This window comes from Hyaena hyaena, unplaced genomic scaffold, assembly GCF_003009895.1.
Source record: "Hyaena hyaena isolate Hyena2069 unplaced genomic scaffold, ASM300989v1 scaffold_95, whole genome shotgun sequence".
Taxonomy (NCBI): Eukaryota; Metazoa; Chordata; class Mammalia; order Carnivora; family Hyaenidae; genus Hyaena; species Hyaena hyaena.
In genome coordinates, this window is record NW_024080727.1 from 412600 (window position 1) to 556778 (window position 144179).

The window sequence follows — 144179 nt, forward strand, 5'->3', positions numbered from 1 at the left end:
AATGGTGATTTGGCCAAAAACCTTGGATCACACCCTCCTCCAAGATTTCCAAGATCTGACCAATCCTGGGCACACGCCACCCCTCCACTTCTTCACCGCTGCACCCTCCCTACCCCCACACCCCCACCAGTACTGTCCATGATGTCTGGATGGCTGCAGGAGTTTCAAACTGGCCCCTGCTTTGTCTTCAACCTACAGTCTATGTTGCTACAGCAGAGAGACATATTTTGAACATGTGAATCAACCACTTCACAGCCTGGCCTAAAGCCTTCTGGAGACCTCCATCAGACCATGATAAAGTCCATACTCCTTCAAATGGCCTGGTGGACCCTGGCATTGGATCCCAGATGCTCCCTCCACTTCCTTCCTACACCGCTATGCATATATCAGCTTTTTGCTGGTTCTTATTGCTAGTTTGAGACTTCACACTTGTGTCTTTCCTGGGGCAGCTCCCCACTCTCTCCCCACCGCCAGCACATCCTCAGCCACCTCCTGATGGTCCCATACCTCTCAAGGAGGCCTTTCTTACCACCCTTTCTGAAACTCTGCCATCCTAACTATTAATTATTAATGTGTTATTATCCTAACTATTAATTCCTGATGTATTTATTGTGTTTTCTATTTGCACATTATCCGTTTTCTTCCAGTAGAATGCAACCCTCCCTGAGAATAGTGATTCTGTTCAGTTAACTGTGTATCCCTAGTTCTGAGAGCAGTGTCTAGAACATAGTAGGTGCTCAACAAATATTTGTTAAATGAATAAAATATTGGACAGAGGTTTAATAAAATGTATCAAAATACCAATCTCCCCATTCACAATAGAGATCAGGGTTGTTTGCAAAGTACGACAGAGGACCAAATCCAACCTACAACCTGTTTTTGTGAATAAAATTTTATTACAACACAGCTACATCCATTCATTTACATAGAGTTTGTCATTTCTTTCATGCTAGCTGCCAAAGTTGAGAAGTTGTGACAGACACTGTATGGTCCCCAGAAGACTAAAATATTTACTAACTGGCCCTGCACAGAAAATAATTTGCCAGCCTCTGAGAAAGATAATACTTCCTACTTAGTCTTTTGGTTTAAAAGTAATACTAATAAATAAAATAATGACTATCTTAAAAATATTATATAGTTGGGGTGCCTGGGTGGCTCAGTTGGCGAAGCATCTGCCTCTTTGTCTTGGCTCAGGTCATGATCTCAACGTTTGTGGGATGGAGCTACACATCAGGCTCTGTGCTGGCAGTGCGGAGCCTGCTTGGGATTTTCTCTCACTCCCTCTCTCTTTCTTCCTCTCTCTGGCCCTTCCCTACTCGAGCTTGCTCGCTCTCTCTCTCTCTCAAAATAAATAAAATATTTAAAAAATATGTTATATAGTTAATCCATCAATGAGTATTTATTGAAAAAATCAAACTGCAGAACTGTGTAGGGTAGGAAGTAGAAGCCCCCTTCATCCAGCCCTGGTCCCAGCCCTTCCCAAGTGGAAACCCTAGTAGGATCCTGATTCTCTCTAAATCACTGGAATGCATGCACCTCTCAAATGAAAATGAGTTTTAATATTAGGACTTTGCTGACTTTTAGAATGTTCTACCTGTCCTTGTGCTCTGAGTTAGTTTGAATAATAAGAACCATGTGTTCCTTGAGAGGTCACAAGAATTCCTCCCAAACACTGTCTGAATCTGGGGGCTGTTTTAGGATGAGACCTTTAACTACCTTTTCAATTTTTGCAATGGAACCATCAAGGATTTAGGTCTTCTGACTCTGTAGTTAATTTTAATAATTAAATTTTGAAAGTCTCTTCTCCATTGGTAGTGATTTTTCTCATTCGTTTTTTCAGATCAAGGCTGCTAATGGTTTGCCATTGTATTTCTTATTAGTTTTAGTTATTTTCAAAGAACTTGATTTTGGTCTTATCAAAGTTTGTTGTTTGCCCTGTTTGCTCTGTTTTATGAATTTCTGCTTTTATCTGTTAAATTTTCTTTTCTTTTTCTTTCTTCTTTTTTTAAATTTTGAGTCATCTGCTAGCTTTCAGAGTTCATTTCCTTTCCCCTTGTTTTCTCAGTGCCTTTACTACACAGAGTCCTCATTGTCTAAGTAGACAATGTCTAAGGCAGGTGGGCAGGGGGATGGGCTAAATGGGTGGTGGGCATTAAGGAGGGCACTTGTTGGGATGAGCACTGGGTGTTACATGTAAGTGATGAATCACTAAATTCTACTCCTGAAACCATTATTACACTATATGTTAACTAACTTGGATTTAAATAAATAAGGGAAAAAAAAGATGACTATGTCTCAGTGGGCTAAGTCAGGTTGGCAGAAACTCAGCCCTTTCCAATGCACAGCAAAGGCTTGGTGGGAAAGGGCAGGCAGAAGACCTACATTTCTTTCCATCCAACGGTGTTAAAAACCAGGCTGGCCACCTCCTCAGGTCTGCATCTAGCAAACTCCCTGTGAATGAGGAACACCAGATCCTTGGAGGCAGCAGGGCTCTGGAAAGGGCAGAGAACCCAAGACCTGGAGCAAGTCACTTCATGACTGTGCCTCAGTTTCTATATCTGTGATTTAGGGGGATCATCACACTTTGTGGTGCCTCAGAGTTGATTTAATATGTGGAGACTGCTTGTGAACCCTGAGGATTTTAGGTGTGATGAGAAAGTCCTCCATACCCATGGAAGCATCCAGACCATTTAAAATTATGAACAGACAACTGAGGGAGGGTCATTCTTCATGAGTAAAAAATTTTAGGTATTAAAAAATAACCAGCATTCTCTATGTTTGTCCAACATCGTTACTTTGCCAATGCATTGAATGTGTGTAAATTGAAACACAGTATTGGCTTCTCCCTTCATCCTATAGCCTTGTCTTCATGCAGCCTGATGCCTATATTCCCAGCTGCCACCTGCCTGTCCTCAGGAGTACTGCTGCTGGCTTCTCATTGGTGGATCCATAGGTCCTGGATACGGTTACCTTGGTGAATTCACAACACTGTGTGTGGGTAGGGGCAGAAGCTTCTCTGATTTATCCTCTGCTCTTAAAAGTTGAGGTTATCCCCAGATGAAGCTTAAAATAAATTATGACTTTCCTGCTCCATTGTTTTATTTTTCTTCTATTTATGCTTCTGTGAGCAAGTAATGTTCTTTTATTGACAGCTGAATTAATAGAAAAATGAGGAAAAGCAAATGTCTCCTTCATCACAGTTCTTTCCCCTTTCCAGCCCTTCCTGGAATGGAGAGATAAAAATTACAAAGCATGCACCATAATTTTTCTGAAATCAGGTCTCAGGGCTAAGTGGGAATGATCCACTTTGAGAGCCTTCATTTCAGCCTGTATGTGGGAGAGGTCGTATTCCACTCCACCTTATCTTCCATTGATAAGGAGAAAGCATGTGATCCTATGAGGCACAGACCAGGTCTTCCACAATGACAACCACACAGCAAACATTGTGCAGTTGAAATATCTTCTAACAGTTGGTGGAATCAAAGAGGGTTTTGATGTGAATGTGGCAGAACCCATTCAGGAAAAAAACTTCTCTCATCTCCTGGTCCCCATGGTGCACCCCTAACTCATTCATGAACTCAGGGATCCTAAATGTAAATTACTTTTGGCATTATCTATGTTACTATTCTCCTCAAGTGGCAGGTTTAAGAGCTGACCATATAAGTACTTAATAATACCATACTGTTGTTCCTGATGTGATAAAATAACTTACTGAGATGCATTTTCTATAGGCCTGCATTTCAACATGAGTATGAGATGGTTAATTATAATTTTAAGCTAATGTTTCACTGATGCAGAACAATCTACATGTTACAGATTGTTTTTGTGAACAAAATAGGGTTTATATCATGTAGCACATAGGTTAACCTAACAGACTTAGCTATTGTCCTAGAATTTATCCAATACATAAGGCAGTTTTAACTCTATTTATTTTTGTAACATTTTCAAAAAAGTTTATTTATTTATTTTGAGAGAGATAGAGAGAACATGAGCAGGGGAAGATGTAGTTGTGAGTGTAAAGGAAAATATACAGAAACCGTCAGCAATAAACTGTGAGTTAAGAGGGAGTGGTAACATAAGGATAAACCAACATGGATAGAAGGTCCCAGCATGGAAGGTTCTCCACATATTCTCCAGCAGAGTTTAGGTAGTCTTTTTAGGATTTTAGTCTATAAAAGGACAGTGAAGTCAGAGAGAAGCATGAGTTATGAAGGAAGCATGGGCAGGGAAGATGGTGAGAGTGTGGGTCATTGCCCTGGAGAGAACGACCAACCTAGGGACATGTGTGGGGTTGGCTACAAGTTTTCCTTGGGAAATGGAAGTGAAGGTATATCATTAGCTCAGTCTTAAATTCAGAAAAGCCTGAGGCTGGGGGCCAGGAGGCAAATGGAGATGGGTCTCTACTTTTAGGCCATTTCAGTGTGTGTCTTACCACATGTGCAAAATCTGAGGGAAAGGTTGGTGGCAGACGTGGACCTTGGGAATGGAGGGAAAAGAGAAAATATTGACTCTCCCCAAGAATCAGGAAACCGAATGCCTTAGAAGCTCAAATAAAGAAAGCTACAGCAGGTGGCTACTTTGGAGCCCAGACCTTCCACTCTCCTGGGACCTAACAGAGTTATGATGAGGTCTCTTCTTTTCATCCTTACATTATCCCTGGATGGGAGCTATAAAAGGAAAGAGAGACAGGAAAGAAGGATAGGATGTGGGGAAATGTAAGAGGGGTCAAGAAATATTAATCTAGGGGTGCCTGGGTGGCTTAGTCGGTTAAGCGTCCGACTTTCGCTTAGGTCATGATCTCGCGGTTCGTGGGTTCGAGCCCCGCGTCGGGCTCTGTGCTGACTGACAGCTCAGAGCCTGGAGCCTGTTTCAGTCTGTGACTCCCTCTCTCTGACCCTCCCCTGCTCACACTGTCTCTCTCTCTCTCCTAGAAATAAATAAAAATATTTTAAAAAAAAAGAAATATTAATCTAGATACTATGTTTGAACACAAGACAGAAATTCAAAACTTAGGATGATCTGCTGTACTTATTAATGTAGCACATGTACCATAGGTGCCCCTGGAACTGGTGTGTGGCCAGACCCAGGGAAACAGAGGGAGCAAAGTGGTGGGATGCACTTAGTCAGCAGGTCCAATATGCATGTAGTAGTTGCACAGAGAAATGCTAATAGCCTGAGACCAGATGGTTGTCTTAATTGTAAAGAGGAGCCAAGTGTACAGACTGCTGTCACCACCTACTAGGCAGGCATTGAGTACCAACTCTAGGCCAGGCACAGAATACTCTGGGTCATGGACAAGGAGGGATAGGTGAAGAGAGGCTGTTTTATACATTTTTGTGCATTTAATCCCCACAACGACTATTCAATATCCTCATTTACCACAAGAGAAATGCAGGGATAAAGGTTAGCAGCTTGCCGAAGGTTACACAACACTTGTGATGCTTGCATGTATGTGTGAACTTGGCCTGGCCATGGTACCCAGCTCTCTGGTCAAACACCAGTCTAGATGTTTCTGTGAAGATATTTTTGGATGAGATTAACATCTAAATCAGTGGACTCTGGGTAAAGCAGATTACACTCCAAAATGGAGTGGGCTGCACTCAATCACTTGAAGTCCTCAAGAGTAAAGACTGAAGTTTCCCCAAACAGAAAGAATTCTCCTCAAGACTGCAACGTAGAAACCTGCCAGTTTCCAGTCTGCTGCTCCGTGGAATTTAGATTCAAGACTGCAACATCAGTTCATATTTGAATTTCCACCCTAGCAGGGCTTGCCCTATGAATTTTTGACTTGCCAGCTCAAACTATTGCATGAGTTAATTCTTTAAAATAACTTTCTCTTTTTCCATATATATGTGCACAGATCTATCTTTCTCCTTACTAAAAACAAAAACTAGAAGGGGAAGAACATCTGTTCAACAAACCCCAGAGGCATCTGTTAATGCAGAATACTGCACTAGGGAGGGCTGTGATTGATGGGGGTCAGGCCTCAGTCTCCTGGACAGGGCTGGCAGGAGGTCATGCTCTCCACATGGGGTATGGGGCTCACCCCTGAAGCACCAACCCAGACCCAGGCAGAGAGAGCCAGGAGGAGCCTCCAAGAGGAGTCATTATTGCAGGGAACCCAAAGCCACCCAGGTCAGTCTAAGGGCCCTCTGAGCTTTGCCCTGAGACTACATGGTTCCCCATATACTAAGAACAGGGACAGAAAGCAAGATGCGTACCTTCTAAATGAATAGACTGTGATAATGGGGCCCCAAGTACATATTTGTGTTAATAAGCTTGATGAATGGAAAATCAATTATATATGCTAATTAAACACAGTAAATGTTGGGTTGTGCACTGTTCTACAATACTTACTAATTACCAACACGTAGATATTTATAAGCAAGCCATTAAAAGATCAAAGAAAACTGATGGTTTACATTTTTCATGCCTTTGGAGGGGGGAAGGACATTGAATGGAGTAGGAGCCATTTCCATGGTTGATTTGGGTTCTAGGTTTATTCAAGTCCTTCCTGTCAGAGAGTCTGTACCCACAAGAAATAGCCATAAAGGCTTACCACAGTTCAAATTTTATTCTAGCCCATAAAATACAGAATTTGTGAGCCAGAAAAGGAGATGAAGACAACTCATATTTGAGCAACTCCAGAGCATTCCATGATGAGTTGAGCATTCAGGTGTCTTGGGGGAGAGAAGCATTAACATGAATATTAGGGGACAACTGCACAATCCTTAGATTTTAGAATTTTACTAATGAATTGCATAATTATCTGGGACACTGAGAAATGAACAGTATCAGCTTGTTTGGGGCTCTGACAAAGAACAAAAAGTAAGAACAGTCAGGTGCACACTTGACAGCATTAACTGTGTGTAATAAAATGGTGCTTCTCAAGTACCATTCTTTTTATGCTGCAGCACAAACCAAGAAATGACACGATGGTCTGGGCCCATCCCAGAAAAGATAGGCATCAGTCAAACAATTTGTAAGTGGCCAGAGGACACAGTGGAAAGAGAAAGGGAGGAAGAAAATGAAAAGCAAACAGATAGGACTTCTTAAAGGTTGCAAATGCACTGAGAATGTTAACATACTTGTTAAATAATTGAAGACTTTGTTCTTGATCTTCTGTCTCAAGGGCATCACTAGGTTCAGGCTGAGTTCCAACTCTTGCTTTTTCTTCTGCAGTGGATGCATCTTGTAAGATCCTATGGGTTTGTTCTGCATTATAACATAAAGAGGTATCAGTTCTGGCAAGAAGCTCACCCACTTGTTGCTGCCTTTCTTTTCTTCCCTAAAGTTATATGTTGCTGAGGATTTAGCTATTCCAAATTGTATACAAAAGGATGATTATTAAGTTGATATTTGACATTTTTCTAAACAAACACACAATTAGTTCACTGAAAAGATGGTTTGTTACAAGTTGTTAAAAATAAATAGTAGCTTGTTTTGGCTAGGAACAGTGACCAGTTTTGAAAAGTGCATGTTAGTATTTTTCCAGTTATGGGGGTGGCAGTAAGCACTCACCTTTTTTGCAATATATAAAAATGGGTTTCATGGAAAAAAGGATAGAAGGAAAAGGAGGAAGCAGAATCTTTTTCAAATGTAGCTTCTTCCGAAACTACTGGCCAGTGACATTCACAGACTTCCCTACTTTGGTTTTGGGTTTGGGTTTGGATTTGGTTTCTTTGGGCTTGGTTACCAGAGTCATGGGGAGTTTCTACTGACTTTTAACACTCATGTGTAAAGCTCATTTTCTTCCTCTCCAGGACTTGACCATGATCTCTGCCTTAGTTTGGGACAACACCTTCTCCTTACACCTGATTCTAAACTTCTGAGACCTTGTTCCCTGTGAGCCTCTTCACCCCACCTCCCAACAGTTACAAAGGGCAATGTCCCCTAGCAAAGGACTGATGGGATCCCCAATTAAAACCTTCCGGGGATCCCTTTGGCATTCAAGCCCATCCCATTAACCTCTTGGCCCACCCCTGCGGTGCCCCTCATCCTCATGTACACCCCCTTTGTCATGTTCCTCTCCCCCCTGAGCTTCTGGAAGGTGTCCTCCATCCTCCCATCCATGTGTGCCCAGTGCCAGGCCCTGAACCTGCAAGGTGCAGAAACGTCATGATCTGTGCTGTCACACTGAATCACATTGTGGTGGGAAAGCTAGTCCCAAAAGACAGGCTATGGGAAAGGATGGCTCTCCCTGAGGTCCATTTGTACGCTCCACACTTAAATTGTCCTTTCAGCTCTAGGTCTTGCCTCCTCCTGATGGGACAGGGGTGGGAACAAGAGAAATGCAGTGGCCACCTTAAGGGATGGGAACTGCCAGAGGAATGAGCCTCCTGCCTTGCTGTGGTGGCTTCTCCCTTGTAATCAGGGATATTGGGCATTCCTCTCATCCCTGATGGCACAAGTAACCTGTTGTAACAACCTATGTTGTCCACGGACAACATTAAATTGTGGACATAAAGCTTGAAATGCTATGGTGCTCCTGGGCCCCATGAACTGGTAATATTGAGTGAAATGCAGTAACTTCTTGCCTCTACCTCTATTCTAATTAGATCATTTTGCCTTCCACAGAGTGCTACAAGGCATAACTGCTAATTTGGAGCCTTTCCAGCTTGGTCAATCTGGGATACATTTGTTTAATAGTATATATTTCTAGTGATGGCTACTGGCCCTTTTTGTATCGTAAGAGCTATAGCGCCTCCCTGGTATTTATACAAGCTGAATCTACCTCCACACAGTCAGAGGAAATGGATTTTTTTTTCTGAAGATAGGTGTCATTATAGGTCATAATAAAGCAGCCCCTTTATGGAGCACCTACAAAGGATGAGCCCCATGGAGCACAAATGGATCACCCCACACTGGAGGGAAGTGAGCCTTCACATAATAGTCTGGAAGTATTACCTAGGGAATCATTCCATAAAGGTCAATCAAAAACACTAAATGCTGCCCATGGATCTGACATTCAGGTCACAAAAGGCCTGAAATAGTTTAGAATTAAGAAAAAAAATAATCTCTCAAGCTATATTTTGATAATGTTATTGCTATATATACACATATTTTTACATTTTTAAAATTTTATTAAGTGTATTTATTTTGAGAGAGAGAGAAAGAGAGCACATGAGCAGGGCAGAGGCAGAGAGAGAGAAGAGGGTGAGGGATTCCTAAGCAGGGCTCAAACTCACAAACCACAAGATCATGACCTGAGCTGAAACCAAGAGTCGGATGCTTAACTGACTGAGCCACCCAGGTGCCCCTATAATTTTTTATTTTTTTAATTAAGATTTTATTTTCAAGTAATCTCTATTCCCAACGTGGGGCTCAAACTCACAACTCCAAGATCAAGAGTCACATGTTCCACTGACAGAGCTAGCCAGTTACCCCGACAACTCTTAATTTTTAGGTAGTTTTAGGCTAAACTTTATGGCTCAACTAAGTTTATGAGCCTAAAAATTAATTTAGGCTCATACAGAAGTTGCAAAAGTGGTACAGGAAATTCCCATGTACCTTCACTCAGTTTACCCCCAAAGATAGCATATAACATAACTCTAGTACAAGAATCAAAACCAGGAAATTGATATTGGCACAATACTAAACTACAGAGGAGATTCAGACTATACTAGTTTTTACATACATTAATCTTTGTGTGTGTGCCTGTGTGTGTGTGTGGTTGTTGTATATTCTATAACATTTTATCATTGGTATAGATTTGTGCAACCACCACCACAATCAGATGGTCTCTTTTTCAAATTAAACATTTCTATTTTATTTTTACTTAGAACATTTTCTAATATGCAGAGAAGTATAAAAATAATATAATAGATACTCATGTTTCTAACTCTGGATTTAACAGGTATTAACATTTTGACACATCCACTTTGTCAAATTTGTTAGAGAATTAAAATATTAAAGAGGCATGTGAATACCACCTGATCTCCTTCCCTCTCCCTCTTACTTCTCAGCCAAGGTTGTTTCCTTTTTTCTTTGATTTTTTTTGAGACAGAGAGAGAGAGAGAGCAAGGGAGGGGCAGAGAGAGGGGGCAGAGGATCCAAAGCGGGTTCTACACTGACAGCAGCAAGCTCAATGCAGGGCTTGAACTGACGAACCATGAGATCATGACCTGAGCCGAAGTTGGGTGCTTAATCAACTGAGCCACTCAGGTGTGCCCAAGGTTATTTATTCACAAGCAAAATTAAGTAGCAAACCAATGAATAAACCTCACTCTGTAGTTGCCCCTTACCTAAAAAGTGAAATGATTACTACTATAGATATTCAGGCTATTTTTGATTTACTAGAATTTTGTTACATAGTAAAAAATATTTATCGAAGTGTTTTTTAAATGTGTTATACATATGCAATAGAAATAAAGAATTTGAATAAAAGGGCTGCAGTGGTCTTATTTATCATGGTACTCTACATAAAGTTGTATTGAATTAATAAATGCATGGAGTGAACAAATGCTTCTCTGATAAACATTACATTACAGGCTATAAGAATATATTACATGACAGCCTAAAATAGTGTATAAATAAGAAGCTATGAGGCATCTGGGTGGCTCAGTCTGTTAACTGTCCAACTCTTAAATTTGGTTCAGATCATGATCTCACAGTTCATGAGATGGAGCCCCACATCAGGTTCTGTGCTGTCGACATGGAGCCTGCTTATGATTCGCTCTCTCCCTCTTTCTCTGACCCTCCCCAACTCATGCTCTCTCTCCCTCTCTCAAAAGTAAATAAATAAGATACTAAAAAAAAGAGGCCATGTATAAATATTCATTTTCACCAACTTGACTTTGTCAGTGGATGGGCCATTTTACTGAACATTATGGGGGCTCTGGTATGGGAGAGGTTATAATAAGACTCTAAGTGGGGTACCTGGTGGCTCAGTTGGTTAAGTGTCTGTCTGACTCACGATTTCAGCTCAGGTTATGATCTCACGGTTTGTGGGTTCAGGCCCTGAGAGCACAGAGCCTGCTTGGGATTCTCTGTCTCCCTCTCTTTCTGCCCTTCCGCTGCTTTCTTTCTATCTCTCTATCTCAAAAATAAATAAATATTTTTTTAAAAAAGACTATAATTCATAGCAGCTATCCTAATAACCAAGGATAATTTTTCTATTAAGACAAATCTTAAAATTCATGTAACACCTGTCAAGTTGGGACCATGATGGTTCAGTCTCAAGGAAGTGTTACAGGCAAACAGAGACCAATAACCAAACAGCTCAAAGCAGCTCAAATCATCCCCTGCAATGCTCAAAGACTTGGGTGAGCACCCACGCACACAGGACACAGCCTCACAAACAGGGATCTCTTTCTTTTGCCTCTGCCCCCACGGCCCCTATCACTGCCCCCAGAACATCTGCCCCCTCATGTCCACCAAACCCTCCTCCTTTGTCCAGCTCATACTGCTCACCTTCCCCTCCTTTTCATTCTTTTTCCTATGGCCCAACCCAAACTCTCTCTTGGCAGTAACCCTCGGCAACCACTCATTGCTTCCTATCTCTATGGATTTATCTATTCCAGGCATTTCAATGGAAGGAATCATGCAGTGGGTGGCCTTTTGTGACTGATTTCTTCATCTTAAGGTTTTCAGGTTTCATCCATGTTGCAGTATGGGTCAGGTCTTTCTTCCTTTTTAGGACAGAGTAATATTCTATTTAGGGATATACCACATTCTGTTTATTCATTCATTGGTTGATGGATATTTGGGTTGCTTCCACTTTTGAGCTACTTTAAATAATGCTGTTATAAACATTCTAACACAGCTTTTTGTTTGGATATATTTTTTCATTTCTCTCGAGTTTATACCTAGGATTAGAATTGCTGGGTCATAAGACAATATTTGGAGGAACCATGATCATTCCTGTGCTTTACCTGTGAAATGAAAGTTCAGTTCACCTTCCTTAACTTATTAGTATTTTATGCCTTGCACTTCAAAGCCCACACTAAAATAAGAAAGGTGCAAATCTTTCTATTAGTCAACTGAGATCATCAGGTTTTATTTGGCATCACAGACATTTGTTTTTGTATCACGAGACTTTAGAAGCACTGGATCTAAAAAAAATTTTTTTTAATGTGTATTCATTTTCTGAGAGAAAGAGAGACAGAGCATAAGTGGGGGAAGGACAGAGAGAGAGGGAAACAAAATCCAAAGCAGGCTCCAGGCTCTGAGCTGTCTGCACAGAGCCCGACGCAGGGCTCGAACCCACGAACTGCTAGAACATGACCTGAGCCCCAGTCAGATGCTTGACCGACTGAGCCACCCAGGTGCCCCAGCATTGGATTTTTAAAATCCAATGCTGTGTCTAAGCTCACTATTACACAGTGGGGGTGGGGTGCCAGAGATTTTGCTGAGACTCTTATTAACTCACTACTCTCCCGAGCAACTCGTGTTCTTACCTTGGTAATAAAGGAAAAAGCAGGTGAGCAGGTAAGGACAGAATTCCTCCAGATGAGAGCAGAAAGCACAGAAAGCCTTTGGACCTTTGGAGCAAAGCTTCAGAAAAAAAGACTCCACTTTCTGCCCGTTGCAAGCCCAGGAGAGGACCTCTCTGTACTCCTCCAGGGAGAACACGCCGTCATACACCAAACGTGGGAGCACCTGGCTCACATTGAACTCCTTCAATATCTTCTCCTTGTAACTCAGCCACATTTCCGAGAGTTGCTTGGTCCTCTCCTCCTTTTCTCTCCGTGCTGTTGACTCGCAGCAATAGAACCACGGCCTCGCCTCTCTGTCACCCATCTCGGCACCTGTAAGGCTGGTGAATTGTCAGCCTCCTGGGCCTCGCTGCTCTGCGTCCTGTGCTAGCCACTTCCGCGCCACACGGACATCTGGAGGCAGATTCTTCCTGCTGTCCGGAGTTATTATAGATGGGCGGGGAGAGGGGAGGCCTCAGATTAAACCCGCATGCTGACCGGCATGGCCCTAAGAGGATTGTACTGCGCTGATTAGCCCCGTGCAGCAGTTAACTTTAAAAGATGAAGAAGAAAAACCGTCTGGCTGATACCTGTCCTGTTGAAATTCTTATTCTCAGCCCCAGGTGAGCATTTCCTCCTTGGATTCCCCCAAATGGTCGCTTTCAACGTTATGAACGTAACACGCTCACCGTCTCTACTGCATGGTTTCATTCTAATGTCTGAAGCCGTATCAGGAACTATGCGGCGCATGTCTTCCCGCCACCCCAGTTTGGGGTTAGACTTGGCAGAAAACTGTAGGTGGGAGAGGAAAGTAGCAGAAGCCAGTTGTTTAATGGTGTTTCAGCTTTATTCATCTACCTGAGTGCTATTTCTTAGCGGCATAGTCCCCTTCCTTTGAAGAAAATCAAATGCTTCTATTGTAATCACCTGGTTAAATGATTCTATCCCATAAATGACCTCTCTCCTGTGATCTGACCCTGGTGTCCACTTAATGAAGCCAGATTAGAAGAGGGGATTATTGCTGGCTCAGGGGATGCCTCCGCCACAGTGATGCCTCACTGCAGATTGCACAGATATAATTCAATTCTTCCAAGCCAGACCTCATGTTGCCACCTGCCCAGAATTGCCCAGTCTCCGGAGTAACCCTGGGGTGCCCTTGGGGTTCTAGTCTGGGTCTGTGGGTGACCAATTCTTCCCTCGCCCGTGCTCTCTCTCCGTCTGCACATGTGAGTGAATAATGGCTGTGGGGCCCTTCTCCTACCTGGATCATCCGAGTCTTCTCTTTAAAAGTCCCTCTAAGATCAGATGCAAGTAAAGAGGAATGATTTAAAGAAGACCAAAGGTCTCTTACTTTTTTCCAGTTCAGAAAATTGATGAAACAACCGGTGGTTATTGTAATGTTCTGGCCAGTTTGGTTTATAGAAGCAATTATGTATTCTTCTACGGAATCTGGGTGGGAGATTTATTTTTCAGAAATCAAAACTCCCTTGGAATGATCCGGTTGTTGTAACCACAAGAAAAGACCTTTCCTGGCTTTGCTTCTGACCTCTTTGTGACTTTGAGAACATAACTTCCTGTCACCATACTCCACTGTATCAATCATGTGTTTCTGATGTTTTGACATCTTTGAGCTTTGCTGAGCCCCGGTAGGACTAGCCAGTTCCTAGAGAGAACATAGAACCAGGCTGCAAGTGTGACTTTCATATGCAAGCTAACCAATCCAGAGCCCCTCCCCAACCACTTCCTTTATCAGAGGCTCACATTCTAGGTCACCATCCATCCATCTGCTCTAATCACCCCTGGCCAAGTGCCAGACAAATAGGGACAGCCCCTATGCCCCAGAGCCCCCCAAAAGTATCCTAAGCCTGCTTCCCCTGATTCACCCATGACTTCCTGCAGAAACCGCAATTAAGTCTCTTCCACATTTTCCTCTCTCTCCCTCCACCTCCTGACCTACACCCCCTTCCCTTCTTCCCCCCCCCCCCCCCCCCATGGCTCTGCCTGGTGTGGCATGCCTCTTCCCTTGGGAACTATGAATATCAAATTATCCTTTCAATGGTAGTGGTCTTTTGATCTGTTGGCCTCAATATACCTGAATAACAATAAACTCTACATTTGATAACATCCCTTGAAAGTACAAAACTGGGTCTGGGCTGGGACAATCTTGCGAGGCACTGTAGACTGAAGAACTGGGGCAGACAATTACAGAACCCCAGCAAATTTCCTCAGCACCAGCAGTTAAGGTAAATGTGCCCCACATTGAAACTTGGAAGGGAAATAGTGGCATCTAGTGGTAAGCTGTAGTCTCTCAGGGCATTCCTTTTTCTTCATTTTTAAGCTCATTTTTTAAGAGCAGTTTTTTAAAGCACAGCAAAGTTGAACAGAAAGTACAGAGAATTCTCGTACACCCCCTGACCCCACACGCACAGCCTCCCCACTATCAGTGTCTCCCACAAAAGCGGTACATTTGTTGCAATTATGAACCTGCACTAATACATCATCATCACCCAAAGTCCATAGTTTACAATAGGGTTCACTCTTGGTAGTGTATATTCCAAGGGTTTGGGCAAATATATGACAAATATCCTTTATTTATCATCATACAGAATAGTTCCACTGCCCTAAAAATCCACCCATTCACCGCTGCTCCCGCCTCCCACATCTGATACCCACACAAGCATTTTTGCTGTCTCCAAATTTTGTTGCAGGTGATTTTTACTCTAAGATTTTCTTTAGCCAGATTTTCTTATAACCAGATTTTCTCTTTTAACCAGATTTTCTTTCTGGTTGCCCACTTTGTGCTGGTGCATGATATAGAATAATGGTGTGTAAGACAGACAACATCCCTACCCTGGAGAGGAAGTGCAGCTAGAGATTTAAAAAAAAAAAAAAAAAGAGTCAAGTAGACAAATAAAATAATTACAATATAGCTGAAAAAAGCTGAGAGAAAAAGAGGGTGGGGCTACCTTAAATAGAGATCGAGGAGGCACATAAGCTGAAACTGACAGAACGAAGAGAAGTTGGATATGAGAGGGAAAAGGAGATACTATCAGGCAATGTGTAAATACTACCAAGGATGTGTAAAGTCCCAGCGGCAGGAAAAAGCGGAATGTATTTGAGAATGTGAGGGCTCCATGAACCAGCACATGGGCTGTAGGATGCTGGTCATGGGATAACGTCGCAGAGGCCATCAGGAGCTCAGTCTTGCCGGCTTGGTAGGTCCTGATAAGAAATTTGGATTTTCCTATGTTTGCAGTAGAAAGCTCCTGAAGACTTTACCCAGGGAGGGATATGATCTGATGGATGGTTTCAGAAGCTGCTAACATTTTATCCCTTTGCTTTATCATTTGCTCTCTGTAGTTCTATAAATTTTTCCCCCTGAACTATTTGGTCATTACATGAATTGTGACATGTGACCTCTAAATAACATCAGCTTGTTTTTACTAAGAATGGACATGTTCTCTTACATCGCTTTGGAATAATTATCAACTACAGAAATTCACATTAACATCTTATATCACATTAGATACTTTACCTAATATACCATTCCTTTTCCAGTTTTGTCTGGTTGATCTAACAATGCCCTTGATAGCTTTTTTTTTTTTTTTAAACTAATCCTGCCCAGGATCCAATTTGAGGTTTTAAAATTTATTTTTCAGGGGTGCCTGGGTGGCTCAGTTGGTTAAGCATCCGACTTTACCTCAGGTCATAATCTCACGGTTCGTGGGTTCAAATCCCACATTGGGCTCTGTGCTGAGAGCTTGGAGCCTGGAGCCTGCTTCAGATTCTATGTCTCCCTCTCTTTCTGCCCCTCCACAACTTGTGCTCTGTCTCTCAAAAATAAATAAAAACATTAAAAATTTTTTTAATAAAAAATAAATGTATCCCCTAGATTTTTATGTGTGAGTACTTTCATTATCATAATTTTAAAGAAATTCTGTGATTTCTTTTGTTGTTTTCTTTTACTTAAGAATTGTTTACTAGAGATCCTTTTTTACAGGCACCTGGGTGGCACAGCTGGGTTAGCATCTGACTCTTCATCTTGGCTCAAGTCATGATCTCACAGTTTGTGAGTTCAAGCCCCACATTGGGCTCTGTGCTGGTGGTGTGGAGCCTGCTTGGGATTCTGTCTCTCCTTCTCTTTGCTCTTCCTCCAATAGTGTGTGAGTGTGGGGGGGGGGGTGGTGAGAGAGAGAGAGAGACAGAGAGAGAGAGAAAGTACACTCTCAAAAAATAAATAATAAATAAACTTAAAAATTTAAAAAAAAAAACAGGGGCACCTGGGTGGCTCAGTCGGTCGAGCGTCTGACTCTTGACTTTGGCTCAGACGATGATCTCCAAGTTTGTGAGTTCAAGCCTTGCATCAGGCTCTGTGCTGACAGTGCAGAGCCTGCTTGGGATTCTCAGTCTTTCTCTCTGCCCCTCCCCCATTCACTCTATCACTCTCTCTCAAAATAAATAAACATTAAAAATAATTTTAAAATAGAGATCGCTTCATTTCCATGTGGAAAGCCTTTTTTAAAAAGTTGTTTCATTTTTAATTTCTGATTTTATTGCATTGGGATCTAATAGTGTTGCATGTGTATTTCTAGTTTATTGAAGCTACTGAGATAGCTTCTTTATCTCCTGGTATACAATTAATTTTTGTGACGAATATGTATATGCTTAAGTAGTATATGTGTGTGTGTGTGTGTGTATACATACGCGTATGTATACACACACACACACATATATATACATATATACATATACAAACACGTGTGTGTGTACACACACATACCTTTTTATTATATTTTGGGGAGCCTTTTACATGCTTACGTGTGTGTATACTCAAGCTGTCTTGAATAGAGTGGTGTGTTAAATTTTCCTATTATTAGTGTGTTTGATCTCTTTGTGCATTTCCTGAAGTTTGTATTTTATATAGGAGAGTGCTGTGTAGTTTGGCTCATAGATATTTATAATTGCTATATTGTCATTGTAGAATGCGACCTGTCTTACATTATAAAGTGTCCTTTGTCTCAACTTTAATGTTTTTTGGCTTGAAAAAAATTTTAGTAGATCTATGTTCCAAATATTGTATGGGGCATCCTTATACCCACAATTATTTATCTGAAATTCAAATTTAACTGTGCAACATGTATCTTACTGGCAACCCTAAATACAGAAGAATCTTAGGTCTTAGACGTAGATCTTAGACATATCTATTTGATGATAGAGTGCTTTTATACATGCCTAACCTTAGGGCTCGCTGAGTCAGACAACTCCCAGTTCATGATGGACAACTTAGGTAGCTTCATGGCTCAGGATCAAGAGATCAGTCTCTACTATGGTCCAGAAGCAAACCAGAAGCTACTTCTCAAAAACAAAGAATGACATGGGTTTCTTTTTCTCCCCTTAAAGAACTATGCTGTGATTCCCTTATAAGTTCTGTCAAAGGTTACATATGCTATTCTTACCTACAACAAACACTTCAAGCACCATCAAATCTGTTGAATCATTGTGGCCCATGGGTAAAAGTAGCTTGCATAGCTGCTGACCTGATTTAGAATCTTCTGCTCTCACTCCTACTCAAAACTGCAGTCTTTTTGAGTTCTATAGTAATTGGGTCAGAGTAACATACGTGCTCAAATGATGTGTATGTTGTCTTCAAAATCCAAAGAGGCCCACTAGGCATTGTGTCTCTTAACAAGAAAATATCAAGATTCATCAACTTTTTCTTCACCCTAGAGCTGACATCTCTAGATTCCCTCACCTACTGGACAACTAAAAACTTCACTGAATGGCAGTCTCCTGCAATTTTTAATTTTGGGATTTATTTTCCTCTCTGTAGCTTTCAACTGTCTTCCCAAAGTGACTGTAGCATTGTTGATCCTTGAACAACACAGGTTCAAAATGCATGGGTTCACCTATATGCAGATTTTTGATATGTAGTACTGTAAGTATATTTTCTCTTTCTTACGATTATCTTAATAACATTTTTCCTTTTTTAGCTTACTTTATTGTAAGAATAGCACGTAATACATATAACATACAGAATATGTGTTAATTGATTGTATGTTATTGGTAAGGCTTCCGGTCACCTTCAAGTCTTCTGTTATTCATAGTTAAGTTTCTGGGGAATCAAAAGTCGTATGCAGGTTTTTCACTGCACGGGGTATAGGTGCCTCAAACCCCCAAGTTGCTCAAGAGTCAACTGTGTTTGGAATTTCCCGCTTACGAGGTAGAATCAGCAGGAAATTATGAAAGCTACAATATCAGCATGACGACTTTGAAATGGAGGAGCAATCAAAATCCTTGTGGACTAGATTTTGATGTGAAGCTAGAAAGTCCTGGGGCGAAACTATGAATGTATTGCTAGTCTTGCCAACTGAATAAAAACTGCTTTTGATGGCCTTTAATAGGTATAAAGTAAAAGCATTAGCCAGATCAATAGCTGCATATACGGTGCCAGAGATTATGCTTATTTACTCCACCAATGATAGCATCGCTGGAAGAGCAGCTGCAACTAGAGCCTCTGTCTAATTAGATTTATGACAAATCTGCTGTAATTCTTCAACTTCCATTTGTCCTCTACACAGGCCAAACAAGGTGAGGTAAATGGACATCTGGTGAGAAGCACCACGCTGCATCTTTCAAGACACTGAGAGTGGCAGTGGTCCCTGCGATTCCCCCAGGACTGTGGCATTGCATTTGGTTTACTATTTTCTAAGGTTGAGAAAGTTCTAGAGGTTTCCACTTGGTCTTTCATACTAGAATAGCTTTAAACCATGGGTCAGGGAACCACTGTGGAAATTCTGCCAGTTGCTGAGTATGTCTGTTCAAACTCTGCCTCTGAAACTGGGGAAACAGCCACAGTAACCTAATGAGCTCACCATCAGGTAGATCTTAGCCCAACCCTCGAAACAACCCAAATGTCCAACAACAGATAAATGGAAAAACAAATTGTGTACAGGCATACAATGAACTACTACTGGGAGTGGTGGTGGGATGAACGACAGATACACCCACAGAACATGGATAAATCTTAAAATTATGCTGAATGAAAGAAAGAAACAAACAAAAGTACATAGTGTATTCTTTCATTTATAGAAAACTCTAGAAAATGCAAACTAATCTGTAGTGACAGAGAGCAGATCAGTGGTTGCCTAAGAATTGGGGATGGAGGCCCAAGAGAGAAAAATTACAAAGGAGCCTGAGAAAACTTTTTTGGGGGGAAGGGGTCTATGCCAGGCGGTTCCCCACCATGCCAGGCCCCCATGCATTTGACAGTACATAAGTCATGTCAGGATGGGAGGTGATCCAGATGACAGCTGGTTCAGAAGTGACTGGGAAGAATGTGGAGGCAGTGAGTCTCTGTAATTCTGTCCAGAAGCCTACCAGGAAAGAGAATACAAAGATACAGTGGTTTTAGTGCCATACTTTATGGAACTTCCTCCTAGGAGCAGTTTGTGATTCCAGTTAGATTACTCCGGTTAGCTGCCCCCTCCCAGCTTCTGGAATGCTGAATCTGCTCCTAGAGTGGCATTCATTAGCCTCTCCACCTTTATAATAACTGCCAACCTTTATTTTCCAGAGCAATTACTCTCTGCCTGAACTTCACCAGCCCAACTAAGCTCTCCCATTTTGGAATTCCAATGGCATTTATTATCTGTATCTCATCATATGACATGATCAATTAAATTTTACGAACATCGAAAGACACCAGTGTTATGCACATAGACATTGGCATCAAATTGTCTGAGTTTGCATTTCAGCTCTGTCATGCAGTGGCTATGTGACCTTGATCAAGTCACTTAGCCTCTCTGTGGCTTCAGTTTATCTATCAATTTATCAGACATAATAATATTTTTTGTTATGAGTACTAGAGGAATTAATATTTGTAAAGAGCATAGAGTAGTGTATGACACAGTCTAAGCCCCAAGAATGTTAATAAAAATCAATTTGTATCATGGGGCACCTGGGTGGCTCAGTTAAGCTCCAACTCTTGATCTCAGCACAGGCCTTGATCTCAGCGTCGTGAGTTCAAGCCCTGAGTTGGGCTCCGTGCTGGGGGTGAAGCCTATTTTTTTTAAAAAATCAGTTTGTGTCCCAATTATAGTAAGGTTCATACTCACAGTTGCGGGGTACACAGAGATGTCTGTGGCATTTGCCCTAGCCTCCAGCGAGAAGCTAGCAGTTGCCAGTCACCTTTACTTAGAGATCTTCTGTGCCCAGCAGCCTCTGCACTTGGTCAGCCTTGGCATGAAAGCCAATGGCCAATATTCAGAACGTGGCTGCAAGTTGAAACAATGGTGTTGGTCAGAATTCGAGATTAAAGACAGAGCCATGCTGAGAAGGGAGATGTTAACCTTCCCAAGATTTTGGATAACTTGCGATTCAACCAATGCATGATGATATGAGGCTAGCTATGAAGACACTGTGAGCCTATTTAGGCCCCACGCCACTTTCCAGCCCCTAATTACCGCGTGTGCCCCTACCCAAAGGCCCCCATCCCAGCAGTGTGCCCAGCCTCAGCTCCACCCTTGCAGGTGCCCCGACTCCCCTCAGCTCCTACAGTCCCAGCGCTGCAGAGAGCCCCGCCCAGCCCCGCCCCCCATGTCGCTCCTCCCCTCCCTGTCGCCCCGCCTCCTCGCAGCTCCTGTAGTCCCAGCCTGCGGAGAGCCCCGCCCTGCCCCCAGTCGCCCCTCCCCTCCCTGTCGCCCCGCCTCCTCGAAGCTCCTATAGTCCCAGTCTGCGGAGAGCCCCGCCCCGCCCCTCTCCGTCGCCCCGCCCCTGACCGTCACCCCGCCCTTCAGATAGCCGTACCCTTCCCTGTCGCCTCTATATATACTCACACGCTCGTTGCGTCTGAGCCGCCGCTGTCTCCCGGCTTCGAGCACCGCTGCCGTCTCGCCCGCAGAGGCCACCCCCGGGAGCTGCGTCTGTGCGGTGCGCAGCCGGCCGCCATGGCGGCCGAGGCCCTGGTGGCCGAGGCCGTGGCTTCGCGCCTGGAACGGCAGGAGGAGGACATCCGCTGGCTGTGGGCGGAGGTCCGGCGCCTGAGGGACGAGCAGCTGAACGCGCCGGACCGCTGCCCAGCCGAGGGGCCGTGCCTGACGCGGGAGGTGGCGCAGCTCCGGGCCGAAAACCGCGACCTGCGCCACCGGCTGTCCCGCCTGCGGCTGTGCCTCGCGGACGAGCGGAGCCAGCAGGCGAAGCAGGAGAGCGCGGCGCGGGCGGCGGCGGCGCAAGAGGAGGCCGGGCGCGCGACTGCCGGCGCGCAGGTAACGGGACGGCGGGGCCCGCTGCGGGGGAGGCCGCCGGGGGCCGCCGGGAGCCCCGGACCCGCGGCGCCGCGGGCTGCGATCGTGCACGGGTGGAGGTGGTCCCGCCGGAGGGAGGAGAGCGGCCGCGGCGCGCTGCAGGGCCCGCCCCTCGCCGAGCCCGGCTCTGTGCACCTGCTAAGGCCTGGGAACCACTGAGTAGCCCGGACTTTCTTTGGAGTCCTGTATTTCCAGCAGTCGCCAGACTGACTTAATGGCGTGATTTTGCCGTTCTTCCAGTAAATTGCCAACCACTCATTTTCTTCAGTAGCAGAAATAGCATTTTCCTTTGTTTGAAAAAAAAATGCTGGAGTGATTAAAACTCGCTGTTCTTACTTGAGCAGGAAGACCAACAGCTGCGTATACAAACTCTACCGTTCCCTCTAATGAATGGCTGGTTCAGAGCTATTTACGACAGATGGTTTTGTTGTCATTCTCTTTCTGCGATCTCTATATATAACGTTATTATTTAACAATACTTTAATATTTTGGTTCATTGAAGGACAAATTATCGTGGTGCAACCTAATACTTTTTCTGAAGTTTTGAAAGGTTTCTCAGACTGTGGAGTGTTCTTGAGTTCTTTACCAAGGGTAACTGTGGTGCACTCTTAACATCTTCCTAAAATAGTGCATTTAAAGTCCGGCGGCAGCTACACAACCATTTTACAGAGACATTATCCGTTAAAGGTTTAGGGGGAAAACTTTAAAGAGAAAAACATGTTAAATGTACTGAGCAAGAGTGTGAGAAAATACATAGTCAGGAAGGATGGAAATCCAGAAAATGACTCGCCCATTGAGAGTTGTAGGTGGTGGTCAGGGCAGCCCAGCCTCCAACATGGGAAACTTGCTGACTGCTGGCATGTGCCTCTCTTCTGCACGTTTCAGTTGTGTTGCTCTCTCCTGTCATTGCTGTGAGTTATTTATAATTTACCTTTATTTCTCAGCCTCCTTCTAGTCAAAGCCAGGAAAAGAACACTAAAACGAAGGAGGAGGCAGGCAGGCCTGAGAGTGAGGTAAGCTGTTGCCATGGAGATAATGTACAATACGACTTGTCATTTATATATATATATATATTTAATGTTTGTATTTATTTCTGAGAGAGAGAGACAGACAGACAGAGACAGCATGAGCAGGGGAAGATCAGAGAGAGAGGGAGACACAGAATCCAAAACAGGCTCCAGGCTCTGAGCTAGCTGTCAGCACAGAGCCCTATGCGGGGCTCGAACCCACAAACTGTGAGATCATGACCTGAGACAAAGTCAGACGCTTAACTGACTGAGCCACCCAGTCACCCCACGACTTGTCATTTAAATGTGCTTATACAATTAATTGCCTGGGATCGTTAATTAAAACATACTTGCTAGTTTGGGGCACAGTAGTATGTTTAAAACCTTGTAAGCCTTAGATTCAAGTTGTCTTAACTTCAAGATGAGCTAGACAGTCAGCTGTATTTAAATGCTCTTATGTCTAAGTGGAGATAGCCCAGTGTTTCTTTTGTGTTGAAGAAATTAGCTACTATAAATCATTAAAACAACCAGAGTATGTTTCCAGCATAAATACTTGGCAGGAGCTAAGAAGGAATACCTGGCCTCAGAGGGATCAGTCTGGTTGAGATCAGACCAACAGGAAAGACAGCTAGAGAATAAAGTAGTGTGGTGTATAAATAGGTGCTAATTGGACTGTGGCACATGGGTGTTAAACATGTAGCTTAGGGAGATGTGCTAGTTAGAAGAGGTGGGCTCTGAGCTGGACCCTGAGAGCTAAGAAGTGACCAGAAGGAGACTTGGAAATGACCTGTGGTGTGCAGAGTATGGGATGAGACTTACTAGAGGTTGAACAGTTAGAAAAAAGTGGGCCGTGAATGTTAACTCTCTTGTATTCTGATGACTTTCAGGTGAAAAATCAACCCAATTTCGTTAAGGAAAGGTTGAAGCTTTTTGAAATATTGAAGAAAGACCATCAGCTCTTATTTGCCATTAATGACCAAAAGGAGAATACAAGCAATGTGATCACAGTGAGAATGGCTGATGGGAAAACAGTGGAAGGGGAAGTTTGGAAAACAACACCTTATCAAGTGGCCGCTGAAATTAGGTAAACTATAATTTGGAGAAGATATTCTTTATTCAGTATTGTGCCAGTGCTTGGTGGCAGTGTGTTCTCAAGGACTGTGAAGAGTATTTTTTTCTTGCTCAGTTGAATTAAACGAATATTTACTTATTTTTGAGAGAGAGAGAGAGATAGCATGCACAAGCAAGTGTGGGCAAGGGGCAGAGAGGGAGGGAGACACAGAATCCTAAACAGGCTCCAGGCTCTGAGCTGTCAGCACAGAGCCAGATGTGGGGCCTGAATTGGTGAACCACGAGATCATGACCTGAGCTGAAGTCGGTCGCTCAACCAAATGAGCCATCCAGGTGATCACTCAGCTGAATAAATTAAATGTCATTAGTTATTTCCCTCTAGCTTCTAAAGATGGCATTTAAATAAGTAATTGAATATCAGAATAAAATCTCTTCCTCTTTAAAATGCACATTTTAAAGTTCTAATAAAGTTCTAATAAAAATATATAGAAGAGAAAAACAAATAATCCTTGTCAGGTCCCATTACATGGACGTTCATCATCAAGATATTTCCATGAGGTTTTACGGATCTTTTGCTGGACTTGACTCCAAGTCAAGTCATTGTCTCACCAGTAGATAACCATGGGTGTTTCTTCAAACCAAGTTGGCCAGATGGCCTGAAGTTCCAAGCCTGTTTCCTTGTATTTTCCGTGGAAATAATACATTTCCCGTTTACCTAATGAGGTTGTAAAAATTAAGTGAAATACTGCATATGAAAAATACTCTGAAAATTAAAGTGTCTCCAGAAATGTACAAAATGTCTTATCATAGATTGAAGATGTACATATTAACCTTGGAATAAGTTCTTTGACTTTCCTAGAAATTAGATACATTAGTGAAGTTCTGTTATTTTGACCACTGTTAATTCCTAGCATTAAATATAATTTCTGGAAGCTATAGCTCAAAACTGCCATGTAAATAAACTTTGGCTATATAAAAAGCAAACTTTTTCAACAATTGAAGTCCTCAGGTTTCCTTTGAAAACTATGGTTAAGATTGTATTTTTTTCCCCATACTATCATATCCTGTACTCTGAAGTCCCCTCCCAACCCGTTCCCATGTTTTCCAGGAGAGATAAATAGATGTCCTGGGGGAAAATGGCCTTTGAGGCAAATTAAGTTTATGCTTCTTCATGGAAAGTCAGTTTGCTTGTTAGCATATTGGAGACTGAGAAGTCCTACCCTGAAGAAACCAGTTCAAACTTGGGAAACAAAGTTTTTTGATTATGGAAGATGTTCTTCGTTGTACCCCTAATAATATGCATTTCCACAGAGTACCAGTTTATAACCCCTACAATGAAGTTTCAGGATAGATGGGTTATAGGAGTGCCCAAAAGTAAAGTTATCCCAGACTAAAAGATTGAGCAAAGCTTGCATCAGGTAAACCTGGTAAGAAGAAAGTGGTGATCATAATATTACTATCAGACCTCAGAATTTGAGGACTAAAATCATCAAATGGGATAGTGAGACTTACTTCGAAAACACACAAACAGTATAATCCGTAATAACTATTTGTCACAAACCTTTATGAGTTAAATAATGTAGCATCACATGAGAAATAGAAAATTACAGACGCTCAGGAATGGTAGGCTTTTAGACTGCTTTTATCAGTTTGGGACAGATCATATGTGTCTGAATAATAACATTGTGAGGTAAACTTAGTGGTTGCTCACCAGTCTCTGTGGCCTAAGACCTCTTAGCACCAGTGGTCATGTTTTTGACTCCTCAGAACCTTAATAAAATGCAGAAACATACAGCTCACATTCTGTGAGTAAAATGAAGTCAGTTATGAACTCTTACTAAGCATTAAATGACAAGACAAAACAAAGTAAAACTTGAAAATTTAAAAAAAACTCTTCAAAATGACTACTGTAAAGCGAAATAAAAACAAGCCCAGAATTTTAGAAAATACTTCTGAGGAAAATATATATCAGAAATCTGTGGAATATATCCAAAGTAGTGATCAGAAATAGATTTGTAGTGTTGAAGGTTTTTCTGATAAGAATAAAAAGAAACAGACTATGAGTTCAACTCAGGCAGTTAGAAAAAGAACAGATTAACAAGGAGGGATCTCTAAAAAAGTGAATTAAAGATTAGTATTAACTAAAAAATTATCTGGATAAGTAAGGGTTCAGTGAGGTGGCTGGATGTAAAATAAATGATAAATTAATAGCTTTATTAAATTATTCTGCCTGTTGTCTTACTTAACTGAGGGTTGATTGCACAGATGATTGTTTCTGCCCTGGGCAAATGTATGCCTTTCTAAGCATAACATGTAAAGTGAAAATCATTAAGGAAAAGATGGACGGATTCAAACTACACAAAAAATAAAACAAGAAAAATGGCTATGTATAAAAATGACACATAAAACAGGAAATGACAGGCGTGAAAAAAATGTACCACATAAAACAAATGATTGCTCTCAAAGTGTTTTTTTACATTAATAGGAAAAAGATGAAAGCTTCAACAGAAGAATAGATTATCTGAGAAATGTAAACAAAAATTATCTTGTGTTACTGATTGGTCAGAGATTTACGAATAGCAGTTAATACTGATAGAGTCTTGGGGAAGTGGCTCTGGTGCAGGGTGGATAAATAGGTCCAGTCTCTCAGACGTTTAAAGCTTTTAAAAACATGCAAACCCTAACCCTTGGACCCAGTGATTCTATACATAGCCATTTATCCTAAGAAAATACCCCATAGGAAAAAAATGGGCAAAGGACAGTTCATAGTAGTTGATGAAGAATTATTTTCAGAATGTGGTCCCCAAATGAACAGCACTATCACCATCTGAGAACTTAGCAGAGGAAATTCTTGGGGCCCTACTCCACGCCTCTTGAATTACCTAGCACTCTGTGTGTTTATGAGCCCCTCCAGGAGTTTCTGATCCAAATCCAAGTTCGAGAACCCCTGAGGCAGGCTAAACTGCTGTAGCAAGAGACCCCCCAAAGACCGTGGCTTAAATGAGGTAGATATCACGTTCTCTCATGTGACAATCCAGAGATGACCAGCCTAGGCTGGTGGAGGATGTCTCTGGGCCATGCAGTCAGTCATTGGTGGACCTGGGTTCCTTCTGTCTTGCCTCTTGCCATCGCCTAGGTAGGGTTTGTCCATGGGTAGGGGTGGAAGCTGAGTTCATGGATCCACGGACTCGCCTGCAGGCCGGGGGGCGGGGAGGGGGGGAGAGCAGCTGAAGAACAATGATGCTTTGAGGCCTAGACCCCTCAAATGGCACACTGTCATCTCCACTTACATCCCATTACCTCACATTTAGTCACATGGCCACCCCTGCCTGTAAGAAAGAATGGAAACGTAGCTCCTGCCAGCCAGCCACATGTCCAGCTAAAGCCACCTCACCATGGAAGAGAGGAAGCATGGTTTGGGGGACCATGTCTGCCACAGTGTACCCCTCTGACATCCAGAGATCTGTGGGACCCTCTTTTCATCCTCCCACACACTCAGTCCCTCCCCGGGTGAGACAACTCTGGGTCCTATCTGCTGAAAGCACGGGATATTCCAGTGATATGCAGACACCCTGTCGGCTGGCCCCTTACGCTCTGGCAACAGATAAAGAGCTGCCAGACAAGGCTGCCCACCCGGCATGTATACACAGCGGTGGAGTACACACAAGGCTATCACGAGGGAAGCATGTCTGGAAAAAAGAAGGAAGAACAAAGTACTGCAGAGAAGGCATCAGGTCCTGCTGGCAGTGATTGTGAGGCCCACAGCCTAGCAGCGGGCCGTGCTTGGATCAGGCCACCCGGCCACCCCTTGTTTTCTGCGAGTAGCTTGCTTGTCCACTGTCCTCCAAGGGCTCTGATTTTGCTCTGTGGGAGGGTCCTAATCATCCTTCATTCTCATTAGCCACACTTGGGGGTTCAGAGCTCCTCTAAGGCTCCAACGGTCACAGGTGTTTATAAGATGGCCTCATAACTGGGCAGCACAGTTGTCTGCAGCCTGGTGGGCTTCTGGTTGGTTTGCTTCTAGTCAGTTCCACGAGAAGTAATCTCGTTGAAGGAATTCTAGATGGAGACTTCTCACACTTTTGTTCCTTGGCTTTTGTGCTTGGCTCTTTTCCTCACTCCCTCAATTTAATGGACTGAGGTTCTATGAAACAACCGGCTTTGGGAGGGCAGCACCCTTTAATCCGTGTGGTTGGCCTGGCCCCTCTTGTCTGTCTTCATGTATGGCTTTAGAGAGGGGTTTTAAACGCTGGTCCCTCCTGCTGTTTGGGACAAAAGACTGTCTTTCCAGTCTTGCACAGCCTCACATTTCTGGACTCTGAGTCAGTTTGGATTATAGGCCACAGGTAGAGCTATTCTTGGTGAAGGCCTGTCCCTTCCATCTCTGCCTGGGAACCAGAGGATCCTCACCTGACCTGATCTCCCTCTGGTGGTGGGTTTGTTTTTTTTTAATGTTTATTTTCGAGCAAGTGCAAGTGTGGAAGGGGCAGAGAGGAGGGGGGAACAGAGGATCCAAAGCAGGCTCCGCACTGTCAGCACAGAGCCCTATGTGGAGCTTGAACTCGCAAACTGAGATCATGACCTGAGCCCAAGTCAGTTGCTCAACCGACTGAGCTACCCAGGCGCCCCCCTCTGCTGGTGTTTATAAAAGTTGCAATAGCTACCCAGTGTTTACCAACCTTCTGCCTTTTTGTAACTGCTTTTTTTTTTAATATTTTTTTTTTTTTAATTTCTAGGAGAGAGAGAGAGAGAGAGAGAGAGACAGCGTGAGCAGGGGAGGGTCAGAGAGAGAGGGAGACACAGAATCTGAAGCAGGCTCCAGGCTCTGAGCTGGCAGTCAGCACAGAGCCCGACGCCGGGCTCGAACCCACGAACCGCAAGATCATGACCTAAGCGAAAGTCAGACGCTCAACCAACTAAGCCACCCAGACGCCCCTTTTTGTAACTGCTTCTTGATGTGCTCCAGGCATCGTAAGCACATGAGTGTGCCTGCAAATTTTATCAAATATTTTATCAAATATCTGTCAATATTTGATATTTTTCAAATATCAGATTATACCATGACAAGGGCTATTGGCTTTACGTATCTCACTGCCCATCTGCTAAGCCAGTGCTGCGTGTTTTGTTGTTAACTTCCAAGTCCTTACTTTTTTTTTAAACTAAACCAAAAATTTTTTAAAGCTTATTTATTTATTTTGAGGGAGACCGGAGCAAGCGCAAGTTGGGTAGGGGCGGGGAGTGGGAGGACAGTTTCTGAAGCGGGCTCTGCGCTGACAGTAGAGAACCCAGCGAGGGGCTTGAACTCATGAACCCCGAGATCATGTCCTGAGCCAAAGTCCGACGCTTAACTGACCAAGCCACCCCTTTACTTTTTTGTATTAGTTAAAATAGAGGCTAACTGCTGCAACAGCTTCGGTGGCTTAAATATGATCCAAGTCTCTCTCGGGTAGGTAGGTAGCAGTCTGCAGGTGTGGGGTCAGGATACGCTTCTCCAGAAATCATTTGGGGACCAGCATTCTCTCCGTTTGGTTCCTGGACCGTCTGTATGTACAGTGTTGGCTCTTGCGTGCACGGTCGAGGGGAACCCCATAGGTGTGCTGGAGTCCGCAGAAGGCGGGGAGGGGATGGAGGAGGGCTTCGTCTTAAGGCTGAGATTCGGAAGTGCTACCGACCACTTCCGCTTGTACCCGTGGCTTCCAAACTTTGTCACAAGACACATCTGGCTGCAGGGAAGCCTGAAAAACTACTGTACCAGAAGGAGAGAATGGATTTGAAGAATCCCCAGCAGCCCCTCACAGCCAGTAAAAGTGAAATAAAATTCTACTTCCTTAGTAACAACATCTGACATTTATTAAGTTTGTATTATGAATATGCCTTATTTAATCCTTAGAATAAATGTATGAGGAAGATTGTACGAATCCCTATTTTACAGATGAGAAACTAAGGCTTATAGTAAATTGTCCAGTGTTCAAGTCCAGGTTGGTCTGACATCAGAGCAGTTGCTCTTAACCATAGCGCTGTACCGCTGCTCAAGTTGCTCACAGAAAAGCAAGTTAAAACATTATGCTGTAAAGATGAAACAGTTTAATAGTACCTGACATTGTGAGGACACAGAGAACAGGTATTCTTGTTCCATTTCCTGGGAGGAAAATTTGGCAGTATATTCCAGCAAGGTCATTAAAGCTCATTTCCCTTGACTCAGCAGTTTTACCTGATGAATTTTCCCTGGGAAAAAGTAATTGGGAACTAAGATATGTGTTCAAGAATGTTCACTCCTGTGTTATTTGCCATTGCCAAAGCAAAACAAAACATTTTCGCAAAGAAATAACCAAAATGCCCAGCCATAGAGGGTCCATTAATCAACTCTTGATTCTGCTGCAGCTATCAACCAGCATGGTTTTCTAGTCTGTCTACTGTCTGGGGAAGCGTGTGACTTACTAAGTTTAAAAATTACATTACTGAGTAACATATATAGTATGGTACTATTGTGATTTTTATATTTGGTGTATATATTTATCCAAAAATGTGGAAGGACATACAGAAAAATGTTAACAGTAACTTCTGCGTGGTGGGATTGAGAGTGCTATTTTTTTCTTTGCTTCTCTGTGCTTTTCAGCTTTCTTAATGTGTTATTTATGTCAATAATTTTCAAAAAACAATAAGTGTGCGTGTGTGTGTGTGAGAGAGAGGGAGAGAGAGAGAGAAAGAAGGAGGAGGAGGAGGAAAAGGAGAGGTGGCTGCAGAAAAGACTAGAAAGACATGTACAAAAATGTTAGGATTATTTATTTATTCAGAGTGGTGAGATTTAGATGTGATTTTTATTTTATTCTTTGTTTTTTCTCTGTTTTCCAAGTTTTCTTTTTTATAGTGAATGTTTACTACTTTGGTATTTAAAATAAACGTTACAAAAATTTGAAAAACCTCTTCTTTTAGTTTACATTTGTACTTTCTATTCACTTCCAAAAAAAAAAAAAAAAGACAGTCCTGAAAATTATTTTAATCTTTTGTTTTAATGAATCACTGCAGCATGTGATAAGGTTAACTCCCAAGTGACTCTTCTTCTACCAGTCAGGAATTGGCTGAAAGCACAGTGGTCGCCAAAGTCAATGGTGAATTATGGGACTTAGATCGTCCTTTGGAAGGGGACTCCACTCTACAGCTGCTTATGTTTGATAACGAGGAAGCCCAAGCTGTAAGTATTTAAAAATCAATCAACTAAATTTTGGGTATTGTGAACTATATTATGTATGAAGACACATATCGAAGTCAAGAATTATGAGTTTTGGAACCTTCTAGAACTTAAAATTTGTGTATTGATGTTTAGTAAGTTTTTAGTGAGTTTTTGTGGAATGAATACATAACTAATATATAACAGCTTTTAAAGTAGCCCTTATTTATAATTTCTGAAAATAGTTGTGCCCTTATGCTGTAATGCTTTAATTATGAAATCAATGTACATTTGACATGCATTTTTAATAGATTCTTAGAAATGGGTGTACTTTATAATATAATATGTGTGTATAATATAATATGTGTAGCTTTGGTAATTGGGAAAATTACCAAAGCTTAGATATCTTTTATTATTTATTTTTTTTAAGTTTATTTATTTTGAAAGAGAGAGAATCAGTGGGGAAGAGAGAGAGGAGGACAAAGCGGGCTCTGTGCTGACAGTAGAAAGCTCTATGTGGGGCTCGAACTCATGAACCATGAAATCATGACCTGAGCCAAAGTCGGATGGACACTTAACCAACTGAGCCACCCAGGTACCCCTTAGGTATCCTTTAAGTACTTATTAATGTAATATTCTATAAAATAGATACCACATTTTCATGTAGGTCTCTGATATACATTGTTACCTTAGCTTTGCAATTTCTCTTCAGGTGGTGTCCATCATTTGCCTAAAACCTAACCTAAGGTTAGCTTAGGTTCTATTAATTGTGACACTTGGTTTCTTGATTTATTAATCCAAACTTATAAGAACCATATCATAATTGCTTTTCTGTTTAAAATATGCAAAGCATAACAGTTAAATAGCTAAACAACACAATATTAATAAAATCACATTGAAAGTGATTTAGAAAAAGCAATTTTTAGGAGAAACACAGAGCATATATGTATTATTTAGTTTTTCTCACCAGTTGTTAACAGCTGTTATGTAACTTCATCCCAGATGTGATCCCTAGACTTTACAATTGTATATATTCCCTCAGTCACCTGACCAGCATCTATGGTGCTGGATACATATGCCAGACCCTGTAGGGCTACAGTGGACAGAGCACGGAGACTCCTGCTTCCAAGAATTTACCTCTAGGGAGAGGAGGTAATAAACAAGAAAACAACCAAAGAATGGTTTTCAGATAATGTCAATTTCTGGAGAAAGTCAAATAGGGGCTGGAATCCAAGAGCAGCCTTGCTAACTGGTAGGGCAGTTAGTATTTTTTCTTTATTTAATGTTTTTTGTTTAATTTATTTTTGAGAGAGAGACAGAGTATGAGTGGGGGAGGGGCAGAGAGAGAAGGAGACACAGAATCCCAAGCAGGCTCCAGGCTCTGAGCTGTCAGTGCAGAGCCCGACTTGGGCCCAAACTCATGAACCTGAGCCAAGGTCGGCCGCTTAACCAACTGAGCCACGCAGGCGCCCCACAGTTAGTTTTGATCCTGAACTAAAGGCCCAAACCCTGCCTGAAAGCCTTGTGCTTGCCCACACTTGGCGTGGCTCCTATGACTCTTTTTTAATAGTTGGATATTGAACTTTTTCAATCTGTCAGGTATTGGGGTATTCAGGGGATGGGGGAACTACCAAATTTAATGTTCCATGGGAGTGTCAATGTCTTGGGTCCTTTCCTCCTTGCATTCAATGACATCATGAAAAAGAAAATATTCTTTACCATGGGAAATCTTTCTAGAGTGTCTAACCAGTGTTCTCTGCTTGCCATGCTCATAACATGGTATCTGACATCAGATTATAGGGCTCCCATAAATATGTGTGGTTGTTGATGAAAATAATAATAGTAATAAACATTTACCAGGGCCGGGCACTGGTTATGGCCCTTATGCATATGCGCATTATCTCCTTGAGGCCCGAGTTACTCTAGCACACAGGTCCTGTTTTAATCCCCATTTTACAGATGAAGCAACCAGAATCAAAATGGTTAAGTAACTTTTCCAAGCTCTTGATGCTTCTTTTAATGTAATTTAGTAACAGAGATTTTTGTTGTTGTTGTTCCTGGAATTTATTTTTTTATTACTATGAACATACTGAGGTGTTGAATAGAAACTAATTTGAGGACATTTAATACATATCCATGAAAAAGAAATCCTATAGAAAAACAAATTTTGAAAACTCGGATCTAAAACAACGGTAAATTGGGGTGCCTGGGTGGCTTAGTCAGTAAAGCCTCCAACTCTTGATTTCGGCTCAGGTTATGATCTCAGGCTGCATGAGATTGAGCCCCACATCACGCTCCATGCTGAGAGCACAGATCCTGCTTGGGATTCTTACTCCCTCCCTTTATGCCCTTCTCCCGCTCACACGCACACCCACATACACACACACAATCTCTCTCTTAAAATAAGTAAATAAACTTAAAAAATGATAATGATTTTTAAAGCATCTTTTTTTGCTTTATGGAAAATTTCAAGACTCCTTTCTATTTTAAAAGGTGATTTTGTTTATAAGAACATTTAGTGCATCATGTAACATACGGAAGAAGTACTCTCCACCTTTTAGATAAATTCATGTAGAAAATGACAGGAAGAATATTCATGTAAAGCTGACAAACACACAACAGAAACAAGGGGAATTTTATAAAATGATGCAGCTTGCAAGTTTAAAATACATCTCATGATGCTTCCTTTTATAAGCATAATGTTCGGTAGAAGAACATACGTAGGTATATATTCCACTTAAAGCTTTGGTGACATCCTGGGGGAAATTAGTGATGTGCCGTGGTGATCTCATGCTGAATAAAACGTAAGGCACTTTATTTAGAGGTGTGAACAAAACAAGCTGATTTATGTAAGAACCAAAGTCAATAGCTCTTTGCTTGTAGTCCCATTTGGTGGTCTCTTCAGTACATCATGGCGCAAGTCAGGCTTCACCCTCGATTTCAATGGCTGCTTCCTCCACCCATCCTGTGTATTATCTCAGCAGTAATGACCATTAACCACACTTGTCTTTTAAGGTTCTTTATGGCACCAGTGTTTTTCTGGCTTTATTCTCACCATTGAATCTTTCTCAGTCTTCTTTGCTGGCGTTTTCTTCTTCATTATTCTCCAGAGTGAAGAATTCCTCAGTGCTCAGTCATAGTACTCTCTGTCTTTATGCTCCTGTTCTAAGCTGTCCTGTCTGCTAACTGTCCGATGTGAGTTCTTCTGTCTGTAGCTAGACATGCCTCAGTCTTGTGCACCCTACTGGCCATGTGATATCTCCATCCAGGTAGTGTCCAAAAATCTGCAGTACATCCACGGTGAAATTCTTGATTCTATCCCCAGAACTTACTCCTTCCCTGTCTGCCATCTCAGGGCACAACTCCACAACATACCGTTACTCAACCTAGAATCTTAGAGGCTGTATGTGATTCCTACCCGTTTCCTCAATTCCAAGTCTCTAATTAATTGGTAAGCCATTACTTCCCTAATGTATCTAGAATCTGCCCACTTCTCTTCATCTCTGCTGCCGTAACCCACGATTCGACAATGGTGTTATTATAGCACTCCCCAACAGAGTCCCCACCTGCTGTTCTATTCCCCTGAAACCCATTCCCATCCTGCTACCAAATGCTGTTTTAAAATGTAAATTGAGTAATTTCTTTTCTGCCTAAAACCCTTCAGTGCATCTCATTGCATTTGGAATAAAACCCAGGTTCCCCCAGCAGGCGCATAGGGTTACTGGCCCTTTTCTTACCTCTGAAACTTTTCTCAAGCTACTTTATCCCTTATGTGTTAGCCACACAGGCCTTCCTGACTCTCTGTGAATGCAGAGCCTTTGCTGTTATTCATCATTACAGCACTCTACTCATCTCCTTTTACATCCTCTTCTCCTCTTGTGATTATGCACTTACTGGTTTGTTTCTGCCTGTCGCACCCACACTGCTCTGTAAACTGTATGGGGCCGGGGGCCAGTGACCCCTTCCTTTCACTGTTGTATCCTCTACACCCAACACAGTGTTTGGCACAACAAACATCTAGGTGTGGACAGTGCACCAAAGAAGACACTTGGGTTCGTGTTGGCAGTTAGCCTGCCCTCCTGGCGTCGTCCAAAGTGAAGGGCTGTGCCAAGGACTGAGCCTCAGGGGCCATTTGTGGATCATCTCCCTGCCTGATGCTGTGGGTGGGGATTGCACATGCCTGTTCAGTCAGAGGACCCCCTCTGCTTTGACTTAGTTCATTTGTCAAACAGCTTTCTAATTGTAATGTTTCCTATTTAATAAGGGAAAGAAAGGGCTGCCAGGGTACTCCACTGTCTTGCTTCTTTGGCACCTATATGTATCTGGTGACTTTGATTAGTTTTAGTTTATCCATTAACCTTTGATTCCTTGGGAATTAAAAGCCAAATTCAAAACCAGACTTTCTGAACTTGTAGACCTGATGACCAGCCCTTGGACTGTAGTAAATTAACTCATGTGTGGACCACTGCCGAGGGGTCTCAGGCAGCCATCAGGCATTCCCAGGCTATACTCTCCCTGCCCCCTCCACCAGCCCCACCCCAAAAACCATTCTGTCAAAAGCACATGGAGACTGCTGTGGAGATGCAAATGACTTCGGCCCTCTGTGTTCAGCTTAGAGGCCATCCCTGAGAAAAAGGAAGGAAGCCGGTGTCTGTAACTCCAGGCTTCCCTCCACTCTGGGCTGATTGGGCTTACATGCCACTGCTTCCCCTCAGCAGTCCAAGCCATGGTTGAGGCTGTCACATCTTCTCCTCAAGTTAAGATGCACAGAAAGAAATGATTTAGGAGCAGCTCAGAACAGCAGTTTCACACTAGAACCAAGCATATGGCTCTGATGTATTTGCAAAGCACTCAGAAAATGTTCTCTTCTGTGGCGCCTGGGTGGCTCCGTCGGTTGAGTGTCCGACTTCAGCTCAGGTCATGATCTCACGGTTCGTGGGTTCAAGCCCCACATCAAGCTCTGTGCTGACAGCTCAGAGCCTGGAGCCTGCTTCTGATTCTGTGTCTCCCTCTCTCTCTGACCCTCTCCTGCTCACGCTGTCTCTCTCTCTCTCTCAAAAAAAAAAAGAAAAAAGAAAAAAAAGAAAATGTTCTCTTCTAAGTGGACATTGAAGATTTTCTTTTCTGAGAAAATCTCTGACTGAGGTCACTCTGTGTTTTTTCTTTTAATGTTTATTTATTTTTGAGAGAGAGACAGAGACAGAGCATGAGCAGGGGAGGGGCAGAGAGAGAGGGAGACACAGAATCTGAAGCAGGGTCCAGGCTCTGAGCTGTCAGCACAGAACTCGACGCGGAGCTTGAACCCATGAACCATGAGATCATGACACTAGCTGAGGGCAGACACTTAACTGACTTAACTGACCAAGCCACCCAGGTGCCCCAGTGTTGCTCTATGTCTTGATGTTTATCTCCTTATGTTACTTGACTAATAGTTTTCCATGACATGAGTTTGATAGCCTCTGGCCTGTGCTTCGTGCCTTGCAGGTGTACTGGCACTCCAGTGCTCATATTCTTGGGGAGGCCATGGAGCTCTACTATGGAGGCCACTTGTGCTATGGTCCACCCATTGAAAATGGATTTTATTATGACATGTTCATTGAAGACAGGTAATACCACTGAATATTCACTTCCGGAGGCATGTGTTTATGGTCCATTGTTTTATGATGGTTCCGTATTATTATACTGAATGTGTATGGTATATAGTGTGACTATAAGTTGGCTCTATTTGAAATTTCTTTTTTTATGAGTTAAGATTCCAGTTAAGATTTTCCAACTTTCTTTTCCCCAGAAGGAAGTGATACACTCCCTAATCCAGGACGTGCTACATCATAGTAGTAAATTAAGACCAGAATCACAGATTTAATCCTTAGGGAGCAGTTGGTTCAGTTCTGCTCCATGATAACCAAGGGCGCTATCTGCCCCAGCCAGACGTCTCACACAGACAAACACGAGGCAGACAGGTGCACAAGGCATCACATTGTGGGCCCAGCCCCAGGCTCCCTCCTTCCCTGTATTCCCCATAGTCCTTTTTTTTTTTTTTTTAATATTTATTTCTAGAAGAGAGAGACAGCGTGAGCAGGGGAGGGTCAGAGAGAGAGGGAGTCACAGATTCTGAAACAGGCTCCAGGCTCTGAACTGGCAGTCAGCACAGAGCCCGACGTGGGGCTCGAACCCACGAACCACGAGATCATGACCTAAGCGAAAGTCAGACGCTTAACCGACTAAGTCACCCAGGCGCCCCACCCCCATAGTCCTTAAGGGCCAGGTGCTAAAACTGAAACCTGAGGGTCCTTCCGACTCCTGTTCCTCACAGTCACCCCACACTATCCAGTCACTCCATCCAGGTCTTCCTGTTCTATCTCCTCAGTAGTTCTCTGGTCCTCCCTTCCTCCCTTCCTTCTCTATACTTCCACCTCAGTTTCCACCCATAGCATCTGTTGCTAGATGACTATGGTACCTTCTGTCCTTCCTTACCACGCCCCCCACTGCTTAAACGGTCTCCCCCCCTGAGCATCCAGAACTCTGTAGGTCCCACATACAGGTTTGTCCAGCTTCATTTCCTGTTGCTACCACCCGGAGAGTCATTCAAGATTTTTTGACTGCCTCTTATGTGCCCTGTGCTTGGTGCTGGTGATTCATCAGTGAGCAGCTCAGCCTGTCCCCATGGAGCTAACAGTCTGGCTAGCTTAGACATAAAACAAACAGCCCCTTGCCATCAGGTGGTGATGAGTGGTGTGAAGGAAAAGAAACCAGGGGTGGAGAGGTGTGTGCCATGACGGTGGTCGGGAAAGGGTGAAGTGATGTTGAAGCAGGGTCCAAGATGGAAGAAGGGAGCATGTTCTGAGGCTGTTGTGTGGGGAGGTGTATTCTGGGACATTTGGGGGGAAACATTCTAGGCCTCTGGGACCTCCCTGGTGTGGGCCTATGCCTGGCTTGTCTGAGGAAAGGCAAGGAAGCCCTTACGGGTGGAGGCGGATGAGGATTAAACCAGGGAGTGGCTGAAAGAAGTCAGCTGATGGCTCACAGAGGCCCATTCCCTATGAGGGCCTGACTGGCCTCCACAGTTCACACTCACGGATCTTTCAGATTCAACAGTCAGCGAGGGCCAGGATGTGTGAGCACTTACCACAGCCTTTCTGTTTTTTAAGTTTGTTTATTTATTTTGAGAGAGAGAGAGAGAGAGCAAGCAGAGGAGGGACAGAGAGGAAGAGAGAACCCCAAGCAGGCGCCACACTGTCAGTGCAGAGCCCCACGTGAGGCTTGAACCCACAAACTGTGAGATCATGACTTGAGCCGAAACCAGGAGTTGGACGCTTAACCTACTGAGCCACCCAGGTGCCCCTACTACAGCTCTTTTGAACAGAAAATGAAGATGTGTGATATGTAAGGTAGACTGCACAGAAGAAGTGGCCTCAAAAGAGCTTACTCTAACCAGGGAGTATTTTAACTGGGTCTTTCAAAACGCACACCTCATAGCAAAGAAGAATTATAGGCAAATAACCTCATCTGTTGGTGCCTCAGTTTTCCTCCTTGAGAAATAAGATTATCAGCCTTGCATATGAATGTATGACCTTACAAAGGCTGGGAACAATAAAGCATGGAACTCCTCAGTTAGTGATGAGTGTCCACAAAAAGGAACAGACATGCATGATGAAACCTGTGTTCACTCTTACTCGCTCTTCTTTTTAGAGCAGTGTCCAGCACAGAACTGTCGGCCCTGGAGAACATATGTAAGACTATCATAAAAGAAAAGCAGCCCTTTGAAAGGCTGGAGGTCAGCAAGGAAGTGCTCCTTGAAATGTTTAAGGTAATTTCAGGAAACTCTTTGGGATCAGAAAAGAAAACCTTTTACCAAGAATGTGAAAAATAATTAATTAACATAGACAGCCTTTTTTAAAAAAAAACAAAAAACAAATAATTGGGTGTCACTTGCCACATTGTTCCAAACAGTTTGGCAACCTGTTGTGAGGTTGTGATATTTCAACCTGTCGCTCAGTGTGATATTTCCCTACTATTTCCTGAACATTTAAAAAAAAATTTTTAATGTTTATTTACCTTCGAGAGAGAGAGAGCAGAGACAGAGTGCGAATGTGGGAGGGGCAGAGAGAAAGAGAGAGAATCCGAAACAGGGTCCAGGCTCTGAGCTGTCAGCACAGATCCCAACACTCATGAACTGTGACATCATGACCTAGTTGAAGTCCAGTGCTTAACCGACTGAGCCACCCAGGTTCCTCATTTCCTGAACATTTTAATGCCAGTATATGTAGGTAAAGGACCAGGGGAATAGTTTTCATTTGTGTGTTTATAAATCTGATTCAGTCTGAGTATTGTTAATATCCTGACTACTAAATTCAACAATACTTCTGTTTTCTCTTTATACTGTTTTCACCAATGTACATAAGTATATTCTTAAATTTATGTTTTAAATCATATCAGAGAAAGCACATAATCTGAACACAAAATATTGTTAATTTTGAGCTTGAAATTAAAAAAAATAGATTTGGGCTTGGTAAAGTTGCAGCTACTCTTTTTTTTTTTTCCTGGTAAAATACCTAAAATAGAAAATTTTATTTTATGTTGACCATTTTTTTAAGTTTATTTATTTATTTTGAGAGAGAGATGGAATCCCAAGCAGACTCTGTATATAGACTGCATTTTATTTATTCATTCATCTGTGGATAGACCCTTGAGTTGTTTCCACCTTTTGAGTATTGTGAAAAGTGTTGCTGTGCATGTGGGTGTACAAATATCTGTTCAAGTCCCTGCTTCTAAGTCTTTTGGGTATATACCCAGAAGTGGAATTGCTGGGTCATATGGAAATTCTCAGTTTTGTCACCAGCCACACTGTTTGCCACAACAGCTATTAGCATCTTACATTTCCATCAGCAGTGCACGAGCATTTCAATCTCTCCACATTCTTGCCAACACTTGCAGTTTTCTGTTTCCTTGGTAATAGCCATCCTAACGTGTGTGAGGTGGTGTCTCATTGTGCTTTGGGTTTGCATTTCTCTAATGACTAGTGATGTTAAGCATCTTTCCGTGTACTTATTGGCCATTTGTATATCTGATTGGGAGAAATATCTACCCCAGTTCTTTGCCCATTTTTTAATTGGGTTGTTTGTTTTTTGTTGTTAACTTGTAGAAATTCTTTACATATTCTGGATATTAATCCTGTATTGGATACATGATTTCCAATTATTTTCTCCTCTTCTGTGGGTTGCCTTTTCCCCAGCTCCTCTTAAGAACTAAACTCAATGAAAAGAAAAGAAGGAATGCCTCAAAGTTTGTGAAGAAAAATGATTTTATTTGAATATAGAGGTATGGGACAGTTCAATCATACAAATCTACTTTTTTTCTCCCAACAACTACCCTCCTCAAGTAGTTATTTAATACAAAGTACCTGCCTCTGAGGCAATAGTGATGAAAGCAGGAAAGAAACGAAGTCTTCTGAGTTTTTAATGTAAAGATATGATCATTTATTATAAACTTTGTTTTTGTTTTATGCAAATTAAAAGTGCAGCTGTGGCTTCAGAATTTTATTTATTTCATGTAGTTCAAATTGTAATCTTCTAATCTAAATGTGAGACCTGAAACCATAAAAATCCTAGAAGAGAACACAGGCAGTATCTTCTTTGACATCTGCTGTAGCAACTTCTTTTCTAGATATGTCTCCTGAGGCAAGGGAAAGAAGGGCAAAAATAAATTATAGGGATTCTATCAAAATAAAAAGCCTTTGCACAGCAAAGAAAACAATCAAGAAAACTGAAAAGCAATCTATGGAATGGGAGAAGATATTTGCAAATGACATACAATAAAGGGTCAGTATCAAAACATATAAAGAATATATAAAATTCAAAATCCCAAAAATGAATAATCCAATTAAAAAATGGGCAGGAGACATGACACTTTCCCAAAGAAGACATACAGATGGCTAACAGACACATGAAAAGATGCTCAACATCAGTTATCATCAGGGAAATGAAAGTCAAAACTACAATGAGCTACCACCTCACACCTGTCAGAATGGACAAAATCAACAGCTCAAGAAACAACAGGTGTTGGTGAAGATGTGGAGAAAGGGGAGCTCTCCTGCCCTGCTGGTGGGAATGCAAACTGGTGCAGCCACTTTGAAAAAGAGTACGGAGGTTCCTCAAAAAATTAAAAATAGAATTACTCTGTGATCCAGCCATCATCCTACTAGGTATTTACCCAAAGAATACAAAAATAATAATTCAAAGGGTACCTGCACTCCAGTGTTTAGTAAGCAACATTATCTACCATAGCCAAATTCTGGAAACAGCCCAAGTGTCCATTGAATGATGAATGAATAAAGAATAATATTCCATTGAATTAAATTCATTCATTATGATGAATTAAAAGGATGAAATCTTTTTCATTAAAAAGCCATTAAAAAGGATGAAATCTTGCCATTGAAGACTTGGATGGAGCTAGAGAGTGTTAAGCTAGGAGAAATCAGACAGAGACAAATACCTTACGATTTCACTCATATGTAGAATTTAAGAATTTAAGAATGAGTAAAGGGGGGAAAAAAGAAGAAGTGAGACAAACCAAGAAACAAACCCTTAACTGTAGAGGACAAATTAAAAATTACCAAAGGGGAGGTGGGGGGATGGATTAAAGAAGTGATGGGGATTAAGGCGGGCACTTGTGATGAGTACCTGGTGTTGTATGGAAGTCATGAATCACTATATTGTACACCTGAAATTAATATTACACTGTATGTTAACTAACTGGAATTTAAATAAAAACTTAAATACATTCTGAAAATGACATGAAAAAAATTGGAATCTTGTAGAACAGAGCTGTTCAATAAAAATATAATGTGATTCACAAATCTGGGCCACAGATGTAATTTTTTTCTGGTGGCCATATTTTAAAAGTAAAAGAATGGTGAAATTAATTTTTGTAATATCTTATTTAATCCATTATATAAAAAACATCACTCTAACATGTAACCAACATAAAAATAATTACTGAGCGATTGTACATTCTTTCACGCACGTCTCTGAAATCGAGTGTGTTTTGCATTTACACACATCTCATTTCAGACTAGTTCAATTGCAAGGGCTCAGTGGCCCCACGGGTTTGTGGCTCCCGTTTTGGACAGTACAGCTCTAAGCTGTGAGCTCTTGGTATTCCTGGGTTCTCCGCACCTACGACATAATAGACACCCGTTCAGTGTTTGTGGCAAAAAATTTTTGTTTTTTTTTAGGAAAAAAAACTTTAATTTTTTGCCTACCTAAACATTTACATAATAATATACAAATATATTTTTCTTTATAGTACAATAAATTTAAATGTCGCATCCTGAATGAGAAGGTTAACACTCCAGCTACCACAGTTTACAGGTAAAGTCTGTGTTAATTTTATTTATTTATTTATTTAAAAATTTTTAAATGTTTATTTATTTTTGAGAGAGAGAGAGGGACAAAGTGTGAGCATAGGAGGGTCAGAGAGAGAGGGAGACACAGGATCCCAAGCAGGCTCCAGGCTCCAAGCTGTCAGCGCAGAGCCCATGACGCAGGGCTTGAACTCATACACTGTGAGATCATGACCTGAGCTTAACCGACTGAACAATCTAGGTGCCCCAAAGTGCGTTTAAATTTTAAATGACACTCAGTGGTAAACTTTAAGGCATCAGCAGTAGAAGCAGTTAGTCTTTGGGTGGGTGGTCTATTTGTAAATTTTCATAGTTGATATACTACTTTAGCTAGAAACTCTGAAATGTTATCAGCAAAGGGGAATTATTACATCTTCATTTGTATTTATCAGTCTGGTGTAAAACCCAAATTTTATTTCCCAGATGTTAACTGTAACAACATCTTTCCCGTGTGGATGAGACTGTGTTTGCCCAGCTCCCCTTACATTTCAAGGGGAGTTGTTTAGGAAAGGAATTTTGTTTGATCCTCACACATTCTGATTAATGTGGCAGTGGGAGCTGTCATCGACAATCTCCTCATGCAGTGATTTCCTGCCTCCCACTATACTCCCCATTTCCTGGAGTCCAAAGGTGTTAGTTTTCATATGTTAGCAGGATATTCATGGTAAAAAACAAGACAGTGTTAAGAACGAAAGTCAAATCAAGTAATAGGAAAAGGCAAGCGAAATCAATACCACCACGACTTCGTTCTGTTTGTTTAACATATCTGAAGCCCCTGTTTTATTTATTTGTTTGGTGTGTTTGTTTGTTTTTAATTTTTTAAAAAGGTTTTATTTATTTTTGAGACAGAGAGAGACAGAGCAAGAGTGGGGCAGGGTCAGAGAGAGAAGGAGACACAGGATCCCAAGCAGGCTCCAGGCTCCTGAGCTGTCAGCACAAAGCCTGACGCAGGGCTTGAACCCACGAACCATGAGAGTATGACCTGAGCTGAAGTCAGATGCTTAACCGACTGAGCCACCCAGGCACCCCTATTTGTGTGTTTTTTAAGCTGCCTTGTGGGTAATTGCTGTTCCTCATTTCTGTGTGTTCTGGCTATCTGGCTGATGCTATGACCTTCATGGTCCCATCTTAGGAGATCTCATATCTATGTAATTGCAATTGGAAAAACCCTCTGCAAGGGCATTTACTCTCCATAATCACATACTCACAGGTCTGTGGTTTAATTGCACTATAAGAAAAGTCATCTCCCCTTTAAGCAAAGTTATGCACTGTGCATTTCTTACATTATAATGTAACATAATTATATGCACTCATTGCCATTCGACATTGATGTGAGACATCATGCTTACCTCATTTTTGCTATTCTCCAGTGACCTGATAAGGTTTTATTATTTATTATAATTCAAATAAATGTTAGTATATACATTTTAAAGTTTAATACATGCAGAGATAGAAGAGATATGCGAAGTTTTAAAGTTCAGGCTTCTGATACTTGAGTTTTTGTGGCTATTTTTTGAACCTTCCTTCGGTAATGTTGACACTTATTACTCTGTCAATTTAATTTTTAGAAAATGAATTGTTATTTTTTTCTATAGGTTTATTTGAAGATGAGCATATTGAAGTCTTTCTTGTTAATTAGGCATTCCTTCCATGCTTCTGAGCTTTGATTTACCACTTCCCATCTTGGACAGAGAACAATAAAACATGGCTATTTAAAGAAATGACATTTTCATATTTAAAGCTTTATTTCACTTTGGTGAATAAACCAGTCATTTTATATATGCATCATAAATTTTAACTTTTTAACCAGTGAACTTTAAAAGTATCTAAAATTGGTTGGAATAGTTAAGGAAGAACTTATTTTCTTTACTAAATTTTCCTTAAATTAGTTGATGTAAAGTACCTTCCCTCTGACCAGTGTCATTAGTATTTTAATTTTTTAAGAATCTCTGTGCTTGAAAAAAGTCTGTGCTTATTAAGGTTTGGGGGCCCTTGTTGGTTAGAGGTGCAAGTGAATCCCCAGTGACTGCACCATGTGTGGGTTTTTTTTTTTTAATGTTTACTTATTTAGAGGGGTGGGCAGGGCAGAGAGAGCGAGAGAATCCCAAGCAAAGCAAGCTCTGCTCTGTCAGCACAGAACCCGACACCGGGACTGGATTTCAGGAACTGTGAGATCATGACCTGAGCCAAAACCAAAAGTTGGATTTCAGAAGCTTAACTGACTGAGCCACCCAGGTGTCTCAACTATGTGTTTTAATAGTGGTGTCCCCTCTGACCTAAACTTGTGCCTGAGAGTTGCACTGAAGTCAGTGCTCTGTTTTAGTAAATTAAAAGACAGTTAAGGCTTTTGTCATAGGCCAGATGGCCTAAAAACAAATATACAAAAGACCCTTGAATTTTATTTATTTTCTTATTTGTTTATTAAACAGACCTTATTTCTCAGGGCAGGTTTCAGTCCACAACCAAATTGAGAAGGTAAAGAGATTTCATACCTACCCCCTACCCCACACATGCACAGCCTCTGCCACTATCAATGCCCCCTGCGGAACGGTGCTTTAGTTACAGTCGATGGACCTGCACTGACCATCATAATCACATAGCGTCCAGAGCTTACATAACAGTTCACTCTTGTGGGTGTACATTCTGGGGATTTGGTGAAGTTTATTTTTAAAGTATCAAGTTAGCACATTTTTTTATAAGTTGCAGATAATTTTGGTTTTGAAAGTTAGTGTAGAACAGGGAAATGGCTCTTTGATTTTATGACAGTGGAAGGTTTTTAAGAATCTTGGGCTATAACATTGAAAAGTAGTGGGTGACTCTGCATGACTTCTTTCAGAAGATTTTGTAACTTTTTGAATTTGAGCAAAGGAGGGAAGACTGGGATCTGAGGCCAGATAAGTTGCCTCCTTCTTCATCCTAAATTAAAAGTGAAATTATTTTAAAGTGCCCCCAAGTTAAAAATTGCCTCAAGATGTACAAATAAGTAGTTTGTAGATCCTTCATGTAAAACATATGAAAACATGATTTGTAATGAACAGTCCAAAAAACTATAACTGTCTGGGCATGTCTGAAATATTTCATTATAGGTGCGGTCCACTAATTGACCTTTGCAAAGGGCCCCATGTAAGACACACTGGAAAAATTAAAGCCATAAAAATTTTCAAGGTAAGGATTTTTTAAATACAGCAAACTTAAGATAAACCAGATAATAGGAATTTCGATCATATCTTTTGTAATCTGAGCATCACAGTATTTTAAAATACCTCATTATTTCAGTTTTACAGAAGCTTCTTTTTTAATGTTTATTAATTTTTGAAAGAGAGGGAAAGAGAGAGAGAGACAGAGAGAGCTAGCACAGTTGGGGAGGGGCAGAGAGAAAGGGAGACAGATTCCGAAGCAGACTCCAGGCTCCGTGCTGTCAGCACAGAGTCCAACGCGGGGCTCAAGCCTACAACTGTAATCTGACCTGAGCCAAAGTCAGATGCTGAACCAACTGAGCCACCCAAGCGCCCCAATTTTTACAGAAGCTTCTCAAAATACTGCAATTTTTGAAAATCAAGACCTTACATGTGGCTTTTAATTGTTTATTATTTAATGTCACTATACAGGTTATAACACCTTTCTTTCTCATATGATATTTTAAGATATTGTTCTTCATATGATGATTTTCTTGAATCATCCTGGCGTGAGCAAAAATATTTGGTTGGGATCTTCATGTCCCTGTACTGTCTCTTTCTGCTGTTCCTCTCCTCAGTGGCATAATTACTATTGACCCTGTCCACTTTCCCTTTCCTTCTCACTGTTCATTCCCAGAATCCACTGCAGACTCTACATAATTTCTGATGAACTTGGGGTGGGGAGGTTTAATTAGAATCAATTTAAGAGTCTTCCCAGTGCTACAAAAAGGCATTGTAAGTTATGTTGATGGCATAGTGGAAAATCATGCACAGGTTTAAGAAAGGTTTTATTTATAATGAAATGTTTGGTATGTTTACCCAAATCTTGTTTGATGCTTAGAATTCCTCAACATATTGGGAGGGCAACCCTGAAATGGAAACACTGCAGAGGATCTATGGGATATCCTTTCCTGATAACAAGATGATGAAAACCTGGGAAAAGTTCCAAGAGGAAGCCAGGAACCGTGATCACAGGAAAATTGGAAAGGTACACCGCGTGTCCTAATAACCAGCCAGATGGAGACATTCTTTGTTGGCCTATGATTCAATTGTTTGGAAAAAGAGATCTCTTCTTCCCTTGTCCTGTATTCTGTTTTTTTGGCACTCAGTGTTTGCTGTTGTGTTCTCTCCTGCTAATACCCCAAATATCCTCACCCCTTTCCTTCCTGTGTCTTTTATTCGATTTTAAAATTGCAGCTTTCTGTCACTCACATCCTGATATAAAAACAACATTGTAGAAAATTGTATGTACTTAATAACATACTTTGTATTTGGGGAACAGAGAAGAGAGAAAGAATGAGATTTGAGAGCTGGTAGACTTGGGTTTCAGTGTTACTCTGGCCACTTACTGTATTACATGGCAGGCCACATGCTCACTTATGGAACTGCACATGCTCATCTCTTGCTCGGTGGCCTTGCAGTGCTTATGGGAAGGGCAGACGCTGGATGGTGGCGGCAGCAAGGGGCAGACGTTCAGAAGTGATAGCCATGATAATGACCACGATTATGTGGAGCCCTCCTCTTGCAGTGAACTTTTCTGAACTTTGGCCATGCTCTCTCTCCATGAGACCCACAGTCAGAAATTAGCAGTGAATAAAAGGCAAAGAGCTAAGTAACCATAAATATGAATTGTAATTTTACATGTGATAGTGTATCTAGTTTAGAGGTATTGAGGGGCTTCAGTTATTACGAGTATGGAAATCATAGAATATAAGTCTTATTCCTAGCATATTATGTGCATACAGTAAATATTGATCAATGGCAGTGAGATTTGAGATGCAATTATTGTTTTAATCTAGGAACAAGAACTATTCTTTTTCCACGATCTGAGTCCTGGGAGCTGCTTTTTTCTTCCAAGAGGAGCCTTCATTTATAACACACTTATGGATTTCATACGAGTAAGTTAATTTTTAAAATATTTTTCTTATTCAGCTCCACTTAACATTTTATTATTTTCCTACCTTCATAATAAAATGGCCAAGCATTTTCATTAACTCTATTTTAGTAATGTTAATAATAATTTTGAACCAAAGAGAAATACTGGGTTGTGCCTCCAAAAAAATTGAGATAATTACTATATTTCCTAAATAAAATTCATTCTTAGATTTCAGTAAGTGCACCTTTTGTCCATATAAGTTTCTAGAGCATGAACAATACAAAGATAAGCATTAGACTAAGTGTGGAACTCCCTGGGAAGGAGAAGAAAGGAGGAAGTGTCCTATCTGGCATAGAATGCTAAATGATGAAGCACTGCTTCTCTAAATGTGGTCCATCGTCCCCCTCCACTGTCCATGGTATAACTCCCAGGTGACTTGGCACCTCCCTCCAGTGCAAAGAGTAAAGACAATTGTGTAAAATACCTTCCTGTAATAAAGTCTGGAGATGAGAAAGTCTTAAGTGTTTACCTCGTTTGAACTCTAGATACTGTTCAGAGGTGATCTTTATAACTACTAGGGTTACTTTACCTTTCTTACTTTTTTTTTTCTTTCCTGTAACTAACAATTACTTAAACTTTTCATTTACTCAGTTTTATATCACTAACTTACTTAGTTCCTATCACTAATTCATCCTCAAACTTTTCCTCAAAACTGCAAAACTCCTTAGAGCATATTCTGATGATTCAGGTAATCTCTCAGTAATTTTTAAAAATTTGGCCCCCTTGTTCCAGAATTAACTTGCTGCAAGGATTCTTGCCAGCTGATGTCTCAGTACTTGTTTTCTTCATCATTCTGGCTACTCCCCTCATGTCTGTGCTATGTTGGTTCTCCTCTTCCCTGATCCCATGCCTTCCTCTTCATTCCTTATCCCTCTCATTTGGGGAAGCACTTTCTTCAGCAACTTCCTGAGAAAAGGTTAATGGCATGAGCTGGTTATTCTTTGTCTTCCTCACCTGTCTCATCTCCCTTCCTTCTTTTCTTGTTCTGTGTCCCTGGAGGCTAAGCTCCATGGACTTTGTCACCTGGGCTACATACCTTCCAGTAGGGATTGGCCAGTGTGAAGCCATGGTAGGCCAGAGGGCCTTGAAAAATCACTGAAGATTATCTGAGACTGTAGCAGGTGGTGATGACCATCACAGCTACTGTTTTGGATAGGCTGTCTGCCAGAAAATCAATACAGCCCCTGGCACCTTGAACTCTCGAGGTTGGGGGTTGAGTCTGTGGAGAATAAACAGAAAGCCTCTGTGGTGGCCTGAAAGGAATCTCTTATCTTTATAGATGCAAGACTGCACATGGCTGATGATTAGGCCCAAGGCCTGATTGTACGGTCTGCAGAATTGTAAACCATTTAAATTCACAACCCCAGTGGTCTCTTATGCTAAGGTAAGGGCACTTGTGGAAAAGAGTGGGTTCTTGAGTTCTAGAATAAGAATATTTGGCAGACACAGATGAGGCAGAGGACTTTGAACTCCCAGATACCTTTGTCTGAAGAAACTGGCCTTTCCATGTAAACAAAACAAAAACAAAAAACAGTCAGGAACTTTACCTGTTTTTTTCTCCTGGTTTTCAGTTATATGGTCTTGCCTTTTCCCATAGTTATTAATTTATTATTTTATGCTAAATACTGTATATAAAAAGAACTTCAGAGGCTCTACATGATGTCATCTCCTACTAGAACATTTACCTTCTATCAAGAGTGAAGACTAATTAATCTGATCAAAGCTGGAGCTGAATTAGGGCTGGGCTTCCATTTTGATAAGACAGGGTCTGCCTCTTAGTCATCCTTGTTTCTAAGGCATGGGGTTTCTACTTGGCAGTCTGTGGTCTCTTCAGCTCCAAAAAACTGGCGGAGGGCCAATTCTGCTCTTCAAATGTGTTCTACTACTGGCTAAGCAAGCGATTGCACATCTCATCTAATCTCTGCATTGGCTCAAAATCTAATAATATGTCATCTGACTCAGGTCTAGATGTAGATGAGGTTCTTCAGGTGCAAAGTACAGACTACCAAATGTAGTTCTGCTCATCTTAAGATCTGTAAATTAAAGGGGCAAGTTATCTCTGGGGCAACCCCACCCCAACATTCTAAAATGATGATAGAGTTAGTTTTGTCTCTGCATGGGTTATGGTTCTGCCCTTTGAATCATCTTTCCTTTACCATGGGAAGATACCATAAGGATCTCTGAGTAGTTTTCTCAGTGTTCTTAACCTGTTTCTTCCAGTAGGAGTTTGGGCATCCCAAGGCTTCATTGCATTTTGTGCCATCTCTGTCCCTTTGAGTCTAAGTCAGGACAATTCCTTTAAAAACTTTGTGGGGTCTTTTATATACATTTGTAATCAACACTTCTATGAAAACCACACCTGTGCCTCTTTATGAACCAGATCCTTCTCTCCCTAAGCCTGCCTGTGAGGCTGGTGCGAGACAATACGCTTAAGATTCTTAAAAGCCTTAATGCTTAGCTGAAAGAGTCTACAAAGCACCATCTTAAGACTCTCAAAAGCCATACTAGCTACTCAGTCAGATTATTCTCAGGTCTCCATAAATGGCCCACCACTATACCATCAAAAGCTTTACTGTAAGGCTGTAACCTATATTTTTATCTTTTTGCTAAAGCCATTCTTAACTTATGAGTCTTTTGCTGAGAGAGCCTAAGGATGCAATAGTTTTATTTTTGAACCTAGCATGTCTTGGCATTTTGATATTTCCTCTCAAAAACTTAATAATACCCTGTTTAGTTTTTGTCGCTCTTGTATTTTATCATAGACGGCTCTAAGTAGTCAGTTGTCCCTTTCTACTTCCTGCCTAGACACATCCCTAGCTGCAGTCTGTGAATTCTTTGGGTACTCTTTGTGTTTTTCATCTGTCTCAAGTGATGGTTTCTGGCACGACCTAACAAGAGTCACCTTTTCTTCACCCTCCATTATATTTTCCTCACTGTCTTTCAAGTCCCTACAGTCCCTAGCCATCCAGCTTCTGCCCACCACCTGGCCCCAAAGCCAAGGCTACCTATTTTAGGTATAAAACAGGTACTACTATATAACAGCATGCACAACTAGTGCAAATTGTGTTCCGGCTGTCTATCACAGCATAACAAAGTGTCCCAAATCTTAGTAACTTAAAATGGCCAGTTTTTCATTGCTATTGGTTCCAAGTGTTTGACTTAAATAAATGTGATTCTTATGTTGAGTTCCTTATATGACTACATTCAGGGGGAAGCTGATGCCAAGAGTTGCTGATTGAAGTTTCAGTTGCATTTGTTAAAATGCATAAATCTGAAGCATACAAGTCAATAAGTGTTCACACATGTGTCAACCTACACAGCCACCACCCAGATCAAGACATAGAACAGCTCCATCCCATCATAAGGTCCTCTTGGATCTTCCCAGTCAATACCTGCCTCCCCTCTTCTCACCTGAGATAATCTTGCTGATTTCTATTCACCATAGGTCAATTGTGCCTGGTCTTCAAAAAATCACATAAATGGACTCCTACAGTATTAGCTATTGTGTTTCTGGCTTCTTTTGTTCAACTTAATGTCTGAGAGTCATCTACATTTTGTATATAATTATTTTCCTGTTGTTTGTGGTATTTCATTTTGTGAATATAGTACAGCATATATATTCATTCTCCTGTAGGTGTACATTTAAGTCATTTCCACTTTGGAGCTATTTTACATGAAACTGCTATGAACATTTTTGTAGTTTCTTTTGGTGGGCACACTAATACTCACTTCTCCTGGGTATATATGTAGGAGCGGAGTTGCTAGGTCATAGGGTGTTATTGACTAACTTAACAAAATGCTGAAAATTGTTCATGTGGTTGAATCCTTTAATGTTCCTTCTAAAATATATGAGCATTCCATTTACTTTATATCCTCTTCAACACTTGGTATTCAGTTTGTCATTCTGGTAGATGCCATGGTATTATTCTGCATTTCCCTGATGAATAATGATGTGACAACCTTGTCATATGCTTATCAATCATTTGGAATCCTCTTGTGAAGTATTTTGTCAATTAAAAAAACTGGATTATTAGTCTCTTTATTGATTTTTAGGAGTTATTCTGTGTTCTGATATGAGTCATTTGCTAAATGTCTATATTATGAGTGTATTTTTTCAGGCTGCAGTTTATTGATTCACTTTCTTAATGATGTGTTTTAACCAACAGTTCTTGTGTTTAAAAAAAGTCCATTTTATAAATTTTTTCTTTACTGGTTAGTGCTTTTCATGCTCTGTTTAAGAAATCTTTGCCTTTTAACCATGAGAGACTCTTGAATGCTGACAAAAACTGAGAACTGATGGATGTAGGGGGGAGGGGGTATGGGCATGGAGGAGGGCACTCATAGGGATGAGCACTGTGTGTTATGTGGAAACTAATTTGACAATAAACTATTTGTAAAATAAATAAATAAATAAATAAATAGTAAAAAAAAAAAAAAAAAAAAGAAATCTTTGCCTTTTGAGGTACCTGAGTGGCTCAGTTGGTTAAGTATCTGACTCTTGGTTTCAGCTCAGGTCATGATCTTATGGTTTCATGCATTTGAGCCCTGCATCAGGCTCTGCATTGACAGTGTGGAGCTTGCTTGGGATTTTCTGTCTCCTTCTCTCTCTGCCCCTCCCCAACTCACACTATCTCTGTCTCTCTCAAAATAAATAAATAAACTTTAAAAAATAAAAAAAGGAAAAGAAATCTTTACCTATTTTGGAGTCATGAAAATATTCTTCTTTGTTCTAGTCTAGAAACCTGATTGTAGACTTAAGGACATGATTTACCTTGAATTCATTTTACATTCTATGGAATAGAAGAATCAAGGTTCATTTCTATCCACAGGGTTATCCAGTAGCTTCAGTACCATTTATTACTGCAGTAGAATCCTTGTCCTAAACTAATCATATGTATCTAATAGTCATTATGTATTTCTAGATATTTATTCTGTTTTCTGGGTCCCTTTGTTGTCTGTCCCTCCATTAACACCACACTGCTTTGATTACTGTAAACTTAATGTAACTATATTTTAAGTCTTAAGATCAGTTTCATATTTTCAGGATTATTTTTTATGTTCTTTGTGTTACCATATACATTTTATATGATGCTTATCAATTTCCTAAAAAATAACTGCTAGAATTTTGATTGGAATTCCATTCACTCTATAGGTTAATTTGCAGATAACTGACACCTTAACCATATTGAGCTTTCCAATCTATGAATGTGGAAATTTTGTCAGTTCATTTAGTTCTTTATTTCCCTTAAGCAGTATTTCATAATTTCTATTTTAGAGCTCTTGCTCTAAATTAGAGCTCTGATATTTTTCATCAGGTTTGTGCCTGGATATTTGATTTTTTTAATGAAAATGGCAGAGAAATAAATTTTAAAAGGTGCTCAACTTAATGGTTATCAAAGAAATGAAAATTATAACCACAGTGAAGTATAATTACATGTCCACTAGAATGTACCCCCACATTCATCTCCACTAGAATGCCCACATCCCATGGCAAAAAAAAGAAAAACTATGAAAATACCAGAGGATGACAAAAATGTGGAAAAATTCTAACTCCCATCGCTGGTATGCAAAATGATATAGCTACTTTGTAAAACCATTTCTTACACAGTTAAACATATGCTTAACCATGTGACCCATCAATTCCATTCCTAGATATTTACCCAAGAAAAATAAAAATACATATCCATAGAGAGACTTGTATTTGCATGTCCACAGAAGCTTTATTTATAGTAGTGAAAAATTGGAAACAATGGAGATTCTCATCAGCTAGTGAACGGATAAACGTAATGTGGTATGTCCATTCAATGGAATACTCCTCAGCAGTAAAAAGGAATGGAGTACTGATACATGCAGCAAGAAGGATGGATCTCAAAGCTTTATGTTAAGCAAAGAAGTCAGTCAGAGCCTACATGTGGTATGATTCCATTATATGAAGTTTTAACATTGTAAAACTATAGTGATAGGAAAGATTATTGAAGTCCTGGGGACAGGGGCAGGGGCAGGTGGTGACTACAGAGGATCAGGAGGGAACTTTTTGGTGTGATAGAAATATCCCATGTCATATTTGTGGTGGAGATTACATGACTGTATACATCTGTCAAAAGTCATTTAGGAATCATGTACTCAAAATTGGTGAATTTTATTGCATATAAATTAGACCTCAATAAGGCTTTTTTGTAATAAAACATATAGAATTTACTATTTTAACCACTTTTAACCATATGGTTCAGTTGTGTTAAATACATTTGTATTGTTTTGCAATTATTACCACCATTCATCTCCAGAACTCTTCTCATCTTGCAGAACTGAAACTCTCCAGAAGCTTTTCATCATTGCATAATGAATCTCTGAACCTCTTAAGCAGTGACTCTCCCTTCCCATATCCCCCAGCCTCTGATAACCACCATTTTACTTTCTGTCTCTATGAATTTGACCATTTTCGCTAACTCATGTAAGTGGAACCATACAGTATTTGATCTTCATCAAGCTAATTTTTTAAAAGTCTACTTTGATATTAACATTGGCAAAACTGCTTTCTTATGTTAGAATTTGTGTGATATATCTTTTTCTGTCCTTTTATTTTCTGACTATTTCTGTTTCTATATTGAATGTACATTTCTTGAAAATTAGAATATTGTTGGGTCTTATTTTTTTGTTCAGTCTGATCATTTGAGTCTTTTGTTTTTCTGTGCCCCTCTCTGTATCTCACAGTCCTTCAATAGAGAGAGATCCAGTTCTGTTGATCACCAGGCAGTAGAGGGTGTACATCTGGGGCAGATTCTCATTCACATCACGCCACCTCAAGGGCCACTGGCCCATCCAATATCAAGAGCCTGTGGCTTGGTGCCAGGTCCTGTCAACTGTAGCCAGATTGGTAGGGTGGGTGGTACTCAGCATAGTGGCCTCTGCAGAAAGAGTCCATTGTGTGGGGCCATTTTTGTCAGAAATAGAACTCCTGCCTTTCTTTGGAAGGTCATGCAGGAGGGCATATTATTCCCACTGAGAAGGAAAGTCCAAAGTTTCTGAGTTTTTGATTCTGAGGTGAGATGACCTCCACTTATAATTAAGCTAATGTGAGTGAACTTTTGGATGTATATTGGTTAATGATTGTATGGAAAATTTATAGTAAGTAAATAGAGATATCTTGTTGTTCTCCTACTTGAAACTCTTTCCCCCTGCATTTGGGAATATGTCTATCAACTGGTTCTTTATCTTTCTTTCCTTAAAAATTTTTCATTCTAGAATTTCATACAGTAAAACTCAACAGATATGCAGAACCATGTTATCATCACAATAATCAAAATATAGAGCAATTTCATTACCCAAAAAATTTCTGTTATGCTACCTCTTTAGAGTCAAACCCTTTCTCCCTTGGTTGTAGGTAACCATTGATTTTTCTCCATCCCTAAAATTTTGCCATATAAACAGAATCATCATAACCTTTTGAGACTCATTTCTTTCCCTCAGCATAATACCTTTGAAATCCATCTAAGTGGGGTATATCAGTGGTTTTCTCCGTTATTACTGAGTAGTAGTCCATTATACGGACATAACACAGATTGGTTTTTTCCAGGCTGGTATGTATGTATGTGTGTATGTATGTATGTATTTTTAATATAATTTATTGTCAAATTGGCTAACATGCAATGTGCAAAGTAGGCTCTTCGTTCTTTGAATAGATTCCCATGGTTCATCGCTTATATACAACACCCAGTGCTCAGCCCAGCAAGTGCCGTCCTCAATGCCCATCACCATTTTTTCCCTCCCCCAAACTCCCCTCATCAACCTTCATTATGTTCTCTGTAGTTAACAGTCTCTTATGGTTTGCCTTCCTCCCTTTCTGTTTGTAATTGTTTTTCCCCTTTCTTTCCCCTATGGTCTTCTGTTAAGTTTCTCAAGATCCACATATGAGTGAAAATATATGATATCTGTCTTTCTCTGACTGACTTATTTCACTTAGCATAATACTTTCCAGTTCCATCCACGTTGCTGCAAATGGCATGATTTCATTCATATTCATTGCCAAGTAGTATTCCATTGTGTATATAAACCACATCTTCTTTATCCATTCATCAGTCGATAGACATTTAGGCTCTTTCCATAATTTGGCTATTGTTGAAAGCACTGCTACAAATATTGGAGTCCATGATAACACAGACTGCTTATCCATTCCCTAGCTGAGATATATTTGGATTGCTTCTAGTTTTAGGAAATAATGAATAAAGCTGCTATAAATATTTATTTACAGGTTTTTGTATGAAAATACGTTTTCATTTTACTTGGGTGAATACATAGGAGTGTGATTTCAGGGTCACATGGTAAATTTATGTTTATCTTTAGAAAAAATCATGGAGTAGAATGGAGTGGCTCCTCTTGTTTTTATTCCAATTATCCACTTGAATAACACATGCTTCCTGTTTCTACAACCTTGGATTCAGTGGATTTCCAAACCAAACTTGTCTTTGCAGACATATAAGATATCAAAAACATTTAGCCCTGTGCAGAAAGAGTCCTGACAGCGCACTCAAAATGTTTAACTCTAGGGAGTCTAGAGAAAAAAATACTTATAGAGGTGTGGGTCCAGTTGAGGTAACTAAGAAGGGATTGTAAATTACCCAAAGATTTCCAACATCAGGCTCCCTTACCTACCACCCCTAGACCCAAACAGGTGAGGAGAAAGAATAGTGTTCCAGAACCTAGAGGGAGCTTGAAGTGTGGAAGAGAGGCTGTAACTGGAGATCACAGCCAGAGATAGAATAAACCTAAGGCAAGGAAGAAGTGGGAAAGGAGAGAGTAAAGACCCTTACTGCTCTCTTCTCCTACCTTTGGAATCCTTTTGCAACCTTCCCTTGGTCAAACCCAACCAGAAATCAGAGGCAAATAATCCTGGTGATAGAGTTCGTAGAATTCAGTTTTGGGGAACACAAAGCAGGGCAGAGAAGGGAGGCAGATAGCCCAGGATGGGGTGGCTCAGGGGGTGACAAATGGAGAAAAACCACCACAACCCAATCCCTTTGGTACTCAGTGTCCACTTTTGTCCTTTGCTTGGATGAAGGGATTTATTTCCTCATACAAAGTCTCCCATCAGCCAATGTATCATCACTTATATCAGTTCAGTCTTCAGCAAAAATTTAAATTGTGACATTAGCCACCATCAATGTTCTTCATGAGAGTACTCAGAGAAAAGAAATAATTCAATATAATGGTTCCAGCCCCAGGCTCTGTAAATGGACACAAGGTCTAAGTTCATAAATCAGAACTTCCTTCTTCTACCACCCATTCCATGTTCCCCTTGTCCTGCCAACTTTTCAGATGGATAGAGCATTTCACTTGGTGAGTGCATTAGTTTCACGGAATGGTAAGCAAAGCACCATAAACAAGTGGCTTAAAACAGACATGTATTGTCTTGCTGTTCTGGAGTCCAGACGTGTAAATAAGGCATTGGTGAGCTATGCTCCCTCTGGAACCTGTGGGCAAGTCCTTCTTCCACTCTTCCCAGTTAGCAATGGTTTGTCAGCCATTGTTGGTGTTGCTCAGCTTGTTGGTGCATTCACTTCAACCCTCACATGGCCTTCTCTGTGTGTGGCTTTGCATCATCTTTCTTCTATATGTGTGTTTCTGTCTGAACACCCCGTTTCTATAAGGACACCAGTCATATTGGATTAGAGCCCACTTTAATGACCAGATCTTAATTTGATGACCCCTATAAAAGCCCTGTTTCCCAAAAAGGCCATATTCTGGGGTCCTAGAGTTGGGACTTCAATATGTCTTTTTTGGAGGACACCATTCAACCCATAAGAGTGGATGACCCAAATTGTCTCCCCACAGGAACCAGGCTCTTAGTGATCACTGTTGCATGAGGAAATACTTCAGTTTCTTCACTGATTCCAGACACAGTGTTACTCCATTGTATAACAGCAGCACAATCCTCCCCAGTAATTGGGGTCAGTCATCCTGGCCAGGAGAGCAAGTCATTCTCTGCCTGTAGGTTCAGTAGTATAGGGGATCCCAAGTGGGCCAGGGCCAATCTCAGTTCCCAATAGAAGTATGTCTGGGATATTTGGCGAAAGCATTATTTCCTTGAGTACCAAGGCACATTACTGATATATTCCAAAACTTTAGAGATAAAAAAAGATCCTAGAAGTCTTAAGAGAGAGAAAACCATAGACATAGGACTGGGCATTGAAATGGCAATAATATTTTCAATGGAACACTAAAAAGCAGAAGACAGAACAATGCCTTAAAAATGTGAAACCTAGATGGGGCACCTGGGTGGCTCAGTCAGGTAAGCATCCAACTCTTGATTTCAGTTCAGGTCATGATCTACAGTTTGTGGGATTGAGCCCCACATTGGAACCCGCACTGACGACACAAACCCTGTTTGGGATTCTGTCTATCCCTCTCTCTCTCTCTCTCTCTCTCTCTCTCTGCCTCTCCCCTGCTCTCTCTTGCTCTATCTCTCAAGATAAATAAAGTTAAAAAAAATGTGAAGCCTAGAAATCCATACCAACTAAAGCAGACTTGCTTCTGGGATTCTCCCATTAAGTTTTCAGCTTCCCCAGGTCTGTCGAGGCAATTCTTCATCTACTTTACAGATTCTAAACTATATAGCTTTCATCTCCTCTCCTTTCCCTTTGGCCTTGTAGATGTATGCTTTTATAAAAATTATGTTATTTTAGTGTGGCTTGGGGAAGGAGCTGTTTAAGTGGAATTGCTGTAGTTTTTATAATGAAACTTACCGAGAAGCATTGCTCTGTGGCCCTGATATTTAGGTGTTTTCAGGTAGCCAGATCACCAGGTGCAGGTAGAGATTCAGTACCTTCCATAGCCTGAAACTAGTATTTCAGGATGAAATATGATTTTTTATCTCTGAGTAAGTGATCAGGGTTTCTTCAGGAGACCGGCCTGAGCTGTAGACTTCTCAACCATCATGGCTTTATTCTTTGCTAGCATTTGATATTCTTCACTCTTTAGAGAAACAAATTGATGAAATGACGTGAGATATATTTTCCCCCAACTTTTTCTTTTGAAAAATTCAAATCTACAGAAAGTTAAAGCGCAGTACAGCAAATATCCATGTATCTTTCATCTAGATTCATCAGTTTTTAACATCTTGCCAGTTCGCTTTATCTTTCTCTTACATGTATGCATGTGTGTATAAGAAAGATAAAACAATACACATATTACATGTGTATGTTTTAATATATAGAGATGAGGCATGTAGTTGGTAGGAATAGCTGGGTTTTGGTAAATAAGTAAGCAGTAGACATAATGACATTTCCCCTCATAGGACATACTTTAAAATCATGAATTGCTAACATGATTAGCAATTGTACCTAGAGTGGTTTAAAAAATTAATTGATCATTATCTCTGAGCCAAGCTTTAAAATAGTCTGTAGTAAAAACAAACAAGCAAGCACACAAACAGTTCTTCAATTTTTGGGACCTTATTTAATCTGAATATATAGAGGTATCTGACACAGCCATAAAATAATTACTGCCATTTGTAATGACCTATTCTTTTGTTAAAACTTTCTCCTTTAGTAAAAATGAAGGCTAGGTAAAGCAGCTTACTGAATGGCTGACACCCAGCTATCCACAAGTGGCTGAAAAGACACTCTGCCAAAGAGTAACAAATGACATCCTTTTAAGTGTTAGTAATTTAAAAATATCTTGTTTTAGACTTTTAAAATTGTGAGCAATATTTTTTTACTTCATTAAAGTATGGTGGACTAGATTTGTACCAGATATTCCTTAAGTGATTAACAAATGGTGAGAATCAAAGAAACCAGTAACAAAGATCATCTAATTGGTATCTGGAAGGAAAAAAAAGTTTAAATAAAATAAGTACTTTGGTTGACTCTCTTTTCCTGTCCTGAGTGATTGAATTTAGGGAAGCCATTAACAGGCAGGGAGGGAGAGAAGCCAGCTCATGACTTTATAGATTTCAATCAATATGTTATAAATTAAAATTCTCAGCTTCATTTCTATTTAAAACTAAATAGATCAGAGGCGCCTGGGTGGCTCAGTTGGTTAAGCATCTGATCTGCATATCCACTCAGGTCGTGATCTCATGGCTTGTGGGATTGAGCCCCGTGATGGGCTCTGTGCTGACAGCCTGGAGCCTGTTTAGGATCCTTTCTCTCTTGGCTCCTCCCCTACTCATTCTCTCTCTCTCAAAATAAATAAATAAACTTAAAAAAATAATAAAATAAAGCTAAATAGATCAAAAGTAAATTTGCATGCAGCATAACATTCAGGCTTATTGAGTTATGAAATTATTGTACCTCTTAAGTAATAGAAAAAATTTGCTTTTTATCTAGAATGTAGAGGATTTTGGAGTTTGTAGTTACAGAAAGCTTATATGTACATAATAATACAATAGATAAGAATATATTAATATTACATATAATAGATATTATATATAATTTCAATTACTAATTTCAAAGAATTAAGACATGGAGTATATTCTATTGTAAAATACAAAATAAAGATACTTAATATGAAAATTATACTGAGAGTACATTAATCTTCCTTTCATGACCCAGAGAGTACCACACCTAAAACTGAGGGCACATTAACTAGGAATTAATATAAGATATAATTCCAAATTAAAAAATATTCACACCTACTGTTACTTTGTGTGGAATTGTGATCTGTCATGCCACATTTTAACATTAAACGCGTTTATCTTAAAGGAGGAATATCACCGACGTAACTTCACAGAGGTACTCTCTCCGAACATGTACAACAGTAAGCTCTGGGAGACCTCAGGCCACTGGCAGCATTACAGTGAGAACATGTTTACCTTTGATATTGAAAAGGACACTTTCGCTCTTAAGCCCATGAACTGTCCAGGGCATTGGTGAGTATTAAACGTGAAGCAGATCTGGGGCGCCTGGGTGGCTCAGTTGATTAAGCATTTGACTTCAGCTCAGGTCATGATCTCAGAGTTCATGGGTGTGAGCCCTGCATCAGGCTCTGGGCTGACAGCTCAGAACCTGGAGCCTGCTTTGGATTCTTTGTCTCCCTCTCTCTCTGCCTCTACTCTCTCTCTCAAAAATAAATAAACATTAAAATATTTTTTTTAATGAAGCAGATCTTTGCATCAGAGATTACAGAACACTTCATCACTGTTAGCTTTTAATATTACTTTTTGCTTTTTGGAGTTAAGGGATTCTTTTAATCTGAGGAGTGGTAACTACCAGACATCTTTACCAAGTTATTTCATTCTAGAGAATGCATTTACTCTTTATGATACATTTGATCTTTGACAGGTGTGGAATGTTAGCTGGAAATTATTTAGTTTTTGTGCCTCTTAGAGGTAGAATTATATATCAATTTTATAAATTATTATAGCATTTGTCCTTGTAATGATAATATACTTCAAATATACATATTGGCAGAACATTTAGTTCTTTTTTTTAAAAGATTTTATTTTTAACTAATCTCTACACCCAGTGCAGGGCTCAACTTATAACCCCGAGATCAAGAGTCACATGCCCCACTGACTGAGCCAGACTGGTGCCCCACATTTAGTTCTCATATACTGTTTCTGTGTTGATGAAAACAAGAGCAGTGAGGTCACATCAGTAGGTTACTGGATCATCGATTTTAAGATACCTTCCCACCCCTCCTCACATTTCAACATTCCTAAAATTGGGACATATCATATAATTTGGGGCATCTTAGCATTATGTCATAATATAATTAGTGAGTTATTTTCTTTCCTAGTGGTACATAAAATAGTGATACATTTTATAATGCTATCTTAGATTTTGTAAACAAATGTAGTTATTACAAAGCTGGTTTGCAAATTCAATTTTTTAAGACAAGCATATTTCACAATAGAATGTGAACAGACAGGATTCTCCACAAAAAAAATCCCAGCTGTTGTAGTTTTGCATCATCAGCATGCATAGTTTCAAGTAAATTGGCCTTAGAAGGTAACTGTTGAACCTCAAAACCAACTGCAGAAAACTCTTTGCTCTTTTCAGTAAAGACTAAAAGAAGTTCAACTTTATGATGACAACATGTGAAAAATATATATTTACCTTTAATTTTATGAAAACTGGTATGTAAACATTTGGTTTGCTCTCTTTTTAAACAGAAGGTGGAAACTAACCTAATGCTTCACATTCTCTAAAACATGGTGTTAAATTTTTTAACTCAATTTCATATTAGGTACCATTGGAAATTATAGCCTATGATTTAAACTATAAGTGTAAGTCTGAATGAAAGTAGGGAATGAAGTTTTGATTTTCATTCCTTGAAATAAAGTAGTAGGACCACAGTGGCTTAGTGATGATGAGATGAGAGCCCAGAGTTTGTTTGTTTGTTTTTGCAGAAGAGGGGTCTTTTATTGAACAGAGAACACTTGTTGAGTGGTTATGGTGCTTGGAGCTAGAAATGCAGATGTGATTAAGACACAGTCCCATTTTCTCTGCTCATGACTGGAGTGGGGCAGGGGCAGATATGTAGGCAATCAGTTATAAAAACATAAGTTCAGGGATGCCTGGGTGGCTTAGTCGGTTAAGTATCTGACTTTGGCTCAGGTCACAATCTCATGGTTCCTGGCTTTGAGCCCCACGTTGGGCTCTGTGCTCACAGCTCAGAGCCTGGAGCCTGCTTCTGATTCTGTGTCTCCCTCTCTCTCTGTCCCTCCCCACCTTGCACTTATCTCTCTCTGTTTCTCAAAAATAAATAAAAAACATTTAAAAAAAAGTTCAGTACCAAAATAATGGCATGTTCCAGATATTCTCAGAGCCTAAGGGGAAACTGCCAAGCCCTGTCCAGGAAAGTGTCCAAGAGGGCTTCACTTAAGTAGACTTTGAGGGGCACCCAGATGGCTCAGTTGGTTAAGTGTCTGACTTCAGCTCAGGTCATTCTCTCATGTTTTGTGAGAATGCCTTGTATGGGGCTCCACACTGACAGTGCAGAGCTTGCTTGGGATTCTTTCTCTCCCTCTCTCTCTGCCCCTCCCCCATTCACTCTCTCTGTTTCTCTCTAAATGAATAAACTTTAAAAAAAAGTAGCCTTTGAAGTGAATTGTACATAGTAAGTGGAAATTCATTGGGTGAATAAGAATATGGAACAGAACTTCTGGAAGAGAACAGACAGGGTTCTTTCTCAGAGTGCTGCAGTGTTATAAATTCAAGATTCAATAATTCCTAGAAATTTTTTTTAACTGGCAATCTAAGAACCAGAATAAAGTGTTTACACACCTTGAAGCTTGATTGTAACTTATTATTTAGATAATTATTAATCTTTGCTGTGCTAAGTATCTGTTGTTGCATCTTTTCTAGCCTAATGTTTGCCCATCGTCCACGATCATGGAGGGAAATGCCTATTAGATTTGCTGATTTTGGAGTTCTTCATAGGAATGAATTGTCGGGAACTTTAAGTGGCTTGACTCGAGTTAGGCGCTTCCAGCAGGATGATGCACACATCTTCTGCACAGTAGAGCAGGTAAACTGTAATACAGGGTGAAGCATGGTTGGCATAAATTCAGAGTGTTGCCTTGGACACATCTCTTAGTTTCAGAGTTGCTATAAAATAAGATCTTTGGTCTTGTCTCTGAAGACTCCTTCAGATCTAATATTTTGTGATCTTCTAATTTGAGTAAGAGATCAATAATCTCTCATCATGAGATGTATTATTTTTTTCCTTTTAAGTTTCCTCCAGTTTTATTAACTTAAGAACACTAAGTGGAGTATTTTAAGGGATTTGGTAGAATTTTGTTTTTTGCTTTGTTTTTCAATATTGCAAAGAAGTGAGAGTTTACTTTTTCAGGTTTTCAGGTCACTTCAAATAAAAATTATCATGAAAAAGGCCACTATCAAATGATTTGACCTAATTGACATTCATAGAACACTTCAACCAATAACAACAGAGTATACATTCTTTGAAAGTGCACAAAAATTACCAAGATAGACCATATTCTGGGACTAAAGGAATTCTCAACAAGTTTAAAGGGATTCAGTTCATTCAAAATATGTTTTTTGGCCACAGGAGAATTAAAGTAGAAATCAGTAACAGAAAGTGATCTGGAAAACCTTCAAATATTTGGAAAGTAAATAACACACTTCTAAATAATCCATGGATCAAAGAAGAAATCAAAGAGGAAATTAGAAAATATTATATATCAAATGAAATTAAATACAATACATCAAAATTTATGGGATGCCATTAAAATGGTACTTAGAAGGACATTTGCAGCACTAACTGTCTATATCAGAAAAGAAGAATGGGGGCACCTGGGTGGCTCAGTCAGTTAAGCATCTGGCTTTGGCTCAGGTCATGATATCATGGTTCATGGATTCAAGGCCCGCAACGGGCTCTGTGCTGACAGCTTGGAGCCTGGAGCCTGCTTCAGATTGTCTCCCTCTCTCTCTGCCCCTCTGCTACTCTCACTCTGTCAGTCTGTCTCTCTGAAAAATAAAAATAAACATTAAAAAAGTTAAAATAAAATAAGAAAAGAAGAATGGTTTCAAATCAATAACCTCGGCTTCCACTTAACAACAACAACAACAAAAAACACCTAAAAAACTCAAATTACATCAGTAATTATACAGTAAGTATAAGAAAGAAAATAACAGAAATCAGTGAAATATAAAAAAAGAAAAATAATTAAAAATATCAGTAAAAACCAAAGTCTGTTTCTCTGAGAAGATCAATAAAATTTATAAACTTTTAGTTAGACTGATCAGAAAAAAAAGAGAGAGAAGGTACAAATTAAAAATACTAGAAATGAGAGACGTGGCATTATTTCAGTTTCTGTAGATAGTAAAGGAATGGCAAGGCAATATTATGAACAATTTTATACCAGGAAGTTTTACAACTTAGATAAAATGGACAAATTCCTTGAAAGACAAACTACCAAACTTCACTCAAGAAGAAGTAGATAATCTGACTAGCCCTGTGTCTATTAAAGAAATTGAATTGGTAGTGAACAGCCTTTGCGCAAAGAAAACTCCAAGCCATGATGGAATCACTGGTGAATTCTACCAAGCACTGGAAGAAAAAATAATACCAATTCTTCATATCCTTGCTGGACATTAACAAAGACTTCATAGTATTAATGGAGACCATGTGGGCCAGACTTCCACCCTCATCTAGCAGTAACAAGGTGCCACCCTGCTTGAGTGGTGTCAGAGAAGGTCTAGTGGAGAGATAGGATTTTTACTACCCCCCACAGTAATGAGGTCATGAACTCAGTGTGGTCAGTAATGGCCACAATAACAAGATACTCTTCCCTGCCAAGGTGTTATCAGAGGAAACTGTGGGGAACCAGAAATCCCACTGTCACCAGCACTAATGAGGAGTCCCTACTTCTTTAGTGGGTCCCTACTGGGAAATCTAGACCATCTAGTCCCACTCTGCAGTAACCAGGAAGTATTTCACCCTCTAGTTGGAGCAAAGTCTGTGGAGGCCAAGTAAAACAGAAGGTTTAAATAAAATTAAAGGTCTAATACTGGCCAAATTTTAAATTTTATAAATCAAAAGTCAAACATCATGCCAAGAACTAGGAAAATCTCAACTTAATGAAAAAGGACAATCTATGAACACTAATGTGGAGATGACAAGGGTATTAGCATTATCTGACTAAAATTGTAAAGGAGTCATCATAAGAATGCCTTAGCAAGCAATTGCAGACATACTTGAAACGAAAAAAAAAAAAACTTCAACAAAGAAATAGAAAATCTCAGGAAAGAAATAAAAGATCTAAAGAAGAACCAAAGAACCAAATGGAAATCTTGGAAATGAAAAATATAATAACTGAAAGAAAATAGTGGCTGGATTCATAAACAGAATGGAGGGGACAGAGAAAAGAATCCGTCAACTTGAAGACAACCATAGAAATGACCTAGTTTGAACAACGAAGAGAAGAGACTGAAAGAAAAATGAGCAAAATTTCAGAAACTGGTGGGACTAAAACAAAACGCCTAATAGTTATGTCATCAGAGTTCTGAAAGAAGAGTGGAATAAGGATGGAGGTCAAAAGTACTCAAGACATAATGACTGAAACTTCCAAATTTGGCAAAGACATAAGCATACAGATTCAAGAAGCTGAGAAAAATCCCAAAAGGATAAACGAAAAGAAATCCACTCTAAGTCATATCATAGCCAAACTTCTGAAAACTAATGACAAAGAAAACTTTTGAAAGCAATGAGAGAAAAATCAACATTATCCTTAAGAATTTTTTTTTTGCATAAGAGCAGATTTCTCATAAAAAATAATGGATGTTAGAAGGAAGTGAACAACACTTTTTAAATGCTGAAAGAACTGTCAACCCAGAATTCTATATTCATAAAAATATCCTTCAGGAATGAAGGGGAAATCAAAACCTACCTTAAAATAATGGCTATAGGAAGTATTCTAAGAAAGGTAAATACATTTTCTTTTTCCTTTTGAGTTTTCTAAATTATGCTTGATGGTTGAAGCAAAAATTATAACACTGTCTGATATGGTTCTCAGCATATGTATAAAGAAATATCTAAGAAAATTATACTATAAATGGAGTAAAGGGATGTAAGCTTTCTGTACTTGAAGATAAAATGATGACATCAGTAAACTATTAGGTAATACCTAGAGAAACCACTGGGGAAAAAAAGATACACAGATAGATATGTGTTAAAAATAGAAAAATTAAAATGGAATTCTAAAAAATACTAAATTAAACCATAGAAAGGCAGGAAAAAGAAAACAGAAATGAATGATAAAACAGTACAAGAAGGAAACAATATAAACAACAAAAAAGACAAACTTAAGTCCTAACATATTATATTAAATGTAGATGGTTAAAATAATCTATTAAAATGGAAATATATCAAAATTTATGGGGCACAGCAAAAGCAGTGCTAAAAAGTAAACAGCACTAAATGCATATATTATAAAAGAAGAAAAGTTCTCAAATCAACATCTAGAGTCCCACTGCAAGACCCAGAAAAAAGAATAAGAACAAAGCAATAAAGACAAGAGCAGAAATCAATGAAATTGAAAACAGAAAAACGGTGGAAAAATTAATGACACAAAAAACTGGTTTTTTGAAAAGATTAACAAAATTGGCAAACTTACTTCAAGACAAAGAAAGAAAAAACTGAAAAGACAGAAATTACCAATATCCAGAGTCAAAAGGGGTATCACTAAAGACCTTGAAGACATCAAAAGCATAATAAACGAATATAATAAGCTACTCTACATAAATTAGCTCAACAACTTAGTTGAAATTGGCTAATTCCTTAAAAAGCACAAACGACCATAAAATCACCTGATAAGAATAGATCATTTGAAAAGCCTTGTCATGATTAAGGAAATTGAATTTATAATTTTAAAACTTCCCAAAAAGAAATCTCTAGGCTCAGATTTTTTCACTGAAGAATTCTATTGAACATTTAAAGAAGAATTAGTACCAATTCTGTATACTCTGTTCGGAAATAGAAGAGGAGAAAATACTTTCTAGTTAATTTGATGCCTCTAGTACTAACCAATACCAAAACCAGGCAAAATTACAGACCAGTATCCCACATGGATACAGATGTAAAAGTCCTTAACATAATATTAGCAAATAGAATTCAACAATATGTAAAAATAATTCCACATCTTGAGCAACTGAGGTTTAGCCTCCAGGGATGTGAGACTGATTCATTGTCAGAAAACCTGTAGTGTAATCCACCATATGACAGGCCCATTTGTGGGAATGCAAAATGGTACAATCACTTTCAAAAACAGTTCACTAGTTTCTTAAATAGTAAAAACACGTCTACTCTATGACCCAACCATCTTACTCCTTTTTTTCTCCCCAAGAGAAAAAGAAAGCACACGTCCATACAAAGATTTGAGCACATGGGGCGCCTGGGTTAAGTCAGATAAGCATCAGACTTTGGCTCAGGTCATGATCTCATGGTCTGTGAGTTCCAGCCCCACATTGGGCTCTCTGCTGACAGCTCAGAGCCTGGAGGCTGCTTCAAATTCTGTGTGTGTGTCTCTCTCTGCTCCTCTCCCACTCTCTCTGCTCCTCCCCCACTCTCTCTCTTGCTCTCAAAAATAAATAAAACATAAAAAATATTTTAAAAAAGACTTGAACACAAACATTTATTGCAGTTTTATTTGAAATAGCCACAATATAGAAACAACCCTAATGCCCAATAATAAGTGGAAATAAAAAGAAACTGTGGTACATTCATACAATGGAAAACTACTAAACAATAAGAAGGAATGATGTAGGGGTGCCTGGGTGGCTCAGCAAGTTATTCTGGCTCTTGATTTTGGCTCTGGTCATTATCTCATTGTTCCTCAGATTGAGCCCTGCACTGGGCTTTGTGCTGACAATGCAGAGCCTGCTTGGAATATTTCCTCTCTCTTTGTGTCTCTCAAAATAAATAAATTTAAAAAAATAAGGAATGATCTATTGATACTTCTAACATGAGTGTATCTTGAAATAATTATGATGAGTGAAAAAAGCCAGACAAAAATAGAGCATGTACTGCATAATTCATAGATTAAAAATCTGAAAAATTCAAACTGATCCATAGTGACAGGACGCAGATCCTTGCCTGTCTCCTCTCTCTCCTAAATGTGTCTGGCTGGGGGGTGGGGGGCAGCTATCCCGTTTGCATTTAAATGTGCCCTCCTTTCCCTATACCCTCACAGCCCCTAGCTCTGATCTCACCACACCCTCTGGGGCCTCAGTTATGTCTTAGACTCAGCTAGCTTCCAGTCTCCCCCGCATCTCAGCTCTCCCTCTGGAGTTCCAGATATCAATTTGACAGGGCCTGGTAGACATGTCTCCCTGGCTGTCACAAGCATCCTCCCATTTTCCATGTCTAAAATCAACCCCCTCTTCTGTCTCCCACACCACTGCCTCTGCCTTCCCTGTTCACTCTTTCAGAGGATGCACCAACATCCAGTCCACCGTCTGGGCCAGGAATCCAGATGCCCTTTACTTTTTACTCCCCATGTCCAGTTAACCACAAGCCCTATTGATATCTCACCCTAAATGTATTATTAATTCCTGAATAATTTTGTTCATCCATTCCTGAATTTCCAGCATCTGTCACAAAACCTTTGCATTCCAGCTGCTTCTCTCTGATTCAAACTACCATCATTTCACTCCTAAATGACCCTACCAACTTCCCAATGGGCCTGGCTTCTAGTCTTGAGATCCATTCCCTAATTTGAAGATATTTTTTTTTTAAATATTTTTTATTTATATCTAGGAGAGAGAGAGAGACAGCGTGAGCAGGGGAGGATCAGAGAGAGAGGGAGAAACAAAAACTGAAAAAGGCTCCAGGCTCTGAGCTGGCAGTCAGCACAGAGCCCGACGCGGGGCTCAAACCCACGAACCGCGAGATCATGACCCAAGTGAAAGTCGGACGCTTAACCGACTACGCCACCCAGGCGCCCCTCCATTCCCTAATTTGAATGGAACAGATTGGATTGTGTTAGTCTCTTGTTGAAGAACACTTCACTGGTTTCCCATTGCTCTCAGGGTACAAAATGCAGACATCACCCTGACTTTGAAGACTTTTAATTTTCTCTGGTCCCTGTCTGCCTCTAGACTGATCACCTACTGTGTCCCTCTTCCTTGTCATACACAATGTGGTCCCACAACAGCTTCCTGGAGCTGCCCTGCCCTAGCCTGCTCCTCTGTCCTCCAGGCCCTCACTCTCAGTATTTCCTCTGCCCCAGAAGCCCCTCCCCCTGCTTTCCATGGAGAACTCTTACTTATTCTTTGGTTGCAGCTTGGCTATCACTCCCCGTGGAGAGCCACTCTTCCCTCTTTTGTGTGGCACTGCTCATGGTGAGGTAGCCTTGCCTGCTCTTTTGTCTATCTCCTGCACTGGATGGAGAGCTGCTGGTCACCTGCTCATGCCTGGAGTATGCTGGGCATTTCCTGAGTATTTGTCATCAACTATATAGTAAAAACATATGTGTCATCAACTATATAGTAAAAACATGATTTATTTCTATCTGACATGGCGAATTCTTTTAAATGCTAGGAATTGATTTGATTTGGTGTTAACTATTTAGAACATGTCATTTGCTATCATTTCAGATTGAAGAAGAAATAAAGGGGTGTTTGCAGTTTTTACAATCTGTTTACTCGACATTTGGCTTCTCCTTTCAATTAAACTTGTCAACAAGGCCTGAAAACTTCCTAGGAGAGATTGAGATATGGGATGAAGCTGAAAAGGTAGGGAGAGACAAAGTGTGCCCCTTCATATGTGTGAGTATGGAAACTTCCTGAGTAACTGCAGGTACCCTGCATAAGGAGGATGCAATGCTTTGCAATAGCAATGTTTAAATTGGAAGTTACAGGGTAAATATGCAGATTGTAGAAGGTGGTTGTCCAGTTTTCTTTGTAACAGTGATAATAACAATATTTTACATTTGTTTCAAACACTTTTTTATTTCTGCTCTTTCAGTGTCAGTCACTAATACTAGTTTCCTGCATTTTTAAAGGAATCCTCTGATTTGCAGGCATTCGGTGTATGTGCACTTATTTTAAGCTATTGCTTGTTGAGACATCTTAGTGTGATTCATAGACCCAATGCTTGAATCCCCTGCAAAGTCACAGCCTCTAGTGCCATCCTGTATCTAGAGGCACCCAGAGACTCACATGTCACATCTCAGCTTTGGAAAACAAAGATTAAGGAGCTCACCATGCTCTTTTTTTTTTTTTAAACAAATAGCTTATTGTCAAATTGGTTTCCATATAACACCCAGTGCTCATCCCCACAGAGCTCACCATGCTCTTTATTTTTTCTCACTACACATGAAAAGGCTATAGTGCATCTCCTATGTCAGGTTTTACTAGAAATGAGTATGCTATTATGGCCAGACACCCCAGGAATACCTGACCCCTGCCCTGCCTTTTGGTCCACCTCTTCATGGGATACTCATAGATGCATATCACACAAATCCTTAAGGAATAAGAATCAGAGGACCAATGTATTTTAGTGTAACAATTCTATTAGGTACTGAGGCAGGTAGAGACTGGGTAGAAGCAGTTTAGGTTTGAGATCTGATTAGGCCCTTTGCCTTCCCACTGTCCCATGCCCTTCCTAAATAAACCTTCTTCCATGCCCGTTGCATGGAGAAAGAAAGTCAAATTAGACACCATGGCCCAGGATGCTGACTCAGTTTACCTGCCTAGCCACATGGAAGTAGGAAGAGGAAATGAGAGCACAAAGCTTGATTGTGGAGCCTTTTTTCCCTAGTTTCAGAGGTTAGCTCTATGAGTGAATTATAGAAGATCTTGAAGGATTAAGGTCTGTGAAATGTAATGATGATGACGATAATGGTGATAACACCTACTTCATAAGGTTATATGGGCTTAAATGGAATAATTTATATGAAGAATTTATCATAGTGCCAGGCACATGTAAGTGTTCAATAAATGGTAGATGTAAGTTTTATTAATAGTAGTGGTAGTATCATCATTGTCATCACTCTATTCATGGAGTGCAGGGGGCTAAAAAGTGGGTCAACCAGGTGTGGGCCTGGCACGGGGAGAATGGGTGGGCAGTTCCACCAATTTTTTTTTTTTTCTCTTTTAGTTGACTGACTGTTCCCTTAGGAGATGAGAATCCTTCTGCTCTGGGGGAATTTCTCCCATGATGTCTACCCCTCATCTGGGAATCAGTGAAATGAATTTTTTTTTTTGTCTTCAGAAGTCTCTGAAATGCTTTAAAAGAGACATTAGTTAAATCAGCCCCAAGGCAACATTGTTCCTGAGTCAGCAATTCACTGTTACCTTCTTTCCTGTCTCAGATTGTGTGTAGTAATGGAACCCAGCAAAGATCACTAAGGAGCTATACAGCATGACCATCAGATGTAAGCTTGTCCAAATAACCAAAATGTCAGGAACAAAAAAAAAATCCTAGATTTGAATGATGTGAGTCCTGCTTCCTGTTAAGTTTCATCAAGAAATCTACGACCTAAAGAAAATCAACTTTTTCTTATGAAAATTAAAATCCAAAAGAAATGGGAGTTGAATGTTCTATCTCCAAATTTTTAATTTAACCTAAATTCAGCTATAGGGTTCCTACTCAGATAAGTCTGAAGGGAGTCTGGGCTGATGCTTCAGCAGACCCGGTCTGGCTTCTACTACTGGAACTTAAGTAAATCTACTGGCTCCACAGAGCCAGAAGAACTCCACTCCAGATCTCTCCTGCGTTGTACTTTTCCAGAGTTCCAGTGAGTCATTAAGATCCCTAAGAACATTATAAGCCCACATCACAGTTCCAAGCAAATCAGTATGTGCTAGGCTCTGCCACAGTGTAGACTGACAGTGCTATTGGGAGCCAGAGACTTGGTTTACCTGGAGAAGGAAAATAGAGAGCCAGCAAGAGAGAGAAGGAGATCTTGATTTTTCCTCTGCCAGGGTGCATTTAGTGTCCACATATATGAATTGCAATAGTTCAGTCTCCCCTCAGACAGACACTTTCTCCCATACCTTGCATAAACCGAAAGCTTTTCTTAGCCTTGGCTGTTCCTGTCAGGCCTTCTGATTACTGTGTCTTCAGAGGCTCACTGAGAATTAGTGCCCTCTGCTTTATGCTCTTCCCCCAAACCCGGCCTTTCTTTGGCTGGCCTGGGTTTTAATTCCCCGGGAGCTCCCTAACTTCTCCCCGTCACTTAGTTGCCTGCTGTAGCAGGGCCTCGTTTTCTCTGGGAATATATTCCAGTGTCTGATCTCCTTTCAGAAAGAGAGTAAGGCTGAGGCTGGCCTGCGTCTGTGAAGTGCATCTGTGGTGGTGGCCCTCTCCAGTCCTAATTACAATGCAAGCTGCGAAGTAGGATCAGGCCCTTGAGGGAGCCTCCTGGGATCTCAGCTAAGACCAGCTCCTGCTGCACTCTGACTGAGGTCCTGGAAAAGCCTTCTAGGACCCCAGGAGTCAGCTTTCTTGATTACTCTGGCTTTGGCCCCCAGGCACCACCACTCCTTTGGCTTCTCTGACAGCATTTTACTCCCAAGTGTCATCACATTCATGGGCACCAGTATCTCAAGGTTATGACAGGACTTTGGATAGTGGTTTGGCAGTATGCTGGGCAGGGACTTATGAATGCACATGTGCTTCCCAAGGAAGCTATATCCATAGGGAATAGCCATAAGACCCCAAGACACTTTTATTAATACTTCCATGTATACCCATTCACCATCAGTGCTGAGCGTCTTCACTACAAGCTAAAGTGAAAGAATGTATGTATCTCAGGCTGAAGATCCAAGTGGGCCTCCTGCTCCCACCCATCTATATAAATCATAACGGATACCTCTCCCCAGCCATACATACAGATGTGGAAGAAAAGCAAGAGATCGTTGGCAAGGCCCTTTCCTTTGGCCTTTTTACCCACCTAAACACAGTGAATGAAAGAGAAAGATTAAAGCTTTCATGCCTTTTAATGCGTGGAGGCCTCACCTAAAAAGAGCTGGGAAGTGTGTGGGCACATGGGGCCTGAAGTGGCAGAATGGTGAAGCAATCCCTCTCTAAAACCTTGCCTGGAATTCACTGAAACAAGTTAGTACATTATCTTTTAATTTACAGTGTGTATAAGAGCAAATACCAACTGAATCATCTTTACATAGTCCCTGCTCAGTAGTTTTTTGGATATAAAACATGCCCAATAAATATATGTTGAACTGAAATAGAATATAATTAAGATTTGTAATGACTTACTTTTTTGAGCTATGTGGCCAAAAAAATGTACAATGAAGTAGACGTTTTAAATATCTCTTCTTTAAAAAATATAGCAACTACAGAATAGCTTGGTGGAATTTGGAAAACCATGGAAGATGAACCCAGGAGATGGAGCATTTTATGGCCCTAAAGTAAGTAGACCCTATGCCTTAAAAAGAGTAAAATTTAAAGGAAAAGTAAAAGCTGTCTTTAAGTAAATACCATTTAATTTACAGATTGATATAAAAATCAAGGATGCTATTGGCAGATACCATCAATGTGCTACAATTCAGCTGGACTTCCAACTACCAATGAGATTTAACCTTACATATGTTAGGTGAGTAATTGAATAGGATAAATAATGTAGTACTAATTAGCTAATTATTTGTCATTTGAACATTAGCAATACAAAAATAAATATTAATACAGACTAGTAAATGGCTAGTAGTATATCTGCAATATACTCATTACAAAATTATTTTGTTTTAATTTAAATTCCAGTTAATTCACATAAATGTAATATTGATTTCATCTGTACAGTATAGTGATTCAACACGTCCATACAACACCTGGTGCTCATCATAAGTGCCCTCCTTAATCCCCATCCCATCCCCTATTTAACCCATCCACCCACCCACTTCCTTCTGGTAACCAGCAGTTTGTTCTCTATAGTTAAGAGTATGTTTCTTGGTTTGCCTTTCTCTCTCTCTTTCCTCCACCTTTGCCCATTTGTTTTGTGTCTTAAATTCCACATATGAGTGAAATCATATGGTATTTGTTTTTCTCTGACTGACTTATTTTGCTTAGCATAAAACATTCTAGTTCCATCCATGTCATTGCAAATGGCAAGATTTCATACTTTTCTATGGCTGAATAATATTCTAGTGTGTGTGTACACCAGTTTTTCTTTATCCATTCATTGATTGATGGACACTTGGCCTGTTTCCATAATTTGGCTTTTGTAGGTAATGCTGCTATAAATATCAGGGTGCGTGTATCCTTTGAGTTAGTATTTTTATCTTCTTTGGGTAAATACCTAGTAGTGTGATTGCTGGGTCATAGAGTAGTTCTATTTTCACCTTTTTGAGGAACCCCCATACTGTTTTCTAGAATGGCTACACTAGTTTGCATCCCCACCAACAGTCTAAGAGGGTTCCCCTCTCTCCACATCACCAGCACCTGTTGTTTCCTGTGTTGTTGATTTTAGCATTTTTGAAAGGTGTGAGGTGATATCTCATTGTAGTTTTGTTTTACATTTCCCTGATGGTAAGTGATGTTGAATATCTTTTTATGTATCTTTTGCCATCTGGATGTCTTCTTTTGGAAAAATGTCTATTCATGTCTTTTGCCCATTGGATTATTTGGGTAGTTTTTGTGTTGAGTTTTAGAAGTTCTTTATATATTTTGGATACTAACCCTTTATTGAATATGTCATTTACAAATATCTTCTTGCAATCTGTAGGTTGCCTTTTAGTTTTGTTGATTGTTTCCTTCACTGTGCAGAAGCTTTTTATTTTGATGTTGTCCCAATACTTTATTGTTGCTTGTTTCCCTTGCCACAGGAGACCTATCTAGTAAAAAGTTGTTATCACAGATGTTACAGAAATTACTGCCTGTGTTCTCTTCTAGGATTTTTATGGTTTCAGGTCTTATATTTAGGTTTTTAATCTGTTTCGAATTTATTTTTGTGTATAGTGTAAGAAAGCGGCCCAGTGTCACTCTTTCACTTATAGCTCTCCAGTTTTTGTTAAATCTCTCCAGGCTCTGTTAAAAATTAATTAACTATATAATTGTGGGTTCATTTCTGGGTTTTCCATTCTGTTATATTGATCTGTGTGTCTATTTTTGTGCCAGTATCATACTATTTTGATTATTACAGCTTTGTGATGTAACTTAAAGTCTGGAACTGTGATGCCTCCAGCTTTTCTTTTCTTTTTCAAGATTGCATTGCCTATCAGGGTCTATTATGGTTCCATACAGTTTTAGGATTGTTTGTTCTAGCTCTGTGAAAAATGCTGTTGTTATTGTGATAGAGATTGCATTAAATATGCAGACTGCTTTGGGTAGTAAAGCCATTTTAACAGTATCCTTCCAATCCATGAACATGGAATGTCTTTGCATTTCTTTATGTCTTCTTTAGTTTCTTTCATTGTTTTTTTTTTTTAATATTTTTATTTATTTCTAGGAGAGAGAGAGAGAGACAGCGTGAACAGGGGAGGGTCAGAGAGAGAGGGAGACACAGACTCCGAAACAGGCTCCACGCTCTGAGCTGGCAGTCAGCACAGAGCCCGATGCGGGGCTCGAACCCACGAACCGCGAGATCATGACCTAAGCGAAAGTCGGACGCTTAACCGACTAAGCTACCCAGGCGCCCCACTTTCATTGTGTTTTATAGTTTTAGGAATACAGGTCTTTCATCTCTTTGGTTAGGTTTATTCTTAGGTATCTTATTGTTTTTGATGCAATTGTAAATGGGGCTGATTCCTTAATTTCTCTTTTTGGTGCATCAGATTTCTGTACATTAATTTTGTATCCTGTGACTTTACTGAGTTTATCAGCTCTAGCAGTTTTTTGGTAGAGTCTTTCAGGTCTATATATAATATCATGTCATCTGCAGATTTTCCTTATTTCCTCCATATCTTTGGCAATTTTTCAATATAGTACTGGTGGAATAAGCCCTGGTTTAAAATCAAGTTAATTTTTAAAAATATGATTTATAAGATTGCCTGTAAACTGAGCTCAGCTGGTAGTTTAGAATAATCAGTAGACTTACGATGGAAATAGCGATCTATTATAATCTTGCTTTATCCTACATAATGTACTTCATTTCCCTTTGGTTTATGTTATTATTTGTAATAAGTGGAACATTATAGGCTTAAAGATGATTTATGAGGAAACTGTTGTTTTACCCAGTTCAGGAAAATTACTTTAAAATATAAGGTAAGAAGATAAAGTTACTATTAAATCTTAAGAAAATATGTAAATGTATATTTTTCATTTTTAGCAAGGATGGGGATGATAAGAAGAACCCTGTGATCATTCATCGAGCCATTTTGGGATCAGTGGAAAGAATGATAGCCATTCTCTCAGAAAACTATGGGGGGAAATGGTAAGTGATATAGAAAAAAAAAGCTATCTATTATTCTTTTTTTAAGTTTATTTATTTATTTTGCAAGAGACAGAGACAGTGTGAGGGGGGAGGAGCAGAGAGAGAGGGAGAGGGAATCCCAAGCAGGCTCTGCACTGCCCGCACAGAGCCTGATGCAGGGCTTGAACTTAAAAAAACCGTGAGATCATGACCTGAGCCGAAACCAAGAGTCAGACACTTAACCAACTGAACCACCAAGGCACCTTTCTGTTATTCTCAAATATCATGTCTAACAAGAAAGGATTACTATGAAAAAATTGGTGCTCTGCCTTATAATTAGCAAGTATACAAAGCAAGTAATCAATTCTTATTGAATCTGCCAGATCAGGAAACCAAAACAAAGAAAACAAAGGCACAGTGACTTAAAACTGCATCATTTACCTTTTTGGGGAGTCAGTAGAATTAAAGAGCTATCTTTTCACTTATTCCAAGCCCTCCAAAGATCTAGTTTCATCTGGGACCCTGCAAGTACCACCTCTTGCTGTATGGCTGTCCCTCCTTCAGCCCATTATGTTTACCTCATGGGGGTGCCCAGTCAACACTGGAAGAAAAACATTTAAACCTGGTTTACAAATGACTCTGAACAATACTTTGGCACAAACCTAATGAGGACAGACAGCTACAGTAGCACGGTGCCACTTAGGGATGAAGTGTGCAAGGGCAATGTCCTTGAGTGCAGGGATTTGAGTGGTACATCCTGTAGTCCTCTTTCTTTGGAAGGAAAAATGGCCAGATCTATGGAGTTCCACTGATGCATGGGCTCTGGTTACTGCTCTGGCCACAAGGTCAGAGACTTAGAAGTAACTAGATTGGAAAGTAGATGACAAGTAGATTTGGAGGAGAGGAACATGAATATTTGCTCAGAATGGGCCATGAAGGTGGCAGCGCCCACTCCAAATCCTCATGTGAGGAATTTTTAATATTCAAATACAGGAAGACCCACTCTGTGGTTACCATCAGCTTCCTTCTTCCCCTAGTGACCAGTCAGTGGTTCATGAATGAAGCAGCCACTAGGGGATATGGATTCAACAACATGAGCCTCACCAAGTTCTGTCTGGCCATGCCTCTTTGAAGGACTCAATCAGTAGTGATCAATCCTGACTGCCCATATGGAACCATAACTCGGGGCAAAAGTCAGCTCTCTGGATCCTTTTTATCATGCGAGGACCAGTGACTTATCTTCACTAGAAGATACCAACTCTGGATTTTGCTTAGCTCTTCTTTCCTGCCATGCCTCTGCCAACACCATATATATATACTTACTGAGCCTTGACTTGTCAGAAACAGAATAATGCTTTTGACCATGGAAGTAATTTTTTTAGCAAAAGAAGTAGGTTCCTGAGCTGAGACTGTGGAATTCGCTAGAAGGGGATTGCCTTATTAGCAGTCAAGGCACCAGCTGACATGTGACATGTCTTGTGACGGCGCATGCTATGCCATGTGGAAATGCTGCAGACCAGAAACCACGTAGGACATCTTTGCCTCCCATCTTATGTTTAAGATATTAGGAGCACCTGGGTGGCTCAGTCACTTAAGCATCCGACTTCAGCGCAGGTCATGACCTCAAAATTTGTAAGTTCAAGCCCCACATCGGGCTCTCTGCTGTCAGTGTAGAGCCCACTTCGGATCCTCGGTCCCCTTCTATCTGCACCTTCTCCACTCTCTCTCAAAAATCAATAAAAGAAAAAAAAACTGAGCTCTGCTCTTACAGCTTAGTTCTATTTTAGTCCTGTGCTGCTGTTGACACACATTGGATGCTACTGCTGGCATCACTGAATCAAGTCCCTCCCAAAGCTCCATGTCTCTGCATCACCCTTGCCAGAACTGATTCCATATAGTACCTCCTTCTGGGTACCAATCTGTCCCAAATAAACATGCCATACTTGCACATGCTAGATTACATGCCTGGATTTTTTTTTTTTTTTTTTTTTTTACAAATAGTTTATTGTCAAGTTGGTTTCCATATAACACCCAGTGCTCATCCCCACAAGTGCCCCCCTCCATGTCTATCGCCCCCCTCCCCCACACCCATCAGTCCTCAGTTTGTTCTCAGCATTCAAGAGTCTCTCATGGTTTGCCTCTCTCCCTTTCCCCCACCATTTCACCCCTTCTCCCCTATGGTCCTCCATTAAGTTCCTCCTAATCCTTCTATACGTGCAAACACATGGTATTTGTCCTTCTCTGCCTGACTTATTTCGCTCAGCATAACACCCTCAAGGTCCATCCACGTTGCTACACATGGCCAGATTTCATTGTTTCTCATTGCCATGTAGTAGTCCATGGTATAGATAAACCACATCTTGATCCATTCGTCGTTGATGGACACTTAGGCTCTTTCCACGTTTTAGCTATTGTGGAGAGTGCTGCTATGAACATTGGGGTACATGTGCTCCTATGCATCAGCATTTCTGTATCCCTTGGGTAAATTCCTAGCAGTGCTATTGCTGGGTCATAGGGGAGTTCTATTGTTAATTTTTTGAGGAACCTCCACACTGTTTTCCAGAGGGGCTGTACCAGCTTACATTCCCACCAACAGTGTAGGAGGGTGCCCGTTTCTCCACATCCTCGCCAGCATCTAGCGTCCTCTGATTTGCTCATTTTAGCCACTCTGACTGGCATGAGGTGGTATCTCAGTGTGGTTTTGATTTGTATTTCCCTGATGAGGAGGGATGCTGAGCATCGTTTCTCACATGCCTGGATTCTAACGTGTATAGGGAAGCTGGGAAAGCAAATTTCTGAGCAGGCAGTACTCAGAGGTGGGAGTGTTCTCCAAGCAGAGGGTCTTCAAAAGGTCATGGGTAGCTAGAGTCTGTGTATATCCCTGAGGTTTTATTTGTGATATTAGAGAAGTGTGCTTAGGTATTATGGGGCGTCCAAGCTGTTGAAGTTACAGATAAGCCAAAAACATAGATGTGCGTATGCATGCTACCTAAGTATGAATTAACATATTGATATTTCTTCTCAGGTGATTCTGTTTTAAATAGTTTTAATGTAGGTGGGAGATGGTGGTGTCTTGCCCTAGAGTGGTGGTGGTGAAAAGGACTAGTGGAATCAGGAGATGGTGCCATGCACTCAGTGTGCTGTCCTGCATTGCCCAGACTTGGGGCACAGGCTCTGCAGCTGATTGGTCAAGAGTTCAGGACACTTGCCAGAATTGCATTGGAAGCCTCCCCAAGAACTCACAGTAGCCATAGTTAAAATGTGGCTCCACTGGGGACGGGGTGGGGACAGAGCTGTCTTTCTGTGTTTTATCATAGGTTTTATTGCTTTTATCATACACGTTATTTTGCTTTGGTAATTTAAGAATAAACATATAAATGTATATGTTCATAAAATGCCACCAACTTTCAAACTTCTTTTCACCTTCAAACAAAATACTGATGAAGAAATATTTACCACAATAAACATTACTTATACCCAGCCAAACCCAAATATATATATATATTTGTTTTATTTTGAGATCATTATAGATTTACAGGTAGTGATAAGAAGCAATCAAGAAAGGTCCAGCATACCCTTTCCCCAGTTTCACAATGGTAACATCTTACAAAACTGTACAGTATCATGACCAGGAAATTGACTTTGATACAGTCCACCAGCCTTATTTAGTTATTTAGGTCTTCTCAGGTTATGTGGATTTGTGGGTATGTGTGCATTTAGTTCTATAAAATTTCATCATCAGGGTACCCAGCATCAGTCAAGATATAGGACAATTCTGTTACTTATAAGGATTCCTTGTGCTATCATTTTATTGTCCCATATGTCCTCCCCCACCCCCTTCATTATCCTCTGACAGCCACTCATCTGTTCTCCAAAATCTCCATGATTTTGTCATTCCAAGAATGTTACATAAATGGAATCATACAGTGTGCAACCATGTGAGGTTGGCTTTATTCACGCAGTGGAGTTCCTTTGAGATCCATCCAACTTGTTTCAAGTATCAGTGGTTGGTCCCCTTTTATTGCTGATAATTTTCCATGGTGTGGAGGCACCCGTGTGACCATTCATCCACTGAAGGATGTTTGGAGTGTTTCCAGTATGGGGCTATTATAAGCAAAATTGACAGGAACATTAGTGGGAAACTTTAGGTGAACATGTTTCCATTTCTCTGGGGTGAGTGCCCAGGAGTGCAGTTGCCCAGGGGTACAATAAGTGATGGTTAGCCCTTCCTCCCAGCTGCTGCCCTGTTCTTCCCTCCCTTTTCTACCATAATCCCTAGTTTCCCCTTTTGTCTACGCTGTTGCTTTTTAGCTCTTAGTATGGTGTAGTTTATTGCACACCACTCGTGAAACTGCTCGCTTGTGAAATCTTTTAAAAAAAAAAACTGGTTATTTTTTAAAATCACATAATAGATGATCATCATCAGATTTTGAAAATATTTATTTTATATATTTTTCAGGCCTTTCTGGCTGTCTCCTCGTCAGGTAATGGTCATCCCCGTGGGGCCAGCTTGTGAAAAATATGCACTTCAGGTAAAATCAGAGACAATATAAAGTACATAATAATCTCGGCATGTAGTCTGTGAAGGTTATTGACTTGGAATATTATTCATGCCTTAAAATGTTGCATAACTAATACATTACTTTAGCAACCCACATTTTCAGTAATTGAAAGTAACATCTAAATCATGTCTATGAAGCTGGATCAGAACTATTTTATTCCTTAATGTTTTTTAGAAATTGGGATTTTATTTTTATTTTCCTGAGAGAGACAGACAAAGAGTGAGCACATGGGGCAGGCAGAGGGGCAGAGGAAGAGAGAGAATCTTAAGCAGGCTACACGCCCAATACAGATCCCGACTTGGGGCTCAATCTCATAACCGTGAGATCATGATCTGAGCTGAAATCAAGAGTCAGATGTTCAACCAAGCCACCTAGGCACCCTAATAAATTGGGATTTTAAAAACATCTCTCATATTTAAGTTATTCTTTTCCACATGGCTCTGTTAAGGGAGATACTTATTTATCTATTGCTGCATAACAGTTAACTCCAAAACTTAGCAGCCTGAGACATTTATTATCTCATAGTTTCTGAGAGTCAGAATCTGGGAGCAGCTTGACTGTGCAATTCTGGCTCAGTGCCCCTCAAGAGGCTTGCCAGTAGGGCTATCAGCCAGCAGGGCTGCAGCCTTGTGCTCAATCACATTATCATAGGAGGCTTCAGTTCCTCACCACATGGGTGTCTTCAAAGGTTCCTTGAATGTCCTCCCAACATGGCAGCTGATTTCCCCAGAGGGAGTGATGTTAAATACATGGACACTGCAGTCCTTTAGCTTATCTCAGAAGTGACACATCCTCACTTCTGCCCTTCTCTGTGGTCACATGGAGCAACCCGGTACAAGGTGATGACATGAGGTGTAAATACAAAAGGTGAGGACCCTGAAGGTCCTCTCAGAGGCTGGCTACTATCAATACTGTAATAATGAAAGTGTTTCATTTTCTTGTAGGTATCCAATGCATTTTTTGAAGAAGGATTCATGGCCGACGTTGACTTAGATCATAGTTGTACACTAAATAAGAAAATACGAAATGCGCAGCTGGCTCAGTATAATTTCATTTTGGGTAACTTAAGTTTATGTTTTCTTAAATGCTTGGTTTTTTTTAACTTTAATTCCAAAAAACAAAATGGTGTAACTATGTGAATATAATATAACTACATGAGTATGGAATAACTATGTGATTAAGACCATTTGACTATTACCTATACTCAAAGAACAGTCCATGGTATTCTTGGTTAGTTGTTAGTATTACTGTCAGTAGTGAATATCTCAAACTAACACAACAAAAAATGTGAAGTGATTGCATCAGTAGAATTACATACACTCTTTATGTTTCAGCCGTGTGACGGGCTCAAATGTTCTCCTTTGCTTTTCTGATTTATTACAAATCTTTGGGATTAAACTAATGAATGGGAAAGATTCCAAATTTAAGATGATCAAAAGAAAAGAATTTAAGTGAAAAAGTGTCCAGAAGGCATAAGTACTTGGATGCAGCATCTAAAATTTTGACTTTAAAATGAGTCAGAAATCAAGAGAAACCAATACTGTACTCCTCCAGGCATGATACTGTTATCTCCAGTAAGTTGAAAGATTCTGTAGAAGGTAAAATAAATATGCATAGGGTTGTCCTATCAGCCATTTGTCATTGAAAGTATTTGACTGTGTAGTAGGTATTGTGATGTTTCAATCAGGCTCCTTCTGGTGACAGAACTCTCACAATGACTTAGACAAAGACGGAATTTATTTGGAAGTGTAATGAAGTAGCTCATGACATGGAAGGTAGAATTAAATAGCCAAACCATTAGAGTAATTGGAGCAAGCTGGTCAACTAAATCTCTTCATTTCTGGCCCCTACTTTGCTCTGGTTCTTTATGCTTTTCTTCAATATCTACTTTATTCCCCTTAAATACCCCTTAATACCCCTTAAATGGTAACCTAGTTCTTCCTCCTACATGCCAGGAAACGTGGCTGCAGATTGAGGCATCATTCCACTAAGGGGCACTAGAGAGAAACTGTTTACCTGCATTCCAGAAAATTCTGGTTGTCTGGTTGGGCATGGGTCTGGTGCCTCCCCGGATGCCATATGGAGTCAGGGGGTCTGTAAGATCTCCCTGCTCCGATTTGTACCCCAAGACCACAATATATGTTCTTGCAAGTGGATGAATAAGGAGAAGGGATTAGAAGTCATTCCTTCTTTGAAGGGACTTACTATCAGAGGATGACTTCATGGTCATTAGACTGCTAATACTAAAGAAAAACTCAACAGGACATGTGTCATGTGACTGTTGACTTAATATTTATTATATCATTTATTTAAAATAGGTTTATTTCCCTTTCTTTTCCACAGTGGTTGGAGAAAAGGAAAAGACAAATAATGCTGTAAATGTTCGAACAAGAGACAACAAAATTCATGGAGAGATATCTGTAACTTCTGCCATTGACAAATTGAAGAACCTCAAGAAATCACGTACACTAAATGCTGAGGAAGACTTTTGAAATTCTTCCTTGTTCTTGCTTCTATGTAACCTTGTTTTGACTCCAAAAAGTGCATTTTTCTTAATTATCTTTAGTACTTCTGAGAGCTTTTGACTGACTGATGGGCTCAATGAGAAAGGAAACAATGAATGAGTAGCTGATATTACAAGTTTAATTGGTTAATGTCTCTGAAGATAGTAAGAGGACAAGCTTGGGAAATTCTTAATTTCCTAAATGCCTTGAAAGACTTAAATGGAAAAATATTATTCACTGAAAGAGAGGAAATACTGGGGTATGGGATATGAATATGATGAGATATTATTGCTGAGACTGGGCTCTCAAACGATAGGCTTCAAATAAAAATCTGCAAAGCTTTTTTAAATATAAGAGAAAACCTTATTTTCTAGTAACACTACACCTCAGGTATTTTTATGGTTGTTTTACTAAAGTTCACACTGAAACTTTATCTCCAAAATTGGAATCATCACTTAATTTAACTAACCAACAACTACAAAAGAAGCTAGTACTAAGTACTGGATTCCTGACCAAGAACTCTGAACTTCACATTCAGTGTTGTGGAATCTACTGTGGTTTGCAGTGTAGGTTAAGAGTTGCTGTTTGAATGCTTCTAATTAACAACTGAGCCTTGTTCATCTGTAGAAAAAATAAATTCCTATATAAAACACAGCACACAGTGTTTCCAGTATTTCAGACATTGGCTTACACCATAGTAAGCGGTTCCTCTACGGTGAATTGCTTTTTTAAGGAGATGACATATTACTGATTTACAGACTCAGTTCACCATAAAAATAAAACTGTCAGTTATTTTATCAGCAGAAATGGATTCATTCGGGAATAGCAGATAATTATAATTTGGGACAGGTAAGCTACGGCAAAACCATACCAAGTCTGGAGAACACAGAAGAGAGGGCAGCTTTTTTACAGAGCATAGGTGGTGGTGGGGGAGGAGGAATTGGGAAGGGCTGCTATAATCAACAAGTCCATTGGAGTAAACTGGGAGCTTGAAGTGTAGTGGCTTTTCTTTGGCTGAATTGTGACAGCTTCTCATTGGCTGGGCTGTTGCAGCAAAGACAAAATCGTTCTCCCTCTTGCTGGGGTAGCAGAGTATAGGCTCTTCCCATAGGGAATGCAAGGTGCTCGGCTTGCAGTTGGGGTGTGTAGTCCATTAGGAGTTGTAGGGCATATGAGCTGGCCCTTCTGGCCTCCTGACTCCATCTTTTATATATATATATATAAAGACTCCATCTTTTATATATATATATATATAATGTTTTTTATTTATTTCTGAGAGAGAGATGGCGTGAGCAGGGGAGGGTCAGAGAGAGAGGGAGACAAAGAATCCGAAGACAGACTCCAGACTCCCAGCTAGCTGCCTGACTCTATCTTAAATGCAGCTCCCTTTAGTCAGTTTCACAATGCAAACAGATGTTTGATTTTAACTGAGAGAAATGCCTTACTGCTCAGAACCTAACTGAAATAGCTTTATGCTAATAGAGAATCTAGCAACCAATCAAGAAGTATTTATTGGGTGCTTATTTGGCGAGGTGCCATGCAATTCAAAATACACTGAAGACATGCTCTCTCTTCTCAACACACTTATTATTTAGCATCCTGAAGTTAGTAAACAAAACTGCATTTTATATCAAACCTGTATAGTGCTAAAAGGTGTGCAAAATGTGTGATATAATTTTTAAGGTAATATTTATTGAGGTCTTATTGTGTGCCAGCCACCGTTCAATATATTCTTTTCATTCATCAAAACTGGCTAGTGAGGGGCGCCTGGGTGGCTCAGCTGGTTGAGCCTCTGACTTCGGCTCAAGTCATGATCTCATAGTCTGTGAGTTCCAGCCCCGTGGCGGGACTGGAGTCTGCTTGGGATTCTGGGTCTCCCTCTGCCCCTCCCTGCTCATACTGTCTCTCTGTCTCTCAAAAATAAATTTAAAAAACGTTAAAAAAAAAAAAAAAACTGGCTAGTGAGGGAATGGAGAGTCAGAAGGCCCCCAGAAGAATCTCGTGCCAGGTGGGTGGGAAGGAGAAACGCAGGTCAACGACACAGGACAAAGTAAGCTGTGACAAATCTAGTGCAGTCTGCCTCATGGGCACGCAGGGAGCCGAGGCCTGGGGTGCAGCTGCCCTCCCCAACGCTGGCCTTCACCAGGGAGGGGCCCATGCTTTGGACCCTCCTTTCACATCCCAGGGTTCTTGTCCCAGTGCTTCCAGACGTGAATACTTGCCAGGTATACTTACTGTCCTCTCTCCGGTCTGAGGAACTTCCTGGAAGTAATGCAGGTCTTTAAAGAGTTGGCTAGCGGTGAAACCAACAGCTGACCACAGAGAGAGATGCCAGCTGGGCACTGATCAGGTCAGCAACGCAGAGAACGGGGGTCTTTTGGGGGCTGTCACACCCTGGGGGTCACTTCCCCAACTAGGTTTGTGCCACAGTTTCTTCATCTGTAAATAAGTACCTTTTCAGTATGAAATGACACACATCATCAAAAACCTTCGTGGAGCAGCGAGCACAACGCAGTTTTTAACCTCTAAACATACAGAGCCAGCCCATATAAATGGTGGCCAACTTCCCAAATTTGCCCACCTCTGATTGCAGCCACTTAAGGTGTGAATTTCGGTCCCGGGTGACCTTTGCCAGTAGCTAGCCAAGAAAGGCGAAGCGAGCGCATCGTCCAGCGGGCGTGGGGGACACTAAGGAAGCAAACAAGCTCAAGGCGTCGCGACCTTACCCCACCTCCGGGTACCCTCTGCCCGTCCGCCTCAGGGCGGGGAAGTCAGCGAACACCGGCAAGAAGCCTGCCCTACGGAAGCCACGCGAAACTCACTGCGCGCCTGCGCCCTGCGCTCTCCAGGCCGCGCTCCCTTACGCCCCTACGGCGCGCGTGCGCCGGGGCCCCGCCCCTTGCCCAGCCCCGCCTCGCAGCCCGGAAGTGAGCGCGCACCGGCGAGATGGTGGCGGCGGGCGACCTGCTGGGGGTCCTGCTCCGCCTCTGCCGCGTGCTGCTGTTCCTCTCCCAGTTCTACATCTTGTCGGGCGGGGGTGAGTTAAAGGCCGGGGACCACGCGGGGTCGGGCTGAGTGGTAGCGAGGCCCCCGGGAGCGGAGGGAAGCGTCCGTGCTAGGCCCGCGGGCGGAGGGCGAAGGGCGGAGACTGATCGCTGCAGCCCAGTCTGGCGGGTCCTGGCCGCCCACTCCGCTCCGGGACGTCGGGGCCGCAGAGTTCGGCCAGGAGCCCTCGAGCAGGGGACCGAGGGCTCGGGTGTTGGCCGGGGAAGCGGACCTGGACCCCGACACCACGCTTTGTTCCCTAATTGCCTGTTAATCTAAATTGGTGTCGATCCCATTTGGCGTTTCTTTGTTTAGTTTTCTGGGCCGTCAAGCTGTGAGGTTTTCCTAACCAGTTACTGTCCTGGTGTGGACCTTGCGTCTTAACCACACAAACCAAGGTTTTCATATCCTAGGATAACATGTTTCTCTAATTGTAGGATCCTTAAATTTAGAGCAGTCGCAGCCGCTGGCTCAGTCAATAAAGGATCCGGGCCCAACACGTACTTTCACAGTAGTTCCCAGGGCAGCAGGTACTAGATATTTTCTATTATAGTAAATGTGTCTATTTATATCTAGTAGTTTATTTCTTCTTTTTTGGATAAAAATCACTTTCCACTCTTTTGAAATCTTTATTGTATTTTAGATTATGTGAACTAAAGACGGGTACCCAGATGTATTCTGTTGACTGTCTTGACATTGCAGTACCTTTTGACATTCAGGCCTCATCTCTTTTTCCATTTCCATGTTCCTCATTTCTGTCTATTATTTTTCGACCTTATTCATCAAGGTCACCTTCAACCAGTGCTTTTTTCCCATCAGAAAATTTCTTTTTCTTCTTAAACCCCATTCCTGATGTTGGACTTTAAAGGTTCCTCCTGAGGCTGTGTGAAATGGAAAGATCAGAGGGACTCAGACGTGGAGTCCCAGTCTGGTTGGTTGAGCTACTGGGAGCTTGAGCAAATTATTTACCCCTTCAGGATTCACTCTCCTCATCTTTAGGGTGGTGAGGTTAGCCTGGCCCTCTAAAGTCCTTTTGGCTCTTTCTAAGTTTCCAATTTCCAGCCACAAGAATAACCGAATAAACAGAAAAGAAAAATGATATTTTGTAGAATTGCCCACATAATACAGTGACTTTAAGTGGGACCCGTTTTAAATGAGTATTAGTGTGTTTTGCTAAACAGAACCTTTGTAGGTCATCTCTTTAGAGTTCCATTATTTCAGTGAATTGAAATTGGCAAAGGTGTTTTACCGATTCTTATTTGGGTGTAAAGACCACGACAAGACAGCAGCATTCTTGAATTTAAAACACAAATTATAGAGAGAACACAAGAAATGTTTATTCTTTTGGATGTTTTTGAAAGCCTCTCTTCCTCCCCAAGAATGCTTGCAATTCGATCCTCTCTTAATTGATAAAAAAAATTTATTGTACTCCCAGCAAGGTTGGCTGAGGAAAAAAATTGCAACCCAGTGAACCAGTTACTAATACAGAGAGCTATGTTGGACTTACTTAAATGCGGTCTGCACATTATGGCTTATTGGAGTACCAACGTGGAATAATGACAGAACTTTGTCGAAAGTTGGTACCCTTATTATATTGATTGATTCACTTAAAGGGTCAGTGGCATAATTAACCCAATCTGTGAATTCATGTGAAAAGAATATTGGATTAGAAACAGGTTCACATTGTGGTTCCAATTTTGTCACTCCCTCGTGATCTTGAACAAACTTTACCGTCTCTAAACTTTAATTATTCATCTTGTTAGAGTAGATTTTTTGGAAGCCCTAACTTACACCTCGCTTTGTGTATACATTAGGTGTACATAGGCACCTTTGCTTTTCCTGCCCGTTTGTGCGGGGGGTGGGGGGGGTGGGGGGCAGTAATTAAATCCTTTTTACTTAGCTATTGAACTGTTGCCTCAGGTCACACAGCTTGGTGGCAGAACCTTGCTTGACTTGCAGGTGTCTCTGACTCCCAGCTCCGTGCATTTTCCATTCCAGCGCAGTAGTTCATTGCTAGCAATCGTGTCCCTTAACCTTAGGAAACTGTTTTCTCCTGTGATTCTGATCAATATTATATGAAAATGAGCTTCTCTCTTACTTTCCACAGAAAGTACTGATATCCCACCGTATGTGATGAAGTGTCCAAGTAATGGTTTGTGTAGCAGACTTCCTGCAGACTGTGTAGAGTGCAGGACAAATTTCTCCTGTGTCTACGGGAAGCCTGTCACTTTTGACTGCACAGTCAAACCTTCCGTTACCTGTGTTGTAAGTACTGCCACTTAATTCTTTTAAATGAACTCATTGTAAACCTCAAGTTCTAAGCACAGTGTAGACATGACTATGGGGGCAGTCCTGAAAGTGCTCTGCCTTCTACACGCAATATTTTAGAAACAAGGACATCTTGATCAGAAGACTGAAACTTTCATTGCCAAGGAAGGTTCGTGGCCAGGGTTCAGATGGCGGTTTTTCAACAGATTAAATTGGAGCAATTATTGGACTTCTTACAGAAAGTCAGAAATAGAAAAGGCCTCTTAGCAAGGATCCTGTTACAGTCATCACACGTATATCCTGGTCCTGACATTTTGACAGGCAGGAAGGAGCCTAGAAAGACTGTCCTAATTGGTGCCCCATAGCGTTCTCTAGGGGTACCTGCTTCTGAGCTACTTGACTCCGGCTGCCGTTAGAATCACTCCTGGAGACATCCCTAGTCGGGGTGAATGTGCGTAAGTGAGGGAGACTTCGGTGTGTGCATTTTTAACAACTGGACCAGGTAAATTATCGCACGCTTCCTCGTTTGGGACGACGATCCTCGTGTCTGGGCCAGGTGAAGAGTAGAAACGAATAATGAAGCAGTGTTTTACTCTTGGCCCTACCGTAACTCGCTTTTTATTAACCTGTCTCTTGTTAAATGAGGGGAACGAGCAGATGGGCCCAGAACAGCTATTTCTGTCGTATTTCCGTGGAACCCTGCTTTGGGGAACTGGTTGAGAAAGAAGGAGCAGATCCCATGCTGTGTCCTCTTTTGCAGATTTCTTTTGACCTGGCAGTTCTGGCGTTTTTGTCACAGGAACAGGGCTCCTTCCCCCTCTCTTGTTTGGAACTTGATCTGCAGAGGGCTAGATTGGAAAGTTCCTTCCACCCCTACACTCCTTCTGTAATTTTTCTCATAGCTCTACTATCAGAGAGGGAGAGAGGAAGGCTTCACCTCAAAGGGGAAATAAGATTTTATGCTGTCACTGTCTCAATTTGGTTTTTATAAACGTGTTACCGTTTTATATACTGTATCAGTGCACTTGAAAATCGAGAGTGTCAGATACTCTTCGTGACTGCCCTTGAATTATTAGTCTCTGTTACTGTGTCTTAAATACGGTGTGGCTAAACCTCTTTATTTGAAGGCTTTTAAAAATTTTATCTCCACCTGACACTAATGTAACATTGTGTGACAATTCTAATCAAATACAAAAATTAAAAAATTTATGTCTCGTGGGTCTGACAGATAGTAGGTACTTAGTGAAAAATGGGAGACTCTGATATTGAGGGGGAACTTTTCCAGAATTAGCCTCCTTTGTTGTTTGTCTCAGCTGCTCTGAACTTCATCTTCCAAAGCTGGTTACTGAGGAAGACATACTTCTCAATGTCTTCCTTCTTTAGATGTTCCAAAAACAGTTTCATTTAGTAGAAAATGGCAGAAGATAAGAAAAATAACAAAGGTAGAGAAATTACAAAGCTTAGGGAAGTTTTAGAACTCCTTGGTCTTGGTGCCTGGTAGTGTCCTCACCCCCCACCCCCAGCTGAGATGTGTCCCGGGTGAGATTTTTTTCTCCTCCTCCTCCTCCTCCTCCTCCAGGTGAATTCATATCACCTGCCTCCTCTATTAGCCAGTAATAGTCCTGTAAAATTTCTGGTCCCTGGTCGTTAGGTGTAGAATTTGAAGTCTGCCCCCAAGGGAGAATAAGGAGTCTAGTGGTCTGTTCTAAAAACTGGAGAGTGGGGGCACCTGGGTGGCTTAGTCGGTTAAGTGTCCCACTTTCGCTTAGGTCATGATCTCGCGATTCGTGGGTTCAAGCCCCGCGTCGGGCTCTGTGCTGACTGCCAGCTCAGAGCCTGGAGCCTATTTCAGAATATGAAACACCCTCTCTCTCTGACCCTCCCCTGCTCACGCTGTCTCTCTCTCTCTCCTAGAAATAAATAAAAATATTTAGAAAAAAATAAAATAAATAAAAACTGGAGAGTGGTAAAATACGTGAATTGGCTACCTGGAGACATGAGTCCTAGGGCTGCTGTCACCAGGCCGTCCATGGCAAGTCACGTGTTTTTAACTTGTTTAATGAAGATCCATAGGGATCCTTCTTGGTAACTGAGTCGCTGTTTCAGGAAGAAATAATCCACAACCATCACATGCAAACATGCAGGTCCTTGTTTTCTCTCACTGGCATGTGTGTGCACTCAGGGGCCTGATGTCCCCTCTTATTCCGAACTTAATGGGGAAGAAAATGAATTCTTCTAGCCCTTGTCCATGCATACTGACCAGGACTCACAGGCTAAGGGAATCTCATCTGGATTCCCTTATAGAAATGAACGTAAAAATCCAGCAACCCCTGCCAACCCCTTCTGTTCACTTGTCATGGCAATTGTCAAGCCCGTTGCTGTCAGCTGGAAATGCGCCTGTCAGAAATGTGGGTTTGTATTACTTGGAGAAACACTTGGTGTGCTGGTGTTTCTGAACCAGGTATAATTCCTTCTGATGGGTTCTCGGTTCTTAAAAATGACAGCTGTTTCACAGGGGGAAAGGTAGCAGACCTTTTCCTGTAGATAAGCTTTGGAAGGGGTTTTTTACCTCCCTGGGGAGCAGGTGGATGCAGTCAGTGCTGGGCTGCCCGGGGCCCTGGGTGGAAAAAAGTAGAATCCCTATTTTGTTCAAAATAAATTTCAGAAAGATCAGGGATTTAAGGTGATAAACAGAAACCACAGGGTAGCGGAGAAAGCTTGAGATTGTTTTGTTATTGTCTCAAAGGGAATAGTTTTCTAAGTATGAAGTAAAATTTAGAAGCCGTAAAAACGAATTGATACATTTGACTACTAAAAATGACCTAAAGCATAAAGGCAAAAGATAAATGACAAACTAAGAAAAGAAAACATTTCTAACATGGGTGACAAATAATGCATTAATATCTATAATATATAAAGATTTCTAGGGGCACCTGGATGGCTCAGTTGGTTAAGCTTCTGACTCTTGATTTTGGTTCATGATCTGTTTTTTGAGTTCGAGCCCCACATCAGGGCTCAGTGCTGACAGTGTGGATGGAGCCTGCTTGGAATTCCCTCTCCTCCCCACCACTCCCTGCCCCCCCGCCACTTGTTCAGTTTCAAAATAAATAAACATTTAAAAAAAATTTCCTAAAAGCAAATGAGAAAAAGATGACAGTCCTATAGAAAAATGGTATTAGGACATAAGTAGATGGTTCTTAGGAAAGGAAATGCAAATGGGCTTTCAACACATGGAAAAAAATGTTTAATTTTCCTCGTAATTAAAGAAATACAAATGCATGTGTTTTTAAACCTACCAGGTTGGCAAGAAAATAAAAAAGCTCAGTAACACTGAGTTGGTGAGGACGCAAGGGACACTCCTTTCTTGTTAGTGGGTAGGCAGGTGGTCAGCCTCTTAGGTAAGCGCTTGTCATATCTGGGAAACTTACAGGTGTATGTAACTTGTGACCCAGCAGTTCCCTATCTAGAAATTTATCTTACAGAAACTGTACATGGTTGCAAATAAATATGCCTAAGGATATTCTTAGCTGCATTGTTCACCCAGACAGAAGATTTAAAACAAGCTAAGTGTCCAAGAGAGAACTGTTTATGACTCACTATGAAATGAAATAAATAGCAGCTATAAAAAGAACGAGGCAGCTCTTGAGATATTTACTGATAGCTACAGAATTAAGTGAAAAGTAAATATCAATGGGAAACTTAAATTTAAAAAATAAAGAAATATATGTGACATAAACGTGCTCGTGCATAGAATAGATTGCCTGGAAGGCCAGAGGCTGAGCGGCGCTTGCTACTGGAGAGGGCAGTGGTTGCTGAAGGACCAGCTTCCAGGACCAGCTTCCTTCTCGCTCTTGTCTTGTCAGGAGATTTGTACCATATACGTGTACTGCCTAGTTTTAAAAAACAGTTGATAAGGGGCGCCTGGGTGGCTCAGTCAGTTAAGTGTCCAACTTCGGTTCAGGTTGTGGTCTCACAGTTCGTGAGTTCGAGCCCCATGTCGGGCTCTGTGCTGACAGCTCAGAGCCTGGAGCCTATCTTCGGATTCTGTGTGTATGTCTCTCTCTCTCTCTGCCCCTCCCACACTCACACTCTGTCTTGTCTCTCTCCCTCTCTCAAAAATAAACAATAAAAATAAATAACAATTGATAAGAGTCATGTGTTACCAATAAACAATATTGCCCAAGTCAAATGGTGCCTTACCCAGTTTGGGATGCTATTCACAAAAGCAGTTTTGCATCAATGAAAAAAATTAATAAACTGACTGATACCTCCAAAGGTGATTGACCATTTAAAAATGATTTTGAAAATTATATATTTCAGTATAATGTCAAGTGGGGGGAAAAGGATAAGAAATGCCTTCAGTATAATTGCACTTACATAAGTCTATAGTCCCAGAAGAAAAAATGAAAGATTAAAAGTGGTTCTCTCTGGAGAGGTTACAGGGTTTTTTTCTTGTGAGTTCCAAATGTGCAACACACATAGGGTGTGCCCTACTCTTAGAAGCAGAAAGCAAAATAATGATTTTTTTTTAAATCAAAGTGAAAAACTCTGGTCTTAAAAGCATAGCACCCACAGCGAACACTTGCTGAGTGTCCACATGTTGTTCTAAGTTGAGGATGCTTTTCTGGGATGACCTGTTGGTCGATTGCCCCCAGTGGAGATGTGAGCAGCAGTTAACAGCCCTGAGGTCCTGGGCCGGGGGTGGAGATTTGAGATTGGATTTGAGACTCAGTCACCAACCAGATGCCCCTAGGAATATCAGGCTGGAGTTGGGGAATGCGGGTTCTGCACATCACTTGCAGCCTGTTGACCTTGAACAGACGTACCCATCCATCCTAGGTCTCTGTGACTCTGGTTTGATAAAATAAATCCTTCCCCCCCTTTTTTCTTTGTATTACAAAAGTACAGATGCTCATTATGCAAAATTATACAAATGAAAGTGGTAAAATAATCCTACCATCCTGGAATGACCTTTATTATTTTGGTGTAACTTTATGTAGATTTTTTTTCCGTTAGGTATATATTTTGGGGTGTATATCTTTATGATTACAGGATCAGACTGTGTACATTTGTTTTGCACACATATTGATTTGGTACCTGTTTTTCTGCCACTTTCTGCCAGTAGTAGACGTCTTTTAGAAGCTTTGTGCCATGTATTTTTATTGGCGTATTAACTGCTATATGATGATTGATTCGTTCTACGTCCTTGGGCATCTAGGATCAAGACTTCAAATCCCAGAAGAACTTCATCATCAACATGACGTGCAGGTTTTGCTGGCAGCTCCCAGAAACCGATTATGAGTGTTTCAACTCCACCAGCTGCATGACCGTGTCCTGTCCTCGGCAGCGCTACATTGCCAACTGCACGGTGCAGGACCACATTCACTGCTTGGGTGAGTGCGGCTTGAGGAAGTTCGTGAGCAAACGACTCTCCTTTAAGCGTGCATATGGAACTTTAGTGAGCAGTTTGGGATTTAAATTGTCTAATCAGAAACCTTTATTAGTTATGCCAAGCCTCACTGATAATAAAGTCAGTGGCGCCAGAAGGTAGCTACGCTTGTGGCGAGAATAGCTTAACCGATAGTTGTTGAATTACTGATACAACATTGTACATCAACTGAAAAATAAAAAATAAACTCCATGAATTAAAAAAAAAAAAAAGTCCAGAAAATCTGTAATTCTCTTATCTTTTAAAATGTAATGTTTGATCAAACAAGAAAAAATGTGTAAGGTATAAAGCCTAATGTATAGCAATAGCATTTCACCCAAATTAACAACGAAAACAATCTAATGCCATCAAAAGTACCTGAGTGTTTTCCCTGCACCCGGTTGCCCTACCTTCTTCGAGAGGTAACCACCTTGATGAATTTTCTTATCATCCCATTTCCTTTTCGTTACATTTTGTATAGTTCTGTCACATGTATGTAATAAAATATAGTATGATATATTATTCACTAGTGCATGTTTTTAGACTTCTATGAAATAATAGTCTGTTTATGATCTTCTTGGACTTTCTTTTTCCTCTCAGCATTATATCTCTAAGATTCATCCATGTGTCTTACCTTTTTATTTTCTTCTGTATAATATCCATTGTGAAATTGTATCGTACTTTACCCATTCTCCTGTGGATGTGGATTATTTAATTTTTTGTTCTCATAGGTTGTGCTGCATTTAATGTGTTTGTAGATATCATCCCTGGTCGCACGTGTGCAGGAGTTTGTCTAGCGTGTACTCTCTAGCATGTCCTATTTTCCAAAATGGTTTTAAACAATTGACATTCCCACTATTGGTACATAACTTTTTTTTTTTTTTTTAAGTTTATTTAGTTATTTTAAAAGAGAGGGCAGAGGAGAGGGAGAGAAACTCCCAAGCAGAATCCACAGAGCCCAACAGGGGGCTCAGCTTGAACCCCTGAACTGTGAGATCACGACCTGGGCCAAAATCAAGACTCAGACGCTTGACTCTCTGAGCCAGCCGGGCGCCCTGGTACATTACTGTCTTTAATCAACGTGCTTTCCAGTACTTACTGTTCATAAGCTTTGTCTTTCTTAAAGACTTCTGGGAATTCTTCTATATTTTGGATAATAACTTTTTGGTGTTCCTGAAATTCCTTTCCCAGATTTTAAGTTTCTCCTTCCACTTTTTTGGGGTATCTTTTGAATAGAACTTGAATTTTTTTAATTAAAAAAAATTTTTTTTTAATGTTTTTATTTATTTTTGAGAGAGAGAAGGAGACAACATGAGCAGGGGAGGAGCAGAGAGAGAGGGAGACACAGAATCTGAAACAGGCTCCAGGCTCTGAGCTGTCAGCACAGAGCCCGATGCAGGGCTCGAACCCACAAACCATGAGATCATGACCTGAGCCAAAGCCGGACGCTTAACCGACTGAGCCACCCAAGCACCCCTTGAATTTTTTTTTAATTAGTTGAAGTTATTAGCCTTTCATAGTTAGCCCTTTTATTTCCTGTATTTTCTTTTGAAAGTTGGAAGTTTGGCCTTTCACATATTGGTCTGTAATCCACCTGGAATTGGTTTTGGTATGTGGTGTGGAGTAGATTCAGGTTTACTTTTTTCCCTACGTGGATAGCCAGTTGTCTCCCGAGTGTCGGGGCCAGTCTGCATGTGCCCTGTGTCCCACAGGAAGTGTTGGGGGCAGAGGGGGGGTGGGGCTGGGCTCTCCTTTTCCCATTGTTTGATTTGTCTGTTTCGGTACCACACTGTCTTACTCACCCTATACTTCCCAGAAGTCTTGATAGCTGGTAGGGCTTTCACATACTTTAAACTGTAATTCTTTCTACACGGATTTAAATATTAAATGTATACTTAGAGATGGTAAGGACTTTGTTTTTACCATTCACCATAGGAAACTTTAATTACCATAAAGAAAGTTGATTTTTAGGTTTTACACATTACTAGGCCACTAGTCTCTGTGTAAGAGTATTTGTGTACCCATTTTTCTAATGCAGAGTTTTTTTCTTTTTTTTTTTTTTTTTTTTTTTTTTTAAGGTAACCGTACTTTCCGAAAAATGCTGTACTGCAACTGGACTGGAGGTTATAAGTGGTCTACTGCTCTGGCTCTGAGGTAAGTGTGGCTCCTGGTGCGTTGAGGATGCCATTTGAATTTCACTGGGGTCAGTGGAATCTTCATATGTTGAGCTCAGCCGAATTCCCCCTTCACTCAGATTCTTTCACAGGTGTTAGCTAGGCCCTAGGAAACGTAGCTGGTGGGGAAGGGGGGCGGTGGATATTTATTTAGATGACCAGATCAGACCAGTCCCTTCATGGACTTTAATGGCAGGATGTTAGCCTTTCTCGCAAGATGCTTGCACATTCTCAAGATGACTTACTGAGTCGGTATTATAGATCATTAGAACCAGTCATGGTTTCCTTCTGAATGTACTGCGATTCAAAGACGCTATATACTGTTTCAAATGGATAGGTTTATGACTTGTAGTTTTAATTTTTAGTAACTCCCTCCTTCATTATAAAAACTTATATCTACTCAGTACTTAGTTTTTAGTAGAACTGGAAAAATTGAAAATGACTGAGTAAAACATTAAAAATCACCTATAACTCCACTATCCAGAGATAAGCATGGACTTCACGATTTTGACATTAAAGTGTGCTTGAATTCATTAAACTTTTCAACAGCTTTGAGGAAAAAAATTGTACCAGTTCCCCCCCCTCAGTGGGAAGGCAGGTGGGATGCTGGTTAAACAGTTCACTAATTAAAAAGTCGAGGCATCTACAGTTGAAGGTTTAGCGTTAAAGCTTGAGACCCTGTGGCCTGTGTTACATGGATGGGGTTTTTGACCCTCATCCCTGTAGACATTTGGACCACATAATTCCTTGTTGTGGGGCCGTCCTGTGTCTCTAGATTATTCCAAGTTGCCCCTTAGCACTGCTTTGTGAGAACCACTGTTGGGGCTGAGGCGAGGTCAGCTCCTGCCTGGCAGGAAGGCACGGCCGGAAAGTAAAAGTCCAAAATAGAAAATTAAGTACAACATAAACAAGATTTGATAACTAGCCAGGGTCTTTGTCAGCAGTGGTTCAAATGAAAACTAACAAATTTTTTTTTTAAATAAATTTTTTATTTTGGAATGACTTGAGACTTCCAGAAAAATTACAGTGATCGTTCCTGTCCCGTCAGCTGGTTGCCCCAAGATTGTTAACATCTTAAATTACCATGGTACATTTAACAATTTCACTTTTAAAACGTAAGAATAGTTTTCTGCTCAGAGCTCAACATCGTTTCTTCCAGAATATTCCCTGAATTGGAGAACGTCTCAGGTTTACCTCAAAGTACTCAATGGCAGGGGGGAGGAGGACGTACGGATGACTCGGGGTTGGCCGCATGCTGAGAGTTGTTGGAGCTGAGTCATGGGTGCTGCTCTCTTCTCTTCTTACTCTTAATACGGCTTGAAGTTTTCCATGATGAAACCTTTAAAAGAAGTACAACAAGAAGTTGTCTGAATAGCGTTAGATCTTAGAATTTGGAAGAACCTTAAAAGTCATTATTCGGGGTGCCTTGGTGGGTGAGTCGGTTAAGTATCCAACTTCAGCTCAGGTCATGATCTCGCAGTTTGTGGGTTTGAGCCCCATGTTGGGCTCTGTACTGACAGCTTAGAGCCTGGAACCTGTTTCAGATTCTATGTCTCCCCTCTTTCTCTGACCCTCCCCTGCTCATGCTGTCTCTCTCTCTTTCTCAGAAATAAATAAAACGTTTAAAAAAAAAGTCATTAATTCATAACACTCAGTGTTTGGAGATGAGTCACAGAGCTCAGGCGACTGGGACTGTCAGGTGGTGGCGGGCTGCCTCGTGACGATGCCACCTCCTGACTTCATGTCCGTGTCCTTCCTGTTGGACTGTCTCCCTGCTTTGTTCTCATGGATGTGCCATTTTCTAGACGAGAAAGCGATGAGATGGATTACTTTTCTTTGGAAGAGGACCTTCAGATTCAGGACAGCTAAAAATTTTAGGTTTACTTTTTGACATTTTTTTTTTAAATGTTTATTATCTTGAGAGAGAGAAAGAGTGCGCACACCCAGGAGCAGGGGAGGGGCAGAGAGAGGGAGACACAGAATCCAAAGCAGGCTCCAGGCTCCGAGCTGTCAGCACAGAGCCCCATGGAGGTTGAACTCCTGCACCAAGAGATCATGACCTTAGTAACCCGACGTCTAATGCTTAACTGACTGAGCCTTCCAGGCGCCCCTACTTTTGACATTTAAACAGTTTTCTGGCCCATGATTATTCGATGTTGTACATTTACGTTCTCCTCAAGGGTTGTGATCCTTTGAGACTCTTTCACAAGTGTGACTCCGTGCCATCTTTGAGCTACGCTGGGGGGACGGCTGATGGACCCCCTTCTTGTTTGCTGTTGCAGCATCACCCTCGGGGGGTTTGGAGCCGACCGTTTCTACCTCGGCCAGTGGCGGGAAGGCCTCGGCAAGCTCTTCAGCTTCGGCGGCCTGGGGATATGGACACTGATAGACGTCTTGCTAATTGGCGTTGGCTACGTGGGACCGGCGGATGGCTCCTTGTACATTTAGCTGCGGCTCCGTGTGCATCAGAGAGGAGCAGTGCTTTTGGTCTCTTTGCCTGTAGGAGTTGACGTGCTGTGAGTAATGTATTTGTATGTTTTTAATGTACAGCATCTGTACTTTGCCTGCCTTGATAAAGGTCAAATAATAAAAACACCAAACCATGTTTGTCTGGAATTTGTTTTTATTTGCCTGAAATCTATTTTTTTCTGTGAAAAACCTTAAACTGACTTAAACTAGAACAAATTTTGCAGTGATTGAGAACCTGCTTAATTCCTAGGACTTTAGTTTCGAATTGTTGAAGTCCATACATCACTTGGATCTCCTTTAACAGCTTTTTCAGTTATGATTGCAGAAAGTGGAATGTGTTTTTGTTCTTTGGCTAATAAAGTTGTCTAACCTGAACTTCACCTGTAAGTTTTTGCAGTGTACTATCTATGTAGTCTGGTTTTATATACGACTGCTCGAAGTAAACCACAGAGCTCTTGTGTTTGCTGTGGCTTGAATTTTGTTAGTAACATATTTGCAAGAGCACCAAATAATTAAAATGATTACAAGTTACTTTAAGAAGTATGTAGATCTGTGTTCTGTATTAAGATACAGTCTTGAGTAATCATAACAACTGTTGAGGTAAAATATTTCTTTTCAGAGCCTACTCCATTTCAACAGATACATTCATAATTGGCTGTTCATAATTGGCTGTTTATTGACACCCAGCAGAAGTGTTAAAAAGTGTTTTCGAGTCTTTATAAATCTGTTGTAGATCTTTTAGTGGAAAGAAAAAATAATGATCTCAAATACATTTTATTCAAGGTTTCCTTTGAAACATTAAAAAATTCCTAGCATTTTTCCTTTCAAACTTGAGTATTACTTTTTAAACATCTGTGTTAATAGCTAGAAGACCTTAACCATCCTATCAGATCTAGAAGTTATAAAATATTTTTCAGAATGTCTCCATAAATCTCATGAGAAAAAAACCATATTTTCTTCACAAGATTATTGATTATAGTTTATATATAAAATACAGGGGACTTGAATCATTTTGGTGTGATAACCTGCCAGTTAAGAATGGGCTGGTTTTGAAGTTCAGAATCTTCTGCCAAGGTGTGTGGGTTTTTGAGTTCCAGCTGTGGTCACTAGGTGGTACATTTCCATTATCTTTCCAGAAACAGCCAATGTTAACTGGCTCTTTCCTAGGACCAGAGAGCATGGTGCAGTGCTTCCAGATGGGATTAGCCCGGGTTGCATGGACCTTTCTTTTCTGGGGAAACACACTTTCTTACTCAGTGTCATGGGTATGTGAGACTCTTGGTTGAGCCAGTATTTCAGCAGTAGAGGTTCTGTTCCTACAAGGAAACAGTCCCTTTGCTAACGATTAAAAATTTCCCCTTGGGCCCCTGGGTGGCTCAGTCAGTTAAGCATGGACTTTTGATTCCTGCTCAGATTATGATCTCACAGTTCATGAGTTCAAACCCAGAGTCAGGCTGTGCACTGATGGTGCAAAGCCTGCGTGGGATCCTCCCTCCATCTCTCTGCCCCTTTCCCACTCATTCTCTCTCTTCCTCTCTCCCTCTCTCAAAAAATAAATAAACTTAGAAAAGAGGAACTAATATATTAGTCCTGTTAAAGAAAATTTTCCCCTAAATCTCGTCCATAGTTGGCTCTATGCAGAAGAGACTCTCCAACATTTCCCTGTTGAGCTACCATACGAGGAGCCAGAGAACTGCCGGGAATGGCTGGCTGTGCCCAGTGCTCATGGACGAGACGAACGGCAGCTGCCTTGACAATGGCTTTGGGGCCCGAGTTAAATAATGAAGTTCCAGTGTTTGAAAGGTGAAAACTGAAAGGAACAGAATCCACGAAAGGAGACCTACAAATGAAATTGTTCTAAAATCCTAAGAAACTTTTACAAAGGGATAGTCTTCAGGACCTAAAAAATATAAATAAATCAGGGATGATTCCTATCCAGGATTCAGCAGAGCCGATGGCCTCTGAGATACATAACTAGCAGGAAAATGAAGAGATTTCCAGATACAGTTTAAACAAATTTGTGAATGATGAACTCTTACATGGCTCCTTAAAAAAAAGAAACTAATAAAATTACTTTCAAAGGATACCAGAGAGGGTGGGTATGCTCTCTAGAAAATTCGATGGGTCTCTCCTAGCAGCAAAAGGATCATATTTGGATCTGAAATTCAGGCTGTAGTGTGTGCTGTGAGCTCTGATGAGGGACTATTAAGGAAGCTTTACACAGGTAGAGACCCCATCAGTCCTCACCCTCTATCGAAGGTTCTCTGGAAATTCAGAATTTATCACTGCAGCATGCCATATGTCACTACCTCATCTTAAGAATCTGTCCCTTGCTTTGTCTGGGCTCTCCCACTTGCCTTAGTAATTCCTCCTGGCCAGGTGCTGTGTTATTTATTTCCATCTCCCCCATTGTCCTGAGCACAATGTCTCGCACACAGTGGTTCATATATTTGCTGAGTTAATGCCATGGGTGTCTTAGAGGTATCAAAACACTTGAGGGGTTCCCAGGGCTGCAGTTGAGGTGGCTGCAGGGAGGTAATGCACAGAAATTGGCTTTGAGTAAACATTGGCTATAGCACCGTGTTCATCTGGCTTCTGCAAATTGCTGATGAACAGCTCTGGCTTATGGTGCTTATAAAAAGATTTTTTTAAGATCTTAATACTTCCAAGATTTTAAAATGTCTTCTCTTTGCCCCAACTCTCTTAATACTTTCTGCCAGAATTGCATTTATTTTTGGCATATCATCTAAGGAATTTGCAAATGATTTTAATTCATCCCACAAGCAGAGTGGAACATGAGCTGTATCTGATGCAGCTTTTCAAATACGACATCGGGCTTAAAATGAAGGCAAATTCCTTCACTTCTGCTCTGAAGCTTCCTTTCTATCCATGCCATATTTGCTGGAAGTGTCCCAGAACATTAGAGGGTATGTGAGTTAATCTTATAACGTAGGTGAATTGGGTATAAATCCTTAGGTTTCAAAAATTGTCTTCTACAGACACAGTTTTATGCAAAATAAGGACATTTTGATGGAGACACTTGGGAATAATTTACCAAGAGGCTCCATGATGGTAGGGCTCGGGTTCTGTGCAAGAGCTCCACTTAGAGATCCCTACCTGGCACACAGTAGGTGCGCAGGGACTGTTGAGAGATTCATGGGGAATCTCCAGGAGTAAGTTAAATAGCTGAAAGTATTGCTACGACTGTTTGCATAAAGTGGTGGAGGGCAGCTGGGTTACAACACATCCCTTTCAAATGCCTGATGACACAAACAATACTGTAAAAACTGGCACTTCCTGCAAAAAAAAAAAAAAAAAACAGAAAGAACCCATCAGCAAACAAGGAAAAAGACCCAACCAAATGTCAAAAACTGGTAAGAGAAGGAAAAATCTATTGCTCAAGTGCCAGGCTACTCATGCAAATGGTCCTGGTGAATCAGCAAAATTCCGGAGCCGACTCAAAAGAGGAAAGACTGGGGGCAAGGGGAATATCCTTATCGTTCCCCAGTTACTGCAGGGGTTGTGTGGAAAGGGCTGCTGGGAAGAGATGGAGGAGGGCACTTATGAATAACCAGACTGATACCTGCTGGATCTGGAGTTCCTCACAGAACCAGAGAAAGGCTCCGAAGCCCAAGATGACCTCTGTGGGTCATTTAGAAAATCACAATAAAGAGACCAGTTTAGCAAAGATAGTTTGAGCTGAGTTTTCCCTGCCTTACCTCTGGTTGTCAAGTCTCAGAACATTGAATAGAATGTGAAATATGACTTTAAAACTGCTCAGAGAGAAAAAACAAAATAGGGGAATTTACTCACATGATCTCATGAAGTTGCCCATATTACACAGGAGCACAAGAAACACACCACCTCACACCCACTAGAAGTTCTGGACTATAATAAAAAAGACAATAACGGGCATCAGTGAGGAGGTGGAGAAATTGGAACCCTCTTAAAATGCTGATGGGAACGTAAAACGATTGCTACCACATTCGAAAACAGTCTAGAAGTTCTTAATTTTTTTTTTAAATGTTTATTTACTTTTGAGAGAGAGCACACGAGCGGCAAGGGGCAGAGAGAGAGAGAGGGCGACACAGAATCTGAAGCAGGCTCCAGGCTCTGAGTTGCCAGCACAGAGCCTGACGTGGAACTCAAACCCATGAACCATGAGATCGTGACCTGAGCCAACGTCAGACACTTAACTGACTGAGTCACCCAGGTGCCCCTGTAAGCTCTAAAATTTTTAAAAACAGAGTTACCACATGACTCAGCAATACTCCTAATATACACACAAGAAAAATGAAAATATGTGCACATACAAAAACTTGTTCCTAACAGCATTATTCGTAATAGTCAAAAAGTGGAAACAACCCAAGTATCCATCGCCTGAATAATGGCAGAAACAAATATGGTATATCTATACAATGGAATATTAGTCTTAGAAAAGAAAGAAGTGCTGATACATGTTATAACATGGATACACCTCAAAAACACTGTGCTAAGTGAAAAGAAGCTAGCTAGTTTTAAGCTGGTGGACTTTATGGTATATAAATTATATCTCAATAAAGCTGTTTTTAAAAAACAAATGGCGGGGCACCTGGGTGGCTCAGTCGGTTGAGCCTCCGACTTTGGCTCAGGTCATGATCTCACAGTTTGTGGGTTCGAACCCCACGTCGGGCTCTGTGCTGACAGCTCAGAGCCTGGAGCCTGTTTCAGATTCTGTGTCTCCCTCTCTCTCTGCCCCTCCCCCGTGTGCTCTCTATCTTTGTCTCTCAAAATAAAATGAAAGACATAAAATTTTTTTAAACAAATGAGAACTCCCTATAGTGTATATATAGACACATTCCAGATGTGAGTTTGCCTCCTATAGCCTTATTCACCGCTTCATACAAAATTGCTTCTGATCAAGGAACTCATTTCACAGCAAAAGAAATGTGGCAGCAAATGTGAGCTCATGTCGAGAAAGGGAAAAGGTAGTAACCAGTAATACATTTACTAGCTAGGCTGTAATTTTAACCTATAAATACAAAAAATATATAGAATACAAGCAATACTCGCCGACTTTTTTCTAGTTTCCTAAGGTGGAAGTTTGGGCCATTGATTTAAGACATTTCTCATTTCTTAATATAAGTATTTAATGTAAATTTCCCCCCTAAATTTTGGGTACATCTCACAAATTCTGTTGTGTCTAATTAAAAGTATTTTGTAAGTCTTCATTTGGCTTCCTCTTTGACCCAAGGGTTATTTTAAAATGTACTATTGAATTCCCAGATATATGGGAATTTTCAAGATACAGTTTTGTAATTTCTAGTTGAATTTCATTGTGGTCAGGGAATAAGAGTTGTATTCTTTTAAATTTGTTGGTTTGCTTTATGGCTCAAAATATCATCTGTCAAGATAATGTTATGTATGTAACTGAAGAGAACGTGTATTCTCCAGGTAATTGTTTTATTAATGTCAATTAGGTCAAGTTGGTTGATAGTATTTTTCAGGATTTCTACATACTTGCCAATATTCTACTTTATCAATTATTGACAGAAGAGTATTGTCATCTCCAACTATAATGGCGGATTTATGTATTTTTCTTTTCAGTTCTATCAGTGGTTGCTCTGTTGTTAAGCATACACATTTAAGGTTGTGAGGCTTTTTTTTAGTTGTAAAATTTATAGAACACAAAATTTACCATTTTAAAAAATGTTTATCTTGATTGTGAGAGAGAGACTGCACGCGCACACACAAGTGGGGGAGTGGAAGACACAGGGAGACAGAGAATCCCGAGCAGGCTCCTCATTTCCAGCCCACAGCTTGATGCAGGGCCCAAACCCAGGAACCTGAGCTGAAATCAAGAGTCAGATGCTCAACTGACTGAGCCACCCAGGCCCGCGATACCATTTTAACCTTCTTATAAGAGTGTATAATTCACTGGGATTAAGTACATTCATAATGTGGTATAACCATCATTACCATCCATCTCCAGAAGTTCTTCATCTTCCCAAACAAACTCTGCACCCATTAAACAATTCCTTATTCCCCCTCCCCAGCCCCTGGCAAACATCATTCTACTTTCTGTCTCTATGAATTTGATGACTCTAGGTACATCTTATAAATGGAACTGTACAATATTTGTTCTTTCGTGTGTGTCATTTAGTATGTCTTTGAAGCTTACCCGTATTGTAGCATGTGTCAGAATTTCATTCCTTTGTAAGTCTGAATAAGATACCATTATTTGTATATACCATATTTTCTTTATTCATTTATCTATTGATAGAAATTTGGATTGCTTCTACCTTTTGGCTATTGTGAATAATGCTGTTATGAACATGGTTGTGCAAATATTCATTTGAATCCCTGCTTTAAATTACTTTCGGTATATACACAGAGTGGGTTGCTGAATCATTTGGTAATTCTGTTTCAGTTCTTGAGGTACCTGTGATATCTTCTTGATGGACTGACCTCTTTATTATCATGATGTGTCTCTGGTAATATTCCTTGTTCTGAAGTCAACTTTGCTATTAGTAGAAACACCTCCCTTTTATAAGTATTTGCTGGGTATATCTCTTTTCATCCTTTTACTTTTGTAACCTATGTTTGTATATTTCCTTTTAGCATATATTTGGTCTGTATAAATCCCCCAATTAAATAGCTTAGACAATCTCTGATGTTTAATTGAGAGGTTTTAGACCATTTACATTTAACACTACTAGCAATATGGTTAGATTTAAATCTGCCATCGTGTTAGTTGTTTTCTATTTATTCCATCCATTCTTTTCCCTCTTATTTCTTACTTTTAGATTTGTTGAATTTTATTATAAGATATTAAAATTTTTTTTTAATGTTTTATTTATTTTTGAGAGACAGAGACAGAGACAGCATGAGCAGGGGAGGGTCAGGGAGAGAGGGAGACACAGAATCCGAAGACAGGCTTCAGGCTCTGGCTAGTTGTCAGCACAGAACCTGATGCAGGGTTTGAACCCACGAACCATGAGATCATGACCTGAGCTGAGGTTGGATGCTTTACCAACTGAGCCACCCAGGTGCCCCAGATTTGTTGAATTTTTTAAAAATTATTTTTAACCATTTTTCTTCATTCCTTTAGCCCCATACTCTTTCTCCTCTCCTTATGAGACTCTAATGATGCAAATGTTAGATTTTATTTTATTATTGTCCCATAGGTTCATGAGGCACTGTTCTTCTTAAACATTTTTTTAGTCTATTTGCTCAGGTTGTTCATATTGGAAATGTTTATTGATCTGTTTTTGAGTTCACTGATTATTTCCTCATTCATCTCCAATCTACTATTGAGCCTGTCCAGTCAGTTTTTAGTTAAATTATTGAAGTTTTAGTTCTGTAATTTCCCTTTGGTTCTTTTTTATATCTTCAGTTTATTTGCTGAGATTTTCTATTTTTTATTTGTTTTCAGAGTGTTCACAATTGAAGCATTTTTCTTATTACTGCTTTACAATCCCTGTCAGATAATTCCAACATCTGAGCCATCTCAGTATCGGCACCTTGTGATTATCTTTTGTCACTCAAGTTGTGATTGCCCTCATTATTATATGACAGGTGATTTTTTTAATTGTATCTTGAACATTTTGAGTATTGTGTTGTGAAAGCTGTTTGGTCTTTCTTTCTTTTTTTCAAACCCTTCTGTTTAGGTGTAGGGTGTAGGTACAGGTTGTGGAGCATGTTCAGCCCCCTGCTAGGCTTCATTGACTTCACCCTGACAGAAGTGCACTACTGACTTGCATTGCCTTGTTGCAGATGGCTGTAACCTAATCACACGAGTCCTTGAAGAAGCAAGTTGCTATGAGATGAACATATTTGGAGGGCCATATGGCCAGGAACTGTAGGCTTAGGAGCTAAGTGCTTCAATCCTATAACTGCAAGGAATTGAATTCTTCCAACAGCCATGTGAGCTTGGAAGAAGACCCCAAGATCCAGAAAGGAACACAGCCTCACTGGTACTTGTATTGCAGCCTGGTGAGACCCTGATGCAGAGAAGCCAGCTAAATGATCCCAGACTCCTCATCCCACATGTGGTGTTCTGAGCTTCCCAGTTTCTGGTGATTAGTTATATAGCAATAGAAAACTAATACAATCTTTATGTTGTTCCTTCATTTCTAATGTTCAGGTTTCCTTTCTGTCTGAAGAACTTCCCTTAGAATTTTTTTTGGAGGGTGTCTGGGTGGCTCAATCAGTTAAGTGTACAACCTTGGCTCAGATCATCATCTCACAGTTCATGAGTTCAAACCCCGCATTAGGCTCTGTGCTGACAACTTGACAACTTGCAGCCTTCTTCAGTTTCTCTCTCTCTCTCTCTCTCTCTCTCTCTTTCTCTCTCTCTCTCTTCCCCTTCCCCCTAGAATAAATAAACATAAAACTGTTTTTTAAGAATTTAAGTGCAGGTCTTCTGATGAAAAATTTTCTTACATTTTTTTCATCTGAGGATACTGTTATTTTGCCTTCATCTCTAAAAGATAGTTTTGCTGGATACAAAATTCTGGGTTATAAGTTTTTTTTTTTTTTCCAGCACTTGAAAAATGTCATGACACTCTCTTTTGGCCTTCATAACTTCTAATGAGAAAGGTGCTGTCATTTGAATATTTTACTGCTGCAGGTAATACATTTTTTTCTGGCTGCTTTCAAGATTTTTTCTTTGTCTTTAGTTTTGAGAAATTTTATTATTATATACCAAGGCATGGATTTCTTTGATTTATCCTCTTTAGGGTTTGCTTAACTTCTTGAATCTGTAAGTTTGTTTTTTGCTAAATTTGGGAAGTTTTCAGTCATTATTTAAGTATATGTTCAGCACCATATTCTTACTAAATTTCTGATGATAGGAATGTCACATTTTTTAAATTATTGTCCCACATCTTTCTGAGATTCTTGTCATTTAAAAAACCTATTCTCAATCTGTTCAAATTAGATAATTTCTATTATTCTATCTTCAGGTTTATCAGTTCCTTCTAATGTCATCTCCATCTGCTATTAGTCCATTCAGTGAGTTTTAAAATTTCACTTACCTTATTTTTCAGTTCTCGGTTTTTTTATTGGGTTCTTCTTAAGTCTTCATCTTCTTCTCTTCTAAGGTTTGTATTTGTTCTTTTTTTCTCCCCAGAGTGTTAGTACTTGCTTTTCAGAACATTTTTGTGGGCACTCCTTTAATATCCTTGTCGCATAATTATAGCATCTGTATCATCTTGGTGTTCATGTCTGTTAATTGTCTTTTCCTATTCGAGACTCTCCTGGTCTTAGTATGATGAGTAATTGTGGGTAACCAGGACATTTTGAGAGTTGTTACAAGATTCTGGTTTCTATTTAAGTCTTTTTCAGCAGGCAGTCAACCTGTTTAGGTTCAGAGTGCATGTACTGGCCCACTTTTGTGGGCTGTGGTTCAAATGCCAACTTAGTTTGCGGTGCTGTCTTGGTGTGTCCAGCTTGTGTGCTGCTCAGAGGCTAATCTGAAATGAGAGCAGTATTCGACATTATAGTTAAGTTTTCCAGTCTCTCGATGTATTCTTTCTGATTGCTCATGCGTGGGCTGGGCTGCTTTGGGGTCTGCTCAGGACTTCATACATAGATGTAAAGTATCCCTGTCTTAGGGGTTTTTCTTTCCCTGCAAACCATCCCCCACCCCTCACTCACTTTCTGATTTATAAGGAAGGGATGCTGCCTCCTTCTTATTGTTTGCATAGTGCACAGGGGAATGGTCATAGTCCCTGCAGCTGATGCACAAGTAGGTGGTGGAGGGGCACCATCTTTTGCTGACATTTGCTTAGTGCAGGGCAGAGGTGGTATACAGGGGTCCCTCCACAGTCTCTGCAGTGCTAGAAATGGAGGAGGAGGGGTGCCACCAATGCTCACATTAGTGTAGGATCAGAAAGGTTGATGGAGCTTCACCCAAAGTCTGCCCCAAATCCCAGTGTGGAGGAGGTGGACTTCCTCATTAGTGCAGGGCAGGCATGGTCAGTAGGTCTCTGCCTACACTCCCCATTGCCATCCTCCCAGCGAGAGGAGGCTGCCTTCTTGTCAGTATAGGGCAGGGGTGGTTGATGGCTCTGCCTCCAGTCCCTGCAGCTGCAGGTCTGGTGGGGGCGGAGTAGCATTTTATGCGGAGTTCCATCTGGAGTAGAGTAGGTTCTATCCTGCAGAGCTTCCCTTTGTCAAAGCTTTTGGCCAGAGAGAACAAGCTTTCTTTGGAGCTTTTGTTTTTTCGGTCTATTTCTTGACATTTCTGGGTTGTGGGTGTCTTCTAGTGTTCAGACAAGGATATGTAGGAGGCTAAAATACACACACACACACACACACACACACACACACACACACACACCACAAAAAAAAAAAAAAAAAACCCTCAAGGAAATCACTGCCTGGTTGTTCCTCAAACCTTAAGGTCCCTTGTCAGCCCAACTTCTCATTTCAATCTCTCAGAGCCTTCTAATGGTTGCTTTATGTATTTTTTAAAATTTATTTTGAGAGGGTATTGGGGAGGGAGAAAGAGAAGGAGAGGGGGAGAGACAGTGAAACTCAAGCAGGCTCCATGCTGATTGCACAGAGCCTGACAGGCTCAATCTCATGAGATCATGACCTGTGCTGATATCAACAGTCAGATGCTTAACTGACTGAACCACCCAGGTGCTCAGAGTTTTGGTTGTAAACAGTGGGAGCAATAAGGTGCAATGTGATTACTCCATTTTTTCTGGAACCAGAAGCTGTGAATTTATCTTTTACTGTGATTAAAAAATAATGCTCTTCATTCTGTATAGATCCAAGTTTCCACCTGCCATCAAGAGTAAGATTCCACTTTTGATGTTGGAGCTTTTACAGCTCACAAGCCCCACTCCTCCTTCTTCTGTTTTTGCCTCACATCTGGAGCAAAAGCCAATAGAAGGCTGATGAGAAAACCTGTACACACATTCTGGTGGTGCCAACAGGAAGTTCAAACCACACAAACCCCAGCCTGAGTGCATGAACCCTTTCCTTGGCCCTACCCTCAGCCATAGTACAAGCCAGTCACGGACCCCGCTTTGCTCTTGTCATTTGGACTGGCTTGTGCCTGCCCTTCTATCCTCAGGAAATTCCAAGAATAATACATCTTTCCATATATTCTTGGTGCGGATGGCTTTCATTATAAGTCTCAATATCTCAACTATTCCACCACAGTGGTGGGGGAGGGTTCATCCTGACCTGGTTGGGGTGACGATCAAACACTCCTTCTGCCTTGAGAAGTTCTTTTAACAGTTCTTATGCAAGTCTGCTGTCAATGAATTCTCTCAGTTTTTGTTTGTTTGAAAATGTCTGTGTTTTACCTTACCTTTGAAAGATATTTTCACTGAGTACAGAATTCTGAGCTGACAGATTTTTTTGTCTTTCAGCACTTCTAAAGATGTTATTCCATTGTCTTTGGGCTCACATAGTTTCTGATCAGAAGTGCTCTGTAACTCTTTACTCTTCTGTGTGTAACTTCCCTCTCTTCTCTGTCTGCCTTGAGACTTTATCTTCCCCTTTGAGCAGTTTGACAATGATGTGTGTAGGGGTGTGTGCAGATTTTTTTGTTGGTGGTGGTGTTGGTGGTTTTGTCTTCTTTCTCTTTCTTTTTGCTGTTTATTTTGCTTGGAGTGCTCTGAATTCTTGGATCTGTGGTTGGATGTCCACTATTATTTTTGGAAAACTCTTGACTGTTATCCTCAAATATTTCTTCTCTTCAAATTACCTTAAAATTCTCTCTTACCCATATCTGACTTTAATTACCTGTGTGGTAAACCATCTGATGATGTCCTACCTACAGCACTTGTATGCTCTGATTTGGTTTCACCACTTTTTCCTCCATGTGTTCCAGTTCACAGCATTTCTATTGACCTATCTTCAAGTTTGTTTATTTTTCCAAAGCCGTATTCATTTTCTTTATGTGCCAGTCACAAGAATTCTTCATCTATGATATCATATATTTTATTTCTAGCATTTCTATTTTACTCCTTGTTATAGTTGGTATCTCTCTGGTGAAATTCTCCATCTGTTCATACTTGTTGCCCACCCCTTTCCACTGATGCATTAACATCTTACTTATTGGGGCGCCTGGGTGGCTTAGTTGGTTAAGCGTCCGACTTTCACTTAGGTCATGATCTCGCAGTTCGTGGGTTTGAGCCCCGCGTCGGGCTCTGTGCTGACTGCCGGCTCAGAGCCTGGAGCCTGTTTCAGTCTGTGACTCCCTCTCTCTCTGACCCTCCCCTGCTCACGCTGTCTCTCTCTCTCTCTCTCCTAGAAATAAATTTTAAAAAACAATAAAAAAAAAAATCTTACTTATTTTTAAATCCCTAATAGTTCCAACTATCTGGGTCATCAAATCTTCTCTGCTGATTGCTTTTTCTTTAGATTGTTTTTATCTTTTTTTAATGTAATTTTTTATTGTATGCCAGACATTATGTGTAGAACAGTGCAGACTGAGGTAAATGACATTGACACCTGAAGATTGGCATGCCTCTTCTGTCTGGATTTTCATATTCGAGGTTCAGTCCATCCAGTTAGGAGTTGGATCAGGTTTGGGTTTCATTGTTGCTATTGTTATCTGCTGAGCAGGTGAGACTTCCAATTTCTCTAAACGTGGGATGCTTTCACTCATGCTGACAGTATCTTTCAGTATTTCTGATAACTCTTCAACTTTCAGCCTTTTCTGAATATCTCTGCTATCATGGGGCTCTTCTTATACTTTTGACTCTCTATCAAGGGTTGTGCTATGACAAGTGCCTCAACACTAGACCTATGGTGAGAGGGGCTCCTCTGTTATCCTGGGCCAGCCTTTCTCTCAGGCAGATCTTAAACTTCAGGTTGGGGCTTTCTCAACGTTCCTCCCCTCCTTCCTATGGCAACTCAGTTTTGCCTTGGCACTAAATTCTGGGTTTGGATGTGAGTTTCCTGTCCCTCTCCACTCACTGGTAGCAGACCTCTGCCTTTTTAGTATCATATCTTGGACCCTAAATGATTTCTTGCCTCTCCCCCCAACTATACTAATGAATTTTGCCCTGTGTCCTTGGGGCAAGAGGTTTCCTACTTCTCTCCCAGAGGCAAATGGGTTTTGCTTCTATTCTTTCTTCAAAAGCAGTGAGTTTTTACCTGTGCCCCTCCCTCAATGTCTCAGGCTCTTGCTTCATGGTGGGAATGGATCTGGGGAAGGGGCGAGGTCTTGTGCCTGCTCTCCAACAGCAATTTGCCTCCTCTTGGGTCCTCACATGCCTGTCCCTCCCTGGTCTCTTGCTCAGCATCTCTTGAGAACACTCAGAGATCTGTGAGTGAGTGCCAACTCCCCTGAGTCTGGATTCCGAAGCTATTCCAAAATGTACATCTTGGACCACACTTGGCTTTTAATGATTGGCTAAAGTGTTAGCTGCTGTCTTCATACCTCCTGGTAGCCATGCTTCTCCTAGGCTTGGCTGAAGGGGAAACAGGCTGTGTGCTCCATTTCCCTTTTGTAGGAGGTCTGCTTCTTTGGAATTCAGCTTATTTAGTTGCCTTGTAACCTTACATTTCTGATAGATCTAAGAAAAATTAGGTACCACTAATTTGTAGGCTATCCAGATTTTTCTCATTGTTCTTTGCAGCTTTCTATATCCTATATGGAAGCAGAAATTGGATGTTTTAAATTAAAATTTCTAACTCACTTTAATTTGCCTGTAGAGTGTTCTATCAAGAACATTTTGTGAACATTTTTTTTCAGTTATATCCTTCTATATTTATAAAATGGCTTTAAAAGAGTTTCCTAGTCATATTTAAAAGCTAAATGCTGTGAATGACCTGCTTTTATTCTTATTTTGTAACCAAGGTCATTAATGAATATCACAGTTCAACATTTTCCCTTTGAAAATTTTTGAATCAACAACAAAATCAGTGGGTTAATTTTTTCTTTCTCCTTTTTGAAGTTCTTGAGTTATCTTCTTTTAAATTTACATAAGCTCTCTATAACCAATTTGGACAGCATCTCCCATGGATTTTAAGAGACCTTACAATCTCGTGTATTTTTCTTTTGTGTTAGGTTTGTGAACCTGGGTGGTTCGTTCTGGAGTGGACATAATGACAGGACACTTTTGTGATTACTTATATGTTCGAACTTCCACAGACGTGTAACAAGTTACCTCAGACATTAGTGGCATAAGACAACCCCTTACTTTCACAGATACTGTGGATCAGAGATTTGGAAATGGCACAGCAGAATGGGGTGTTCTGTCCTGTGGTAACTGGAGATGCAGCTGGGAAGCTCCAAGAATGGGGCCAGGATCACCTGGTGGCTCATTTTTCGCATGCCTGGTGCTTCCTTTCCATGTGGACCTCTCCATGGGTCTCTGCATGGGTCTGGTTTGGCGTCCTTACAGCATGGTGGTTGTCTACACAGAAGCTGGATTCCCTATTCTAGCCCAGCTCTGGAAGTCATCACAGCATTGTTTCTACCCTGGTCTATCCATAAATCAGTTACAAAGACCCGTTCAAGCTCATGGGGAATGGACATAAGCTTCATCTCCTGTTAGGGGAGTAGGTAGACTCGGGAAAAACAGAGGAAAATAGAAATATTGCAGTGGGCATTTTTAGAAAATACAATCTATTGCAATTAATTTCCAAAATCTTTCATGTGACAGAACAAAGGAGACAAGAGAGGGGGGGAAAGAAGAGGGAAGGAACTGGCTATAGTCTCCCTTGAAGCCACTTCAGAATACCTCTCAGAACTTTCGAGTTCCTATTTCTTTATAGGTAGGGTGGGACAATTAATTGCCAGATACTCTTTTGTTTGCAAAATTGACAAGTGGCCCTGCTAGCTGAGTTTCTATTTTGTGTTTTTAAGGATTTGTCAGCCTTGTGTCCCTTTTAGGGTCATGCAGGCTAGCTTCTCTCATCCAAGGCTTTGCATCTCCTGGCCTGACCACATATGGGTTGGCTGGTGGGGTGGGGGGGTGGTCAGAAAAGCCTGGGGTGTTTTGCTAAGCATGAGTCTGAATACATCACTGAACTGTTTCCTTTTTCACCTAGGATTTAGGAGATCTAGGTAGACAGTCTGAAAATTTGAATTGAGTTTAGAGATCTCTCCTCATGTCAAGTAAAAAAATGTAAGACATTGGATATTCAGGATTGTTATTTTTCTATGTTTTCAGATGTCAGTCAAAATAGTAATCTTGTCCACATCAAAAACACCTGGGTAGCTCAGTTGGTTAAGTGGCTGCCTCTTGATTTTGGCTCAGGTCATGATCTCATGGCCTGTGAGATCGAGCCCCATGTCAGTCTCTGTGCTGACAGTGCATCCCTATTTGGGATTCTCTGTCTCCCCCTTTCTCTGCCCCTCCCCACTTGTTCTCTCTCTGCCTCAAAATAAATAGACATTTAAACAAATTTTTTAAAAAGTTACCCAAAGTGGCCACTGGGACTTTGCATTGTCCTCGGGGAAATAATAGCATTTACATAAGTAAGACTTGTAATGTGGAAATATGGAAAAACAAGTATTTGGCCTGGTAGGGGCACAGGCTTGGACCGAGATTATCCCTGCAGAACTGTGGTGGTAGAATGATGTGTGTGCAATCTAGTGTCTAGAACCTGGCCCAGTGATAGCTGTCCTCACCTGTGGAGCCAAGTTTTACCTGTAGGCTTGTCCACGTCCTGAGGGTTGTTCATCTGTAAGAAGACATCTGTAGAGGGAGGGCAGACATAGCCCTTGGGGCTGGCTTGAGGATGGACTTATTGGACCTACATCTGCCCTCACCCTATAGTTAACCCATCACAGACAAACAACACTCAATTCAATCAAGGGCTTAGTGAAACATTTGGAGCTCAGACTTACACTTACTGTGCTGTCACAGACAGGATGTGGCCTCCAACAGACGGTAACTCAAGAGGTCTTCGATGTTCATGTAATCACTGTGTCAAGGACTTGGTGTGTGGGACTGAGGGTCTTGGCTGAACCACAGTGGGCCCTCCGCTTGTCACAACCCACTAACCTAAGACCATCAGGGTCACATCAGTGGCCAAAAAAGGTAAGCTTTTTTCCTGAGTCTACCTACTCCCTAGGTCTCTGCAGCAAGGGAGAAACTGCACTCCCAATGCATCTGAACCCTCAGTGGTTCTGACTTTACTGAGTTGTAATTTTCCACAGACTGCACGGAATTTCTGCTTGTGCATATGCTCCGTTGCTGCGCGGCGCCAGACAAGTCCGCCTCCACTTCATCAGGCTCTCCCAGGGTCACTCCTGGGGCTCCCTCGGAGGTAATGGCACAAACCCTTCTGAGCTGCTAGCTGTGGCCCTGCCACCTCTCTCCTCTGTCCCCCAGCCCCAGGTGCGATGCTTCATGGAGCAGCTAAAGTGTCACAGCTACCTGAGCATCTGTATTTGCTCTTTTCCCTCTTTCCACCTGCTGGTTCCCTGTGTCAGCCTCTTTTGGATTGATACCCCAAGTGTAGTTTCTGGATGTTTTATTTTTGGGGTTGAACCCTGACAAACACAACTCCCTAAGAAGGAGCCTGTGTCCTGTCTGCCTGCTCTTTTTTCCCTCTTTCTACTGGCTGGGACTGGGATACAATGACCTTTGGGACAGAACCGATTCTGAGGAAGGCAGAGCTGAAAGATGGAAGGTCCCTGAGGACACGGGAGCTTCCATCCCACCTCTGCCTTCATTTCCATGAGTGAGAAACAAAATGCTCCTTTGTTTACACCACTGTCAGCTCCTCATTGCCAAGGGCTACTCCTAAGTGACCTGCCCCTGTAGGATCTGATAAGGCCTAATGGGAAGAGGGGAACAGTTGATGTCTGGGCTGCGTAAGGAATTAAATTATTTGAAGAAGTAAATAATTCAGCTAATTTTTTATATGAGATCATAAAAACATTTGTAGATGATGATGTAAATGTATGAAGTAGATGATGAAACCAGACATTAAGGAAACCTTTGCTGGTCTGTGACACTCAGGAGGGAGACAGGCAAGGTCCAGGGAGCCAGCCATCACTCTCTCCCTCTCTCTCCTGAAGCAGAGTACAAGTGATGTGACAGAAATGGCAAGGCAGTTAGGCCTGATGAGGCAAGCAGCAAAGTTGTGGAAAGCTTAGGCTGCAGAGCTCTCGAATACCTCAGTGTGGTCTTGACTGCTCAGGGCTTCAGTTTCTTCATCTGTAAAATGGGAGTATTATTAGTTGCTACCTCACTGAGTTGGTGTGGACACCAGATAAGACAATCTATATAAAGCAGTCATATAAATCTATATAAAAGAGTATAATGCATGACCTCTACATTTGACATTTACAGTAGACTCTGAGGGCCCATGGGTGGCTCAGTCAGTTGAACACCTGACTCTTGACTCTGAGGGCCCATGGGTGGCTCAGTCAGTTGAGCACCTGACTCTTGATATCAGCTTGGGCCATGATCCCAGGGTAGTGGGATAGGGCCCTGCATTGGGCTCTGCACAGAGTGTGGACCTGCTTGAGATTCTCTCTCTCTCTCTCTCTCTCTCTCTTCCTCTCTCTTTCTCTCTCCATCTGCCACTCTCCCTCACTCACTCTCTAAATAAATAAACACATAAATAAAATTTATATAATCCACTCTAACTTCTAAACCAAAAGATTGCAAACTTTTGTTTACTTTTACTGTTATCAGTCGCAATGACCTATGACTGTTCTCACAGCTCACCTTCTAGCGGGACAGTCACCATGAGCCAAGGTTTAGTCCTCAGCTTTGTAGCTCCTGGCCCTCAGTTTAATCAGGGCCCTTAGAAGGGTACTGGGGGTTGGAAGGAGGACTGGCTCAGCCAACCAACTCCCAGAGACTTCTAGAAACAAACAATGCACCATGCTGGTGTTCCCACAGAGAATGGCCCACCTGATACTGGCACCCTTTCCCTGAAAGCAGCAGATGGTGGGCAGAGGATCCAAGCTCAGGGTGACAAGTGGTTGACACCTCAAATCCTCCATGGAGCATCGCGGGGTAAAAGCCAACCAGTAACAACAGGGCCCAATGGTTTCAAGGGCTATGGTGTATAAACTGCCAGAGTTTGAAGATCGGCCCCAGGCATAAACCTACAGCTGGCCAGGGTATGCTGGGTGCTCACTCTCAACTCCCTGGGGTTATGAGATGGGTGCATGTGGCTACTTCCCTGAACCCCAGCTCCAGCCTCTCTGCCCCTCAGCAAAGTCTAGATGGATTACGATGCAATCCATTATGTGTCAGCTCAGCCAGAGTATTTCAAATGATTATGATGTTAACCTCAGCTATTCTGCTGTAATTGATCCCTATGGGCCTTTGTCAGTTGCTTCAGCCACACTGTAGATGCAAAGCCAATAGATGCAGTGACCTGGAGCCCTAGTCTGCAGGGCCAAACGGTCACCCTCACCGCTAAAGCTTTCCTGAGCGCAGTCTGCAGAATGACCTGTCTTCCACAGGCGGCCCTGAGTTACCAGACGAAGATTAAATTGTGGTCAGAATACTTCGGTTAAGGATAGCAATGTTTCTGATAAAATGCTAATTTGTAAGTTTGAGTGATTACAGGGGTAGCCCAAGTTATCTGGAAAAATTAGATTTCGTTGTTTCCTGCCAGGGCTGAATTAATGAGATGTCACCACCATGAACTCACTCTTTTATCAAGATCTCCTTTATGATGTATAATCCAAAACTGATGGACCTACAATGCCCAGAGCCATTCATCCTACAATTAACACATTTGTCTGTGTTTCTACAAATCATGCATCTTCTGATACAGGATAAGAGGCCATTGTGCCATCACCAAATACACACTCACACACACCCCAGCACATACTGACTCAGACATCACACTCCCCTGGCTTGTAAGTTAGATTTTATTCTGCTCACCTACTAGTGGCTGATCAGATACACATGTTGTGCACATGTACATGTTTGTTTTGAAAGCTGCTGCCTGCTGTTTGGACAATGACACTGGCACAAGTTTATAAAGCAGCGGCGGGGAAGTATATAAAGGGCAGGGAAAGAGAAGGGATGTGAGGGGTGCAGGTGGGGGATAGAAAGCCTTTAAATGAGACCAGATTACCAGATTCCTGATGGGAACGAGGGGCTATTGCTCCTCACTGAGTGACTTAACCATGACTTTGAGTTGTAGCTCATGTGTCCTCATGGGAAGTTTGATGCATTTCTCTGATACTACATGGGGCCTCGTGCACGGCTGCTTACATCAGTTTCAAATGCTAAGTGACGAAGTTTGGCACATCTTGTGCTGTCTGTTTGAGGTCAGACCATAATCACAGTGAGAAAAGGGCACTTCTGGTGAGTCGTCTGTTCTGTATATGGTAATTTACATAATTATTGATCTCTAGCAATAACACTGACTTTGTCCCTAAGTCCCCTTTACAAATTTTTGTCGGGTGGTCCCAGTGGAGATTCGAGGCTGGAAGAAGTGAAGTCACTTGCTTGTGAGTGGCAGAGCCCTGAGTCCTCATCCTGTGCCCTCCTGTTTCTGTGGGTGGCATTTGTCAAGTCCTCTCCACATCAAGGGGGGGTCACCTCCCTGAGACTCCCCCACACTCCACACATTCAGCTCTGTAGGGCCAGCATGTGGCCCAATCCCTCTTCCAGGTTCCTGCCCTTGAAGGCTGTGACCATGCCCCTTCCCAAGCCCCTGGGGGGACATATCCACTGTCCTCACTGTGCTGCCCTGGTGGCAGAGTGGGGGCCTGTCTGCTTGGTGACCTCCTCAAGACTGCTCTGTTTGCCAGGGTCCTGCCCTAAAGGTGGCATCAGGGACTGAATGGCTTGGATGCCCCTGATGTATTTTACTGAAACTGCATGAGCCCTGGGAAGGTCTGAGCTAGGGTAGGGGGAAGCCAGACGCAGGGCTTGGGGAAGGCTGAGTTACCCAAGGCAGGGTGTTGGCTAGGTGGGGGTGCTAGGTGAGTAGAGAAGGTTTTCAGGAAGCTGGAAGCTTAGGAAAGAGCCAGGAATAGGAAACACCATGTTCAGTGGGTAACAGAGGCACCTGTCTGCTGTGAGGATTCTAACCAAAGACCAAAATAGCTCCTTCCATTCCCAGACTTTGGTGGGATGGCACTTAGGATCTTGCATGACTAGAGCCCATACCGTGGTCATCAGGTACAGTTAAGCCCTCTCAGGAAGTGTTTGCTATGTGGGGAGGCGGGGGGAGGGAACAAAGGCTAGGCTTGGAGTTGTAAGCCCATGTGAACCATGACCTGAGGGCCCAAAGGACCTAGGGGCCACAGGACTGCCTATCACCTCCTGTGTGTCCCTTTCTCAACATCAGCCATTTCCTCTGCCTCCTTCACCACCACCCAATCACGACCACCCTGGACTCACCTGTTCTTGGGGGGGGGGGGGAGGGGGGAACGTTCTGAAACTCGCAGGTCACCTCCATGGCTCTCAGGATAAAGTTCAAAATTCCCGATGGAGCCAGCATGCTCTGCCCCCTGGTCCCTCCCGTCACTCAGGAGTCTCTCCCACTCTGGCCAGCTCTGCTTTAACTACAAGTAGTGGCACCTGGGGCCCCTACCCGAGCGCCCAGACGTGCCCACCCCGCAAGGACCTTCCTTCAGGACGTCATGTGTTACTGGTGTGGTTGCCCAGATGTACTGCCTCCCACCTACCTGTGAGCCCATGTGGGCAGGGACCACATCTGCCCCATTAACCAGCTGATTCTCAGTGGCTGCCACCATGCTCTGCTCACAGTAGGTGCTCAATTATTGGATGGCTGTTGGAGCCCAGGGAGGACATGGTCCTTTTTAACTGTCACAGTGGTGGACACACAGAGGGGGTGCACAATGTGACCACAGCGGCATCACCTCCCTTCTAGAGCTGAGGACACCCTTGCCATGGTCATAATCAAAATGGTGTGGGAGTATCTTGGAGCAACGAGAAGGGTGGGACTGAGGAAAGGGCAGAAACGGTGGCCCTGGAACCCAGCAGCATCTCCCTGTGGCTGAGGCAGCATTTCCCAAGCCCGGGTGCCCCGGGTCCTGCTTCGGCACAGTGAGATGACTTCTTTGTGGGGAGCTCACTTCAGCCTGCAGGCAGTCCTGAAGCTGAGCACCATGAGACCAGAGAGGACATTTCCATCCCCAGGTCAGCTCCCCCTGGACGGTGTCCTGGACCACGCACGGGATCTCACATCCGGGTCTCTGCTGGGGCCAGAAACAAGCTCTACAGGAAGCTGCAGTCCTTGGGGATGTTCTTGGCGTTTCCTCGCCTGAGCCAGGTGGGGCAGGCCCAGCACTGTTGCCACATTCAAATGGAAACCTCCCATGTGGTCTGATTTTCAAAGAGACCCCATATATCAGAAATAGCTGTGAGTCTTGAGAGTTGAAAATTCCCTCGGAGAGGAATGAGCGGTGTTGAGGAAGAAGCTGCTTGCCAGTGATCATCAGCGATAGATACCTCACCCTGAGCTCTAGCAGGGCTCCGGGCATGCCTGGGACCTCAGGAGGCTCAGGGCCACTGTCATCAGGGGAGACCTGGCTCTGAGCTGACTCCAAGTAACCCCCACCCCCCCCACCCCACCTCAGCCTTCTCTCTTTCTCTGAACCCCACCCCACACCTGGCACACACACCTGTCCCCACACCTGTCTCCAGCTCTCACGGTCATCGACTCAACATTACCTATGGCTGCACTGCTCTTGTTGGTGGCTCAAGTAGTTGGTTCCAAACACTGATTCCGATCCAGCTGCTGCCCTGTGGCCGAGTCCAACTCTCCCCACCCTCAGTACCTTAGCCTAACAGAGGAAAGCTGTGAATTCCAGGCGACCTCGTTACTGTTGGGGATGTTGGGCAAAGCGATGTTCTTCTGTACACTCAGTATCCTCCTCTCTAAAATGTACCTTGGGGTAAGAAATAAGCAAGATGCCTTATCTGTCACTCACTCACACTGATGAAGCCCACTCTTTGCCAGGCTGTAGGCCAGGACGGAGCTTGGCACCATAGAGGGCAGACAGACATTGAGGATGGAGGCTGTTGGCAAAAGGACATGGTGCCAGCTACGTGGGAATGGTGAGGACGGTGGGGACAGAGAGGGTGGAGGTACTGGCTGGTGCCTGGAATCAGGATGCTCTCAGGTGGGCCCTGCCCCCACCTCCGTGCTTCCTAGGCCTAGTGCTTGCTTTGGCCCCTCATGGGGCCAGATCCTTCATCAGGGCTCCCTGGGCCAATGGAGTGCTTGCACTGCCCTGTGAGCCAGCACCATGATCTCCACACTCCAGCTTGTGTCCTTGGGGACATCTGGGTGTGAGCCCAGGCACCAGCCCAGCCAGGGCTTTGAGGGGCGTGGACTGGCACCTCCTCCCTGCCCGGCCTCTGCTCCCCAGGCTCCAGGCTGCCTGCCAGCCAATTCCTGCCCCACACTTAACCTTCCAGCCATAGTCTTCCAATAAAACGAGGCCGCTAACACTAAGAACGTGTGGAAAACCCCAGCACACCATCCCAGCTATCTTGTTGCAATGATGACATCACCCAGGCTCCACTGTGCATGGCTGGGGACACTGCCTTCAATTCTTGGCCCACACTGTGCAGGAGCAGCTCAGCCGGGGTCTGGCAGCCTCTGCACCCAGAGACCCAAGCTGCTGCAGCATGGCCAAGCCTCAGTGAGGGCTCCCTGACCAACACTGTGCTCCCTGGGACCACCTTCACCTTGACCTCCAAAGGCATGGGTGGTGACCCTGAGCTTGAGGCTCATGTTTTGGTCAGTCAACTCAGTATTTTATGCAAATTTGAATTGGTTGCCCACATTTAACAACTGGCAGCATTTAAGATCAAACCTGGGGGGCGCCTGGGTGGCTCAGTTGGTTCAGCATCTGACTCTTGATTTCTGCTCAGGTCATGATCTCACCATTTGTGAGTTCAAGCCCTTCATCAGGCTCTGTGCTGACAGCTTGGAGCCTGCTTGGGATTCTCTCTCTGTCCCTCCCCTGCTTGAGTGTGTGCTCTCTCTCTCTCTCTCTCTCTCTCTCTCTCAAGATAAATAAGAGTAACTTAAAAAAAGATCAAACCTGGATTTTCAGTGCCACCGCCATCATTGCTGTACCTGTCACTCTGTATCCCTTACTCCCTCCCCCCATCACTGCACCCTGTGGCCCTACATCGCTCAGTTTTGCATTCATCGCCCTACAGCCCTACATCTCTAATCCCTGGGTTCCTGCTGTTTACGTCCCTGCATCCCTACACCTCCTTTCCTCAACATGGCATCCCTCCTCTCTCCATCTCTCAGACCTGCATCCTGTATCCCTGTAGTTCCTATAGCCTAAATTCTGCCTCCCAGTGCCCTCATCCCTAATCCCTGCTTCCCGCATGACCCTTGCTGCTCCTACATCCTTTCCCTCCTGCATCCCCGAGTCCTTCATCCCTGGATCCTTCCAATCCTGCATCCCTCCACTTCCATCTCACATCCCCTTTTTCCACCTCTTCCTCTTTCTCCTCTTCCTCCGTAGGCGACTCCTCCACTCATTAGGCTGTTCTCAGCTCTTCCATGGAGGACACAGGTATTGTTAGCCCTCTGGCAGGTGTGCAAAGCCATCTCTTTTTTTCACAGTGGGCTTGTAGGGGCTCTTTGGGTACCCCTTTCCTGCATCCTGTGGCACACATAACTTCCTGCTGGTGCCCCCACCCCTACACGTCATTTCTGGAGCAGAGTCTGGTCAAGATGGTCTGAACTCAGACCCCTTCTGCCTCCCCTCCCTTGTTCTGCTAAGGTGGACAAGTAAGTTGTCCATATTGCCAGCCAGCTTCCCTCTGGCAGAAGGGCCAAGGTGCAGTCCATGTGCTCAGATTCCAGGGCCCCCCTGAGAGCTCCCTGAGTCCCACTCCATACTCTGCCCCTGCCCTGGGTGCCAGGACCCTCAGAGCCTCTACTTTGGACTTCAACTGGGGCTAGAGTGTCAGCTTCCTCCCTGACTTCCCATGGGGGGGGGGGGGAAGGGACACATCACAGAGCTCCGGCCAAACTGTCCCCAAAGCTCTCTGACCAGACACCATCCCTTCTCAGCCTCCCTGATCAAATAGCCTTCTAGAAGGGCTGAGTGGTTTGGGGACCTCTTGGCAAGTCTGCCTGGAAAGGCTAGCCATCCATAATGTCTGACACCCACAGGCCATGTGCTGGAGTGTACGACCTGGCATCCTTGGGGAGTGGGGCACTTGGCTCTTCTCACTGTCAGGCCTCAATGGGGACAGCATCGTGTCCTGCTAGACACACCAGGAGCACTTTCCTGAGTCTCATTTCTGAAACATGATCAGCCTCAGAGACCATATACTAGAGCCTCACTGGTGTGCTCTGTTTTCGTGGCTGTGCAGTCTCCACAGAGTTCACAATTTCCCTAACCAGCCCCTAGCCCCTGACGGAATGTGCCTTTGCTGCCACACTCACTGGAATGAGAACCCTGTGCCTCCACCTTTGTGCCCAGGTGTGAAGAGGCCTGCAGGAGACAGTCATGGGACTGGGTCCTTATTTCACCTGTACCCTACAAGTCACCTGCGGTCCACCTAAACGTCATTGGTCTGCACTTGTGAATTAGTGGCCCTTGGTGGCCTGATGTTTCACTCCCTGAGCTCCAGTAGAGTCCTGTGAAACAGGGTGACAGTCACTCACCTGAGCATAATCACGTGGGACAAGGCCAGTCTGAAGAGTCAGAGGAAGGCTATCAGGAAGAAATGCAAAGGCTTATAAAGGAGGATGCAGTCACCTGGGCTGACCTGGTTGAGCCAGTCACAGATGTTCCCAGGAAGGGGGAAGGGTGATCAGCATATGGAACTGCCTTCAGGGAGCGAGGCTTCTGCTCTGCCTGCTCTTGCAAACATGTTTGTGTGGCAATGGGCTCAGACTCCCAATTCTAAATAACTGCCAAGAGTCTGGAAGGAGAGTCAGAGCCCTGGTCAGTCCACCCCTGAGATGAAACAGGCCTGGGGCCAAGACGTGGGGACCAGGACACCTTGCCCGGAGCAGAGCATTTGTGGGCACATCTAAGTCTTCCAGCAATACTGGGCACCCCTGTACCAATATTTCTGGGCATCCTCTGGCATTCCCACAACACCCAGGAGCTAGTCTGCCCCCAACCCCTCACCCCTGTATTCTGTAGGAATATCTCTCCCTGAGCCCTGCTGTGGCACTCTGTGGTTTAGGGGGCTCATGATGGTGTGGGTGGCTGTCCCTGCACTCATGTGCTCTGTTGAGTGGATCCCCAGCTGTACTGGCTATGCTCCCATGTCTCTCTGGTATCTCCAATGCAAGAGCCTTTTCGGCTTCCCTCCCCCAGTGGCCTGGCTGTCTGGATGAATCTAGCTGGTCAAGCCCAACATCTGTGTCCTAGAAGATGCATCTGTCTCTATGCAGATAGGCAGAGACACCATTAGTACATATGGCACCTCCATGTGAATTAGGAACAGGTGTCCCTACTGGGTAGACAACAATGCCAAAGGTGCACCTTCTGTCAGGCACAGCAGAGCTCCAGTGCTGGGAGTCTGTACCTCGGTCCCCTCCACTGGGAGCCCTGGTGTCTGGTGGTTGCAAGCAGGGATGTCTGCTCCTCGGCTGGGATGAGGGAGAGGTTGACGGCACAGGCCCCTCCAGCTGAAGCCCTCAGTTCTTTTGGACACAAGGTGGGGAGGAGGTGAAGCCAGCATCTGTTTAAAGTCGGTTCCCTGCTCCAGACACATTTGGGTAGTTTCTGGGCCCATTGGCTCTGAGGAAGGATGGAGAGAGCCAGAAACAGCTGAAATGTCATGCACACCAGGGACACCCACAGGGAGATGCCACCGTGCCTGGGAAATGCACTGGAAGGAGCCAAGAGGGAGATCCTGTGGCCCTGAGGGTCCCAGACTGTGAGATGGCCTCCCCAGTGGGTAGTAAAGCCTCCCTCTGCACAGAGGGGCACCCACAATCCCTAGAAGAGGGAATAGGGGGCCGTGCCAAGGCCTCAGTACCTCTGCCAGCCTCTATGACAAGCAGGCCCAGTCTGGTTTTGGAAATGGGGCCTGGGATGTGTCACTGTAATTAGCGACTAGTTATCTGATGATCACCCAATATCAACCACTTTACAGATGCAGACTCTGAGCAAGCTGCCTTTGGCCACAGTGAGGGAGGAGTGAGGATGAGGGCCCCACTGCAGAGAAGAGCTGAGTTCTGTAGAGGTCACTCCAGCCGCTCTTTTTGGAGAGAGTGTGTGGGTCCTATCCAGGGTGCTGATGCTGAAAGCAGGGGATCCAAGGACTAGTTGGGAAAGACAACTGAGAAAACCCGGAGGATGGATAGGCATGCGGTGAGAGACAGCGTGTCCAGCTTCTGGCTGGCAGTGAAGACAAGGTATTAGGCTGGGTAGGTCCAAGACATGTGGCAGGCAGTGGCTGGGTGTCTGGATCTGGAGCCTAGGAGCCAGATATACAAGCCAAGAATCCTTAGTATCTCATGGTGACTGAAGCCATGGGGGTAGGCGGCGTTGCCTAGTGAGAGAACAATAAGATGACAAAAGAGGGGGCCCTCAGTCACCTGTTCTGCCACAAGGGGTGTGAAAACCAGGATGTTCAGCCTCCTGGCCTGGCACCTGCTGCCTTCTGCCTGCCTCATGCATCATGCGCTCACCCTGCTGGGCTGCCTGTCCTGAGAGTAGAATGTTCTCTCTGGAAGGGCACTGCCTGGCCCTGGAACAGATCACTGGTCAGGTTGAGCCTTGTGCATTCCCAGTAGCTGCTGCACACACACGCACACACACACACACACACATATGTACATTCCTGTATATGTGTGTATATGTGCACGCAGGTAAACATACATATATGCATATCTACATGTTAGACATATAACATATACAATGCTTATATGTATTGATGTATATGTTTATTTGTAATTCATCTCTCTCTTTCTGCCTTTCTCCAGAATAATCTTCTAGTCAATTAAACTTTATCCTGTTTCACTGATGTCTCACTAGTGAGGCCAGGGAAAGAAGCCCACGGATGCCAGGCTGCTGGACACACCTGTGAGCTCCGTGACTTAGTGATGCTCTGTATACACAAAGGAAGGCACACGTCCAGGCGGGCAGAAGGGCGATGCAGGCTCTTGAAGTCAGGTCCATGCAACCTGAGCCCATCCTGCATACCAGTTGGCAGCTTTTCGTGGACTAGGTCAGACTTTGGGAGCTGTTTCAGGGAAGAAAGGGTGACCTGAAGGAGGGTCTTTGGTTGAGGCATGGAAGGTGAGGGTGCAAATACAAGAGGGGTTGGGGAAGCTCTGGTGGGGGTGGCTAATGAGGGGTATGAGAGCCATCAGGTCAGAGAAAAGACAGTCTCTTCTAAGAGAGCCCTTCTGGGCACTGGTTTTGAGTTGCCAGAGTAAAGTCTCTCCAGGAATGCAGCGTACAGCTTTGCCAAGGCCCTGTTGGCTAGACGTGGGGCACTGGCCCTGAACAGGAAGGAGCGTGCAGATGGGAATGGCAGGAAGTGAAGGAGTGCAGCTGTTGGTCAGGTGCTCTACAGGCTGGATCTCAGGTGGGGATCTTTCTGTGTCTGCCCTTTGACCCTTGAGGCACCTGGCATCACTCCAATACAGGTGTGTCCTGGAATCACCGTTTCAGGATTTTCGTTTAGCCCCTTAATTGTGGGGAGTGTTGGTCTTCTCCAATATTCCTTATGGTGACCCTCTCCCCAGACTGTCCCCCACGTTGGCGTCTTACTGCACAGGCTCCAGGCAATTGGTCCTGACCTTGACCCAGCCAGCCCAGTCAAGCCCCTTGGTGGAGAGCTCTCAGGGCTCCCTGTCAAGTCTGGCATTACCCCAGAAGACAGCTAGGGAGACAGCTTTATCTCTGGGGAGGGTCTGTCTCTGCTGGGTTTTGTAACAGAGACTTTGGTCCCTGGGAAAATAGAAAAGGAAGATCATATATCTTGTCCGTGTTTTGTTCTCTCTGGATGAAGTCTGAGCTATCTGACAGCAGGTCCCGTGACCCGGGCCCTTGGCCAGTTCCCAGGGATAAAGTTTCCCAGCAGGACTGTGGCACCTGTGGGTGCGACTGCGGCTCCCAGAAAGCACAGGGGTCCACACCTTGTCCTGTCATCAAGGTGGACCTGAGGCAATGCTTTGTCCTGGAGCTGGGAGAGAGCTCAGTCCCACCCTCACTGAGGCACTCATCAGGCCTGGCGGTGTGGGCAGTTGGCCCAAGTCCCTCAACCAGCCATTGGTGACATCAGAACCACCCCCTTGTTTCTTGGACCCATGTGCCCTACATCACTCCCACAGGGGCCCCTTCAGTGACCGAGAGTAAAGTAGCCTCAGCCATGGTGAGAAGGACTCTCTGATACATGGAGACCCATATAGGTTTGACCACCCTGGAAGGGGTAGGGCCACAGCCTTCATATTCAGGGCATGGAAATGAAGAGTGGTCATCTCAGGAGCAATGGGGAGGCAGTGAGTGAGACCCTAGGGCAGAGAAATCCTGCCCGCACATCCTCCCATGCAGAGCCCACTGCTAGAGGCCACACCCAGGACCTGTCTTAATCCCTGCGGGTACTAGTCCCAGCCCCAAAAATGTTCAGCGCCTGTGGCTTGTTGACGGGGCCCTTAATCCCAGGGCTGTGCTGGAGCTGGTGTGGAGCACTCCAAGAGAGCCAGATATAGAATGTGTTGGAACTTTGTGAGCCGGTCATGAAAGACAGGTGTCAATAACATTTAAAGAACTTGTAATGAAACGTTATACTAAAACAGAAAAAAAAACCCACCTCCTAATTATTTTACTACATTTTGCTATTTTCTGTGCTTGTGGGTTATCACATCTACACAGCAGAAACACTACGTTAATGATGGCTTCCCAGTCTGTGATGTCATGTTGGCAGCCTGAAATTGGCTAGAGTGGAAAGAAAGTGAAGGGTTCTGACTTTATTGGAGATGTGGTTCAGATATCAAAAATATTCTTTAATTTAGCCAGGACAAAGCTGATCTGGAGTTGCTGAACAGACGACAGCCCACTCTCCAGAGTGCTGACAGGTTGTAGGCTGTGAGCAAGTGGTGGCGTGTGTGTGCAGTGGGAATATGAGCGCCCACTGGGACAGAAAGCCCTCAGAGTGCTTGGGTGGCAGCGGGGTGGGGTGGTGAGGTTGCAGAAGGAGCTGTCACTCTGGGTGGGTCCCTTCCCTTTTCTTTCCTCCTTTGTCCCCCTCTTTCCCCCTTAGGTGGGGTCTTGGTGGGGGTGGGGTTGGTTTCTGTGTTGAGAGGGTTGTAGATAGTCATCACCAAGAAAGGTCACAAAGAGATAGTATTCTGGGGCTGGTGCTCCAAGACTCCACCAGATGTCCTCACACTGACAGGGGACCCTCTCTCTGGCTACCTTGGAAATTGTGGGAAGCCAGGTCCTCTTGCAGTGAAATTCCAGTGCCCTCTACTGAAATAAGGTAAGTCAATGCTCACTTTAAAGAAGAAATACTGACAGATATGATGTGGTACCTCATCATGGTTTTGCTTTGGTATTTCTCTGATGATGAGTGATGTTGATCATCTTTTCATGTGTTTGTTAGCTATCTGGATGTCTTCTTTGGAAAAGTGTCTATGTCTTCTAAAATTAACCACTCTGGAAACAACAGATGTTGGTGAGGATGTGGAGAAAGGGGAACAATTTCTCTCTGCTGGTGGGAATGCAAACTGGTACAGCCACTCTGGAAAACAGTACATGGAGTTTCCTCAAAAGAATAAAAATAGAACTACCCTACAACCTAGCAATTGTACTACTAGGAATTTATCCAAATGATACAACAATGCTGATTCAAAGGGGTACATGCACCCCAATGTTTATAGCAGTGCTATCAATAATAGCCAAATTATGGAAAGAGCCCAAATGTCTATCTACTGATGAATGGATAAAGAAGATATAGTGTGTGTATACACACACACACACACACACATACACTATATATACACATACACACACACTATATATACACATGCACACACACTATACACACACACACACACACACACACACACATGATGGAATAGTACTCAACAATCAAAAAGAACAAAATCTTGCCATTTGCAACAACATGGATAGAACTAGAGTATATTATGCTAAGTGAAATAAATGAGAAAGACGGATATCATATGATTTCATTCTTGTGTGGAATTTAAGAAACACAATAGATGAACCATAGGAGAAGGGGAGGAAAAATAAGATAAAAACAGAGAGAGGCAAACAATAATTGACGATTAAATATAGAGAAAAAACTGAAGGTTGCTGGAGGAGAGGTGGGTGGAGAGATGGGCTAAATGAGTGATGGGCATCAAGGAAGGCATTTGTTGGCATGAGTACTGGGCATTATATGGGAGTGATAAATCACTGGGTTCTACTCCTGAAATCAATATTACACTATATGTTAACCTATTCAAATTTAAATAAATAAATTTTTTAAAATTGAGAAGAAATACTTACCAGGCTCTTTCTTTGTCATAAAGCCTTTATTAAAGGGTGCATTCAAGGGCACCTGGGTGGCTCAGTCAGTTGAGTGTCCGGCTCTTGGTTTGGGTTCAGGTCATGATCTCATGGTTTGTGAGTTCAAGTCCCACATCGGGCTCTGAGCAGGTAGTACAGAGCCCTCTTGGGATCCTCTCTCTCTACCCCTCCCCCACTCACTCTATCTCTCTTTCAAAATAAAATTTAAAACTTCAAATAATTTAAAGGGTTCATTTAGAGCCAATACACAATATATTGATAACTACCAGTTTCCTATGGTTGCTGTAACAAAATAGCACAAACGTGGAGGCTGAAAGCAACACATTTACTCTTTTACAGTTTCAGAGGTCAGAAGTCTGAAATCAGTTTCACTGGGCTGAAATCAAGGTGTGAGCAAGGCCACTCTCCCTCTGGAGGCTCAAGAGGAGAATCCATTTCCTTGCCTCTTTCAGCTTCTAGAAGCTAGCTCCCCTTGGCTCATGGTCCTTTCCTCCACCTCCCAAGCCAGTAGCTTAGCATTTTCAAGTCTCTCTCTGCTTTGTCTTCATAACGTCATGTTGTCAAATATCTCTCTGCACCTCTTTTATGAGAACACAATCCAAGGTCCTCATCTCAAGACTTTTAACACATTTGCAAAGTATTTTTTGCCATATAAGGCAACTTCCATAGGTTTCATAGATTAGCACCTGGATATTTTTAGAGGCCATCACTTAGCTTACCACACTGACACACCATTAAATCTCACCTAACACAAAAATACAAGAAAATGTTCTTCCAGGGTTTGAAAACAATTACCTGATTCAGCAAAGAGGTTACTCTTGACATTAGTGCATAAGTAAAGCTCCGGCATTTGTCTTTGTCATCCCATTTTTGTCTTACTCATTAGCCTAAATGAAATATCAATCAACTGTCATGTCTGAAGCACATTTAGTCATCAGACACTGGCCACCCATACAGAAGTTTGGGAAAACTGAACATAGAAATTCTATGAGAATCAATGGGCTATCTAGAATTTATGATAGAGCATAGTATGTTTTATAATTATTTATAATTTATGGGTACACATTCTTACATCAATAAAATTCATAATAAATGTGTGTGTATCTTTCTTTATATCTATCTATGTATACATTTAAATATATATATTTGACATCTATTCATATACAAAAATACATATATTATATATATTCCTTAAAGCCAGTGGTTATGTATTTATTAGCTCACCACTACTTAATGCCCATTTCCAAGAGGAAGGGGAACAGGAGACACCTTCAATGGGAGGGACATGTCCTTTGCACCCCAGGGTGAAGTTTGTAACATCTCCACCCATTTTATATTGAATCTGTCACTGATGATGGTCATCTTCTGTTCACAGAGCATTAAATGGATCTGAGACAACCATCCCCAAGTGTCACTGTGTTTCAGTAGAGGAGGCTTTGAGTTTTCTGTATTTATTTTTTTTATGTTTATTTGTTTATTTTGAGAGGGTGGGGGAGGTGGCCAGCGAGGGAGGTAAAGAGACTCCCACGCAGGCTTGGAACCCAACGCAGGGCTCTATCTCATGAACAGTGAAATCATGACCTGAGTCGAAATCAAGAGTTGGATGCTTAACCAACTGAGCCACCCAGGCATCCCAAGGTTTATGTATTTATTCTGCATGCAACTATTGATGATCTGTGGCTGACTCCTATGCCAAGTTACCACCCTCCTTAGGTTCCCACCCAGCACAGCTCTCAGCTTCTTGGCTGACTTCTTGGACCCTGAGTCTGATCAACTGAGTCAGCTCTACCTTTCTACCTGCTTCTGTCTGTGGGAGGAATCTCTCATTGCAGTTTTTGTATTTGAAATAATCACTGTTGTTGCCTATCTCCAAGATTCCTTTCTTCCCCATCCTAGATTACAGAAGCAACGTTCTTAACAAATGTTCTATCTTTCATCTGCTGGAGGATTGCATTTTGAAATATTAGTTATCCTTGCATTTGTTGATCCTGCAGATACATACAAATTTAGAAACTCTGAATGAACACCTTAATTTGTATATTGTGATTATGTGGGTGAGGCAAGAACAGCCTGTTTGGTATACATTATACTTTTAGGTTTTAAAACTCCCCTTCTTTTTTCACATGTGTGATGGGAGTAATATTTATCAGCAACTGAGAATTCCTGAGGCAGCAGCAACAATAGTAAGACATTCTAAGCCACTGATTGCCTGTCATGGTGCCCTGGAGGTCATCTCTTGGCTCTGCTCCCTCTGGATAAACCAGGTAAAAGATTTGTCTAGGGGCGCCTGGGTGGCTTAGTCGGTTGAGCGTCCGACTTTCGCTTAGGTCATGATCTCGCGGTTCGTGGGTTCGAGCCCCGCGTCGGGCTCTGTGCTGACTGCCAGCTCAGAGCCTGGAGCCTGTTTCAGTCTGTGACTCCCTCTCTCTCTGACCCTCCCCTGCTCATGCTGTCTCTCTCTCTCCTAGAAATAAATAAAACATTAAAAAAAAATTTTAAGATTTGTCTAAGTCACTAGCCCTCCCTTGTTAGAAAACAGTCTGAGAATTGTGAAGGGTGCCTGTGGCCAGACCTGTTGTGCTATTCTTTGGAGTGTCTGGGCATGAGTCTCTCTCCTCCCTGCTCTTGGGAGTCCTAGAAGTTGGGATCATGTCTTATTTACCTATCTCCACCGGAACCCCCATGGATTTTTGTCATGTAGTAGATGTAATGGACATTGGTCACTGGAGATGCTTGTGATATTTTCGACACCCTCCAGATATTTTTGTAACCCTCTGCATTGTGAGTACTGACTTCCAAACTGACTTCCTTTCCCAGCCTGGTTTGGTATCTGCCCGTGAGACACCATGTGAGTGTGACTTAGAGGGAGTTTGTAAAGCATCAGGCAGGCAGACATCCATGTAGAGCATGCATGCCAAGGGCAGCTGAAGTGGTTGTGCCAGAGTCAGTGGCAGTGGGAGCACTGGCCCCAGCATGGTGGAAGTGGGTTGGCATTGAGGTCAGCAAGCCCAGTTCTGTGGTTCTGTGGTTCTGGAAACTCAGCCAGAGCTGAGACCTTCAATCTTCCTGATGGTGCTGTGAGACTTCTCATACCCATCAATAAACCCCCTCCTGACTAAACCAAACTATGTGGTTCTGTGGGTGTTCACAAGCTGGAACAATGGCCTTCTCCCAGGTGGATTCAGGTTCATGGGGCTCAAAGTTTATATAATTGGGAGGCTTTAAAAAAAACATAAAATTATACAAATAAAACTAAGTACTACATAAAAAATTGAATATTTATTTAACATGAAAAGAAGTAATAAGAAATTATAAATTTTAAACAACAGATATTACAACATTCTGAAAAAATATATACTTTTAGAAATTACTTTTCTAACCTAACGTATCCCTAGGTATCTATTTCTTTTTTTTACAAATAGTTTATTGTCAAATTAGTTTCCACATAACACTCAGTGCTCATCCCCACAAGTGTCCTCCTCCATGCCCATCCCTCCTCCCCCCCACATCCATCAGTCCTCAGTTTTTGTCAGCATTCAAGAGTCTCTCATGGTTTGCCTCTCTCCCTTTCCCCCACCATTTCCGCCCTTCTTCTCCCCCTTGTTCCTCCGTCAAGTTCCTCCTAATCCTCCTATACGTGCAAACATATGATATTTGTCCTTCTCTGCCTGACTTATTTCGCTCAGCATAACACCCTCTAGGTTCATCCATGTTGCTACACATGGCCAGATTTCATTGTTTCTCTTTGCCATGTAGTATTCCATGGTATAGATAAACCACATCTTCTTGATCCATTCATCTGTTGATGGACACTTAGGCTCTTTCCATGTTTTAGCTATTGTGGAGAGTGCTGCTATGAACATTGGGGTACATGTGCTCCTATGCCTCAGCATTTCTGTATCCCTTGGGTAAATTCCTAGCAGTGCTATTGCTGGGTCATAAGGGAGTTCTATTGTTAGTTTCCTGAGGAACCTCCACACTGTTTTCCAGAGGGGCTGTACCAGTTTACATTCCCACCAACAGTGTAGGAGGGTGCCCGTTTCTCCACATCCTCGCCAGCATCTAGAGTTCTCTGATTTGCTCATTTTAGCCACTCTGACTGGCGTGAGGTGGTATCTCAGTGTGGTTTTGATTTGTATTTCCCTGATGAGGAGGGATGCTGAGCATCGTTTCATGTGTCTGTTGGCCATCTGGATGTCCTCTTTGGAGAAGTGTCTGTTCATGTCTTCTGCCCATTTCTTCACTGGGTTGTTTGTTTTTCGGGCGTGTAGTTTGGTGAGTTCCTTATAGATTCTGGATATTAACCCTTTATCTGATATGTCATTTGCAACTATCTTTTCCCATTCCGTTGGTTGCCTATTAATTTTCTGGGTTGTTTCCTTGGCTGTGCAGAAGCTTTTAATCTTGATGAGGTCCCAACAGTTTATTTTTGCTCTTGATTCCCTTGCTTTTGGGGATGTGTCAAGTAAGAAGTTGCTGCGGTGGAGGTCAAGGAGGTTGTTTCCTGCTTTCTCCTCTAGGGTGTTGATAGTTTCCTGTCTCACGTTCAGGTCCTTTATCCATTTTGAGTTGATTTTTGTGCATGGTGTGAGAAAATGATCTAGTTTCATTCTTCTGCATGTTGCTGTCCAGTTCTCCCAACACCATCTGTTAAAAAGGCTGTCTTTTTTCCATTGGATATTCTTTCCTGCTTTGTCAAAGATCAGTTGGCTGTATACTTTTGGGTCCACTTCTGAGTTCTCAATTCTGTTCCATTGGTCTATGTGTCTGTTTTTGTGCCAATACCATACTGTCTTGAGGATGACAGCTTTGTAGTAGAGGCTGAAGTCTGGGATGGTGATACCTCCCGTTTTGGTTTTATTTTTCAGTATTACTTTGGCTATTCGGGGTCTTTTGTGGTTCCATACAAATTTTTGGATAGTTTGTTCTAGTTTTGAGAAGTATGCTGGTGCAATTTTGATTGGAATTGCATTGAATGTGTAGAGTGCTTTAGGTAGTAATGACATCTTAACTATATTTATTCTTCCTATCCATGAGCATGGAATGTTTTTCCATTTCTTTGTGTCTTCTTCAATTTCCTTCATAAGTTTTCTATAGTTTTCATCATACAGATCTCTTGTATCCTTGGTTAGGTTTATTCCGAGGTATTTTATGGTTTTTTGTGCAATTGTGAATGGGATCAGTTTCTTGATTTCTCTTTCTGTTGCTTCATTATTGGTGTATAAAAATGCAACCGATTTCTGTACGTTGATTTTGTACCCTGCAACTTGGCTGAATTCTTGGATCAGTTCTAGTAGGCTTCTGGTGGAGTCTGTCGGGTTTTCTATGTAGAGTATCATGTCATCTGCGAAGAGTGAAAGTTTGACTTCCTCTTTGCCAATTCTGATGCCTTTGATTTCCTTTTGTTGTCTGATGGCTGATGCTAGGACTTCCAGCACTATGTTAAACAACAGTGGTGAGAGTGGACATCCCTGTCGTGTTCCTGATCTCAGGGGGAAAGCTCTCAGTTTTTCCCCGTTGAGGATGATGTTAGCTGAAGGCTTCTCATAGATGGCTTTGATGATGTTTAAGTAGGTTCCTTCTATCCCAACTTTCTCGAGAGTCTTTATTAAGAAGGGATGCTGTATTTTGTCAAATGCTTTTTCTGCATCTATTGACAGGATCATATGGTTTTTATCTTTTCTTTTATTGATATGATGGATCACATTGATTGATTTGCGAATGTTGAACCAGCCCTGTAACCCAGGAATGAATCCCACTTGATCTTGGTGGATGATTCTTTTGATATGCTGCTGGATTCGATTTGCAAGGATCTTGTTGAGAATTTTTGCATCCGTATTCATCAAGGATATTGGCCTATAGTTCTCTTTTTTTGTTGGATCTCTGTCTGGCTTGGGAATCAGAGTGATGCTGGCTTCATAAAATGAGTCCGGGAGTTTTCCTTCGACTTCTATTTTTTGGAATAGCTTGAGAAGAATTGGGATTAATTCTGTTTTAAATGTCTGGTAGAATTCCCCAGGGAAACCATCAGGTCCAGGGCTCTTATTTGTTGGGAGATTTTTGATCACTGATTCGATTTCTTCACTCGTTATGGGTCTGTTCAGGTTTTCTATTTCTTCCCGTGTGAATTTTGGTAGTGAGTGTGTGTTTAGGAATTTGTCCATTTCTTCTAAGTTGTCCAATTTGTTGGCATATAATTTTTCATAGTATTCCCTGATAATTGCTTGTATTTCTGAGGGGTTGGTTGTAATAAGTCCATTTTCATTCATAATTTTGTCTATTTGGGTGCTCTCTCTTTTCTTTTTGATAAGCCTGGCTAGAGGTTTGTCAATTTTGTTTACTTTTTCAAAAAACCAACTCTTGGTTTCATTGATCTGTTCAATTGTTTCTTTGGTCTCTATGTTGTTTATTTCTGCTCTAATTTTTACTATTTCTCTTCTTCTACTGGGTTTAGGGCGTTCTTGTTGCTCTGCCTCTAGCTCCTTTAGGTGAGCTGTTAGATTTTGGACTTGTGCTTTTTCTAATCTCTTGAAATAGGCCTGGAGAGCAATGTACTTTCCTCTTAGGACTGCCTTGGCCGCATCCCATAGATTTTGAATTGTTGTGTTTTCATTTTCATTTGTTTCCATATATTTTTTAATTTCCTCTCTAATTGCCTGATTGGCCCATTCATTCTTTAGAAGGGTGTTCTTTAACCTCCATGTTTTTGGCGGTTTTCCAGACTTCTTCCTGTAATTGATTTCAAGTTTCAAAGCATTGTGATCTGACAGTGTGCATGGTATGATCTCTATTCTTTTATATTTATTGAGGGCTGCTTTATGTCCCAGTATGTGATCTATCTTGGAGAATGTGCCATGCGCACTTGAGAAGAAAGTAAATTCCCTGGCCTCAGGATGTAAAGTTCTAAATATATCCGTCAGATCCATCTGGTCCAATGTGTCTTTCAAGTCCATTATTTCTTTAGTGATTTTCTGTCTGGTTGACCTATCCATTGCTGTAAGCGGAGTATTAAAGTCCCCTGCTATTAGCACATTCTTATCTATAAGCTTGTTTCTGTTTGTGATTAATTGTTTTAGATATTTAGGTGCTCCCATATTCGGTGCGTAGACATTTATGATTGTTAGTTCTTCCTGATGGATGGACCCTGTAATTATTATGTAGTGCCCTTCTTCATCTCTTGTGATTGTCTTTAATTTAAAGTCCAGTTTGTCTGATATAAGTATCGCTACTCCGGCTTTCTTTTGATTTCCTGTAGCATGATATATATTTCTCCATCCCCTTACTTTTAATCTGAAGGTATCTTCCCGTCTAAAATGAGTTTCTTGTAGACAGCATATTGATGGATTTTGTTTTTTAATCCATTCTGCTACCCTATGTCTTTTGATTGGAGCATTCAGCCCATTTACATTCAGTGTTATTATTGAAATATGTGGGTTTAGAGTCTTTGTATCTTTTGTAGGGTTCATGTTTGTGGTGGTGTCTCTGGTATCTTTGTTCCTTGCAACCTTTCCTTCAGAGCATCCCCCTCAGGATTTCTTGTAGGGCTGGCTTCGTGGTGACAAATTCTTTCAATTTCTGTTTATTTGGAAAGGTTTTTATCTCTCCTTCTATTTTGAATGACAGGCTTGCTGGATAGAGGATTCTTGGCTGCATATTTTTACTGTTCATCACATTGAAGATTTCCTGCCATTCCTTTCTAGCCTGCCAAGTTTCAGTAGATAGGTCTGTCACCACTCTGATAGGTTTCCCTTTGTATGTTAGGGCCCTTTTCTCCCTAGCTGCTTTCAAAATTCTCTCTTTGTCCTTGTATTTGGCCATTTTCACTATGATATGTCGTGCAGAAGATCGATTCAGGTTACGTCTGAGGGGAGTCCTCTGAGCCTCTTGTACTTCCACATTTACTTCCTTCCCCAGGTCGGGGAAGTTCTCTGCTATAATTTGTTCCAGGACTCCTTCAGCACCTTTCCCTCTCTCTTCCTCTTCTGGGATTCCTATGATACGGATATTGTTGCGTTTGACCGTATCGCTGAGCTCTCGAATTCTTCTTTCCTGTTCCTGGATCAGTTTGTCTCTTTTTTTGTCAGCCTCTTGTTTTTCTATAATGGTGTCTTCTAAATCACTTATTCTCCTTTCTGCCTCTTCAATCCGTGCATTGGAGGCCTCTATTTTATTATGTATCTCATTTATCGCATTTTTAAATTCTTCATGCCTATTTTTATTTTCCATTCTGTCTGGTGCCATAGTTTCTTTGATGTCCCCTATGTTTTTTTCAAGCCCAGCTATTAATTTTACCATTATTATTCTAAAATCTTGTTCAGTTATGCTGCTTATGTCTGATTATATCTTATATTTGAGCAGTTCATTAGCTGTCATTTCTTCTTGGAGTTTCTTTGGAGGAGAGCTCTTTCATTTTGTCATTTTAGTTAGCTTTCCGGCTCTTGTTGGTTTTAAAGACCTGTTATGCTCTCTGCATCTATGAGCACTGCTATATCCAAGAAGACTCTTTGACTATCCAGGGCCTATCCTTTCAGAGAGTGTTTTCTGAATGGTATCTCTTGGTCTTCCTTGTTGATGCCTTGGTGTTTTTTTTTTTTTTTCCTATTCGTAGTGATATTTGGGACTCTCCACCTTGTGTACTCTGGCTTGTTTCTTGAGGTAGCCGTTAGAAGCCTTTCTCAGTAGATTCTGCGTCCTTTTTTCTCCCAGTCTCTCAGGTTTTGTAAGGTTTCCAATGGCTTCAGATCTTTTCCGTGTGATGTATGGGCACGAGTGCAAGTACAGAGCTCCTTACATCTCTGCCATCTTTCTCCCCCTCCTCAAAAAGAAAATTTTAAAAAATACCACAAACACATAACTTTGACAGATAAAAATAAACAGATCAATTTTTTGAAATGAAACACATAACTTTGACAGATAAAAATAAACAGATTAATTTCTTGAAAAATACCAACTACCACAATTTGCCAATATTAATTAGATATTTTGAATAGCCTTATAACAATTAGGGAGATTCCATTTTTAAAAATTAAAAATTAATAGACTTTCATTTTTAGAGCAGTTTTATGTTGTTTGTAAATTTATTTATTTTTAAAGAGAGAGAGAGAGAGAGAGTGAGTGTGTGTGTGTGTGTGTGTGTGTGTGTGTGTGTGTGTCAGAAAGAAAGAGAGAGAATCCCAAGCGGGGTCTGTGCTGTCAGCCTAGATGGCAGATGGGGCTCATTCCCACAAACCATGAGATCATGACCTTAGCCAAAATCAAGAGGGGTGCATTAAAGTGGTACATATGTTACAGTTGGGGAACCAATATTGATATATTACTACTGGCTAAATTTCTTAATTTACATTAGGGTTCACTCTTCATGCAGTACAGTTCTATACATTTTTAAAAACATACTTTCAGTTCTAGAGCAATTTTAGGGTCACAGAAAAATTGAACAGAAAGTACGGAAAGTTTCAATATACTGTCTGCTCCAATGCACTCAGAGTTTCCTCCACTATCAACATCCCACACTAGAGTATATTTGTTGTAATTGATTAACTTACACTGACATATCCTTATCATCCAAAGCCCATAGCTTACATAAGGTTCACTCTTGTTCTATGGGTTTGGACAAATGCATAAGGACATGAATCCACCATTGTAGTATCATGCAGAACAGTTTCATTGCCCTAAAAATTCTCTGTTTTCTGCCTATTTATCCCTTTCTCTACCTATCCCCCAGCCACCATTGATCTTTTTATTGTCTCCATAGTTTTGCCTTTTCCAAAATAATCATATAGTTGGAATTGTATAGTGTGAGCCTTTTCGGATTAGCTTCTTTCACTCAATAATATGCATTTAAGATTCTTCCATATCTTTTCATGGCTTCATAGCACATTTCCTTTTTGGTGCTGAATAATATTCCATTATATGGATGTACCACAATTTACATATCCATCGACACAATGTTATATCCATTGACATATCTTGGTTGCTTCCAAGTTTTGGAAATTAGAAGTGAAACTGCTGTAGACATGTGTGTGTAGGTTTTTGTATGGACCTAAGCTTTCAAATCATTTGGATAAATACCAATAATTGCAATTGGATTGAGTAGTAAGATTATATTTAGCTTTGTAAGAAATTGCCAAACTGTCTCCTAAAGTGGCTGTACCATTTTGTATATCTACCACGAATAAATGAGAGTTTCCTTGGCTTCACATTCTCACCAGCATTTCGTCATTTTAACAGGTATAGAGTGGTACCTCGCTATTGTTTTAATTTGAAGTTAATTAATAATGTTATGTTTTGCAACTTTCTATATGCGTAATTGCCATAACAATATCTTCTTTGGTGAGATGCCTGTTCAGATTTTTTTCCAACTTTTTAATTGGGTTGTTTGTCTTATTATTGACTTTGAAGAGCTATTTGCACATTTTGGGTACAATTCCCTTATCAGTTATGTGTTTTGCAAATATTTTATTGTAGTCTATGACTTGTCTTTTAATTCTCTTAACAGAGTCATTCACAGAAGAGAAGTTTATTTTATTTTAATGAAATACATCTTATTGATATTTTCATTGTGCTTTTGGTGTATCTAAAAAGTCATTGGAAAACACAAAGTCACCTAGATTTTTCTCTTATGTTATAGTCTGTATGTTTTGTTGGTTTTTGTTATACATTTAGATCTATGGCCCATTATGAGTCAATTTTTGTGAAAGACATAAGGTCTGTGTCTGGATTACTTGGTATATGTATGTCTAGTTTCTCTAGCATCATTCCTTGAAAAGACTTTCTTCATTGGATTGCTTTTGCTGCCTTTTGTTAAAGAGCAGTTGACTATATTTGTGTGTATCAATTTCTGTGTTATCTGTTCTGTTCCGTTTGTTTATTCTTTCACAAAAGCCATACTGCCTTGACTACTGTATCTTCACAGTAAATACTGAAACTGGATAATCTCAGTCCTCTGACTTTGTTCTTTTTTTCAAGATTGTATTGATTATTCTGCGTCTTTTGCCTTTCATATGAGCTTTAGAATCAGTCTGCCTGTATCCAAAAAATATCTTGGATTTTTATTAAGATTGTGTTAAATCTATATACCAACAATAGTTGTAAGTAAAAGAAGTAAATCTTAACATTAAATCTTCCTATACAAGAATACAGAATACATCTCTATTTGCTAAATTTTCTTTAATTTCTTTCACCAAAGCTTTATGGCTTTCCATAAATATTTAGTACACATTATATTTATGCTTAAGTATTTCATTTTTTTGGTACCAATGTAAGTGGTGCTATGTTTTCATTTCAAATTCTTATTGTTCATTGCTAGTTTATAGATAATCAATTGATATTTTGTATATTACCTTGTATCTCACAATCTTGCTCTTATCAGTTATTAGTTCCAGGGATTTTTTTGTTTAAAAATTCCCAAGAATAACCAAGAACAGATGGCTTCCCCAAGCATTTAAAGCATATTTAAAGCCCATTCTACACAATCTTTCCAAATAAAGAAGAGGAAGAAACACATTCCAACTCATTTTATATAGCCAATATTACCCTAATACAAATCCAAACAAAGATAGTACCAAAAAGTTAAACTGCAGACAAATATCCTGCTTTAATATAAATACAAAAGTTCTTAACACGGTATTAGAAAGTCCAATTCAGTAATATATCTTTTCAAAGCCAGTAATGAATTGTTATCAAGTAGGGTCTTTTTCCAAGGATGCAAGCCTGATTCAATATTCAAAATCAATCAGTGTAATCCATTCTGAATCCTGTTTAGAATAAGAAAGAAAAATCATATGGTCCTATCACTTGATGCAGAAAAGCATTTAACATAATTCAATGCACATTCATGATTTAAAATTTCTCAGAAACCTAGGAATAGAGGAGAACTTTCTCTACTGGACAAAGGCTACCTACAAAATGCTTACAACTAACAGTATACTCAATGCTTAATCGAAAAACTGAATGCTTTCCCTCAAAGTTTGGACATAAGGCAAACATTGTCCATTCTCATCACTCTCTCAACGGAGTAGAAAAGTTCTAACTAGTGAAATATGGCAATAGAAGGAAATAAAAATTATACAAATCAGAAAGGAAGAACTGAAAGTGTCCCTATTTGCAGATGATATGATTGTTTATGGAGAAAATCCCAAGGAATTTACCCCTGAAAATGCTGAATTAAGCAAGGACACAAGAAGATCTATACACAAAAATCAGTTGTATTCCTCTCTAGTATGAATCAACATATGGGTGCTGCTGAAATTTAAAATATAGTATCATTTACAATTGCTAAAAAAGGAAAAACTTACATAAATCTAACAAAACACATATAGGACTTATATACTAAAAATTTACAAAACCCTGATGATAGAATTCAGCGAGGCTCTAAACAAATGGTGAGACATTGTGTCCATGGATTGGAAAACACAATTTCATAAAGATAGCAATTCTCTCCAATAGTATCCATTGGTTAAATGTAAATTCCCACCAAAATCCCAGGAGGTTTTTGGGTTTTTTTTGTTTAAGTTTATTTATTTGGTGTGAGAGAGAGAGAGAGTTCATACATAGGAGAGGGGCAGAGGTAGAGAAAATCCCAAGCAGGTTCTGGGCTGTCGGCAAGGAGCCTGATGCAGGGGTCAGTCCCATGAGCTGTGAGATCATGACCTGAGCCTGAAATCAGGAGTCAGATACTTGAATTGACTGAGCCACTGAGACGCCCCAGGAGTTGTTGTTGTTGTTGTTAATAGACATACAGATTCAGATATCAATTCTAAAATTTATGTGGAAAGGCAAAGGAACTAGAAGAGTTGAAACAATTTTGAGAAAGAAGAATAAATCGGGAAGAATAAGTCTATCCGATTTCAAGATCTATTGTTTAGCAATGGTGATTAAGACTCTGTGGTACTGGTAAAGGGACGGAAATATATATGAATGAGACATAAGAAAATCCAGAAAGAGACCCACAAAAATATGCCAAACTGATTTTTTTTTTTTTTTTTTTTACAAAGGTGAGAACAGAAATCAATGCAGGGATGAGAGACTTTTCCCAATTAATGCTGCTGGATTAACTAGACATCTGAAGGGTAAGAAAAAAATGAGCCTCAACCTATACTGCACACTTTACACAAAAAAGTTAGTTGAAATAAATTGTAGATTTAAATGTAAAATGCACCATCCATAGAGAGAAAATTGATAAACTGACTTAATCAAATTTTGGTCTATGAAAGACTCTGTTAAGAAATGAAAAGATAAATGCTATAGATTGGAAGAAAGCATTACAAACTATATAAAGGACAAAGGACTAGTATATCTATAATAGATAAACAATTTTTGAAACTCAACTATAAGTAAATAAACAATTCAATTAGAAAACTGGGCAAAAGACATGAACAGACATTTCACTGAAGGGAATCTACAGCTGGAGATCTTTTCAGAACTCTACAGAGAAAAAATGTTCGATATCACTAACCATTAGGGAATTGCAAATCAAAACCACAATGAGATATTAATGCACACCTATCAGAATGGCTAAAATAAAAAGTAGTGACCAAAAAAAAGTAGTGACAACATCAACTGTTAGCAAGGATGCAGAGAAACTGTCACACTTCACTTATACATTGCTAGTGAAAATGTAGATGACAATAACTCTGGAAAACAGTTCAGCAGTTTCTTAAGAAATAAACATACAATTACCATAGAACACAGCAATTGCGTTCTGATGCATTTATCCTGGGGAAATCAAGACTTCGGTTCATGTAAAGAACTGTACACGAATGTTCATAGCAGCTTATTCATAGTAGCCAAAAACTGGAAACCAACCAGAAGTTCTTCTATGAGCACACAGTTGAACTATGGTACATCACCCCCATGGAATACTACTCAAGCAACAAAAAGGAATAACTACTGATATATTCAACAGTGTGGATGAATCTCCAGGGAATTAAGCTGAGTGAAAAACAAACAAACAAACAAACCCAACAGGTTACTTAGTATACGAATTCATTTAGGTAATACTTTGAAATGACCAAATTACATGAATGGAGAACATGTAATGGATTAGCCAGGGACTAATTCACCCTGCCAGGGCTTAAGGTGGGAGTGATGTGGGAGAAAAGTGAGTGTAGCTATAAGGGCCACAATCCTTGTGATGATGGGAATGTTCTACACGTTGATGGTATCTATGTCAGTTTTCTGGTTGTGATAGCATGCCACAGTTTTTCATGATGTTACCTACCACTGGGAGAAGCTGGGTAAAGGATATATTGTATCTCTCTGTATTCTTACAACTGCAGATGAACCTGCAATGATCTAAAAATAAAAAACTTAATTTTTAAAAAGCAAAAAATATACAAATTATCTAGTAGTGCTAACCAGTAAGATACAAGGGTGTCAGTAGCAATTCTCCCTAACAATTCCAAATATTAGTGGAGATATGACCCCAAAGCAAGTGTGTATCCATCATTTGGTGCATATTCTAAATGGATACAGAAAACTTTTTAAGAGTGGAATTCCAAGTAGGTAGGGTGGAGCACTGGCTTGGCATCTTACCCAGGTTCTGTCCGAAGCCAGCTAACTAACTGTGAGTGTAGTATTTGGTTGCTTTGAACAGCAAGTAACAATATAATACTATCTCATGCAATACAAGTATTAATATCTAATCCAACAGGAAGCAGGGATAGGCAGCTACAAGGTAGTTCCATGCTTATTAATTGGCCTTTCTGAGTTCTCTAAGATGGGTGGAGCAACTTAAAGCTGCATAGACTGAAACCATGTGTACAAAAGCCACAGAAAAGTGGACAGCAAAAAAGGAATCTTTTCATCTCATCCATTTCTCTGGGGAGGAAGATGATCTCATAAATTCCTATCAGATTTCTCCTTATGTTTCATTGGTCCAAACAAGTCATATACCTGTTCTACCCCCTTAATCACTGGTGAAGGGATTCATGTTTCATTCTTTATTGCTGAGTGAATACCCACCCAGAAACAACTGGAGTTCTGTCAGGAAGAAAGAACAGAGAAGAGCTATTGCATGGGCAAGGAACAGGCTTGCCATCGTGGAAAGTTGTCCTCTGCCCCATGGAATATTCTGAGGCCTTCTGG

At 41.5% G+C, this 144179-nt stretch overlaps 2 protein-coding genes and 2 long non-coding RNA genes across 6 annotated transcripts; 2 read left to right on the forward strand and 2 right to left on the reverse strand.

The window, feature by feature from the left end:
- Positions 1-19527: 19527 nt before the first annotated feature.
- LOC120233680 lies at positions 19528-21310 on the reverse strand. The gene is made up of 3 exons (XR_005528889.1): positions 21251-21310; positions 20531-20689; positions 19528-19789 (listed from the first exon to the last, which is right to left on the reverse strand). It is a non-coding gene; the product is annotated as an uncharacterized LOC120233680 (long non-coding RNA).
- Positions 21311-21345: 35 nt separating this feature from the next.
- On the forward strand, positions 21346-83968 carry TARS3 (threonyl-tRNA synthetase 3). Of its 2 annotated transcripts, XM_039235048.1 has the most exons (19): positions 21346-21679; positions 22663-22731; positions 23613-23809; positions 30865-30988; positions 36449-36570; positions 38654-38771; positions 42269-42333; positions 45452-45530; positions 46383-46529; positions 47341-47439; positions 60176-60342; positions 62783-62945; positions 69536-69673; positions 73235-73312; positions 73397-73497; positions 76165-76269; positions 80708-80780; positions 81755-81869; positions 83154-83968. In XM_039235048.1, exons 1-19 carry the CDS (start codon positions 21362-21364, stop codon positions 83300-83302), a joined length of 2427 nt encoding a protein of 808 aa, XP_039090979.1. In that variant the 5' UTR covers positions 21346-21361; the 3' UTR covers positions 83303-83968. The 2 variants fall into 2 exon arrangements, with proteins under 2 accessions (XP_039090979.1, XP_039090980.1); XM_039235049.1 differs by lacking the exon at positions 69536-69673.
- Positions 83969-86229: 2261 nt separating this feature from the next.
- TM2D3 (TM2 domain containing 3) lies at positions 86230-98845 on the forward strand. Of its 2 annotated transcripts, XM_039235077.1 has the most exons (6): positions 86230-86351; positions 86797-86889; positions 88467-88624; positions 93846-94020; positions 96134-96209; positions 98512-98845. In XM_039235077.1, the coding sequence occupies exons 1-6, from the start codon at positions 86261-86263 to the stop codon at positions 98675-98677; spliced, it is 759 nt and encodes a 252-aa protein (XP_039091008.1). In that variant the 5' UTR covers positions 86230-86260; the 3' UTR covers positions 98678-98845. The 2 variants fall into 2 exon arrangements, with proteins under 2 accessions (XP_039091008.1, XP_039091009.1); XM_039235078.1 differs by lacking the exon at positions 86797-86889.
- A 16663-nt stretch (positions 98846-115508) lies between these two features.
- LOC120233671 lies at positions 115509-119408 on the reverse strand. Its single transcript, XR_005528885.1, has 2 exons — positions 119277-119408; positions 115509-115824 (listed from the first exon to the last, which is right to left on the reverse strand). It is a non-coding gene; the product is annotated as an uncharacterized LOC120233671 (long non-coding RNA).
- Positions 119409-144179: the final 24771 nt, after the last annotated feature.

What these genes read in the sequence shown, in the direction of transcription:
- TARS3 (XM_039235048.1), top strand. Translation starts at nt 21,362, where the DNA reads ATGGCGGCCGAGGCCCTGGTGGCCGAGGCCGTGGCTTCGCGCCTGGAA. An exon ending in CAAGTGGCCGCTGAAATTAG is followed by an intron (nt 23,810 to 30,864) that starts GTAAACTATAAT and finishes TTCTTCTACCAG; the next exon opens with TCAGGAATTGGCTGAAAGCA. An exon ending in TGCTCCTTGAAATGTTTAAG is followed by an intron (nt 38,772 to 42,268) that starts GTAATTTCAGGA and finishes TTTTCTTTATAG; the next exon opens with TACAATAAATTTAAATGTCG.
- TM2D3 (XM_039235077.1), top strand. Translation starts at nt 86,261, where the DNA reads ATGGTGGCGGCGGGCGACCTGCTGGGGGTCCTGCTCCGCCTCTGCCGC. An exon ending in CTACATCTTGTCGGGCGGGG is followed by an intron (nt 86,352 to 86,796) that starts GTGAGTTAAAGG and finishes CTCTAATTGTAG; the next exon opens with GATCCTTAAATTTAGAGCAG. An exon ending in GGACCACATTCACTGCTTGG is followed by an intron (nt 94,021 to 96,133) that starts GTGAGTGCGGCT and finishes TTTTTTTTTAAG; the next exon opens with GTAACCGTACTTTCCGAAAA.